At 43.5% G+C, this 144,179-nt stretch overlaps 2 protein-coding genes across 5 annotated transcripts; one reads left to right on the forward strand and one right to left on the reverse strand.

The window, feature by feature from the left end:
- Window positions 1–5,306: 5,306 nt before the first annotated feature.
- insm1b (insulinoma-associated 1b) lies at window positions 5,307–7,968 on the forward strand. Its single transcript, XM_030719176.1, has one exon. The coding sequence runs from the start codon at window positions 5,435–5,437 to the stop codon at window positions 6,878–6,880; it is 1,446 nt and encodes a 481-aa protein (XP_030575036.1). The 5' UTR covers window positions 5,307–5,434; the 3' UTR covers window positions 6,881–7,968.
- A 1,669-nt stretch (window positions 7,969–9,637) lies between these two features.
- ralgapa2 (Ral GTPase activating protein catalytic subunit alpha 2) lies at window positions 9,638–103,284 on the reverse strand. 4 transcript variants are annotated; one of them, XM_030718483.1, is made up of 42 exons: window positions 103,036–103,284; window positions 85,141–85,251; window positions 84,733–84,782; window positions 77,220–77,277; window positions 75,826–75,869; window positions 75,522–75,702; window positions 75,254–75,369; window positions 72,445–72,583; window positions 71,892–72,100; window positions 71,170–71,409; window positions 70,847–71,029; window positions 70,376–70,510; window positions 70,120–70,268; window positions 69,892–70,003; window positions 69,444–69,681; window positions 68,964–69,143; window positions 65,341–65,487; window positions 64,812–64,934; window positions 63,864–63,925; window positions 63,690–63,780; window positions 63,355–63,528; window positions 62,153–62,341; window positions 61,298–61,491; window positions 60,961–61,059; window positions 60,299–60,454; window positions 56,697–56,825; window positions 55,552–55,680; window positions 55,259–55,317; window positions 54,539–54,647; window positions 52,059–52,169; window positions 51,748–51,816; window positions 51,343–51,480; window positions 48,559–48,736; window positions 46,351–47,182; window positions 45,655–45,726; window positions 44,730–44,853; window positions 44,482–44,637; window positions 41,591–41,749; window positions 39,470–39,597; window positions 18,387–18,508; window positions 15,199–15,258; window positions 9,638–12,186 (listed from the first exon to the last, which is right to left on the reverse strand). In XM_030718483.1, the coding sequence occupies exons 1-42, from the start codon at window positions 103,139–103,141 to the stop codon at window positions 12,029–12,031; spliced, it is 6,219 nt and encodes a 2,072-aa protein (XP_030574343.1). In that variant the 5' UTR covers window positions 103,142–103,284; the 3' UTR covers window positions 9,638–12,028. The 4 variants fall into 4 exon arrangements, with proteins under 4 accessions (XP_030574343.1, XP_030574339.1, XP_030574342.1 ...); XM_030718479.1 differs by lacking the exon at window positions 15,199–15,258 and having other exon boundaries at window positions 103,036–103,141; XM_030718481.1 differs by lacking the exon at window positions 9,638–12,186 and having other exon boundaries at window positions 14,921–15,258; window positions 103,036–103,141.
- Between the last annotated feature and the right edge of the window lie 40,895 nt (window positions 103,285–144,179).

A 144,179-nucleotide genomic window follows, 5' to 3' on the forward strand; every position in this document is an offset into this window, starting at 1 on the left:
TATGTCATCTCTAATAAAAGCTAATCAGCTGCACTAGAAATATAAAAGTTTGGTCATTTTGTTGTTGTTGTTGTAGAAAATAAGCAAATGCATGCATTTCCAAGAATGGATATCTATAATTTTAATTTTGAAAACAAATCAAAGCACATGCAACCCTGAAAAAAAAAAAAGAAGAAAATCTATAAATGTCTTATTTCAGCGGTGCTTTGTTGGTGCGCTGAGAGCAGGATTTACACATTAAGTGTTTTACTGGGCTCGATGCAATAGGAGACAGCTGCTGCTGTAAACTCCAGGGGAGAAGTTCAGTACCACGGAGAGCAGCCAGTCTCCTCCTGAGCGATAACACCAGGTGGACAGTCGCATTTAGACCCATTGTTTAAAACCTAACTTTGTAAATAATTCAGGAAACAGACAGTTATGTTTCGAACAGAGATTTTCACACGGGCCTAATGCATCTTTAGATGAATGGATAATAATCAATAGATAAAGGATATGGCCCATTAGGTCTGCCAGAGTCCATCTTTCATGCTTGTAGATGATACAGCTGCTGTCTACACTTTCATCAAGATAATGGCGACCTCATATATGGAGTCTGTGAGGAATGGCCTTGGTTTCATTTCTCTTATAGAGTCATTATCAATATAATCTTCAGGGAGCCAGTGAGTAAGAGACGATGGGCCTTTTTTTTTGTTGTCTACTTGTGTAATGTATTGACTACTAAGCCAAATGCCTGTCAGTGAGATCCTTTATGCGTTGGCTGCTCTTGCTACCGTGTGCATACCTCCTCCACTTCTTTGTATCTGTGAGGTGTGTGAGTGCGTGTGTGTCTACATGAATGTACCTCAATTTGCTCCTCTTTACCCCCATAGTGCAGCTGTGCCTCTGAGAACTCTTGTGGAGTAATTGAATGAGCTGGGGCAGGGGGGGAAACCTGTGGCAGTGAATATGGTGCCCGCTGGCCTTATTATCTGTAATACGGCAGCCGCTCTGCCTGGGCTTTCTCATCCGCTCATGAATACAGAAATGAATGTGATGGACGTCAGAGGTGAACGCAGAGGGGAGAAACGGGCTAGAGCCTGTTTTAATCAGCTCCCAGATAGAACAATCACTTTATCCACCTCCACCGCTCAGAGGTGAATTAGTGTTTAACATTCCAGGGCATGCTTTCTGACAGGGGACTCCACCCCAAACAACCAATGGACTGCAGAGATTATTGAGAGACACTCTGATGTTTTTGATGAGTAAATTAGAGCTAAACATGCCCCTGGGACTCCAGCAACCGATGCCTGATATGCAGAAAGACCTCTTTTTAATAACAGGCTCTTTACAAGGAAAGAAAATCTGGTGTTGTCCCTTTGAAGCCTTTGTTCACATCTGATCATACGATGTTTGATAGAAACACTCAAAGCATCCGTGGTGTTCTCTGTTATTTGCCTCGGATTTTATCATAAGCTCACTCTAAAGATGCACCGCAGCACATACTGCAAAAAGACTATTTTACCAGCCAGCTCCACAGAACCTTTTCAGAAATGTCATTAAAGCCAGAAAACATCTGTCTTTGCTGTCATAAAGTCATCAGCATCACCATCAAAAGTACAGATGGCATCAGGGGCATTCCCAGTCAAGTCTACGAGGTCCATTAGTCTTAAGCTCAGAGCTATACCACTTTACAGGGCTTTTCACAGTAACCTGGTCTCATGGGCATCCATCCAAAGTACACTTTAAAGTCTAGACAGTGACCTCCGTGCTGCACTTGTTGCTAAACAGGCAATTTCCCCCATTGATCCTCTGGCTCTACAGTCTGGCTTCCACAAACCTTTTCCTATTGTTGCTCTTTACAGCAGCAGTTAGACTCCATCCTCACAGTGACTTGTTGAATTCCCCCACATTGACTGTAGATGGTTTTCCAGGTCAGACGGGACACAAATCGTAGAGAAAGCTACAATGATCTCATGTCAGAGAGCAGGGAACGAGGATCTTAGCCTGCATCAAAGATGTGATCTGGATCAAGTTACTTCAGACACAGACAGTTTAAAGTGAGAAGCTGGAACTCACCTGAAACATTAATACAAACTGTTTTACAGCTGTTTGTTTTTTCTCTCAATCTGTGAATTGAATTGTAGCTTTCCCAAATTGGGGGGAAATACATGTGTGACCAGAAAAAGCACAGTGTGGCTCAGAGGCAACATGCTAACAAACAGAAAATAATATGCCTGGAGAGAATAGAGAAGGAGAGGAGAAGCAAAGTACTGCTTCCCTTGATAAAAATGACGTCCATGTGTTTAGAACGCAGATATTTTAAAAACAATCTCTTCATTACAGTCTCTTTTGTTCTGCTGTGTCTCTGTTCTCTTGCTGCTCGCTGCCTGCTCTCAGTATTGGGGACAAAGGCTGAAGCCGAGGCTGTGCTGTGTCCAAAGCCGGGCTGATTAAATCTGGATCCCTCACTGGCTCTCTCCATGGTGCTGAAAAAGCCCTCTATCAGATTACAACCAGCCAGAATAGGACCTCGGCTAATCCATTACAATAATTGATTGACAGTGCATTGAATGTGGCTCTGTAGTGAGCACCAATTACAGTCATGTCCTATTGCACTTTCAAATTGGCTTTGATTGGCACAGCACATGGAGGCAATCGTTCATCAGGGATGTGCAGGAGGTGTCTGTACAACTACAGCAAGAATAAGTGTAATCTAATCTTTGTGAAATGACCAAACTGCTCCAAAGCTTCATCTGTAACTAGGATTCATGTTGAGCACAAACTACATGATGATGCCTGTGAAAAGATCATTAGAGGTGGATTAGTTCTGGTTACTGGAGGTAAACTTTGCCTGCATCATCAAGTTTAACCCTTCATCCTGTAGGTGGTGCAATGAAGTAAGAGCTGAGCTCTGATGCCAGAAGCTCAAAAATGGACCAGTATTCAAATCAGACTCCTGGTGATACAGTTAAGCCATAAACTAACAGCCCTAGAAAAGTTTAGGAATCACTATAAGTGTTTATAGATGCTGCTTATGTGCACAAGGCTGGACAAAACAAAGGAATCTGATTTAACCTCAATTACAAAAAAAAACAAAACATCTAAAAATAAGTTATTTATATCTTTTAAACTTTTACACATAATGCATATTCACTTTAACGTCGTAACCTCTAAACAAGAGGTGATTTCGAGGAAAATTCAGACTCCCGGAGGATGCCATAAGGGTTAAAAAGATGTAGTTGGGCCTGCGTTAAAGCAGCTGCAGCTGTATGCTAATTAGGCGCCTATGCTTCCCGTCCGCGCAGGGCAGCACGCGCCACTGAGCAAACACGCGCATGCGTCTCTACAGCCAAGGCCAACACAGCGGCCCACGCGCCCCACAGAAATTATCTCGGGGGAAAGAGGAACTCGTTAAAATGCCATCAAAGCTTGTAGTCCCAACAAACCACGACTAATAGACGCGCAGGCTCAAAGAACAACAAGTTACAGAGCAGGGGAGGCAAACACGACATTACTGGGACAAAAAACAGGTTTCAACGAGGATTATAATTTAGATAAAATCTATAATTACCTCCAGGCGAGTCAATGAAGCCCGTGAAAACACTAGATTAAAAATACAGCTGCGATTACATGAAGAGCACTTTTAAACTTTACAGAAATGTCACTCTCGATGAAAACTTCTAAACGTGTTCAGTCACCGAATTAAACCTTTTAAAGGCTTCTGTGCAGTTTTAATTCTACCTTATGAGCATTTTAAACTTTGTTAAATTATTATTTAGCAAATTTATGGTTTAAGCATTTCTAACCAACATAACGGTGTGTTTGCAGGCAGGTGAGAAGGCACCGGGGCACAGAGGTCTATTGAAAGGAAGGCGCAGGCCTGCGGCTCAGCTCCGATTGTGCAATTATTTGACTTGGTCATACTGCAGCTTTATGCAAATGAGGGGAACAATGTCCGATGATGGAGATTAATTCCTCCCTGGTCTGCCGACTGAAAGGGGAAAGAATGCACACTCTGCCAAGTGGCGCACTGCCGCATACATTTAGCCATTATAGAGAGGAAAAAAAACTAATCTATACACAAAATATGAGAAAATCCCAGAGCAGCGATGGTGAAGAGAAATACTCAACAGTACAATCTGTCTTTGTTAGACGGAGAGGAGCTGCAAAATCTGTTTAATTGAAGATGAATTTTTATTTGAGAAATTTTAAAGTAAATCAAAAATCGTTCTTGTTTTTAAAACGCGGAAGCTTCTTTCACCATAACTGAACTAAACTTCTACCATCCTGAAAACACTCTGGCTGGCTCTCCAGCGAGCAGCTACATCAGCTACATTTTAGCTCTGAATATCTGTGCAGCGTTTTTTACAACACGAGATTCGGCTGCGGCCTTCTTTGTCTGGAGCACTGATTCCACCCAGCACGCGTCTAGCTGTGGGCCAGATTGGCCGTGAGTCCCGTTTCACAGTTAAGAGGTCAATTTGCCTTTCAAACGGAAAAAAAGAGAGACAGGATATCCAAGCTCGGGCAGACGTGGCCATTGTGCACAAAGACCAGAGGGCCTTCTTATTACTTATGTATGCAGCGAGATGCCTGATTTATATGTCGAGTTAAACTACCGAGACAGACACGTGCCCTAAAATAAAGAAACACTCCATGTGTAGTGTTTATTTAAGACGTGATAAAAATAAATAAATAAATAAAGCTCTTTAAAAAAAACTGTCTTTAGTTCGTTAATGTGGCTGCGGAATGTGCGTAAAGGTCATGCGTAAAAGAGTCAAGAGCGAGAGGAGAAAAATGTTGAGGGGTAAAAATAAAGTGAGTTGAATCTGCGCCGTCTATCAGCTGAAGAGCCTCTCTGACCAACACCGCAGCAGAAACGTAAAGAAGCACACCTTTGGGTTTCTGTTTAACAAAGCTTGTCTCACCCTGTCTTAATTTGAAATTGTGATAATTGTGGCAGTGACGGACATTTCCTTTTGGCAACTCCGGGACCCCCAGAGGAGAACCACAAAGCAGCGGCACGTGTGCATTTGTGTAGGGGCCCATCAGACCGTAAAAAGAGGAGGTCCCGGCGTGTGCCTCTGTCGGGGAGGGGCTGAGCGCACACATTAATGTAATAAACCGCCAGTACATCTGCTAAGCTATCTGCACATCCTCCAACGAAATCCACCAAACCCAGGCTCTGAGCCCTCCCACAATAAAACCCACTGGGATCTTGGTTTCATCCGATTGGTCGGGGATGCTGCAACAGGGGGGGCGAGAACAATAGCATCATTCCGGCATAAAAAGAGTGGAGCTATGCCTTGGAGACGAAAACATTTCAGCAACAGAGGGATCGATATAGTGGGGAGATAAAGTCCCATAAGCCTCTAGTGTTGCCATATTTTTCAAACCTGGATACTCCAGATTTCATCCATCTCCCCGAAGTGCCTTTTCGCTGTTACTCGCCAAGATGCCCAAAGGATTCCTGGTAAAAAGAAACAAGAAATCTGCACATGTTTCCTACAGGACTCGGTCAGACGATGATGACCTCCAGGAGCCACCCACCCCAGCTGCCTTGCCGAGTCAGACGGACCCCTCCCCGCCGATGTCCGTGGCGTCCAGTCCGGACCGCGCCTCGGCATCGCCGGATTTCACCGCAGCTGACGCGCCGGTGCCAAGAATGGAGAAGCCGGCACAGTTCGGTAACCCAGAAACGGTGTGCCAAGCCCTCTACAGCCCCACCCGGCCCATTAGCAAAGAGCACGACAGGGGATATTTTGAGCGAAGTTTCAATCTGGGCTCGCCGATTTCTGCCGAGTCATTCCCAACACCCGCCTCCCTCTCCGGTCTGGATCATCTTCTGTACGCCCCGGTCGATCTGAAAATCGGCACCAGCAACAGCAGCCGCAGCGGCACCACCACCAGCAGCCTCCCGGGACCAAGCAACCGGGTCGGCACCAAAAGACCCTCAGCTGATGGAACGGAGCGCAAATCTAAACCCGCCTCCAAAAAACCCAAAGCCATTAGAAAACTCAACTTTGAAGACGAGGTGACGACTTCACCGGTACTTGGTCTCAAAATCAAAGAGGGGCCGGTGGACGTGAAGCCGAGGGCTCAGTCCTCCGGAGGAAACAAACCTTTGGGGGAGTTTGTGTGCCAGCTGTGCAAGGAGGCGTACGCGGATCCCTTCTCCCTGGCTCAGCACAAGTGCTCCCGCATAGTCAGGGTCGAGTACCGGTGTCCTGAGTGCGATAAGATGTTCAGCTGCCCGGCAAACCTCGCCTCTCACCGCCGTTGGCACAAACCCCGGACCACCGGCGCGCCGGCGATGCCACCCGCACAGGGCATCAAACCCGAAATGGCCAAAATGCCACCGCTAGGTGTCAAGTCAGTCTCCGACGAAGCCAAAGACATGAGTGACAGAGACACCCCGAGTCCAGGTCTGTCTGAATCGGGTTCTGAAGATGGCTCATATGACTGCCATTTCTGCGGGAAGCGCTTTAAGCGACAGGCGTGCCTAAGAAAACACGTCATGGGACACCAGGCCCTGCAAAAGAAAGTGCTAGAGGAGCACGGGTTTCAAACCAGCGACCGCCCGGCAGAGCAGACTCCGGAGTCCGCCTCCTCTTCAGCATCAGCATCATCCCCATCCTCAGAGGAAGCCTCAAACCAAAGCCCCCTCAATCTGAGCCCGGTGGACTGCCTCCTGTGCCCGGTGTGCCGGGAGAGTTTCACCAGCAGGGCCGGTCAGGAGAGACACCTGCGCCTCATGCACTCCTCCCAGATTTACCCGTGCAAATACTGCCCCGCCACTCTCTACAGCTCGCCGGGGCTCACCAGGCACATAAACAAGTGCCACCCCTCGGAGAACAGGCAGGTGATCCTGCTCCAAATGCCGGTGCGCCCCGCCTGCTAAAGACAACACAGAACTCGTGCCTTTGATGGGGGAAAATTCAGAAATTAAAAAAAAAAAAAGTGGATCTGGGGTTTAAAAAACGTAAAAAAAAAAAAAACAAACAAAAAAGAAAATTTTGTAATGCTCACTGCCATAACTTTAGGCCAATGAAAGGCAGGGCGGTTTAATGTTTAAGTGGTGTCTTTTCCATGCCAATCAGTGATTGTTGAACGCTTCTCTCTATATTTGAATTACATATAGGCCTATTTTGAGATTTTTCTTTCTCAAATTAGTTTATCAAGATGAAAAAAAATTACAAAGCGTTAGTTTGACTGTTAAAGGTATTTTTCTAGGACAGCACATGTTCAATGATAGCTTCTAGACCTAAGAAATGTTTTCAGTTTCTCAGAAATCCTTTTTTTCCCATCAGTCTGTTGACTTCACCGACCGTGATGCTCCGTCACTGTAGCTTTACGCTAGTTTGTGAATGACTCACTTTGTCTTGATGGAAAAAATTATGAGTGACTGAGGAATTCCCTGTTTAGTAGAACCACAAATGCCTTTAGTATACAAATAAGCCTAGTCCGAAATAGCCTACGTACACATCCAAATCCCGCTGTATAACTGCCTTAAAAAAAAGAAAAAGTCAACATAGATTGTTTTAATTTGAATGCTGGCACATATTTTATTATTATTCTTGAAGATTGTTGCAATATTTGTCATCATATGTTTATTTATTTATTTATTCTAATTATTTTATGTAACTTATTGCTGTGTTTGTTGTGATTTTTTTCCCCCTGTGAATCGTTCTGGCAGTTTACATGTCGTATAGCCAAATCTTTGTTTTTTGTTTTTCTTTTGTCAAATTTATGAGTTGTGATAAATGTCGTGGGTCGGGTTTTAATCCCCAATCCCGACGGCTCTTGTAAAAAATAAACAAACATAAAAAAAATAAATTAAAAAAAAAAAGAGGACAAACGTAAAGCTCTTACCTTAGATGCAATCTTTTTTAAGGACAAGTTATTTTCCTAAATGTTGGCTTTTATAGCGCTTTGATTGTATGTGTATATCGTTGTTGTCTATCGAAATAAAAAATATTTTCAAAAGGACACGTGGTCTCAGGAGGCTTTTCACACACACAGGAAGCCGCGCGCGGCATCAATGAACTTTATTTCCCAACGAAAACTTCATGTTTCTTGACGGAGTTTCACGAATTCCTATTAAAACACCTGCACGTTTTGGGGGAAAGCCGGGAAGAGATGGGAAAATGCAGGAATGCTTTTATTTTCAGCCCACAGTATGACACATGAAAACATATCAAAGTGACATTTATGATGAAATAAACGTCTCTCGGTTCCTCCGTACATTTTAAACTGTATTCAGATTTATAGATTCGGGACTTTGACTCAAATGTTGATACACTTTTTTGCATAAAACATGTTGTGCAGCCGAAGCGTCACAGGAGCCGCAGGAAGCGCTTTCATGCCACGTTTTTCAGGCCTCATCAGTCGGTTTAAAGCTGATTTTTACAGCCTCTCCTGGAGCAAAGAAGCGAGATGAGAAGTTGTTAAACTTTGACAGTGTGAAATGAAAGTGAGTCACCACTGAAAACCTGGAACTTCTCCTCTTCACCACCTCTCCCACACTGGGTGACACTCCAAAAATGATGCGAGTCTCTTTAGCGCTCTTTAACAAGGAGGAAGTCAAACTCCCCTGGCTGGACCCCCCTCTGCCTTCAATATCAGACTTGTTCTGCGTAAATCATTGCTGCAGTGGCTCAATAGACGCCTTTTCGCTGCCCCAGAGAAGCACTTAAGGCCTAATCATAAATTCCCCCCTTAATACCACGTCAGGACATGACAGCAGGACAAAGAGGTGGCGGATCAGAGCTCACCTCTGCAGCAGTAAAACATCTGTCTGCTTTGGAGAACTCACACAGCTCGATTTTTTGGTGGTTTTCGGATGATTTAGGACTCGTCAGGGCACAACTGGCTTCATGTCTGACCTCCAGAACCCATAAAACATTAAGTTAGTGGTAATTTAACGCAACACATAACTGATCTCACAGGCCCATCAATGATGGAAAAACTCCACTGAAAGACTAATGTGGTGTAAAAATCTCACCTCTACACCATCCTGAACTCCTCTCTTCCTGCTTCTGCAGAGTTCTTGTGCTTATTGAAACTCTGCACCGATGCAAGGTGCAGGCCAAACTTTGTGTACCCCCGCCCCCCCCAGGCAGCAGTGACAATACATTAAGAAAAAGAGATTTGAAGTGTGAAAATTGACTGCAGCTGGCAGTGTAACATGAAATAACACAATTTGGTAGTACTCACAGGGATGTCAGCCTGTTCTGTCGTAACATCTCGGAGTCAGTGACAAACAGGCAAACAGTGCTGAGCTGGGTGAAAATGGGGCAACATTAGGTTTCTTTCTCACGCACGCAGTTAAAGGGCTCCAATTACAGTCAAGTACTTTTCTTGCATCTTTACGTGGCCCAGGAGAGGCAGGGCACCTGTAGGTGCTGCAACCGATTGCACCTGCACCTCCTGGTGGGGTTCCATTATGCTCCTCTAAGCAGGGCAGAGCAGCAGGGGAGACAGATGGGAGGAGGGTCAGATTACTCCTGTTCCTGCCAGCATGACCAGGACAGGGTCAGAAAGCCCATGGCAACAGCACCATCATAACCATACACACAAACGCACACACACACACCTTAAAAATCTCCACCACGTCAGAAAAACAATAGAACGATGAGTAGAATTTCAACTTGATTTAATGAAATGTTTCAGTTTTCACATTTCTAATAAAGATAGCAGGACTTCGGTCATTAAAAACAGTTTGATATGTTGACAAGTAATGACGAAATTTTCAAGCTTTTTTCCCCCCTCTTATACAAAGATTATATTACAGGCATTATTATATTTATATCCAGAGGGCGATGAAGCCCTCAAATTTGACACAATGTACACGGATTTCTAAAAGGAGAAGAAAATAGCATACTAAAACTAAGACTATCTCAATTTCTTCACGCATATAAGACACACAATCTTCTCTTGGTCTGAACTAACAGCTCCAGTGACTAATCCTCCTAGGAGGAGGGTGCAAGCCCTCCTTTTAACAGACATTTTCTATAAGCTACAATCTTTAGATCAACATCATGGTCGGTTCCTTCAAGTGGCTTTGGGGAAGATTAAAACCATAGATGTGATCCAGGCCTATATATCTATACATTCCTCAAAAACAACACCCAAAAAAAAAAGGAAAAAAAAAAAAAAAAAAAAAGCACAGATCTGTCAGCCCTCCTGATGTGTGGATTCCCCGTATCCTGCTCAGGGAACAGACCGGAGGTGAGATGGTAGAGAAACCGACAGAGGAACACGGGGACAGTAAGGCATAGTAGTGCAACAGATGGGGGATAGTGTTGCAGCTTAGGTGGAGCCCTCAGAGGGTCAGAGTCTATAGTGTGTTTATGTGAGTGAGTGGGAGGGGGGGGGGGGGGACACCTGGCTACCATGACAACCTGAGCTGGCAGGTTGGAGGAGTGTGAGTGCTGGGCTGGCTGTTGCTAGGAGGGCTGTTAAGAGTTCAGCTCTGGCATGCCACCCACACCCAGCCTCCTCAGGAGGCCACGACACGGGAAGAGGATCATGGGAAAGAGGAGGAATCGGTCCCACTCGTGCCAATGACATAAAGACTGTGGCAGCACACCACCTATAAATGAAGGCCAAATCCATCTGCTGCTGCTTGGGGGTGGGGGGTGGGTGGGGGGTTTGTTTTAGATTCCTAGGGAGGAGCTGGGACGTTGGGTTCACATGATAAAGATGAAACTTGATTATGGGGGGTTGGAAATAATGTGGGACATCATCTTAGAAGACAGACATTACACAGGCACTGCGAGAAACACACACACACACACACACACACACACACACACACACACACACACACACACCAGTGCATGGAGTTACCTGAGGCTCTGACGGCATTTTTCCTTTAAACACCACATGATGAAGACAGCAAAATAATTCCAACAGTTCGCTCTATAAACATCCAGACACACATCAACAAATAATATTTAAAGCAATTTACATCCAAGAACACAAAGACGTCTGACGTTAACTGATGAGACTGCGTGCAAAGACCGCGGTCGGTTCGTTGGGAATGTTGGAAATGTTGGAATGTCGATGTCTTTGCGGCACAGGACAGGGAAACTGATAGCAGAGGAAAGAGACAGGAGGAACTTATTCAATTACCGGACATGAGCCCAAGTTAACGACATCAGAAAACAATTACAAACGCAGTGTTTTCTCATTCCGGCGCACTTGCATAAATCAAATAATGACACAATCCATTGGAATTCATTTAAAAAGGAAAATTAGAGTGTGGTTAAAAAAAAACAAAACAAAACAACCAAATGTCATTTCAGCTCAAGTTAGAAAGACGTCATTGATTGTCCACTTCGAGCTCAAAACAATTAAAAAGCCTCTGGCTGCGCACACTGCAGGGCCTCCGTACCCGAGGAGCCCGTGTACCAGTGCAGAGAATACCAATCATTCCGGGGAGGCTTTTCCCATTCAGCAGTCACTGTAGGAACATCAACACGGACAGGACAGCATCATACTGTCACTAACTGAAATGCTATGTTTGACACACAGAGGCTGTGGCAGATGCAGAAAGAGGTATAAAAGGCAGACATGTTTATAAATGGATACCAAACTCTTGTGCAGTTTTAGCATGGTGTCATTTACAGCTGTGTCATCAGTGCTTTGTTACATGAAGTGCTGGGACAGACGAACTACAGAAACAGGCTAAAACAGTCTCCCATTACCGTACGACAGTAAGAACTTCAAGTGTTTTTCCAGCGCAGCAGAAAACGGGAATAAAAATGGTGGCGGGCTGCTTCCTGTGCTGCTCGTTGTTACGCTGAAACATAAATAGCTTACTCTCACATCCGTCTCCATGAAGACCACAACGAAGTGAAATGTATAGACAAAAAAAAGAAAATCTATGATTGCCACTTAAATTAAAATTGCAGTTTGCTCCAGTTAAAGTTTCTATGTCACCAAATAAAACAGAAGAAAAATTAATTTCTTGCAGTCGCGGCTGGTTTGTGACTAAAGGCTGCACTCAGGTGGGGGGGTGAGGGGTGGGGTGGGCTTGAAGAGCTCAGTTGGAGGACTTGCTTATAGCACTGGCTGATCGGCGGAGTTTTCCAGAAACTCGGTTCTTTGTGGCACGGGGCATGGTGGGAGACACCTGGTCGACCGAATCTGTTGTCGTGGTGATGCTTCCGGCTTCGGTGCTTCCGCTGCCGGTGAAGGACCCTGGGAGAGACGTGGAGGAAACGTTTGTGGAGCAAAAACACAGAGAGAGAGAGGGTTAAACGTGGCAGGCTTTAGTGGGATTCAGTTCATTGTTATATATCCCAGCATGCTCCGTCATGCACGTGGCTGCTCCCAAAACCAGGATTACCCAAATTCATTGGATTCCCACCGACATTCACAAAATACCAACTTTAAAATAAGAGCGTTGGGATTTGAGTTTGGCGTAATTGGAATCAAGATGGCGCACCTCAGAAATCACATGCTTGTTTCACATGCTGCAGAGAAGCAGAGCTGGTTAAAAGAGAAGCCGCCTTTATCCCCCATAGGTGGTTTTTTTTTTTTTTTTTGCTTTTATGATGTGAAAAATGAGGCGACGTTTGTAGCAAAAAAAAAAAAAAAAAAAAAAAAAAAAAAGTGTTCAATTCACAGTGTGACAGCAAAACGCTTTGAATGAAAACAAAATTACACATTACGCTCTTGTTGTGAACATGTGGAGCCGTCCTATTGTCAAACATTTTCCTTTTCTACAAAAACTTCACTTCAATGATTATGGCAAACCGTAATAAGCTGGGAGGTGGGCATGAAATGCTGGCGAGGACAATCAAGTATTGTGAATGTCGACTTCCTCGCTGTGCCCCTGACCAAACCCAAACTACGGGCCCCCCACACCCCCCCCACCTGCTTTGGCCCCATGCCTCGAGTTTAAACAACTTTCCTGCTTTGTTGAGGTGGCATCTGGTTGCCTATTTTCTTTCCTATCCTTTTATTTCCTGCCATTTTTCGGAGGCATCTCAAGTTGCAGCGGCTAAAAGGAATGGCAGATGGCTGGAGTAACAGACACTCAGCCGCACAGTGGACACCGGCAGCATCCAGAGCCACGGCTCACTGAGAGAGGAGGCTGGGCCGTGGATGAAACGCTGGGTGTGGGTATTGTGAAGGGCTAAAGGGGAGGTGGGGGAGTGGGGGCTTGAACATGCATGCTCAAATCTGCATATGAATATATATCTTAAAAAAAAAAAAAAAAAAAAAAGGGGGTTGGGCTTGGCTAAAAATGTGGGCAGGCCAAACTCTGCATTCCCGTATTGTACTCATTCCTACAGTAAACACTTTCAAAATGCATCCACTGTAAAAACATACGACAGACTATAAAAGGCCATCCAGACAAAACACTCAGACTTCCCCTTTCGTTTAGCAGCCATTAAGGACATGCTGCACTAAACAGTCATCGCTACCACTGTGGCGCTTAATGACTGCGGTTGCATCAGTGTCTAAATGATGTTCCTCACTGTATGGCCTTTTGTAAGAATTAATTTTCCAAGTAAGCTACTAAGTGGGAAAAATAACAGATCCAGAAGAGGCTAATGTGTCATCATTATCATCATTATAACCCAGCACGTCCGCTCCTTACTCGGCCAAAACTGCCTTACGGTGAGGTTCATTTCTGATGGAGGAGAAACAGAGAGAAAGAAAACAAAGCGACTCTTTAAATGGCCCTGCTATCCCATTGGTCCCCACTGCAGCAGTTCAAACAAGGCTTTAGACGACAAAGACGTCTTCCAGTGCGGCAGGTGTTAGTCTCAGAGTCTGCCCCCAGGCAAACAGGCACACTCCAACAGGAGGAAATGACAGGGGTGGGGGGGCCGAGGGGGGGAGGAAAGAAAGAAAAAAGTGTTTGCTGGGGGAAGAGATAAAGGCGCGCCACATGCAGAAGCGAGGGCCAGAAGTGTAGCCGTATTGTTCATGCTGCTACTTAGTCAGGTGCTAATTGTCCCCACCGTGCATCACTCTCAATTACCAGCCTGGCCTAAACAGTAGGACATACCCAAATAAACAGCCTGATTTTTTTGTCCCTCTCCCCTTATCAAAGCTCTCAGTAAACAAAGCTCGGTTAGTACTGAACGAGAAAGAAGAGGTCGGGGGTGGGGGGGTGGGGACAGCCAGAATGAGTGAACGAGCGAAGGGTAGGTACAAGCTTCCGGTCTTCACTTTGGGCTTACCTTCACCACACACAGTATTTGGACCTTTAAGATATTTTTAATCTAAAGGGGGGGGGGAAAAAAAAGTAAAGGATCATGTGAGAAAGCAGTGGACACACACACACACACACACACACCAAACCACACTACAGGAGGACACGACACGACGCTGCTGAAAGGAAAAACTCTCCGGGCTGGAGGGAGGGACCTTCAGCCAGCGTGTGTGGTGTCGCAGTCGCTGAAAGGCTTAAAGGTCAGAAAAGGTTAACTGATCTCTGTGATGACTTAATCAACAAATGCCATTTTTCCAACAGACAAACTTATTCAGACTTTCTAAAACTGAGACCATTTTTAAAAGTCCCAGCATGAATGGTGTTCACATGGAAACAGGAGGCTGGAAAGCATCTAGCACCAACGTTACGAGCTGAGAGGGTTAGCACGAGAGAGGGAAAAGATGCTGGGGCACCTCAGAGGGTCATGGGAGCTTTTATGTACTTTTATCCAGAGAGAAAAAAAATGGGTTTCTTGTGTGCAGTTAATCATTTTAAAAAGTAAAGCGAATGATCACAAAATAAAAAAAAAAAAAACACTCAAAATGCAGCAAAGTGGTGAAAGTTGTAGCACATCGAGGGCAGAGCGGTGAGGATGGAGTCTTCAGTCCATGTGTGACAGATGGGCTAGCTCATGCAGGAAGCCATGATGCTCGACTGAAGGCGAGGGGTGAGACTGGGGTTACATTCAGGAGCTTGGAGAATGAGGCTATCGAAGACACAGACGAGCCAAGAAGGTAAAGAGATGGATGAGGGACAGGAGAGGGCTCAGGTTGCATGCCTTACAGCAAACTGGTGAAACTGCAGGAGCGCTTTATTTAGCAATTAGTGTGCAGGGCTTAAATTCAAAACCCGCTGCTAAATCAAGCGCAGCCCTTAGTTATCTGAAGATGGTAAGTTTCAGGGTGACCTAAATGGAGGGATGGATGTTAGCAAGCCGATGCTGGGCGTCATGCCTAGTATGGAGGAAGCAGGCAGAGTCTTACAGTCCAGTTTGGCCCAGGGGTACTCCATGTCCCAAACCATCCCCGGCCAACGCCTGCACGCTGTCATGGAGCATGAGTGACATGTTAGTGGCAGCAATGAAAGCCAGAGCAGGATGGGTGAACAGACAGATGGATGGACAAACTTACACACACACACACACACACACACACACACACACAAGCATGGGAGAGTGAGAGTGGTAGCACATTTGGAAGAATGAGGAGCAGTGTCAGCCAGCCATCAGACACATTTTTAGCTGCGAGCCTGGTGAGACGCACTAAAGCGTATGGGACCTGAAGCATCACACGTATCATACTTATGGAAACACAGCAATGAAAAATTACATGAAATTAAAACAAACAATTGTGAGAGTTGTTGCTAAAAATAAGAAAACAATGTTTGTAACAATGATATTAGTTTTTCTCTGGTTACATCTTAAATGTATTATTTGCTGGATTTCACAGTAACAAAGTTAAATATGTCGATTTTATTTTAACTTAAATTCTTTTACATTTTGACAGCCTGATTTAGTGCTAGCTGAAGCTAGTTGTGGTGACTTACTGACTGCATTCTGCAGTCCACATACAGTACTGTGCAAAAGTCTTTACCACCACTAATTTTTCCACATTTTGCTTCCACGGAGCTGGACTTTCTCACAATGTGTTAAAGTGTTTTTGGGCAACGGTTCTCCAGCTTTCTGAAAACCTTTCAATGTTCTTTGGTCATCGGCTGCTTTTTCACTTCATATTCAGTCCAGTCCTCATGCCTGACCATTTACACAGGAATGCTTTGTTACCACTGAAGCATAAAAAGGTGCCAAACTCAAGGTATGAACCAGTGTTGTGTGTACACTTTACAGACCACTTAGTAAGAACCTATTTAAACTCTATCTTTAGGCACTTTGTTACCAGCAGCCTGTCACAAAAAAAAAAAAAAAACACACTAGCTCCCTATTCTTTAGCTGAATCTATGAAAAATGCCAAAGAAATTTGACAAAATAGTATTTTAGCAGCAACAAGGTGATTCCCAAAGAGCTATTAGCTATTATTAAAAAAGTAGGAAACTGGACAAGTGGAGGACAAAAGAAGAAGTGACAGGCCTTAAAAAGATATCCTCAGCAGATGAACAGCGTCTGAAAATCACATCCTTAAGAAACAGGAAAAATACCAGCAAAGACCTAAAGACCTGACACAGGATCCGATCCACCTGCTGTCCACTGAAGGCTCATCAGGAACGCTCTCAGTGGAAGGGCGGCTGTCAGGAAGCCGTTCTTAAGGAAGGGAAACAGGGAGGAAAGGCTGCGGTACGCCACATTACACGAGAACTGGACTGAAATCAGCGGCAGCAGGTCACGGCACGGTCAGCGTCGTGGTCACAGCTGCATTTCAGCGAGTGATGTCAAAACTGAAGGAATTCTGAACACGATTTTTAATCACGATGCAAAAACCATCCAGAAGAATAAAGGTGGTCAAACCAAATATTGACTTTCAAGATTGTTAGAATTGCACAAACGCTGTTTTTGCATTTGCATGCATGTTTGCACGTTCCAATAATTGGCTGCACGTGTTTCCATTTTCCTAGTGAAATATAAAGAAACGAGGGTTGGCTCAAGACTTTTGCACAGTCCCGTAAGAGAAACACCCTGTTATCACAGTATTTTTATTTGTTTTCCAGCAGAATCAGTACTGATCAGTACTTTTATACATATGGACATCTGCTAACCTGTTTACACAGTTTCTGGAGAAATTGCTGTTCAGTGGGAGCCTGGCACAATAACCTTACAGACCTTATTATTATACTTCTTAGCTTCTTGTGCTCGCTGCAGCACACGTCCCATGCTGTGAAACATTATTCTCAGTTCTGGCTAACCTCTCTCAGACCAGCCACAAAGCAATCTGGGAACACATTAACTGGGTTAGCTGGGGCAGCAGTCGGGTTTTTGGGGGCTTCCAAAATAATATGGAAGCCTTCTTGTTCGTACACATGACACTGGACATTACAATTTCAGATAAATAAAAAACTGCTAATAACCAGTTAAATCATCATCATGAGATTATAAGCAGACTACAAATGCACCCACAGAATTTCAGGTCCACATTTTCAGCTGCAAATTTAAAGATTAGCCCATGACTGAAATACTCTACAGCAATTAAATCTTTGGTTTTCAGCATCTCCCCTCTTTATATGCACTCCCCCATCGTCCCTTCATGCTTGTTCAGCACTAAGGATGGGAGAAGGTTTTACACCCCTGCCCAACTGTATGGTAATGTGTCTCACCACCACCTGCCTGCCTGAATATCACACCTGAACATCTGAAGTCCGACACAGACATAAGACAGCCCCCCCCTCCCCAAAATGTAGACAGTTAATTTTCACATGCCCACATACAGCACAAAAATACAGCATACACCGTAAACCACGTTCAAAACATGAGCTCTGACAGGTTTGATAATGACAGGACGTCGACGGTGTGGGATTGTGGAGTGCTTTTCTTGTCAAAACAGAACGTGTGTCAGGATCCAATAGAGTGTAAAAGTGCAATCCGGTATTGATTTCAGTGCTGCTGCAGATCGATCGGTGCTGGAACAAGTAGGAAGAACAAGATAAGACACGTTTTCCATTCTATTCATCACGGATGATAAGAGCGCTGTGCTGACATCCGAGAGCTGCTGTTTGTTGGTCGGATCTCTTAAGTGTTGGTGAATGAGCTCATGAAGACACACAAAACACACACACACAGACGCACAGCCTGGAACTGCCATTTAAAAAGCTGCTTATATTCATAGGAAAGTAATTGCATGGAAAGATGCGGTTTGAAAAAGAAGAGATGAACAAAGTAGTGTGAGTGGGGCATGAGGAAGTGGAGAAAGTGTTTGAAGTCAGTCGGGCAGCGTGAAGAGCCAGGGACCAGCGTTTGATATTCATCAGCCAGCGTAGGGCTGGAGTGGAGAGAAAGAGGGGGAAGAGGAGGAAAAAGGTTTGGACAGGTGTGTTTTGAAGGAAGAGGAGAGACTGAAACAGGGAAAAAAAAAAAAAAAGGTAAGAAGAGAGATGATGAAGACAGGGAAGACGGCGCAGGAGGAAAATACCCAAAGGTAATGAAGCAGGAGTGAGATGGAGAGACAGAAAGAGGTGAAGTGGAAAGAATGTGGAAGAAGACAGAATTGCAGTGTGGTTCATTTCTCACCTGTCCCACTCATAGGATAGCCAGGGGAGGGGGAGAAAACCTGTGAGGCAAAGTCTTCAAAGGTCATGACCTCTCTGTGGTTCTGAACAATGGCCTCCAAGTAGAGCGCTCGCTCCTCGTAGCTGGTTAGGTCTCGTTAAGGAAAACATGACGGCAGCAGTGATGCTGTGTATTCTCATAAAATGGTTATATTTCAGAATATATCACTTTATCTATTGCAGAGTTCAACAGTTACAAAAAATAAAGAGAATAACAGCTACATTTTTGTGGATGCGCTGCATTCATAAATGATACTGTGGGAGTGAGTGGCAGCTTTACCGGGCAGGGCAGCATCATCCACCATCAGCAGCCCAGCCAGAAGCAAAGATGGAACAATCAGCCATGCCACACAAACCTCAAAATGAGAATGCAGTCGCCACAATAATCATAAAGAAAGAAAGAATACATCACTACTGGCATGATGCTCAAAACCTCTCTTCTCCTGTCCTCTCCCACCTCTCATCCCTCTCTTCGCTCTAATAGAACCCCTGCTGCAGGCAGCATGTCTAGGACAACCCTCCCCAATGTGCTGCCTGCCACTTCTCCGTGCCATCAGGGGGAAAATTGGAGCCATTTGAAATTCAGAGTGACAAGCAGTGACTGGGGCCTGGGCAGCCAGCATGCAGGATGGATGGGCTGGATTTGAAATGAGAAAGCTCCAATAAATAAATAAACAAATAAGCCCACAAAAAGGCTGCTGGGTAGGGCGGAAAACATTCTGATGGCCATTATCATATCATTATCGCTGATATATCATGTTGTGGAATGGCGGCAAGTGCTGGATGAAATATGGTGTAGTGAACTATTGGAGTAAAAAGGTCTATCTGGAGGCATAATGATACTAAATGCTCTGAGATTCACCAGTGTGTGCGCACATATCTGAGAATGAGGCTGAATATTCTCAGCTGTCTGCTGTGGTCATGTTTCCTTCACAGATGACACCTGACAAATTGCTTGACAAATACATACACTCTCACTCTGAAACACACACACACACACACACACACACACACACACACACACACACACACACACACACACACACACACACACACACAGCTCTCGCTGCTGAACACTGACATCCTCCTCCCCCTCATCTCATTATGATTGCCAGGGTGGAGTGACACTGGGCCGCTGCTGACGCCAACGCTGTACCAGGCTGAGCTGAGATAGGCTGGACCGGGCTGAGAGGCTCTAGTCTGGGTTAGATAGATAGGACGAGACAGTGACTGGGCAGGGGGCCTGCTGTGGGCACATGCCGCCACAGCAGGAGCCAATGCAGCCATGACCAATGGCTTTGAGGGGAACCGTAGCAAAGCAGGGATGACGGGCACCTGAGCCGGGACACACCAGAGGGTCCGATGGCCAAGCTGCTCGGAGTCAGAAATGGACAGAGGGCAGAGTAAGACAAAGAATAAAGGAAAGGATAAAAGGGAGTACGGTGAGTCTGTTTAGTTCACCGAATGTCTAATTAATAAGGGGAAAATAAACAAATACGTGACATAAGCGCACTGAAAAGTTTACTTTGCAAAGAATGTTTGTTTAAAAAAAAAAAAAAAAAAAGAAATCTTACATAATCTCATTTGGAAACAGAACATTAAGAAATCCATTAAAATAAAAGCTCACATTTTCTAAAGTAAAAGAAAAGAAACAGGAAGACTTAAAAAAAAAGGAAATATTAAGTGTGAGACCTGTCGACTGTACGCTGCACATAACTGATCATTCTTTGCCAACACCTCCATTTAGGACACGCAGAGCAGCATGGCTTCAAGCACGTAAAAGCACTTCACCGTGAGCTCTGTATCTGTCTTCCTGTCATAGCCAGACATGCAACGTCACTGCTTTCTGTCACTTGCTGGAAACGACGGCGGACAAAGAATGGGCATCCCAGGCTCTGCTGCCATGGTAACTTGGGTCAGAGCGCTGCGTGGTGGGTCATACCCAGGTTTTTGTGGACGAACGACAGAAAGGGTGTTTGCAAAAAAGAGAGGTGGTGAGAGGACGGCAAAATACGGGAAAAAAGACGGACTTGATGAGAAGAAACGAGAGAACTTAGAAGGAGGCTGATAAATGAAAAACAAGGAAGGATGGGGAGAGAGAAGCTCAGCACAGCGTGGGTCAACAGAGCCATATGGCTGTCCATTATCAGAGATGCAGATGACTGCAGGCCTGTTATTGAGATTCCTAAAGCAAATATTGACTCCAGCTGGAGCAGACGCTCTCTCTCTGACTCTGACACACGCCTCTCCTTCACTACTTCCTTCCGCTGCGCTCTATCCAAGTTAGACAAATGGATTATAGTGGTGAGAAAAGAAAAAACTTCACAGAATAAAATGAAGGGAGATAGTGCAGAATAATCACGAGACGAGAAAAAATATGACAGAAGGAGAGGGGAGAGAGAGACCGGTGGCGAGGGAGACTAATAGAAGGTATTTTGGGGATGAGCGAAAGTGAGAGCCATGATCAGCTCACTTAAGTAAATGTGAGATGCTACCTGTGGTAAAAACAAAAAACAAAAAAAATAAAAATTGTTGCCCAGATATCAGACCTGATGCACAGTGAGGGGTAATCTTGCCTTCACTCTCATTTTTATGCTGGTCTCTAATTACTTAGGCATGGGCACAGCTTGTTCCCCTGCATATGCACAGATGCTGCTACCTCCATGCAGTATCGTAATCAAGGGACACGTCCAGAACAATGATGCAAAGGCTACGTCCACGTTACGGAAACCAAACCCGCTGACACTGACCTACTTTTAGGAGCAAAATAAGCTCCAGCTACAGATGAGCTCCTGGTAAATATTCATGTTTGTGAGGCTGGAAAAGTGTATGAAAAGCACAGAAAAAGGTATACTTTCTGAAAATGTTACCCGTTATGAAAGCCTTCCTGATGAACTGTATCACAGAAGGCTAAACCCATATCCCGTGCCCTAAGAAAATTCTCATAAAGCGAGGGATGAAATATAAAAAGGAAAATGCAGACAGGTCTACATTTCCACAGATGGAACGCAACTCAAGTCACCCGTGACATAACTGTAATTTACAGCCGAAGAGGGAGGACGAGAAAGACAAGAGAGTGTGGGAAGAGAGTTTGTAGAACCACTTTGGGAATTTCCGAGGAACCCCTACGTTCCAAGTGGCTGCATTCTTATTAGGGAGAAGAAAGGAAAACCAATGTAATGTTTATGGAGCGTGGCAAACACTGGGATAGTAACGAGAGAAAAGAAGAAAAAGAATCTCCCAGGTCTGAGCTAATGTAAAACAACTTTAGTTAGGAGATGATATCTGGAGACACTGAGGTGGCTGAGTGGAGTTATGAGGGTGGGGTGGAAGAGGCAGCGATACAGAGAAAAGCACATTAACTCCAACACTTTACAGATTGGAGAAATGGCCCCTTTTCACCCTGTCCCCTGGCTGCCTTCTGTTTCACCATTACAGGTGACAAAGATCTGCACTTACAGACAGCATGCAGCACATCAGTGCAGGTGTGACACCTGCTCCTCGTACCTGTGTGGACATATGTGCATGCATATATGGAGCAACATACGTGTACATGCATATGCATCTGTGGGTGTGCGCACATATGTATACATATGCATGTGTGCTGTCCAGATGGTGGGGGGAGCTCTGGGGGAATGGTAGGGGTCAAGCATCTTTGTGGATCAAAGCCAAGGTCAGGGCAGCTGCAGCGCCCCATGTTCAAGGTGAATGGAGGCCTCAGATGGCTCTTCATTAGCAGGCTGCTCCATCCCCGCTGGACCCCATCAGCCAACCGTCACCAAGCCTCATCATCTCTCCTTTTTCTCTCTCCATCCACAGGGACCTGTCCTCAACATGCCTGTCCACTGGGATCCATTTTATACCGTGCGTGACCCCACCCAGCACATGTAGGCACATACACATGCTCACACATTGGTGTTTGTGCACAGGCAGGCACAACACACACAGCAGCACCCACCACCCAGTTCCCCAGAAGAGCCTAAGCCCAAAGCTGACCTCTGAACCTGTGTCTCTCTAGAGAGCAGCATCCTGACCATCCCAGCCTGAGTCTTTGTGCTCTTCAGCCTCCCTCGTGACTAAAGTCCTCACAGCACCACTATCCTCTGACACACACACACACACACACACACACACACACACACACACAGGATCATTATGCATCATGGCTTCAGAAAGTAGTCCTTTACTAAAAAGGCATCAGTGAGGAAAAACAAACAAGTGCTGAATTTCTGAATTTCCTTTAACCTAAAAAAAGGATTCTAAAGATATCTTTAACCCTGCATCATTAACATCACAACAGTGATCAGATAACAAGAGCCTGAGTCAGGAGATCACCAGAGAACCCATCTGACCACTGGAGGCTGCTAATGTTTATATTACAGCAGAAGACAAAAACTACTTGGTGTGAACACCTCAGCCTTTTCTGTTGAAGACAAGACAAAGGTAACCACCTCAGGACTAGATGACATAAAAGTCACAGGTGAGGCTTATGGATTTGAAGAAAATGAAGCCTTAAATCTGGTTTCTTTCTAATGCATGTGCCACTGATGCATGGGGGGGCGAAGGCTGGCCTGTGTGGTCCAATCCAACAGACAAGTTACTGTAGCCCGAAAAAGTTCACGCTGGTTCTGATAGAAAGATGTCAGGATACACAGTGCTTCACAGTTTGCTGTGTTTGGGGCTGCACAGACCAGTTAGGGTGCCCACGCTGACCCGTGACCCACTGAAAGCATCAATAATGGGCATGTGAGCAGCAGAACTGGACCACAGAGCAGTGGAAGAAGGTGGCCTCATCTGATTAATCATGTTTTCTTTTACATCACATGGATGGCCTTGGTGCATGTGAGTTGCTTACCTGGGGAACACCTGGCACAGGATGCTCTATGGAAAGAAGGCAAGCCAACAGAGGCAGCGTGATGTTTTGGGCTGCTGGGAAACCTTCAGTCCTGCATCCATGTGGATGTTACTTTTGACACGTACCACCTACTTAAGCATTGCTGCAGAACATCTGCACCCTTTCATGGAAACGGTGTTCCCTGATGGCTGTGGTCTCTTTCAGCAGGATAATGCTCCCTGCTGCAAAGCAAAAATGGTTCAGGAATGGCTTGAATAGCACAACTTTTTTGAGGTGTTGACTTGGCCTCCAGATTCTCCAGTTCTCAATCCAGTCGAGTATCTGTGGGATGTGCTGGACAAAAGTCCACCTCACAGCTCAGAGGACTTAAAGTATCTTGTTGGGGTCTAGTGGAGTCCATGGCTCGATGGGTCAGGGCTGCAAAAAGTGGGGACCAACACAATATTAGGCAGGTGGTCATAATGTTATGCCTGACGGTTGTATGTAGTTGATGTAATCATCCTGTAGCAAACATGTACAAGGATTTAAGCAGCAGGGACTACCTGACCGGAAAAAGCCGGTTCAGATCTGTGTTTAAACAACAGTCAGGAAACATCATCTGTGTTGTGAATGTACTAATAAGTAACATGAACATTATAGATGGTTGTCAGCGTAGTTAGTGAACTGATTTGTTCCAGGGGCATGCCTGTATAGTGCTGGCCTGCTACAGTTAATGAGATTTTGTTTACAGTGAAGTGAAGGTATAGATTTTGGCATGAAATGTAATAAATGTGTCATTTCCTGATTTCTTCCTGTGTGGTACTGCTATTAATTTGTGCAGAGTCACACTGTTGTGTCTGACTACACTGCAGTCAGAACAGTAATATATTTAATGTACAGCTTGTGTTGCTGACCAACTCCTGCCTATGTGGTGCTGAGTTTTATGTATTTTATTGGATATGAATTATATGGTGTGTCACGTGGTTTGTGTTACATAGTTGTGGCTACACAAACAATAAAATAAAGACACAAGCAAATAGTCTGTACACAGCACTTGTACCATGACTGTACAAACTCTTCTGTGCACTCTTTGTACTGCCCACCTGTGGCTACAGGTGGCTTATATTGACAGTATAATGGCTAATAGGCTTCTGCAGTGAGTTTCTGTAGAGCCTATGATGTAACCTTTGTTTTGTAAGCATGCGTGGTGTTTTTTGTGTTAATTACTGTGCATGTCCTGGTGTTTCATATGCTGTAACAGCAACAATAAAAATAAATAAAATGCTGGGATTCTTTCCGAACTCTTGTTCTTGGTCGATTTTCTTTCCTGAGGCAAACACTTGCTCCTCAAGCTTTTCCAGATCTTTCTACGTTCCCTCACATCCATTCTAAACGTTTCCGCAATCTCCCTCCAGGAATTTGCTGACTGCGAGTTCTTGTATTGAGGCAATGACTTATTTTCTCACTGACGAATCCAAAACTTCAGTGAAAATGTCATCAGAAACGCACAGGAGGAATCAACAATGCTGAACAGCCAATCACAATAGCTGTGGGCTGTGTCGATGCAAAGTGCAGGAAGCCGCGTGTGAGGTGAGGGTGTAGGTTACGCTGTAGGGTTTCAGAGGGGTTTGCAGTTGTGACGTATCAATGACATAGCTTTAGCACAAACATAAATCACATGTAAGGCTGCTGCAGCACAAGCTGCGTGTTTACCAAAGTACATGAAGCCACCTGCTTCATTATAACACAAAATCATATCTATAGATACTGTATGCTATTTGAATGGGCAAAATATATTATCTTTACTTTAACCAATCCTCAACTGAGCTCAGTCAGGCTCAAGACAAAACTGCAGAGCTACTCAGGCTCTTGTCTGTATACAAAGACCTGACCACAGTTGTTTATTTTCTTATATTTTTTTGTCTTGCATTTTCTATTTTAACATTTTATTGTTCTATGAGCTGCCCATGAGCCGTGCTCTTCTGAACTAAAGACAGGCAGTGATGGGGACCAGGGTTATTATAGTTAACAAAAACGAACAAAATAACAAAAACTGAAATTGAAAAAACATTTTTGTTAACTGAATTAAATAAAACCTATAATTCAAAGGAAAAAATGATAACTAAAACTGTATTGTGAGTTTACAAAACTAACTAAAACTAAGAGAAATTATAGATAAAATGACCTTCGTTTTTGTGTTTGGCATTTTATTAAAAGCCTTGTGGATTAATATGAAATAATTTTTTCTGCTCTCTGAGGTTAAACTCGGAGCGCCATCGGGCAACTGTGTGTGTGCGTGCTCACTGCGCCGGTTCGATAAGTAATGGCAGCGGTCTGCTGAGAAAGCAGCAGAGTCCCATATGGAGTTTCCTTTGAGTACAATAGCACAGATAGAGGCGAGCGTCTTGTTGTGGATGATGGAAAAACAGGAAAAAAAACCCCCAAAAAAACCAGCAACATCAAATTTCACCTGAGACGCACACAGCGGCTACACAAACCACTCCGATCCTACGATGCAACCTACCCTGCACCTCTGGATAAAGTGACTACTCGTCGGGTCCACGTAGCTGCAGAGCTGTGATTAACCTGTTCAGTCCTTGTGAGTTTCCGGCTACTTTATCAGTCAGAGAATAACAATCAGGAATAATAATCAAAGAATCAATATAAGGACTCACAAATGTCAGCAAATTCCTGGAGGGAGACTGCTGAAACTATCGGGATGGACGTGAGGAAATGAAGGAAGTGGAAAAACAGGGACAAATATGTTTGCGGCCAAAAAAACTGAGCACAAAGAGCGAGGACCAAAAAAGTCCCAGCCGGCACCACATATAAAAACACCAGCACGCGACCGCAAGGTATTTAACACACACAATCCAGCTACACAAGCAGAAATGCGACATGAGGTCGGCCACTTCTGTAGGTTGTGTACAGAGGCTGCAAAGACCCTGCAAGTCTAATTAGAGCATCTAACCAAGCTAGCTCCAAAACAGAAGCAGCTTCAGCATCAGGATGCAGCTGGATTTGACCTTTGACTCCCTCAAAGAGTTTGTTTTTGTCACACACCACATGTAGGTGTTGTTAATCTGCTGCACTGATGCTGAACTTTATTGGAGAGTTTATTGTAGTATTTATTGAGTTTGGGAGTTCATGTTTTTCTTTGTTTCTCCCTGCTGATGTTCATGTGTGTCCTTAATATTACACACATTTAGCATGTAGTGCTGCTGTCTGTGAACCGCTGGTTGTTGAATATATTTATTTAAACAGTATCTTTTGTCGAGTTTTTACTACATAATAGTCACTCTTGTACCTTGAATCTTGCACCTGACAAAGTATGAAAAACTAAAACTAATACTGAAACTAAGCATTAAACCCAAAATAAAAACTAATAAAAATGAGCAAAACTGCTCTGAAAACTAACTAAAACTAAACTATAATGTAAAATCCAAAAGTATTATAACCCTGATAGGGACACACATACAGCTAATCTGTTGATAAGGCAGGGTAGGGGGTCGAGGCCCAGATTAGGTAAAGTAGCATTACGAGGGGTCTTATACTGACGTTTCACTGCTTAAGCTCCATTTCTATCCACTGAGTGACAGAAGTGGGATGATATGTGCAGGGCGTGGGGCCTCGTCTCCTCGTGTCAAAGGTCCCTTAATCATGTTTCAAACAGTTAATAAGTTAATAAGGAAGTTTTCACAGCAGAAATGGACATGAAGGAAACAGAAAAAAAAAAAAAGATGGGTGCTGCAAGCAATACTGGATAAACTTAAAATATTGCTTTAACATGGCAGACAACAGAAATGAAGCGTTTATAAATCACTTTCTGAGATCTAGTCTTTCTGGGCTGATGAGCAGCACTGACTGAAGGACAGTTTATTTAACAGACTCTCCTAAAACTTCAAACTACTGAGCGAGCCACAACACGATCACGATATACAGCAAGCTGTGATGATCCACACAGAGGACACTTCACTGTCTGATTTTATGATTCCAAGAGTTTTACCCCCCCCCCCCAAAATGAAATACCCATTAAAAAATATCTTTGCCACGCACGGGGACAAACCCACTGCTCTGGGCCTCCATGGCAGCAGCCAAGGTTAATCCTGTTTGTAGAAGCACTGGTGGCAAAAAGGGGCTCTTGTGGTGAAGAGGGACAGTTTAGAGATGAGGTGAAGGGTGCCTCTAGGTGCTTGACCCCCTCCTCTCTTAGCCCCACATCTGCCCATTAACCTGGGCCAATCAGCTTGACCTTGGTGAGGAGAGGAGCTGAGGAGTAGCTCACAGTGCCATTGACTCCCAGCAGTCACATAATTGGCCTGTTAAGAGGATAGGATGGAGGGGAGGGGAGGGGGGGGCTTGGTTGTTCTGGGTTGCCAGTGCAAACAGTATAAAAAAGATGTGGTCATCATGCTTTTCACTGGAAGACACAGTACACCACCTCCTCGCATCAAATGGACAATCATAGCAATATTACTGGATATCACACGGCTGGTGTCCAACCCTATGGATTAATTAGCTGGTTTAATCTCCTGCTTTGGTGGAGAGCTCAGAGAAAGTGATGACTGGTGTCAAAAGCAGACAATAAGACTCACTTGAAAATGACTTGATACAAACTGGTGAAACATGAACAGGTTTGAATCTCAGAGGAATTACAGCTCCATCTCCAGGAGGCATTGGTATAGACAAACGGATTACTGCATATGGATGACCTGTTACTCGATACAGAACAAGAAGAGAGCAGAAAGGCAGGGGGGGGGGGCGCAGGGCAAAATGCTAGGTGAGCATCAAAAACAAGGGATGTGACTACAGAGAAAGAAGAAGGTGGAAATGGAAAAAAGGGAGAAGGAAAGATGGTAAAGAGGAAGGAAAGAGATAAAGCTGAGCAGGTGTTGATTGGAGAGAGGCCGGCCGTTGAGTGCCAGCGGTACCTGTTGTCACAGCGAGGGCTGAGGTGTGAAGCTCGTCTCAGCAGAGGCCCTCAGAGGTGTGAGGTGATTATGGGAAAACGGGGAGGAAGACCGAGACATTTAGATGGAGAGACACAAGGAAAAAAAAAAAAAAAGGGGACAGAGAGAGAGTGAATGTGCCACTAAAGCTGGCTGCAGGAATAATGGCAGCAACAGATTGAGATGGATAAAGCGAAACTGTGTAAGGCAGAAACCAGGCGGTAGGGCGACTGTATAGTCTATGTGTGTCCAACTCCCATTTTATATAGCAGCTACTCAAACCCTGGTGTCTCATTAAACAGCTTTTTTTTTTTTTGCTGCAGACAGCTGTAGCTGCAGAAAACGTCTGAATGTGTCACAGATGCATTATGATGAATGGTGGTGTTTGTGTGTCCACTTTCTGGGTGAGTGTGGACTTGCACAACACAAGAAGCTCAAGAGGAATAGCTGGTTTCAGAGAGTTTTAACAAGTAGCCCAATTAGTGGGTCCAAGAAATTGGAGCTCGGAGGCCCCAAAGGAGCCGGGTCAAACAGTAAGCCAAGGCTAATGACACCTCCTGAGGGGTAGGTTTCCCACAGCAAGGGCTTTCTAAGCTCCAACCTCCACACCTCTCTACCGTCCATCTGGCATTCAGACAGCAGGGAGGGGAGTTATGGCTGTGACATCACTCCTAACCTGTGACATCATCACTGCCCATCAGTGATTTCACAGGGGTTTGCCAAAGCTGCAGACAAAATCAGATGTCTGCGAGCTGGCATGACTGGGTTATTTACAAGCTGACTGGAGGAAGCAGTCACCCATTTCCTCAAGTCTTTGGCAGCCCAACGTTCCTCGGGGGGGCCACTAAAAATCGATTTCCGCTGCAAAGCAAATCATAAGAGCAGCACCTACAGTAAAGGTCAGTGTTGACCCCTAAACTATGTTAGAACAGACTGATTGTCGGGGCTTCACAGAATATAAATGGCACAGCGACAAGTCATCCTCACACACCAGAGACGCAGGTTAGCTCCAAGATACCTGGTGACATCATAATTTGTTAGAGCATGGTTTGTTTAACACGACTGCCATCAAAGCCTGCTCGGCTTGTGTATTCAGATGAGCTGAGTCTGTAACCAATCTCCTTTTCAAAGGACTCTGGCCTGCATTGATGAGTCCTAACACAGCAGCCTTAGATGTGAAACACAAAGGATCGACATGATTAATCAAACACAGACCCATTATAGCCAGACAGTCACACAGGCCTCCACTGTGTATTAACAGAAAGTCATAATAAGATGAGCTACAAAAGACTGATAGGGATGAAGATTAACAGATACGGCTCTGTGAGTAGCTGGGTGAGAGTTTTCTTGGAAGGTCTCCTTTGTTAGCAGTGATGGCCAGCGTGACACGAATGTCTGCACCCTCTGGAAATTTTATTAGGTCAGGACAAAGGTGGGCATCCTGTGAGCTATCTGGGGTGAATATCTGTCATATTTTTCCTTCAGTTCCTGAAATTGTTCAGAGTCAAGAGAGGAAGCAAAAGCATCTATCTGATCTCAACTTGAACTTTTAATAAAAAGTCAAAGATTAAACAGGGAAGGGCATGCTGAAATCCATATAAGGGCTTTAGCCTCTTCTTTCTTCCAACTTTTATGATGAAATTTGTAGCACGATGATTATCAGGCTGCAAACTCACACTCAGTTTCTGCCCACCTGTACACACCTCGAGGCACGGCAGTAATCGGGGTACCCTGATGTTCTATAATCTATTTGACACATCTACAAAACCAACCTGACACTTAAATTGTCAGAGAAATGTGCCAATGCCGGGTCACGCCAAATGACTCTGATTTTCACCCTGCGATTACATTGCTCAGACAAGCACTGATGAAATATTTAAACGAAATGAACCGAGGCTTCTGCAATTTTAATGATGCTCGTGGTATGTGCGCCAGAATAACCGTGATGCATTAAACGCCAAGCATCTCTTTCTGCTTCTCCGCTAAGACATCCTACACATAAAGTCTCCCGTTCCTCCATTGCCCCCCTCTGTGAAAGGTTCATTGGACCAATTAGGCTGCCTGGTCTTATGCAAAATGCCTGGCATTTAGCAGGAATGATAATGATTAGCACTAGGTTACATATGATCACATCTGTGGTGAATGCACTGCACAGAACAGGTTTCCTCTGAGTCGGGACATAGTTTAATCAATGCCACTGTTATTAGAATGAGTTATGACATCTTGACTGTCGGGCCAATTATTAAAGAATGAAAATAACTTAATTGGTCAAGTATATGATGCAAATACTTTTTGATGCACGGTAATTATTGTTTGTGGAGTTTTTCCTTGCAGGGAACATTTTTTGTCCATCTCTTAGAGATGAAACATTTTTCTGTTATAGTTGTGCACATATACAGTTAATATCCTGAGTCTGTAAGATGCTAGGACATAACCAGGAATGGTGGCCAGCCTTACATGTCTAACCTACAATGGACGAGGAGGACAGTAAAGGAAGAAGTATATATGTATGCACACATAAGCATCCACACAAAACCTTGGGCAAAAAAGAAAAATGGACTTCTATGTTGGCAACAGCTTTTTCCTAATCCTCGCCCCGGGCTATATTGTGCAGTCAAGCAGGCTATTACATGGCAACAATTAGGGGGGCTGGAGCCCAACACCTGGTCGTCTCCTATTCTGGTCCTTCAGTGGCAGCTGACTGTACAGTCTCACAGCCAGGTGGCTCTCCTTCAATGACATTAGCTAGTCACTCCAGGGTTAATCAGGAGCCTGCCATCATCCAGTGGGCATGCACAGAGCCCCATTCACAGTGGAAGCTTTTATAGGGAAAAGGGATGATGGAGACAATGTTGGTATAAAAACTTGTTCAACTGAAGATCTCTGGCAGAGACCCCACATAATCAAAATGAACTTGGGGGTGGTGTTCATGCACCCTTCATGGCGCAAGTTCAGAGCACCGCCTTGATTGGCTAAAGTGGAGTTTGCAGTACATCCACTGCGCATCCTGCAGATTATAATGGACCTTTTCATGGGTGGACAAAAACAGATGGAGGAGCGGGAAGTGCTATACATCCACGCAGACGGGCGATGATGTGGGGGGAGGGAAACTGGATTTTGTCAGAGTCGGCAGATACAAAAACAAGTGGGTGTAGCTAGAGCAGCCCCAGCTATATCTGCCGGCACAAAGCCCCATTCCAAAGCCCCCTGGCTTGGAGATCTGAGGGTAAATAACACTCATTAGAATATGAAAAGCTATAGATTTGTACCCAAATCAGCTAGAGTCTCATCAATAGTAATTAGAAGACATACATAACTAATGAAGTTGTGTACGCAACATTAAACAAAAAGGTACGGAGAGCTGCTGTGTATTTAAACACAGAATTAGATGAGTGGATGTTTACAGCACCAAAGAAGAAGAAGAAGATATGATAACTGTACACAGTAGGAATGTGTGTTTTAAGTTATATGGCATTACATACAAACATGTATTTTTAAAGAAGATTCGGCTACCAAAAAGGGGCTCCGCGTGCTTTTAGAGCGGACAAAACCTTCTTTCTGTTCGACATCAAACTCTATTACAGCCTGTTGCAGTGGAGAGGCAAAGGAAGATTTGGCCAATATTCCTCACTGCTCCTCTTTCAGCCACAGCCACCACTTGACAATGAAATACAGACTATCAATATTAACACATCAAAGGCTGCTCTCTGTAAGAAGAGGCAGACAATGCACAGCGATGCACACTTAAAATGTTTTGTTTTTGTTATCGCTTTGTTTCCCTTGCTTGTCTGTCAATGCAGAAAATTCCATTTAGTGCAAAAATGCAAATGGTGCAAGGCACAAGGACATCCTCTGAAAGAGAATAATGGCCACAGGCCAGCGGAAGAGCAGACACTGCCTTTGAACCATTTAAAGAGGCATTAATGTGCAACTTATAAATAATCAAGTAATTCCTTCTTAAAAACAACCAATTAAGTCTGCAACATTAAAAGCAACGCAGCCTTATTGGGGGGGGGGGGGGGGGGGGGGGGGGGGCAATTCTAGTGTCTGAACAAAATCAGAAAACTGAAAAATTAATGGCCATTTAGGGACAAAGACAGCCAATAATGTCACAAGGTGTCTTCACAAGAGTCTCCAAAAACCTGGTGCTAGATCAGAGACCAAGAGATTCCAGTGGAGAATGATGAGTGACATTTCACTGACATTTCCCAGCAGCATTCAGTGCGTGGCTGTCTCAAGATGGTGTCAGAAATATCTATGGATATGCTGAATGTGACACAGGCGTTAAGGGATGCGGGTTCTTTCAGGGGACGGCCTCAGCTCTGGGGCCGGTGATGAGGAGCCTGGACCCTGGGAGATTGAATGGTAATCATTGGAGCACAGATAATGGATGATTGAAGGCTCTTTCTACGCCGCTGTTGGATTTCAATATCAGAGAGGCCCTAGAATTGGGATTCTTATCAGGGGCGGTGTGTCAAACAAAGGAGAGCCGAGCGTGAAAGATGGGGTCCAACTCAGGCACACGACCATGCCGATTAGCACGAGGATAAAAAGGCCGCACAAACAAAGAGGGCAGCTTTAGCTGGACAAAAGGCTGTTCGCTGCCTTGTAGCAAGAGACATGGAAGGAAGAAGGGACGTAAATGAGAGGAGAGGCTACTCGGTGGTAAGAGGAGGACAGGACAAGAGTTTTGCTGAGATGGCTGGAAGGTGATAGTGGCGGAGCCAACTATTAAAGAGCGTTCCAGATTCCCGGCTTCTGAAGAGGAATAATGGACCAGCAGGGATGAAATGCAATACACCCCGCCTCAACCCATTCATACGCACCCAAACACACACACACACACACACACACACACACACACACATCACCATTCACGTACACACAAACTGACACGGTGGCACGAGGCTTCACATCTCTGCCAAGTCCATCACAAAAAAACAACAACCAAAAAAAAACCAAAAAAAAAACCAACAAAATTATTCCCATTTATACCCAGATTCCAAGCACTGAAGCTTGCCAGGAAAGCTCATTAACCCTCCCTTCAAGAACCCTGAGACAAAAGAGGGGGAAACAAAACATAACTAATCAATGAGAACGCACCCATTGAGAGTGGGGGTGGTGGGGGTGGGGGGGCAAGAACATGCATCCATTTGGATAACCTGAGAGGACTAACAGCTTTTGCTTTAGTGTTGCACTGCCTGGCTGTGGGGTGGAAAAAGAAAGTTCATTAATTAAACAGGGCTAGGGGTAACAGATGGAATGGCTAGCTGGATGCTAATCATATAAAGCAGACACAGGTTTTTACACCCGAGCTCGCAGCAGCACACATCAATCACAATGAACACGTCTCAGCGCAGGCCGTAATAGGGCCGATGATGACACTGGGGTCACCGTATCCTGACTACGCATCCTGTGAGTTATTAGCGATACACTGATTTCAGCCATTTTTTTTGTGTGTGTGTGATATTTAGTGAGAATATTTGCAGGGTGTTATTATTCCAAAGGATATAATCCTGATGAGTGTTAACCTCCAGCCTAACACTGTTACAGCCATTCCCTTACATATTAGTAGCCCATCTGAGATGAGTACTTCTAGTCCTACATGATCAAGTGTATGCAAACTATAATAAAAAGGATGAGAACCATGCTATCCTCTTTGATGGTTCAATCTGTGCTAATCTGTGTTATTAAGCCTGAAATTAGGAGAACTGGGAGGCTTTTCTCTGGAAGCAGACAGCAGTTTAAGGACATTTTAAAAACAGGCAAAGAAATACATTTAAACTCTTTCTCCAGCTACTTAGATAGTCAGTGTCACACTTTCTGTGCTGCATTATTGGAAGAAAAAAATACTTCTGCTTACAGTTTTACTGTCTGCCCTTCAGAATATAGCACCGCTTTTAATTTATTTTTAAAAAAGGAAATCAACTGGAATTGAAATATATTGAACAGAAGAAAATACTAACGTAGGCCAAACAGCTGCCAAAAACACACAGAATCCTTTACACAACTGTAACCGTCTTTTTGGCATTCCTATCCCATTCCACAACGCCGAGCTGGAGAAGGGACAGAGAAGGTGATCCCACACAAAGCTGGCTCTCACTTTGCCGCTCGCAAACAGACAGATGTCAGACACGAACGCACAACAGACGGAGGGAGCGAGGAGGAGGAGCATGAGGGTGGGGGGTTCAAGTTTAAAAATACACAGAGCACGACATTCTTTGGGTTACACAAGGCTATGCAATTTTCCACCATCGACAGCTGAAAACCATCATTTCTCATTTTATATACGCTGTGCTAAAAAGTAATTGAAAACCTCCTAATTCTTTAAAATGGTTCAAATATATTTAAATTAAATGTAAATCAATGAGCCAATCTACGCATGTCATAGAGGCTGCAGAGAGACACATGCAGGGCGTGTGGTGCACACATGATGATTTACCAAAAAGCACAACAATACAAAAGTAGCTGCACATACAAACAAAAACTGAAACACACCAACAGGCACAACAGTGTTGACACCAGCAGTGTGTGTACGCTATGACAGGCGGGGCTCTGGGTCCCTGCTGTTGGCCGTCTGGTTCCATGCCTCCTCTACCTGTGTTTAAAAGGGGCGGCCCCCATCGAGCTCAGACCCCAGAGTGTAGGCTGTGCTAGGCCCCCAGGGCTTTCAGGGTGTGGGTGCCACGCAGTGTACGCCTTTTGTTACAGGCTGGGTGGCAAGAGGAGGAGGAGGAGGAACTAATGTGTGCTGAGGGGCGCAGGAAAAAAAAAATGAGTAATGCTATGAGTCATTCTGCATTAGCAGCAGGGAGAGGGAGACAGGGAGAAGGGGGAGCAGATGAGAGGGGGTGAGGGGAGAGAATACTTTTGCATGTTGTATGAAGCTAGACGCCATATGCCATGCGAGCTGGGCTGCCTCCTGAGTCAGGGCTCTTGGTTTGACAGGCCTGTGCTTGCCCCCTCCACACCCCCAAAGCTACACCCCTTCTTCCCTAACCAACACCCTCCTCCTCTAGGTCTTCTAGGCTCCAGCAATGGGCTTGGCAATTGCTTTGGTCGTGCATGGACTGTGCTCTGTGTGTGTGTGTGTGTGTGTGTGTGAGTGTATTAGAGGGGGGGACTCAGTGATCTGAACACATCGGACATTGTCGTGAGTCCCGGCAGGAACAGCTGGTCAGCTGGAGAGAGGGGAGTGGGAGGGAGCAGGGATAAGAGATGGGAGGCAGTGCGCTACACTGATAATGGGATTAGGTTAAAACATTCAGTTGGGGAGAGCCCCCTCCTCTCTTTGTAGCCCCCTGAAATAATGTGTAAACTCTCAACCACCCTATCAAAGCCAATGCCAGCCTCTGCCCAAACTACCCCTGCCAACTCCAAGCAGGGACACTTTAACTCAGAACTAGCCCCTCGCCCAACCCCCAACTACCTACTCATCCAAAAGTGGCCAAATGCCTCCAACTAAAGGGCTTGCATCCAGTAATAACAGTACACTTACAATCACTTATCATGAATCATGCAACAAGTCGAGCCGTCTAACTCCCGCTACAAATGTTACTGTATATTACAAATTACTTTTAGCTGGGCAGCCCTGTTTCCAGTGAACAGGAAGTTGGCTGTACTCACATCAGCTCAGCCCATTACATGAATCCAGCTTATAATGACTAGCTTGGCGTCTCACTGTGCCCAGTCAAGCACTGTGTTCCATAGTGATGTAGACTGCTGAGTATTATCCATGAGTCTGCCAACAGTTATGGCACAACAGCTGGCAAATTAGACCTATCAACGATGCTAAATAATTCATATGAGACAACACTAACATGGCAGATCCTATTCATGACACCCCATCATGCATACAGGCGCACTTTCATCTCCGCTAGGTGAAGAATCTTACAGTATACAAAAGAACATGCTGTTGTGAGACAAAGACGTGATGAGACTGGGACAATAACTTGCTCAGAAGGGGTGTGAGAATGTGTCACGGTCAATGCAGCGACTGTACTAATTATGATGGTGTCTGGGGATGCAGCAACAGCACACAAAAGGAGTGCATACAGAATATCATATCCATTATGTTTTCAGCATGGATCCGTTGAGATGATGTAAATCATGCTTCGGCCAGTGGAGCTGGGAGACTGCAGATATGCTCACATGAGCCTGTGAGGGAACATGACAGAGTTAAGCAGCTTTTTGGGTTCCACTGAAAGGATCAAGCCTTCCTCTCTTCTTTCTGCTACTGCACGCACACACACACGCACACACTACCTAAAAGCCTGGCTCGCATGACTGGCGATGGGCAGAAACAGATTATGGTTATTGATCGCTGCCTGGAGATGGATCTGTGTGTGTGTGTGTGTTTACTTGTGTGTCAGAGCAAAGGATGGGGACTAAGGGCAGTGTGCAAAAGCTATTGATTCTGTCCAGTAGGAAGGCTATGCCTCTGAATCAAGGTCAGCTTCTCATTGTCTCACCTATTACTAACTTGCCATCGCCCCAATACACACGCGCAGTTTTTAGCTTTAACAAAACCTCCATCACAAAGACTGACGGACGGCACATCAAACTCAAGTGCTTGTTGAAGAGTGGAATGGATCCCACCTTCTGGATGAAGACATTATTCTATACTGACAATATGAAGGATTTTCTCATACAGTAAATGGCACCAGACAGCAAGCCAATGCAGCGGTGGGCTCGGTCTGTGTGTCACTAAATGTCCCCCCCCCCCCCCAAGCTTATGTTACATCTTTCGGGGAGGGGGGGGGGGGTACGCTCTCTTAACACCTACATTCCAGGGAAGCCGGTAAAAACAAATGTGGTTTAATTCAAAGTTGTTTCAGACGGAACATTTTGTGGTCCTAAGTATTTGAAATGCAGCTGTGAAGGGCCAACAACACACTTAGAACACAAAGCCAGAGCAGCTGCATTTCCTACCGGGCATGTAAATAATAAATGATACATTATGAGTTGTCTGTGAGAGGCTTGTGATATGATGCCTAAGAGGCCAAGGTTGTGTCCTGGCAGAAGAAAATGACAAATCATAAATGGCACGGAGAGAATGCATATGCAACAAAATCGCACAGAAAGAAAACGAACGAGAGCCAAAGCCACGACCGGAGAAAGACAAAGCTACACAGAGGTAGTATCCTTTTGAAAAAACACTCCTGTAGCCCATCTGTGTGTGTTTTCAGAAAACGTTGCTAGTGGTCATTTTTCAATATCAAATCCTATTAGCTTGAGAGATTCTGTGAGCGTTGCGGCAGACTGCTGGAGTCCTCTAGATCCCTGTGACGGAGCGAGAGAGGGGGCTGCAGAGCCATACTGGCCTTTTATCTGGACACACGGGGGTTATATAGCTTCTCTTTGAAGAAATATTCAACTAATTACCTTGGAGAGTGGCCGCACAGGCAGAGAGCAGGCTGTGAATTGTAAAGGCATTGTGAAGGGGTAAACTAAGGATGAGGATTTTCATCTTGTACAAAAACCCCCCACATCCTGGGGAAAAAAAAAAAAAAAAAAAAAAAGTTTCAGGTCATTGTTCCAACCTGTTAAAGATAAAGGACTGCAATATCCTGAGAAGATGGAAGAACTGAAACGACTGGAGAGGGAAAAATGCTAAAGTATAACAGCGAAAACCAATGTCAAAATCAAAGCATCTAAAAGAGTAACTCCACCTGGCAACCGAGACGGTTTCATTTAGGATTCAAACCACTGCAGGATGTTGCATCACGCAGGATATTTGGCGCTCTGACGCTCTTAAAATATCAACTCTTGAGTTATCACTTTTCATACGACACCAAACATTCATTAGTTTTTAGTTTTGCCTCTGTGCTCACGAGCTCTTTGGCTAGGCAGACATGCAGCTACTCGTTTTGGCCGTGCGCTCTGCCTGGCACTTCCATTCATCTCCTCTGGTGGAGTGTGCGAGGCCTGGCAGCCTATCAGTGCCAGAACTCCAGAGGCACCGCTTATCTCCTCTCATAGATCATGCCTTTGTGCTGAGCTGCTTCTCTGCTAAGGAATGCCAGGTGAGGCTTTAGCGTCCCAGTACGGGCCTGTTACTGAAGACCCACCCACCACCACCACTCTCCAAAAACCGTCCCCCGCCCCTTCAGCTTCCCCAGTCCCTGAGGCTTCCAGAGCCAGGCAGGTTTGTGGATGGCCCCCTCTGGCACTGAGAATCACACTGGGCTAATTCACTTGGCGTCGGGTAACAGACATCTGTCACTCAGGATACCCCCAGGGACCCTCAGACAAGGCCTGATATTTTTTTTTTTTTGGGGGGGGGGGGGGGGGGGGGGGGGGGGGGTGTGATGCACTGTGAAATGCATACAGACAGACATACTTACACACACCCTACACAGCGAGCGGTGCAGTATAATTAAGGACCAAAAGCCTTTGTTGTGAATGAGTATCGCACATTGAGTTTGAACACAAGTTCTGAAACACGCATAAATCTTCAAATTTAAGTCTTCATCCAATTTAAAGCTCCTTGGGAGAGGTTTCTATGGCAACCGGCAGAGGGGCAGCGTGGTTCTGGTGAGGCGGTGCCGTACACACCGTCCGAGGAGGCGCGGGACGTTAGGGGAGATCAGGTTTCCCCCTCCAGGGGCCATCCCAACTCTGCCCCCATCTCACCACCACCACCCCCCAGCTCTGTGCTGCTGGTATTCACATGCTAATTCATCTCCACTGGTAATTACACTCTCTTTAAACCAACTGACAACTACAGCTGGAGTCAGGCTCTTAACGGCACACAGTTGGATGGATGCATGTAGGGATGAGAGCTGTGTGTGTGTGTGTGCGTGCGCGCACACTTGCATGCATTTGTTGATGATGCTTTTATTTTGGCTCTTCTCGTCCACCATAAAACGGTAGTGATAGATGATGACACATTATCTGTTCTCCTACCCAAAACAGCCCCACAACCTCCCATGTTGCTCCAGGCTGTGAAACAGCCCCGGCCTAATAGTTGTATGTAAATCAGGTAGCTCATAAAGATCAGTGTCTGCACTCAGCTGTGTACTTTGGCTAACATGAAAAGCACACCACATGTCCCAGTGAATTCACTGAAATGCAGTGGCTTGTCACGCTGGAAATTTAAGCTCAGTGGTGTTTTATTTACATCTAATGTAGTCATAGAAAAATTTCTGAATCTGTGCTAATACACTGAACAATCTCAGCTGTCTGAGTAACTCCACTCCAGAGGAGCTGTACCTGAATGGGAGGCCAAATAAAGCAGAAGCCTTGAGGAATAAAGGATACAAGCTCTGGTAGAGAGTCAGCCGGGACTTGACAGCTCTGCTGGCATTGATACAGGTAGCTCGTACTAAGCTTGGCAGCAGCGTCCCAGTGACGATGGCGCCATTAAATAGAGGCCCAAAGAAGGGAACCTGAGGAAGAAAAAAAAAAAGAAATGAGAAAAGTAGACAATAAAACACACAGATGCAAATTAGAGTCAGGATCCTGTTACTGCATATGTAAGTCTTTAAGAGAGGTTAATTAAAAATCTTTTTGTTCTTTTAACAGATCCTCCATCTGCTCAGAGGAAGGGTTCAAGCTGAAATTGGATTTTGACTAACTCTGCATGACAACTGCACATATCTTATGCGAATCAATGTTAGGCAAATGAAATTAAAATGACAATCAATACTATACAATGTCATCATATTGAGCTATTTAATACAAAAGGGCAGAATGAATTTTAAGAATAGTGCGAGTGTGTGTGGGTATACACACACTGGAGGGGGACCCTTAATCACTGAAGCTCAATAACCATTGACCTGGAAGTTGATGTGAATGTCAAAGTCTTTCCAAAAGGCCCTGCTGTCTTCAACTTGGCAGTTGACCAGTCAAATGAAACAATAAAATATTTTAAAGAGCAATGATACAAACCAATCAGGACTCTGTGCAGGCCAGTCAAGTTCTTCCACACCAAACTGGCTCATCCATGTCTTTATGGAGCTGCTTTGTGCACTGGTGTGCAGTCATGTTGGAACAGGAAGGGGCCATCCCCAAACTGTTCCCACAGAGTTGGGAGCATCAAATTGTCCCAAATGTCTTGGTATCTGTAGGTCTGTAGTGATTGACTCTGCAGAAAGTTGGTGACCTCTGTGCACTATGACCCTCAGCATCCTCTGACCCCGTTCTGTGATTTTACATGGCCTACCACTTAGTTATAATCTCACTAACAGCTGACTGTGGAATATTTAGTAGTGACTGGACTTGTTGCACAGGTATCATCCTATCACGGTACCACGCTGGAACTCACTGAGCTCCTGAGAGCGACCCATTCTTTCACTGATGTTTGTAGAAGCAGTCTGCATGCCTAGGTGCTGGTTTATACACCTGTGGAAGTGACTGGAACACCTGGATTCAGTGATCTGGGTGGTGAGTGAACACTTTTGGCTATACGATGTATTTTATAAGTTTAAGTGATGATCTTTAACCATCGTAGTATTTCAACTTAATTCCTACTCATGCATCATAGTTCCCTGAGAGAAATGCTGAAATGAAAACTCCCGACACAAACGGTGTTTTGCTGTTTTCAGATTCCACCTGGGATCAGCTCCAGGCCCTCCACGAACACAGGCAGATAGCACTGAAGGGATGTATGGATCGAAGTGTTCTGCTATATGCTACTTATCTACTAGTGTAGGTTTCTTGAATTATGAAATTCAAAAAAGATGAAATCGGGTCCTCTGAGGCTGTTGGGCTGATCTAATTCTCAGTTATTGCTCTCAGTTAACTTACTAGAAACACAGAACTAAACATAACAGTGCTTTAACAGTGAGAAATTAAAACACCAAGTATTTTATACTATGGATTTTAATGTTCACATAGAAAGAAGTAGTGTGGATGTATCTGAACATCTGAATCCATCTTGGATGAAGTAATTTCAGGAGGCCACACATCGAGTGCAGCACTATGGAGTAAACAAGATGAAAGCTAGCCAACAAAGGGCAGTAACCATCTCTGAGAGCACATACCCACAGTGTGGGTAATAATGCACTGCTGGAGCTGAGAGACCTGAGAGCCGTCAGACAGAAACCACAACAAGGGGAAGAACCTATGAAATTCAGAGCAAAGTCTGAACAGAATGGAAGGACAGGAGTCTATTTATCTAATGAACGGAGACAGGAAATTAATGCAGTGCCATGCTGTATGCTGACTTGTTGCAGTAGGAAAAGCACAGGTCGAATTAACAATGGCTCACTTTGTTTAGGTGCCCTTAATACACGACAGTGAACCTGCAGGCATGAAAGCAGGACCTCCACTAAATCATTATTCCACCTGTGATTTTTCTCCTCTAAAATTCTAAATATCTGCAATATTATAATAATAATAATAATAATAATAATAATAATAATAATAATGAGCGCAAACCTGCGGTTTCTTCATGATCTGGATGAAATACATGTGGTTCTTCATTGGGTAGATGACTATCAGCACATCTCCAAAGTCAGTCGGGATGATGCCGCGCCGGTAGTCCCTGGTGTGCTCAGACCACACTATGTGCACCTCATCATTTCCCAGGTGACGCAGCTGCCAAACAAACAAAATTAGTCTAATCAACAGCTTAGCAAGCGCATGTAATTTTCACTGCTTTGTGGATGATGACAGGAACACAGATTTAGAGGAACTAGGGCTTCTCACTGGCTTTTATCCAGTCTGCACTTAAACCCCACATCACCTCCAGAAGATTGAGCAGGTTTTAAAGATTTGTGGAAGAGGACGCCTGATAAATATTATATTCTAGTGCATCTTAGGAGTAGAGGTTTCCTGTGCAGCAGGTGACCGTTTACAGCCAAATCTCAAACTTTGCATGAAAACAATGGCCTTAATTGTGGCCTGGCTCTGGTTTAGTCTCTTTTTATAGCTTTTTCATTACAAATTCAAATAGCAAACATAAAATGGACAAAATTGAGCATTTTAAAACCAAATAATTCAAATCCAATTAACCTACCCCATCAGAGGTTAAATTGCTTCCCATTTCCACTCTGTTCACAACCATAAATGAAACTGGGCAGGACAAGAAGATTTGCTTAAATGACAGGAAATTGACTGATGCTAGTTTGAAAAGCGGCAAGCTGTTTACCTTTTTTTTCTCAAAGTAAAATAGATGGAAACAACATTACATTCTCTGACAAGTGTAGATCGTTTATTAGCTGCTGGTCCAGTGATGTTGAATCAAGCAGTCCTTACATTTTCCAGAGTATCATGGACACTGAAAAGTGAGCCTCTACTCAGAAGAAAACATCTGCCAATGTACTGTTGGCCTAATGAGCCATTAAGAAACATGCCCTCGCCACCAAAAATGCAATTAGCACATTCTATTATAAGCCCTTAATTATGGTAATACGCTAATCTTAAACAAATCCACGGCATGCTGATTACTGGAGCTCGCCAGTTCAGTCTGTCTGTCCAAGGATCAGCAGGTACCAGCCAGGTCAGTCACTGGGACAATTTCAGAGAAAATGTTGAATATGCATTTGCTGCAGACGATCAACAGTGGGATGTTAATTTGGGTTAAGATATTAGCATTTGGATTAGCTGAATGACAAGTTTAATAAGGATACTTATGCTCTAGTCAGTCATCTTCTGCACCAATCCATTTATCCCCTTGTTAATCACATCCAAATGTTTGAGACTTCTTTAATAAAATGTGATTCAAGTCAAAGGCTCTTGTCCAATTAGCCCATTTTGACCTTCCACCCAGCCAGTGGGGTTCACACACATGGAAAGAGCCAACCAAAGGGCCCAGAGGACAGAGAATCCTAATGAAAACAACCTGCAGCAACATGGTTAAGATGTAGCGCCCGAGGGTAACTGGGATGGCTCAGGCACCCGTCCATCTCCCTCTCTTTCACACACACGCACACACACACACACACACACACACACACACACACACACACACACACACACACACACACACACACGGCCTGACCCTCACCCTGCAGGTCATTTCTATAAATGCATTACTGAAGCCAGCTGCTACTGCTGCAGCCTGCAGTGCCTTAAAATCCACAATTGGATTGAGGAATTCATGGTTTTCCCCTCTTTTCTTTTGGATTTAGCCCCCCCCCGCCCTTCCATCAGCTTCAAACAGGCAATCTACTCAGCAAGAGCTACCCCATCCATCTCTCCCCTACAGTATGCCTCTATGGTTACAGCAAGTAAAGTGGGTGACTGCTGGACTAAAAGTGTTATTTTTAAATTGACAGAGAAACATCATACTTAGACACAGACAAAGCCTGTTTCTCATGCCAATTTTTTCATACCACTTTCTCTTCTCTTTACTCTCCCATCTTTTTCTGAAACATCCGAGCGTGCAGCCAGCCTGCCAATTTCTCTTGGACCTGTGGCTGGTGTAGAGATCTGTGGAAGGTGAGCGGGAGCAATTACAGAAGTTCCTGTTGAAAGTGAATGGGAGCGGAGCTGCAGGACACTTTGCTTTGGGGATGGCCACCCCTCCAGCGCCACACTCTGGACAAACCAAGACAAAATCTTTCCTCAGACTAATTTTTGTGGCCACTAAACACAGGTCCAGGATGGGTTTGGAATGAGTAGGCGATTATTTGTGAAATGGAGAGGGGGATGTCTGTTGAGGGCTAGAGTGTGGTTGGATATGAGGAGAGCCTGATGAATTTCCCTCCTCAGCAGGGTCCTGTATGAGAAGATTGGCAGCACGGGCAGGGGCCTTGCGGCTCATTTCTTTCTGCTAACTGCTACTGCTGCACTACAGCTCAGAATCCCACTGCAGAACCAAATCGATCGCTCCTGTGGCGGCAGCAGGAATTGGATAAAAGGATCCTGCCGGCATCCGGCCGGCGCCTGCCCTAGCAGGGAGAGCTAATGGCTGAATCCGGGCCCTGGTCACAGCACACAGGGAGGGGGGCAGGGGCTAGCAGAATCATAGTCATTACCGCAGCAGCACATGCCCTCTCTTCACTCACGCGCCTGCGATTCTCTACTCCTCAGGCCTTCCTGGCCAGGGTCACTAATCAATGCCCACACTCTGGAGTCACACCTCCTGATCACAGCTTAACACAGAGCTGAAGGCTGCAACAACATACTGCTCTGGGCAGGCATGGCTGTGTAGCCATTTCACTGCAGTACATTCTCCTTTTTCTAACACACTTAGAACTTAAGGTGTGCAAGTAATTCAATATAGGACCGATGATCCAGATGTGGGAATAATCGATATGTATCAAAACAGGTTTTTTTTTGTTTTATTTTTTTTTAAGAGTATAAACACAAACTGAACTTTTTACCTTTTTGGTGAGGCAGTCATCAGAATTCGATGGCATACGTGTTGAGACGTGAAATACGACTTCCACAGTGGAGGTAGCATAATAAGGAGCTGTTAGACCAGTGCTGCCATTCCTCTGGAGTCCACCCATAAAGCCACAGTGTGTGGCCAGGTCCACCTGAAATATACAAGTTACTCTGCTCTGAGTGCAGCTGTACAACTGTGTGCAACTATGAATAGAAAGATTTGATTTAAATGTGTGGTTCGCACCTCCCATCCCAGCCCAGACACAAAGTCTTCATAGGCCTGGCTTCCTGCACTGTTAGACAAAATGGAGCACTTGTCTTCTTGGCCTTCTCCGATGTAGAACACGGCAATCTTGTGCGTCTCTCGACTACGGGACAAAAAACAGCATCCAACATTAAAAGAAGAAAAACTACACTGCAGCCAATTTAACAAGTGGAAGACAAAAGCCTTTCACTACCTGAGCCACTCTGGATGAACCGCTCGGACTACGCCTTGTTAATCAAGGTAAATTGGGTAATTAAGTTGTTGAATAAAATCTCAAGAACAGAATGAGAATAAAAAAAAAAAAAAAAAAAAACTGTTTATCTGCAAAACTCATCTGCCATCTCTTCACCAGCTTTAACATGATTTAGAAAAAAAAAAAAAAAAGAATGGCAGCAAAGCCCCCCCCCCCCACCACTTTCCCTGTTGCCATGGCAGTACATTGTGCTGGGGTACATTTAGGGCACTTTGCATGCTTCTGCACAGGTTGTTATTGCCCAACCAAGTCTAGCCATTTGGGAGAAAAAGGTCCGCTCCTGAGGGCACTCTTTAATAAGCTCCTGTCATTAGCAATGTGTAGAGTGCTTATTGATTGGACTACGAGAGACACGGTAAGAACAGGACAGCAAAAGTAATCGAGAGAGACTTCCAGGGCTGTGCTCAGCAGGAGTTGGCATAGATTAGGAAATTTATGGAGGAGGGAGCATATCCTCCCGTCATGAAAAACTGTAGCGCTTATAGGACCTCTGAGGAGTTAAATTTATTCATGTAGAAGCAGATTTGTGAGTGAGCTGCAGTGACGATGAGCAAAAATACTAAATACAGACAGTACTGCGTGTACATGCATCCCACACAAATCTATTTTTAGAGCACACACGATGACACAAAACTCCCGAGTGAACTTTACCACTGCCTCGAGTCCAAGTTCTTCAGTTCCCGTAAGAGTTTAGAGTTTTTCTTCAGCAAATGGAAGCTTTTCCTGTTGAACAGAAGCAGTCGAGATTAGATCAGAAATGATACTTTTAATCTAAAAACAAACATTACCATCAGTGGCTTAAATTATGACCAAAAAAAAAAAAAAGTGTTAAATCAAAGTTTTGTTTTGCAGATTTGATAACCCCCCCCAAAAAAAAGAAAAAAAAAAGGCACAGGTGTAAGCCTCCATCTCCTCTTGTTGTATACATGTTACACCATCACCATTAAGAGGTGTAAGCTTTTAATTTACGGGGTAGCACAGCAAAGATGAGGCTCTGCAAGGTAGACCTTAGTGAAAACAGCTGGGCACTTTTATCCTGTGGAGAGGGGATTAAGACGCTGCGGACTCCAATGTGCCTTTAAAAATCACTCTCCCTCTCTTTGAGTAACAAGCCAACAGCTGAGTTACTTTGAAGATGAAGAAACCGACTGGGTGTCAGACTTAATGATGTGTCTTGTTCTTTGCCTCTGATTGGCTGCATTTAATGTATTGTTTTTAGACTACATGATGAAGAACCACTTTTATAGGTAACAGATCCCTGAATTCATATAATCCCACTTTCTTCCATTTGTTTCAGTAAAGACCAGACTAACAAATTTAAATTTCATCCATTTCTGTCTGTAATACCTGCGATCCCAAGAGTTCATGCCAAGATCATTAAGCAGCAGCCGGCAGAAGTAAAAAGGAGCTTTTGGTTCCTGGTGGGATGGTTCCCTCTGGCAGGCAGCCTGAAAGCTTACATCAGCCTCCCACCTTCTCACTTGCTCGTCCTCCTGCTGAGCCTGACGATGAATGGCTTCCAGGATGGCGTTCTCTTGCTCGAGGTTCATGCCATGGGGCGACAGGGCCGGCTGGTTAAGCTTAAGTCGTGGCTGGGGAAGACATTCTGGGCTGCTGTGTCCGAGGTCCTCCAAAAGCTTATCGAGAACGTCAAACTCATCGTCCTCACAAGAGTTAGAGAGGCAATCTGAGATGGAGCAATGACTTTTGTGTGGTGCTGTTACTGGAGAGGGGGGTGGGTTCCTGCTGGGGTTGACTGTCGTGGTTGCAGAAAGGGAAGGGTCAACGGGTTTAAAAGCCCCCACATCTAAGTCTTCATTCGTGGTGCAGTAGAGGATTGCACCATCCCACGAGTATTTGCCCGAGATGTCGCGGACAATGACGCGCACTTGAGAGGAAGTGTGAAGAGGCTGTCCAACAGTGGGCGTCTCAGCGGGGATCTGTAGGTAGGACACCAGCGTGCTGTCGTTGAAGACAAAAAGCTGCAGGTTGGGGCTTTTAAAGACCTCAGAGGACAGCTCCGATGACTCCACGTACAGGTTGTCGTGATTTTCGCTCACTAGGCTGTGGAGAAGGGCGGGCCCACCGCTCAGCGGATGATGGCCCAAATGGTTCACCAGGTGTGTCATGACCATCCGCGCCGTCAGTGGTATCAGCTCCATGATTCGCCGACGCGTTTCTGGTGGGAGAATAAGGGTTGGAGTATAGAAACACTGTGACCATCTCTGATGAAAAATTCAAGTACAAAAGTAAAACACATGATCAATAGTAAAAATTACCAATGGGTGTAGAACAGAGTTGCTCACAGGGCAACCTTTTATAATATGTTCAATGTAGCTCCACGTTTGTGTGTCGACATGCTACCCTCTTCATTAGCTCTTTTTGCACAAAACCAAATCTGATTCATGATTACTATTAGGGCTACTTTATTCATTTCTCACAATAGCTTAGCCAGCAAACCTCTAAGTAGGTAACATCTAATCATATGAGACAACTTTGAAAAGCCCATTGAGTCTTCTTACAATGGATAAGCATTGAGACTGGCCAAGTGCTAATGAGAACCACCATCTTTGCAGACTGCTGAATAGAATCGTACTTTGCAGATTGCATTTATGTAAATGTACAGGTTTTTCTCCCAAGTGAAAGGCATGCCGTGCTTTATCCTGCAGTGATGTGGGAAAAACAACAAGATGCACTCTTGCATTGTGACAGTGCTATCAATACCATCATCCCCCATCAAAGTGGAGAAAGCTCTTTAGAAAGCAGGCCAAGCTGCATTAGAGATGCACTGGCCCTTTGATGTGACTTGATCAATATGAGGTTGAGGGCATGAATATAACTAGGCCGGCACTCTTTGGTTTGCCCTTTTGATAGTGTTTTGTTATTTCAACCAAGACTGTGCAGCTGTGCACAAAAAAGAAAAAAAAAAAAAAAAGGAGAAAGAGAAAGCAGAGGTGTGATGAAATTTTCCAGACAAAATCTTCTGTTTGGATTTCTTACGTTGTTTCAGCAAACGTTCGCACTGTGTATTTGGGCTTCGAGGACTTTTTAGAAGTTGAGGACACGAGGAAAAGAGGAATATATTGCCTAATGGAATCACAAGGTCACAAAAAAAGAGATTTTTTTAAAAATCTAAACCCCATAATGGGTCTTCTCTTAGGGCTGAGTACTAATGTGAACATTCCATTCCCTGTGATGCTTGATTTCCCTTTCATACTTTTAATAAGATATTGACATTTAATGGAGAGCCTCCAAATGGATGGCCTACTTAGAGTTTGCTTTTACCTGTAACCTGTTTTGGATGATTTTTTTTGTGGGGGTGGGAGGGTGGGGTAGAGTGTTCGGCTCCATATTCTAGGAACTATAGTATAGAGCTGAAAGCAGCATGTCAAAGCATGAATACATCAGCTGGAAGCAACAAGCAGGTGCTGGTTTTTAACCCTTCTACACAGCTCTCTGTACATGCCAACACATACTAAACAACAAACACTAAATCACCTTTTTATGCAGTGCAATCAAAACACATTCAGATGCACCCCTGTCATGTGTCCTTACCTTCAGCTACAGTGAGTAAGTTGCCAAAGTCTGTGGTGGTTGTCTGTGAGGGGGGTGGCTCAAAGCTCTTAACCTGACCCAGCATGAGGTCATAGTCACTGGGCAAGTCTGACAGAGTGAGGAGATAGTGGCTCTGCTGGGTGTGCAGGTTGGAGCCGGCCACGCAGCAGTGCAGCACCTGAGGACCCAGAGCAAAGCAGTAAAAATATAATTTAATCATTATGTTAAGATGAAGCATGCATGGGCAGTTTTTCTGCAGTACTGTGATGACCAACTTCAACAGCAATCTGTAAAGACCCCTTTTTTTTGGTATGATGTTTTCTGGCAGGAAAATACACAGGACTGTCTGATGGGAACGGACATGCTGCAGGTCCATTTACATCATAAGGCAAAAAGGGGAGAGAGGGAGAAAAGGGAAGAAAAGGGGGTCTTTATAGCCACTAATCCATTTCTTCTGTGATGTGTGAGTGTATCGATCTACATAACAGATGGCAGAGCATCCGTTGGCGGTGCTAGATAAGGCGCACTGGGGCAGTTGATTACAGCCACTGAACAGGTTTACACTGTTTGATTTAATTAAGACTTTATCCTTGTGCTCAGCTCCCACCACAAACACACATGCTCGGCCACATATACATGTCTGAGTACACACACCTGTTTAATGCATTATCTGAGCAGAGGTAAGGGTTATACATTTGAGGGGGTAAAACATATTCCTAATGTATGTAGAGGAGGGTGCCCCTTATTCAGTGGAGCAACTTGGGTAAAGCCATGCAAAGGCTAATCCCTTTGCACGGCTCACACTTGGCTGAGAGACGCTGGCTCTGCCATGTGAAACTGTATTGTGTGGGGCAATGTAGACAGTATGTGGATGATTCCACCAAGCAGACCTCTGGGTGCGTAGGGGGAGGGATTTGAGGCTTGATGCTGAAAAGACGTGAACCAAACAGCTGCTACACCAAAGCCCCAAAGAACTTCCTCTGTGGAGAGGTAGAAAGGGGTGGGGGTGGGGGGGACGACCGTGGCTGTGCTTGACAACTAAGTGACTGCAATTCGCATAGCAACAGTTCCTGGAAGGTAACACACAGTAGTTAGAAGTGCACATGGTGTATGGAGATGTGAGTACAATATGTACACAAATAAATCAAATAATAAAACACAGATGTACCGATCTTCGCTGTCTCTCACACTCACACACACACACACACACACACACACACACACACACACACACACACACGGAGGTGCAGCTGGCTGCTGAGGCAGGCAGAGGGAGCAGATGGAGAAGCTTGAGCAGATCTCCAGTGAACCAATATGGTCTAGTGCAATGTAGCTTTTTACAGCTATGAGCTCGCTGTTAGTTAATCATATCAACTTTTTTCACTCCTGTCTGCATCCCAGGATGCATGGCAGCCATTAGCCATTCATTAGCTGTAAACATGGACTCTGCTTGTGTTTGATTGGTGGGCAAAGAACAGGTTTTAGGGGCCAATTGGAGTCATTTATGGCTCCAGTCGCTGTTGTGATATTTTCCAAAAAAAAAAAAAAAAAAAAAAAAAAAGTTTCTTACCCTGAACTTCTACAACTTTTAACAGTTTGTTTCCATTCTTGTGCACGAGATAATGGAAAGTTTTTTTTTTTAATTATTATTATTGTAATTTTTCACTTCACTACATTGCAATACTCTGCAGTGAAGCATGGCTAACAGACCTAGAGCAGCTAGATTTACTGCTGCAGAAGCCTTGAGGCTTACACAACCGTTCTGCATAAAAATAATTCACATAATTAAATACATTAGAACACTTAATCTGCCATAGATACAGGAAATAATATAAATATATATAAAAATACAAAACGACCCCCCCCTCCTGGTCATTTTAGTCACTAAAATTGGTCACAAGGGCGATAAATACAAAATTTTAATTAAAGGAAGATGAGGCATGAAACGACTCATCAGGGAGCGTGGTCAGTGATGGAATAAAGAGGGGATGTTTTCTATTCTCTGCTTGGTATACAGAATAATTAGCAGCCAACATGACAGTGGAAACATATAGATTTCAGCGTTGATATCACATTAATATCGTCACACCTTGAATGAAACCTGCAGGGACCGTGCCTTTTGTGCACTGACAGACAACCAATCATGCCTAATTGTCTTAGCGTACGTAGCAGCTGCCGTCTCTCTCATATTAAGACATATTCAATTCAAAATCTCCAGGACAAGCATTTATAGCCTGAGCTTATCAAGTGGACAAAGGGTCCCGTTTGAATAATTGGACCATTTCTTATCAGGGGTGACATCCTTTCAAAGATCTGCCGTTGACCGCATCTGCCCAGGCAGGAGGGAATGAATAATACCTCATTCATTTGGGCCTGAAACTTGGCCCTCATCCTCAGGGTCAGCCCATAAAATAAAGAGTTTGAGGTACAAAAAACAGAGGAGCAGATCAATACGAAATATTTTGCACGCTTGAAACAAATGCTACTGAAATTTCCTAAAGGCTGTCAGGGTTTCCTACATATGCTACATGCCAGTCATGGTGGGCACTTCTATGCCCTTGTGCTACAATAATGTTAAATGATGCATAGTCACAGGGTCAGGGTGGAGATGAGGCTAATTAAAGTGGCTAGCCCATGTGGTCGGGTGGGGGTGGAGATGTCAAAGCTTAAGTTGCTGTGTCTGCGGGCAAAGACCATGAAAATAAATCAGTAAAAAGTGGCTCTACTCCAGGCTGCTGCAGAATGTTGCACCTTAAGCTCTCAGCTGCCACTGATGATACCCACCCTGTAGATGTAGTCCAGTAGCGGGGCCTTGTGGGCCGTCTGCCCTTCCAGCGAAGGCATGGTGATCGGATCAAGCAGCAGACTCAAGGGGACTGCCATGCACCAGTCCAAGAGGCAAAGCAGCAGTGACACCATCAACTGTGAGAAGTGAGACAAGTTCCTCGTTTAATTCAGTCAGAAGAAATCAAATCAAAAAATGTAACATTAATAAAGCAGCAAAGAAAAAAAAAAAAAAAAAGACAGCATGGCAGCAGGTAACAGGTCAGAACACAGCAGAGAACGAGGTCGAGGAGAAAACAAATCACTTCAGGAGAAACATTCCTCTGCAAATGCACCATTCCAACATGATGGATCAAGGGCCTTTAGATCTCAGCCATTTCATGTCCCCTCCTTTCCAAAATGTACCTTTTTGTCTGCCTCCACTGCTGAGTGCTCTGCGCTCGGCAACAAAAAGGCTATTGTGGCCACAAAGATCTGTATTGGGACAAAACAAGGAGAAAGATAATTGCATGACACACTCCTATTCATCAGGGCTGTGAGCTAAAATGGAGATGAAACCACAGGATGTGGAGTGTCCACATGAATCAGTGACACTTCATGTAATGTTTGCATTTAAAAGCTACGAGTGATTTTATAGGAATTTCTTACATTATTAGAAACATGTTCAAACAGGTTACGGGCATCTTCAGCATGTGTGCGTGTGCTTGTATATTTACCTCAATAATTTTCTTTGGGAAAGTGGGCTCCAGCCTCTGGAGATGCTCCCAGTGGGAGATGAGCAGCTGAAAGACGTCACAGGCTACCTGAGCCACTGCTTTGTTCCCAAACTGGACAGGAAAGGAAAAAATGGGAAGAACTTAACAGTGAAGAGGAAATGCATCCACACTTAAATAATCACGGTGCCTTCCAGCAGAATTAAACAGCACTGTAGTGGCACCAGGCGCAGGCGAGCGTCAGTGTCTAAGAGGGTTTCTTTCAGTGTACTGAAGACTTCTCTGGGGGCAATGACCTCTGAAACACTAAGGAACCTGGATCAGTTATATCCAACCTCTGAATAAAGAATTTAACAGTCCGAGCAGCAACAGTACTGACAGAAGTACCACATCAGCTTTAAGAACGGTAAGTGAAGGTCTGACGTGCAACAGCAAATCATTCCATAATTTTGGAGCCGCAACTGCAAAAGCTCCATCACCTTCGAGGAGTAAAGTCAGTGGTCAGCAAACTACTTTTCAGGAGGGGAAACGAGGCCAAATACTTGGGGTGGGCTAAGACATGCCAGCATTTCACAGCTGATTACAGACGACTCCATCTCTGAACTTTATGGCAGTAACATCTAAGCAGAACAGGCGGGAGAGAAAAGCAGCGTTTAAGTGCGAGGTGATGGTGATTTATTCAAGTCTGGGAGTATTCTGACTCCTCGAGTTGGACACAACACCGCTCGATTCTTCAGAGACACGCTCCACCCGCCGTCATCACGGGATAATGAGCCCAAGCACACCTCAGAGCTGTGCAAGAACTACTTGAAGACCAAAGAAGACAGAAGTGCTGACTGTCAGATTTCCTCCAGCATCAACGATCTCAGCCCAGCTGAACAAGCTTTCCTGACGCCATAGGAAGCTCTTTGGAACATTGTCAGATCACGCTGGTACGACACGGGTCATCAGGTGTTGCAAGAAGTTTAAGAGTCAAGCTCAAAAACTCAGGATGTAAAATAGAAATATGATCTCAGGACTTCTGGATCCTCTGTTGGTTATTAAGATGAGCCTGTTTCACTGATAATGATGTTTTTATTTTGTGCTTCTTAAAGACAAAGTTGAAGAGAACAAAGTCTCCTTTTTTTTCTGTTCATCTTCAACCTTTTTCTGACCAATGATGCATTTTCAATCTACACGTTGTAGGAAAAGAAAGGAAAGAACAGCATATTTTATCACAATGTTACTTTTTTAAACTGTGCAGATGCATTAACATCAGTGGGGGCTGGTAGTCGGGCAGACACCAACTTAGAAACTCAATGGCTGATTTGTTCAGATTCTAGAGCCACATAGGTGCTTTGGATGTGATGCGTGATCCTCATGAGAACATTAATTATTTGCAAAATCACCGCTTTTAAGATTTTTAAATGCATTTTTTTTCCAGCGCGTAAAATCTGTTGCTGCATTCGTATCACCTAATTTCTAAAACAGCAGAGGCACACTGCTGATTAAAGACGGTGAAAAGAAAAAAAAAAAGTTTAGGGACACAGTGACTGTCAAAATTTTGCGTAATTTTCCTTAAATTTAGTTTTGCACTTACTGTGCAGATAATCAGCATAATTTCATTTCACTTCAAACCATGGTTCATTTTCCTCAGACTCATTGAAGGAAAGAATTGAGCTGTTGACAATTTTCTTTCAAATGTGGATTTCTTCAGTGATTTGAAATTCTTTGTGGAGAAATAGAATTTCCTATTTCTTCCAGCTGAATGCCTCTCAACATGTAACAAGGGCAGACAATGTGGGGAGTGCAGAAATGGCCAAACACAAAAAGGGGCCCTGAGAGTTCAGCACCTGCTTTTAGAAAAGAGACTCTCAGTGCCACTCTTCCCCCTAGATCCCCCACCCAGCCTATACCCTCTATTTTGGGGCTGGCTGAGTCTGTGTGTCAAGTTGTACAGGGGAGTGATTACTGCTCCATTAGAGACAGGGGTGAGGGGATGGGTGGGGGCTTTGCTCGAGCAGGAAGCTGGGAGATGTAGCTGCTTAAATTGGCCCACATCTACTGAGAGTGAGCAGCCTGGAAATTACGCCACCGCCCCAAACCCTTTCCCATGAGATGAGGAAAAAAAACCCAAACTAAATTTAAAAAAGAAAGAAAAAACTACACATATAGCCCGCACTGCTTCTCTGCATCTCTTCACTTAGAGAGAAAAGAGGCCTGTTTGAAAATATACCCACGAGTCACATTTTATTCTCACACTTTTGTCTGCGTTGAAATTGTTCTGCAGTCCTTTTATGTCGTCAACTGTCGTTTTAGTCTGAGCTAAACAATCTAAGGTTCGTACGCTAAAAGGAAAAAAATAGCTTCCAGCACGACTCGACAGCCGGCTCATCCGTGCTCGGTTCAGAGGTTTTCAGATGCAAACGCAGCCCACGATGTGAGAGATTTAAAGCTTTTCTTACATGTAAGACGCAAATGCACAAGCGCAGAGGTTCACTCACCTTTAGTGTCACTCCCAAAACATTGATGGCATCTTTAACCTGGTGGTGAATGTTCTTTTGCATTAGCTCCTCACACACCCACAGGCCCAGGCTGCACACAGCAATGCACCTGAGTGACAGCAGCAGAGCGTGAATGGGACAAAATACATCCAGGAAACTGCTGTACAACTTTAAGTATGGTGACATCTGTAGTTAAAAAGTGACTAAACTAATAACACAAACAGCTGCAGTTTTTATGTCTTTATTGAACACACTAATCATTCTCAGTGCAGCCTGGAAAAATGAAGGGAACCTCTATGCTAATGAGTTCTCCAACAGCTACTTGAGTCAGTTTTGAGATGGGCAGTGTCGGCTGTAGAGGTGCTCCTCCACAGGAGGAGGATGTAAAGTGTGGTTAGTTAGTCTGCCCCTCAAAAATGAGCGGCTGCTGCCAACTTATGCTTCAATGACAACAACTTAGAGGAAGAACAGAGATGGAAAAGGCTGCTGAAGCAGTCCAAAACATGCGGGTGTATATGATAGTAACAACATCATCATCATCATGAAGGAGGAGGAGAATCCTGAGAAGGATGAACAAGTTCCTGAAGAAAGATCTGTGTTTCTGAGCGACCAGTGTAGAAACACCAGTAATTCCCGTGTGTTCCCAAACCTTTTCTCAGAACTGTGTAAAACACAATCATATCAGACAGCGTAACAAAAGAATAATATTACTAGCCATACCTCGCCCCCTCACAGTGCTCCTTTGTTGCCGTCTCCAGCAGGATGTTGACCAAGTAATTCTGAACAGAGAAGATGGCACCAGTTAACAGAGCTGTAACAGTCGGATCCATTTTTTTACTGAATGTTTGTAACGATGAGACGCCGTCAGATTTATAGTCAGATCAGAGGCTCTGAACGTTCACGCTGAGCAGAAATGTGAAACATTTTCAGTGTTTATGTTTGTAATGATTTACACAGCAGATGAGCAGATGTTTTGAAATGTATTCCCGTTACTGCACATCTTAAACATTTACCTTGATGTTCTCGCTGCCTACACTGATGTCATCAGAACCAGGCACACGCTGCAGTATAGGAATCTGGAGGTAGAGGTTGGGGAAACACACGAGGGAGCCCAGGATCGTCTGAGCCTCGACCCTCGGTGCCTGGATGAAATTCAGAAAGAAAGAAAACTATTGCATCACTCACGCCAAAGGAGACAGTTCCCATACAGTGGAAGAGGGCTGCAGGGATCTTGCAGATTTAATTTGATCTTATTCATGATTCTGATGATGTCCAACAGAAATCCAACACACACACACACACACACACACACACACACACACACACACACACACACACACACACACGTTAGGCGTGGCACAACAAAATGAGTGATGCATGCAGCGCTGTAGCAGGCTGTGCATGCTGCTGTGAAACTGAGGAGACACGATCTATGCAGGGAGATGTGTGTATGTGTTGTTTCTTCCTGTTTATTTCACAGAGACTATAAATGACACTTAGCATTAACTAAGCCGTATTTAGACTCTAAGCTGTAACAAGTAAACAGGTAGTGGTTATTATATTGGTCTGCTAACATAATCTCAACTAACAGCTCCAAATCAGGTCTCACTCTAAGTCCATATGATCACCTGCACACACTGCCTGCTTTAAAAGCTCTACACAATTAATTAAACATGACTGACAGTCATATTAAGACTTTATATAATACTCATGTGCATTTAATGAAAGAAGGCTCACATCTGTATATATAAGTAGTTTATTTAGTAACCAAAGATGGAGGAGTAGTTGATGATGATGTATTAGTGGTTATAATTTCAGCCACAGTTGCTCGGTCCTACATTTAAGTCCAGTTTTTCCACACTTCAATACATTCTTGATTTTCTTGTGAGCCGAACAAATGAAAAGAGTTTTAAAATTTTTGCTATTTGGGACCTCAAATGTATTTTTTATTACTAAAAACATCTAAATTTCACAAAACAAAATCAGCTTTTCAATGTCAAACAGCTGCAAAATTATGGAGGATGATTTTTTTTTTTTTTTTTTACTACATTCTTTATAATCTTTGCTCAGGCAGATTCTGCTGATTTCTGAAGCCTTCTTCTAGTTCTTGGCTCATAAATTCCTATATGACTCACATACTGAATAAGAGTGTTTGTACCTCTGATGAGCCAGAGGAGAGGACGCAGGCGGCAGCAGTGATGAAATCTCCAATCAGCATCGTGAAGCCCGGCAGGCCGAGGAAGAAGAATCGAGGAGAGCAGGAGCGGATGATGGTGTTCAAAACATCCTGATGATAAGCAAGGACACGCAAACCGTCATCACTTCTGCAGCAATCTCTGGTATTACATCTCTGTGGACTTTATTTAGGAATAATAACAGAACCAAAATAGATTTTTTAAGCAGTTCTTCAGAACGTTTACAGCCGGGGACTTCGCATTTGGTGGGAGCCTCGGGTGTTGTTAGCGTGGGTGGAGTGAAGCAGCACCAGAAATATTTTGTAAATGGGCCACAGTGTGAGAGACATGGCACGGAGAAAGCTTTTCACTTCAACAGGTAGGCTAAGCATTTTAAGCGTGCTGAGGAGAGTAAAGCACTCAACAGTGCATGTCACCGAAGGACAGGAAAAACAGAGAGTGGGAAAGACAGACAGAGGAGAGAAAGGGAGACAGCAGATGGATTGTTCACAGTGGATAAGAGGGAGAACAAAAGACCTCAACTTTCGAGAGTCACATGTATGTACACACACAACCAAACCTGTAATTAAAGCCAGAGCCAAGGTATTGTTTGGTTGAGGTACAGGCAGCTCGGTGGCAGATGGGTGCTCTTTATACGCAGACATATGCTGTACTGCAGAGGGTTCTGCTCAAGTATGTACACCGCAATACTGCACTAGACGAGGGCATGAAGAAAAAGATGCTTCAGATTTTCTATATTTAGCTGCTAATCTTAAAGCGGAGAGGTTCATTTCTGTACAGAGAGAGGAAATACTCTGGTTTAGGAAAAAATATAAATACATTGGTATACGAATATAAGAATGCAGCCTCTAAATGAGGCAGAACGATTGCGCTCTCGCTCTTATCTGAGACATGCATGTGCATATTTGCGTATGAAGGCAAGGTCCAGGCTCCAAACACCTGCCTTCTTGGCCATAAACGTGTGTAAATCGGACAGTTCAAACATCAGCCTGTTTCTAGCTGAACCCACGGGCACCTTAACAAACACAATTTCTCTCTTTCAATCACACACACACACAGTCCCACTATCTATCTGTGACATTAATCACCCGGAGCTTTGGTAAACAGGGAATCCAGGTGAACAAAAGAATAGAATAAACACAGAGAGACAAGTAGGAAGTCAAACCAACACCAGCACCACATGTGGAAAATTGGTGGGAAGAGCTACGGGATTGAGGGCCCATTTTACCCTCATTTTGTTGGTAATTGACCTCTGAAGCATAATGTGTAGTGCAGTCAGAGGTAATTAGCAGGCAACAAACTGTTTCTTGATTGCCTGAAATGAGCATTTTAGAGGAAGCCACAAATGTAGTATGCAAAGTGCTTTCAATTGTATGTGCAAGTAGAGCGAACCTGATTTGAAGTGTGTGTATAGAAATCAGAATAGAGAAATGTGGAAAGGGAATAACCGCATGCGGCGCTGTGTTGGCAGGAGGAATCGCCCCCTGCATCAACAAAAGGTGCATTAACGTAACTCTGAATAGAGCCACCTCAGGTCTTTTTATGTGGCCTCATTTTCAGGAAAGCAAACGCTTTCCACCTGCTGGCCCCTGGGGTGACAGGGTTCGCTCTGGCATTACATCACTCTGCGCAGTATCCCAAATTCTGCTAATTTAAATTTCCGCTTTTAACGCGGCGCACGCTTCCTACTGCAAGTCATTCACAAGATGTAAGAAAGGGATATAACCTACCTGCAGGCTGCTGCAGGCATGAAGAGTTTAATCAACAGCCATGACGGTGGCCTGGGGGGAGGGGGGGTCAACCTTCCCATTTTAAGCTGACATTACATAAATTATGCAGCAGCTTTCTTTTTGGGAATGACGAGATGAACTGGGTTGGGGAGAAGCGAGTTTTGCACAGGTGGTGAAATCTGTGTTTGTGCAAAGGATGTGACGTGTTAGCGCTTTCAAGCCTTTTCTTTAAGCTACAGAATAAAAAGGTGAAGAGATGCATTAAAGCTTTGTGTGCACTTGTTATGTTCTGCAAAATATGCTGTTGGCTATTGCACTCCAGATTGTAGAGCTATTAGATAGATTACTGCCATTGTGCTGTGGTCATGCTTTTGTGAGACCAGTGACCAGAGAGTGACAGACAATCAGGACAATAGCCCTGACCTTGGCACTCTGGCAGTTGGAGGGAGAAATGTCATTTTCCTCCAAGCTTAGTTTATTTTATTGGGGAGGATTTACACTGGGACCCCCCCCACCCCCGGCCGTCTATAAAACATGGCTGTTTAAGGCAGACTGTTACCTCGTTGATAGTAGACTAAACATTCAATTTATAAGCAAAACTGTCTAAAAAGATACAAAAATGCTGACAAAACTAATCACAAACAATGTTCAGCTAACTAATATTACACACACAAACATGAGTCACAGAAGTCTACTGATGCACATGAACAGAGATGCTTAAAAATATACGAATGATTTGAAAGTAATCGGAATTGTTTTTTCCTCTTTTTTTTTTTTTTTTTTAAAAGTGCAGTGGGGGGGTGGGGGTGAAGGTGGGGGATGAGGAAGGAGGAGGAGAGTAAGAGCCACTTTCTTATGTTAAGCAGGCGTGCGGCTGTCCTCTATTGTGTGGCGTGAGGACTCTTTTCTCTGGCCAATTTGAGCATGCTTCAGTGGCCAGCCTGGCTCTGGCCCCCCAACGCATTATACAGAGCCACAACAAAAGCTCGAGAATGCTGCCTGTGCGCCCCCCTCCCTCATTGCTTTACTCTAAACTACGTTCCCCAGGCTCCCCTCCCACTCCTTCACACACACTCGCGCACACACAGGCAGGCGGGCCAGTCTACTCCGGGCCCCTGGCCGACGTGTCAGTCTAACGGAGCGCGACAGACGTCAGTCCTTAATTAATCACGTATACGCGGCAGGGGCTCAAAACATTATTTAACGACATGGAAAACATTCTAATAAGCTTGTCACACTGCCAACGAGCAACAGAAAACCAGCCAGGAGCACATACATATATCTATAGTCTACACACACACACACACACACACACACACACACACACACACACACACACACACACACACACACACACACACACACAGTTGCATGCAAAACATCTCTTACACACTTTTCATCTCCCTCCTTTGTTTAGAGGAACTCCATTCATCTCCACTCAGCTTTGTGCAGAAGCAATGGAGCTATGCCAGATTTGAATATGAGGAAGGGTGTGGCTAAAAGAGGTGGAAGATGCCAAAACACAGTAACGTTCCTCATCACCACTGGTTGGCACCCTTTTTTTTTTTTTTTTTTTTTAAATAAAATGGACTCACATTGATAAACAGGAGTGAACCTACATTAACTCGTCATCCCAAAGACGTGATTGGGTATGAATACAAAGATTACAGTTGAATGAGACAAAAATCACACATTAAAAAAAAGGTAAGTGACGACAACGAACAGCTTAATTGCTTTCCAGTTTTTAAATCAGGGCTGATAAACATCGCTTTGACCAATGCGCCATCTACTGGTGAGAAGAGGGACAACTGGCCGCTTTAGCTGAGGAGCCTTACCGGGTCATCGTTAGTGAAGCCCTTGTGCATGATGTGGTAGAGGTGCACCAGGAAATCACTGTTGGGGAGCACATCCTGGTGCCTGGTCATCATCTCACAGATCAGCTTGTAGGCCTGTAGTTTGCCAGCCTTGTATTCTGCTGGCAGCTTGGTGGCCTGCAGCGGGGAGGAGCACGCAGGTTAGTAACATTACGAGGAGCTGGAGACATCTATTAAGAAGAAGCGGCTTGAGAAGCAAATGCATTTTGTTCAGCATCAACATGTCACAAAAGAAACCAACTGTGACCACTGAACTGCATGAGACGCTTGTTACTGTGTTCCATCATACAGACTCTTCTTTTTATTGGTTTGCACACACTGTTTAATTAGATCATACTAATATGTTGCCACCAAGGCTAACCATTCTGTTGCATTTATTACTTTTTGCTGCTCCAGCAAACGTAACGATAATGCCTTCTCGGTATTATAAGATCCTCCCAGGAAACCGAGCTGATGACACATTCAGTTTAAATGCTTTAATATTTGCTTTTATGATATGACAGTGGATCAGACTGAAGGACACAGTGGCTTGAATCCTGCTTTCCATTATTTTTCAGCTTTATTATACCAAAGTATTTAAATATGATGAGTTTTTTGAATGTTCTCTGCTGTGTTGTTCATACCCTAAAAAGCCAGGAGGCAAGCATCCGAAGAGGCGGGATGAAGGCAGGCTGGGGAGGAGAAGACTGGTTGTCCACACTGATCCCAAGGTTGTCCCGGATCTGTAAGCACACGTTTACTCCACTGGATACAAACATCATCTCTAATGATTGGATATGATTTGCTGCTTTGGAGAGCACAGAGTAAAAGTCTCCGGCCTAAAATGTCATTTCTATTTATAGAAACTGAATCTACATAATTAGATGCTTTAAATAAACCGCCCTTGACAGAAAGAGTATTTATAAAAGCATCACCTCCTATTTTTACAGTACTTATCAAGTGTTTATCTCTTTATTGTACCTTGGCCAGCTTGTGCCAGAGGTCGTAGAGATAGGAGAAGACCTTGGCATGGATTTTGGGGCAGCGGATACTGTTGACGTCTCCCAGGATACCCAAAATTCTCCTCCACAGGACAAAGGCCGAATCAGCATGCCAACCAGTCAGAGTCCCGCCAGCAATGATGCTGACATCATCAGCCAGGAACTCACTGCTGTCTGCACGGTCAGATACAGAGAGTAATGGACGGTTACAGCAGTACCAAATACAAACAAACTGAATCGGATTTCATTTTATTTAGGAGACTGGATGCAGTCAACAGATGCAGACCGACTTTAATCAAATCATTTTGCTATGATTACATAGATTCTCAGAGCAGCTGTTGACCAAATCCTCAGTCTTTATGTGCATTTTCCCAAAGGCACTGCAGCATTTTGCAAGCGAATCAAACACTGAAACACTTTTGGGAAACAGGCACAAATTACATGCATCATCCAAATGAACTGCAGAAGGACAGTGCCACCTAGTGGGCAGCAGAGGAATAAGGCTGAGGAAGTAAAGGCTTGGAAATGACAGTGTAGCAGATCACAGGTGATTAAAATGATGTATGAAAGGTTTAATCTCCTACTTAAAATTTGGTTGCAGCAAAGTTAAGACATAAAAGATTGTTTGTTTACAGGAAGAAAGAAAAAAGCAATTATATATAATTATATTTCATGTATAAGCATCTGCTATAAGGAAGAGCAACAAAAAGTAAATAAGAAAAATCTACGAGTGTAATTGAAGACAAAAGAAGTGAAATGCAGATATAAAGCATGGACAGTGGATGACAGATGAAGACTGTGGTTGACATGATGAGTAGCAGCTAGGGAGCAGTACCCAAGTGGTGTGGCATGTGTAAGACAGACTGATGCATGGTGTCATCCAGGGGGCAATCCCGTGGGCACTCTGTGGGCACCAGCAGGGCTGGTGAAGCGGGGGGATTCTGGGGGTAGTGGTAGTGGTTTTGGTGGTTGTGGTGGTGGTAGGGCGGGGATGCGGAGTGGGTAGGGAGAGCACACTCAGGACCTAAAGACAACAAGCGGACAGGGATCAGACTGGGTTTGAGGAAGGGTGCAGAGGGACACGGATCACAATGTAGGAAACACAGAAGTTCATGTACAAGGGTGGGGAGGGCAGACAGGGGGACGGCATCATCGCCCAAAATCATGGTGGAGGGAATAAATAAGTCTTAAAGCTGAAGGGATATCTGGATATTTTCTCCTCACATTAATCTACAGACAGGTGACAAATTAAAAAGGAAAAATAAAAAACAAACGCTTGACTCAGTGAATATATCTGGTGGTGGTGTTAGGGGTCCACCTGCTTTCTTTTCCATCCTGATGGGAGTGGTCTGTGAGGACAATGCTCTCACCGATGGGGCTCGAGAGCTCACTGAATGGAATGAAATTTATGTGAATCATATCCTATCCAGTCTGTTATCCTCAAAACACCAAATAAGGGAGTAACTTCTGGAATAAAGGTGTTAAATGTGAGTAAAATAATGCCAAGGTGCACTGATGCTGTTTTGGTGGTATGTGGGGGTTCATCTCCTCCCTATGACATCGCTTCTTGTTTGAGTTTTCCTTTAATTTGTCAACCATCTGTAAATACTCAAACCAGAGAGCACAGCTTACTTTTCCTTTCACAAAATGCCCAAAAAAGTAAAATTAAATGGCTCAATTAAAGTAGTTCTGTAGCAGATATTAGATTATTTACCGGGCTGTGATCAATCCATCTATCCATCAAGAGCAAGAGCTCAAACCCCGAGCGAGGTGTGACACAAACTGCTGAACTCTTCCAAATCATTTCATCACTGTGGTCACAAAGGACTTCCTTTTATAATAATGAGGACATTACCTCTATTGCTAACTATTATATGTATTAAGCCAGCTTCAGTCTGCAGACAGACACTAGAACAGAAATGAACTGATCACGTATGACTGCATTTGTCAGCTCAAACAAACTGGAATAAGCTCGGAGACACTTCGATCCATATTAGGAAAAACATTTTGTTTTAGGGGCACACTGTGAGTTTATACCTGCTAGAGCTTCATTATGGCTGAGCAGCAGACTCCCCTGGCTCTGAGGATCAGCTGTTACATCCATGTGGGCTGACTGTGTGGACTGATTATCAGCATCCTCATCAAATGCCTGCCAGGTAACCTCAGCTTCATTGAGGTAGCCGTTGGACGTCTCACTGCTAACACTCTCACCTGGGTAAGGTGGGCCGGTTAAGGAGACGAAATGGACAAGTATAAATTAAAAAAATGAAGTATTTTTAAACTACAGTGTTAGACTTGAAAATTCACATTTTAAAAAAGCAATTTGTATCAAACAATCAAACACAGCTACAACAGTGATTATAATTTCTAACTTTTCTCTCTGAGCTTGGGCTTCGTGCAGTTTGCGTGTATCTCTGCATTGCACTCTGTCTCAGCTGAACTGCTCGTCCGCCGGATGAGGATCTGCAACACAGACATCAACATTAGAGAGGGTGAAGCAATCTTATTCTAAAGGAAACATTAGGGCAGAGGATGAATCTTCTCACCACTGGTGGCTCACTGCTCTCAGTCCTGCTCTCAGAGGTGGGCGAGTACTCTCTCTGCTGGACTGAAAGGCAAAAACGGGACAAATTAGCTCTGAATAAGCACATCAGGTTTAGTAGCTCTAATAGAAAAATCCAGATGACTGAACATCAATCATAAAAAGTGCTCAAAAACAGGATCTCTCTTCACTTTTAATGTGCTGAAAATGAGAAGCATGAATATTAAAGTTCTTCGACTTGCTTATTGTGCTGATGCTGGCTTCCTAAACATTTGTGCTTGTACATGCATGTCCCAACATGATGTTCAAGCTCACTTTTTCATTAAAAATCAGCTTGCCCCATCACACCAGCCATTTCTGCTCCAAGCTTATCGAGTGCGACACTCGTAGAAGTAACTTCCTGTTTAGGAGAATCAGATTAAGCAGAAAAATTCAATTTGGCCTGTTTTTCATATCCTATTATCAAATCAAATTTAAAGTATGAAAAACAAGCAGTTATTTTGTATTGTTTCAAAAACAGAGTAAGATCAATAACTTAATAATAATAATAATAATCTTGAAAATATTTTATCAGCAGTTCAGGCTGCGGGGGGTGGTGTGATGGTGCGGGGGGCCCCTCAGTACCAACTGAGCACCCTTTAAATGCCACAGCCGACCCAAACAGCACGACAGTGGGCCACGTCACGAAGCTTAAATCATCTCAAACTGCTTTCTTAAACATGCCAATTAGTTCTCTGTACTCAAACGGCCTCCACAGTCTCCATTTTTCCATCCATCAGAGCTGGGATGGTGGTGAAACAGGAGATTCATCGTGCCAACATGGACCAAAACCTCTGATTCACCTTGTTGAATCTGTGCCATGAAGAATTAAGGCAGCTCTAAAAGCAAAAGGGAGTCCACCCTGGTAATAGCAAGGTGCACCTAATAAAGTATCCAACTGTTCTGTATGTACCTGGTAATGTTTCAGACAGCTGCTGGGTGATGTCTGAGGTGCTGCTGCTGCGTGGTAGAGGACTATCCCTGCCTCCCAGCTCCTCCTCTCCTCCACATTCGGACAGCTGACACTCCTCCACATCTGACAGTCAGGAAGACCAAGACATGGTCAGGCAGGCACAAGACCAATCAAACAACACCTCACTGGAATGAGACTTCTTGTTTTTAGGGACGTGCAGACAAAATTTTGACATGAACACAGGATGAGGAAGAAAAAACCAAAACAAAAATAGGACATGCACACATGCAAAGATGATGCACACTCTTGTGAAGCACAGCACGAGGCACCAGGGCAGCCATGAAAAACATTTTTATTATGTTCATCCAGCAACACAGTTTTTATTAAATGCTCACATCAAAGCCTAGCGTACAGCTTATCCTATCAAACACTGAAAATGGCCGTATATGAGAGACTGACTGAAAATGAATGGGAAGGCTGGGCGAAGGTCACGAACACGCAAACACACGCAGCTCTCACAATACTTTACCTGAGAGTCTGTGAGAGCAAGCAGAGTTACCAGAAGAGATACCAGGCAAGAAAGAGCTCACAGTGTGGAGCAGCATAGGGACACTTTTAGTAGCGGGCAAAGCCTCGTACAGATGAACACAGTTGCTGATGGACTGGCTTCGCTTAGCTTCCATCAGGGAAGGAGGAAGAAGAGGGAAAGAAAGAGACAGTGGGAAGAGAAAAAAAAAGGTAAAAGGAAGATAATATTTAATGGCAGTAAAGTACAAAATTCTGCAATGAAGCTTCTATTAATAAATAAATACAATTCTGATCATGAAAGCACAGCAGGACCTGAGTTTGACCTGAATATGGCTGCACAAGTTTAAATACAACGACCGTAAGAGAGAAAACATTTTAAAACCAAGCCAGAGTCACCAGCGTGACACTGTTTTTAATAACAATAAACTTCAGTTTTATAACAAGTTTTAAAATAATAAAATAACAACAAAACCCACCAAATACAATCACACAGGGAAATAAATCAAAGCACCCAGAAATAACAACCAGACACACATAAAACACGTGAAAATGCTAATAAAGTTTTCTTCTGAAAAATAAAAATATCCATCATCCTGTTAACCACTGATCCGATTCAGGGTCAGAGGATGGGTGGGGCCTATCCCAGCTGTCACAGGGCGAGGGTCAGGGTTCACCCTGGACAGGCTGCCAGTCTATTGGAGGGCTGCATCCACATCATGAAGCAGAATCCAATGCTAGATGTAAATGCTATGCACTGTTTTTATGTCTTTTTCCATTAATATACTTGGCAATGGATTTCTGTACTTAAAACAGCTGAATAAAAAAATAAAGAAAGAAAAATAATCCCTTGTGTAGATGCTAACCCAACACATTTGATCTTATTCCCTTTACTATCCTATTTTACCTGATAACCATCTCATCAGCCGCAGACTGAGAGCCGGTTCAACTGGGTCCTTGAAGCTGCAGAAGCTTAATGAGTATCATAATGAATTTTTGAGCCTTTTCCTCCGTTATCAAGACATGATCTCAGAACAATATTAGTTTGGATTTGCATGCTTAAGTGCAACCAAGTTTTGACAGTTGTCAATGCAGAGGCATTGCCATTGTGTCTGGATAGCACTTCAGGTTTAATCTCAAAGCGAGCAGTGAAAGAGGACAGTTCTATTCTCTGCTTTCAGCACACTTTAATTATGCCTTTCAGAGAGAGATACATCGTCTCCTCCAGCCCGCCACTGCATCCCATTTATGCATATTAATGAGCATTAATTACACTCTTAATGAAACTATCAAAAACTGCCGTGCAATTGATGTGTGGGCCTTCTCTTGAGGAGCAGGGAGGAGGGCTGCCGGGCCTTTGAAGATCAATGTGGGAGAAATCCAATTAGGCCAAAGAAAGGGAAGGGAATTTCAAGCGGCAGTGTTTCATGTGCATCTTTGCTCGCACACAGATACAAATAAACAGACCAACATAATAATAGGTGGATAAACATGCGCATGGGACACATAATAGATTGGCGAAGGCGCACACACACACACACACACACACACACACACACACACACACACACACACACACTAACCTTAAATATGACCTTACTTGAACCGTAAAATGTGTGTGATTTAGATTACAGGCTTTTTGCCTCCATAGGAAAGACACATTCCCATAATGAGACTGTGTAGACTAACAAATTTAGGTCCCCGGAACATGAGTAATACCTGCACCCCCCCCCCCCCACACACACACACACACACACACACACACACCCCTTCTAAGATGCCATTCAGGCACAATTACGTCTGCTCCTCGCTCAATGAGCTCGTCATTTCAGAACATTGGCGGTAATTGGGGAGGCGGAAGGCCAGGGAACAAAAAGGGATCATCTCTGTGTTTTATCCCCCACATTAAGATTCTGTCTAGACAAAATTAAGAGGAGCAAGCCAGACACTGTAGCTTCTTACTACTCTACTGCCTTCCAGCTCAACTTATAATTAGCCTGCCACTTTCTCATCAGATAAGGGGTGTTTGCAGAGTCCAAAGCTGGCCTCTGACATGCTGTCAGGGGGATTGTGCTGTATGCCTACAATCGAGTTGACATGGAAACATGTTGACACTGGGTAGTGACATGTGAGGGAAACAATAGGTGCCATCTGCTGGCCTCTTTGTCTTTGGTGTCAGGGCTTTCAGAGACACCTGGGCTGGTATACACACACACACCTGTCTGAAGACTTTCACACACAATAATATTGTCTGGTAAACCTGGAGGTCTGAAGTTGTGCTCCAAAGACTTATCAGTATTGTGTTGGAGTCTCGCACAAAGGCTGAAGATAATGCTGCGTGCATTTAGACAATAAAATAAAAATCCAGTCTGTGTGTAGGTCTCCCTCGTGCATCCAAAACAGCTGACACATTAAAGCATGGATTCAAAAAGACCTCTAAAAGGTATCCTGTGGTAAGCACCAACTTCAGAAAATGATGCTGTATGCCCTTTAATCTAATTTAGCAATGCTTAACCAAACTGAGTTACAGGGAATTCCTGGGACTTATCAGCAGCTCTCAATATCCTCAAACCATTCCTGAACACTTTCTGGCAGAGCTGAAGGTTCATTTTCCTGCCGTTTGCTTGCCTTCTTCCCGTAGCGGATCCTGCTGTTATCGCTTTACCACAATAACAATGCATCTGACTGCCTACATGATGTAAAATAAAACAAATTTCATAAAACTATGGAAGCTTTTACAACAGCTCCACAGTCCAGGTCTGAGCCTTTCACTGCTTCACCAGCTGTGCGTCAATCCAATTCAATTTTATTTATACGGCACCAAATGACAGCAACAGTCACCTCAAGGTGCTTTATATTGTAAGGTAAAGACCCTACAATAATACAGACCCCAACCTATGAGCAAGCACCTGGTGACAGCGGGAAGGAAAAAACTCCCTTTTAACATGAAGAAACCAGAGAGAGTGAAAAGAGTATTATGAGGTACTTTACGATAAGATGGGGCCTGATTATTCATGACCTTCTATTTTAAATTCTATTCTAGATTTAACAGGGAGCCAATGAAGAGAAGCCAATATGGGAGAAATCTGCTCTCTCTTTCTAGTCCCTGTCAGTACTCTAGCTGCAGCATTTTGGATCAGCTGAAGGCTTTTCAGGGAGCTTTTAGGACAGACTGATAATAATGAATTACAATAGTCCAGCCTAGAAGTAATAAATGCATGAATTAGCTTTTCAGCATCACTCTGAGAAAGGATGTGCACAATTACAAGTAGGCAATCCTAAATACTTGTTAAATATGTGCATTGAAGGGCTTCCTTTGATTACTTTTTAAACATATAGGACCTGTAGGTCTGGAGATGCTCTGACCCAGTCGTCTAGATCACAGTTTGGTCCTTCTGTGCTTCATTTTCCTGCTTCTAACCAATCAAATGCAGGCTAACATCTCTCACACTTTAAAAAGGTGCAATCACACCAAGATCACCCATTTTATTCTCTTCACCTGTCAGTGCTTTTAATGCTGATGTGGTACAGATGAGGAGTGTTTTATATGAGACACCTTTCCATTTTTTTTCCTGATTCAAACAAATACGTCTTATCTGACATCAATGTTACATTACACGCACTCACCCGAGGCCTTCTGTCGGACATTGTTCCGGGCCTTCTCCACACCCGGTGCTCCCGAAGTTGTGGCTGAGCGAATCCTCATGGGCTCCTGTACTGGCGGCCCGCCCTGCTCCCCCTGATTCCTCCAGCTTAGTGAGAATGAGCGTGCAACTGCTGCCGCCCTCTGAGAGTCCTGGATCACTCCTGACATACAAATGATGAACAAACAGCTATACTCTTAGATTTAGCACAAACAACTGAAAAAAATACTTTGACTGTTAAGTATACAGAGTAGTTAACAGAATAATTGTTTAACCTTACATAGGTCACTTATAAACACGGCACCTTTAAAAACAAGTCACATACATGTACTGAACCAAACTGGCAAGAGCTAGTCAAAGACACAAAGAACAGAAAAAAAAAGTGTCATCTTTCCAAAAGCTCGTCTCAATCAAATTAAAGCCGCTCTAATCCTCATCTTTCCCCCCCATTCTGTCCTCTCACCACGTCCTCTCTGCTTCTTCTCCTTCTGTTCACTGAGTTTGTCCAGAGGCAGGTTGGCCATGTCCAGGCCGTAAACAGAGCGTGCCAGCACAGCCGTAAGCGAGTCCATGATGCTGGCCCATTCTGTTACCAGCTCCTCCCAGCAGGTGAGAGAGGACAGCACTGCCAGCAGCTCATCCCAAAGCTCCCGGGAGATAAATACGCACAGGTTGGCTCGTACCCACGCCACAATGATGGTCTGAATGCAAGAGGAGAAAAGAGAAGATGAATTAGCATTGAGCTACACATACAGAGCAGGTTCGGTAGCTGGAGGGGGAGACGGCATGAAAATATAGACGTTTAACATTCTGAAACATTCACAGTGCATTAAGAGCAAAAGAAGGTGGCGGCAGATCCATCTCTATATCTCTGAATAAGAGAGTGTGAAACAAACTAAATGCAGGCATACCCTAAAAAGCAAAGATGCTAAACTTTCAGCAAAGCTGTCTTTTCTTTGGTTTTCCTGTGGCCTCTTCATCACAGCCTCAGTGATCCTCAGTAGTACCTGCAGCATCTGCTCCCTGCAGAGACAGTAAATTACAAAAAAAAACGACCCAAGATAAAGAATCATGATCATCAAAATACATCCAGGAAGGAAAAAATGACAAAAACGTGCACATCTGAGCAAACTGCTGACCATGTCTGTGTGTTCATGGTGTGCTCCATGATCATATGCCGGTAGATGCTCAGAACACCCTTGCACACCTCAACCTGATTTTCCAGGAGTTTCGGTACATCCTGGCATGGCTCCAACAGAAACACGTTGGATGAATTGGTCAGGAACACCTTCACAAACAAAGTAACAGAGACAACAACAACAACAACAACATTAGACAAAATGCTCGTTCTAGTCCTTCAGAGGTTCTGATCTCAGGAGAAACACACAGACGTACCTGTAGTGTGGGCTGGATGCCAGCTTTGATGTCCCTGTTCTCCTCCTCAGTGATGAAGCCCTGATTGATGGCACTGCTGAACGAGTAGGTCCTGCCCCAGCTGGACGACCGTTTGTGACTGTGACTCTCCATCATCTTGTGGAAGGATGAGGCAGAACAGTCACATGCACAGTCACAATAAGCTAATTATTTAGACAGATACTACAGACATCACAGAAAGGAGCTTCTTTTGTTAACAGATTAGATCCACTCTGTTATAATTTCAGCTGTTCTGTGTTTTGGCCTTCATTGCTCCGTATCAGATGTCAGAGAAGCTTTAATAAAACTGTTGCCCTCACAGTGTGCTGAATAAGAGTGAGTTTCTTTTGTATACTGAATTATAAGGAATTTAAAAAAAAAAAAAAATTATAACTCTAAACTAGTCATGTGTGGAGGGAAAACGTGGCGATCTGTATCATTTGTAGCACGTACTTGCGTGTGCACGCTATTTGCCTCCTTGCTGAGCATCTGTTCAGAGCTGTCATCCACTTCATCTTCCTGAGTAGTTCTGTCGGGCTCTGTCATGAAGCGGGGCTTCTCCTGCAGGATCCACTTCCTGTACACTTTGATGACCTTCCTGGTTGCAGAAGCTTCACAGGACGGCAACAGGAAAGCCTTTGCACAGAAAAACCAAACATGGTCCTTCAGTATTAAAGTTAGTTTTAAAGGTTAGCCTGCAAGTTAATGAAAAGACCAGCAGAGGGCGACACAGTCCACGTTATTGCAGTGCAGTCATGTCGTTGAGCCGACCGTACCTGGTGGAAGATCTCGTTGACAAAGTTCACATTGTCCCGGGTGGAGAGCAGAATGGACTGCACCATGTCATAGACATGACGGTGCTCCTCCTCCACGCTACACAAACTGGAATCGCTGGCTCGGCGGTCTGACAGGGTGCTACTGTTGGAGTGGCTCTTCTCAGGCTCCCCCGCTGGTCCGTTTGCATCCCCGTCGGATGTCTTATCCTTATCCTGGCTGCTACTGCCTGCAGTGACAGTCTGGAAAGCACAGGGAGGAACGACACACTGGTCACTACAGTCTCAACTCAGCAGAAATCGCTTCTTTCATAGTTGTATTTTATAGTAAGTTTTAAATGGGAAATGAGCCACTGTAATAGTAATAAATGCAAAACAATCATGATCTCTGCATAATCACATTTCTCCCCATGACTGCATTAACTAAAAAAACTGTTGCACAGTAAAGCAGTGACAGTCTTCATGAAGCTTTGGGTTACACTATAATCTAATTTTGAAGGCTGTATTGTTTGTGGAGCCGTTTCACACAGAGGTAAAATAACACATGAATAAATCATTGTATGAATATTTGTTCAGAAACACAAATCCCACGTGTCTTTATACACACACAGGAGTGCTAAAGAGGGCGTGCTACAAAATATATTCCAAGAGCTTCTTTACTCTTTGTAACAAAATGGAAAAATCAACACAAAGGTGTGTGTGTGTGTCTGTGTGTGTGTGTTCACCTGGATGAGTTTGGGAATGACCTCGGTGCCGTTCTTGGCGGTCTGAGCTGAAGCAGCACTGCTGATGTACTTCTTCTCCAGGAAGAAGGTGACCAGCCAGGTGATGAAGGCCACACGGGGTGCCAGGTACTGATCCCTCGTGCAGAAGGTGCTCTCATTATTCCGTGTCACCGGCACATACAAGGGTTTGGGTCTGTGGTGAGGGAGGTCTGATCGAGTAGAGCAGTGGGTTAAGAATAGAGGGCAGAGGCACAAAGAGGGAGATATGATGGAGAAACCCCAGGAGGTGAAAAAGCAGGATCTCATTCATCATTCATTCATCATTCATCATTTTCTCACACAAACTGCTCTTAAAGAGTTTCATGGTGCAGCGACAAGTAAAGGCATCATTCTCTTTATTAATGAAAACAGCTCAGTTACTTAAATACAAACTTCTAAAAGCTAATTACTTTGAAGCATTTTCTGTTACGTTATATCCTTGAAGTAAAGAATGAGCAGCTGATGTACAGTGTGTGTAACTTTCACTATATATAAACTCTGTATGTTGGCCTACCTAATAAAGGCTTGTAGAGGTTTGTAAGCTTGGTGAAAGCGGGGAACAGATGTGGAAGGTAGTACTTCTTGAACAGGGTAAAGAGAAACCTGAAGCCGGTGTCCTGGTTCTCTTTGTTCTTCCATTCTAAACTGGATGCCTGGCAGACAGAACAATAAAGGCAGACAAGGTCAGGCTACAGGGAGAGGAGACGGTTCCAGCATCACTCAGACAGCGACAGTTTATTGTTTGCAACACAATAGTATGAAGGTTCCTCTAAGATTTAAAAAACAACAACACTACATTGAAATAAACTGGCTTGGGCTAAGGACAAATGTGAAAAATATGTCTGTAAAAGTTTTTCATCTTCACAACCCAATTTACTTTTTATCTTACAGTTGTACGAGACATGGAAAGGCCCCAAATCAGGAAAACAAATGAAAGGTGAAGCCAGAACAGAGTTTGCTCAGACTGGAGCATTTCCAACACACGGCTGTCCATTAAAGACAGAAATACGCCACACTGAGATGCTGACTGCATGTACTTATGCAAGTTTGTAACAAAACTTGTTAATACTGGTCACCCAAAATATAAAGTATAAAAGAATATGGATTATTCTCACTACTTGGAAGCATAAGAAGAATATAAAAGAATATTAATGCAGCTAATTGTGAGCAATAGATGTATCCATCCATGACACTGTATCCATCTGGCCTGAGAAAGTATCCTGCACTTCCTAACATAACTCTGCATTAAAAAACAATTTCCATCTTCAATTCAGAACTCTAAAACATGAAATCAACAGAAAAACTAACTTTTAAAGTATCAACTTCATACACTGTATCCAAATTTATGTGTAACAACCATAAGCACTGAAACGCAGCTCAGTCTCTGGGCAGTATTTCCTTCTAAGAGAATAATATTGTATGTTGTATTTATTCAGTTTGTTTTCTTTGTTCTTTTTAAATGTGCTTTAATAAGTTTGCAGTGCAGTAAAAATCAGATCAGAGCAGCAGGACAGACGTTTACTTTGATTCCACAAACATTATGTAGGAGATGGATAACAGGCATTAATCTGTTAATGTGTTAATTTCGTTGATGAACTATTTTCGTCATAGTTTTCGTCAACACCCCTTTTTTTCATGACGATAACGAGACGATAACTAAAAAACTACCTAAAATGATAAAAACGATGATGAAATTAATCAACACGTTCGTCAATGAATGAAAACGAGACGAAAATGTTTGGTGGGGACGACATCCAATCAGAACTGATTTAATTTTGTGACAGGGCCGGACAAGTTAGAAAAACATCAAATCAAACGCACAGTTGCACAAATTTGCTCTAAACCCGGGAAGGACAAACTAGCCATAACTTGCAAGTGATGTAACCAATGTCAGCAGGGAGAAAGAGAAGAGCCGATGTATGGACACATTTGTCCTTTGTTACCGTGACAAACAAAACGATGTGTAAACCATGTGGGGCGACTATCTCGGGTAAAAACACGACAAATCTTAAACGACATCTCCAAACCAGTCACCCAGACCTCCATGCAAAGGTCAGCATTTTAATGTCATGCAGGGTAAAGTCTTTTTCCCAGTTTGTGTTCAGAGAAAATCTCCACACCGCAGTGGATTAGCCTTTATAATCTTAGTCCTGAACACTGCCCTGTACCTTTCAGAGCGTCCTGCTGTAAAACGCTCGGATTATCTCAGTAAGGTGGTTTAATGATCAGGTGTGTGGGAAGCAGGTGAAACGCTAATGTTAATATTATTAATAATATTCCATAACTTTTAATAAATGTTTAATTTTGTGTAAGTGTGTATAATGACTAATTCAAGGGAACTGAAGAAAAAGCATTTACATTTTACACCCTTTATATTTTAGTCGACTGAATCGACTGTAGATTTAGTGACTATATTCTTACGATAAAACTAAAACTATTCAGATACTAAATTATGACTAAAACTAAATCAAAATTTGCTGTCAAAATTAACACTGATCTGTAAATAACTGGACATGAATAACTTCAGATTATTATATATTATTATACTACAGCATATTTCTAACTACCCTGGGAGCTCATTCTCTCTCTCTCTCTCTAATACAAGAGATATGAAATGTAAAAGTAAGGTCACAGGTCAAATGTGGCATGATATTTGGACTATAATGTGATATTTATACTAGCATAATTTCCTAAATTATGCCAATACAAACAAAGGCAGCAGAATTTTAAGCAGAGTTTTAAAGTTAAGACATTTTATGGAAGTTTGACCTTATTTGACCTTGAAGAGGAGGTCAGAGGTCTAAAGCAACGTGATCTTTAGAGTCCCCTTATATCATTCCCTATATGCTGTCAATACAAACCATGGCAGTTCAATTCAATAAATCATAAAGTTGACCGTGACAATCTTGGTGGATGTCAGGCAAATTTGTTAACATGACCCCTACAAGTTTAATCAGAGTTCATTCAGAACTTTTCCAGCTGTCAGGTTTACAGACAGAGTGACACGCACGCCCTCGCTACCAAAAACATAACCTCCTCGGTGGAGGTAATTCATTATTTATTGACAGGAACCTCCAACAACAAGGGAAGAAAAGCAATTATAGATTAAAGACAACTGTCAAGCTGTTGTTTAAACACTCTCAGGAATATAATACAGCCTCCGTTTCATTTCCACGATCCGATTTAAAAGTGGGTGAAAAGAGTCTGAGGAAAGACGCTCCCAGCTGATGATTCAAGAAGCACATGAACGCATTATATGATAGCTATGATATCACAATTGCAATATATTTGTGTAGGCTTCTACCTGGGGGGTGAGTCATTACCTGGATGACCATGTACTTGAGCAGCGTTTCTAGGATGTAGCAGGTCGGGTCATCTGAGGCTTTTTCTCCCGCCACAGCTGGAACCAGTGGGGTAATCTCCTCAGGCACCACCTTGGCTGCTCACATCAACAGATGGTACGATATTGGTTTAACACTCTATGACTTCAGTGGTTATCCTCATCATATAAGACTTTACAAATTTCATAAACTCTGTGGTCATTTAAATGTGCATGCATATGCAAATGTGCATGTGTCCATCTCATCTCACCCTCTGGGGTGTTGGAGAAAGGATTGTAAATGATGGTGTCAAGGGTGCACGGCCCTCTAGATGAGGGCACAGCGGGGAATCCTGGCACTAGGCAGGCAAAGATGAGGAACTGCTCCTCTGCACAGTGGTCCCTAAGGGCCTGCAGCCACAGCAGGAATAGACGGATTCCCTCACAGCGTATCTAGACAGAAGGAGAAAAGGTCATTTTTATGCATATACAAACTGTTACAATCTAATTAACTCAAAAATATGTGCTATCCATTTTTGTTAGCCAGGATTTTGAAGGTTAAAATCATGCACTTACTTTGAATGAATTTCCAGTGTGTAGAAGCTTTTTGAGAATAGAACCTGGAGGAAAGAAAAGGCGACAACGATCAAAAACTTTCTGCAGTTCAAATTTGCTTCTGCACAACAAACAGACACAAACAGCGCAAAGCCGGCGTCTCCACTGCAAGATGAATTGACCTTGATGGGTGGTCTTGACAAACTAGTGGGTAGAGTGGTAAGGCTTCATGTTTTCCTGATGAAAATTAACATGAGTTGGCAGCGACACACATTTATGGAGCCAATCTGGTTCCACTGTAATCAAATGAGACATCGTTCTGATTGCTAAATATCTTGGGTGGAAGAAGTCTGTGTGTGATTTAGGACATGCTCTTGACAGGCAGCAGCCTCCTTTGAGGGGAACACTTTGGTCCTAATATTGATTTAAAGCTGATGATTAAGGTTAAGAATGGGGCTACGTTAGCGTAAAAGGCAAACTGAACAGGGGTGTTACAGGGGCCTTACTGAGCGAGTTTTTGTCTGGTACTCTCATCAGAATACACAACACAAAAGCGTAGAGGACTCCCTTCACGGGGGACAGGAGTACGACAAAGAGCTGCGCAGATTTCCCCTCAGCATCTTACAGGTATGTGTGAAGTATCCACGACCTCACGTTTCCCAACTAAAAAAAGCCAAAACCACCAAGTCATGCATGTCATTCCTGAGCTACTCTACCCACCACAAAGAACATGTCACAAGGTGCTGCAGTTCTATCAGTAATGGGCACGGATGCAAAATGATAAAAAATGATGTGAAAGAAAAAGTAAACTAGGCTGAAGTACACACGTAGCAGCGCTGCATCTTGACCAGTGACACCTGAACTGTGTGGGAAAGAAAATTCTACGCGAGTGCAGGAAAGGCTAAGAGGAAGCGTTAAACCTGTGAGGATTTGTGGTCTGGAAACAGAAAAATAAAAAATGGTGAATATGTCTCCTGGGGCATCCATCCAAAGATAAGTGTTGATATTTAAAGTTACAAGCCTGAGGGGAAGGCGAACCTGCAGCAGTGGTCTCGACCTGGACTGTTTAGCTGCCAAAGGCTGACAAACAACAGTTATAATTGAGGTTATCGCTCCTTGCAGGGTTTTTCCTTTTTTTTGTGCAGGACTGAAAATCATGCATAATTCAATTACTTATTTGCATTTCAAATGAAGTGCTGATTTGCATTTCCCATTTACATCCCCTTCTAAGACTAATTATTTTCTCCTCATTATTAAAGGCTAAGGCTTGGTCCTGGTGACATTTTTTGTCCTTAAGTGTAAAGGAATACAAAGCATATACCTGCCTGTCAGGTGTTCCACAGAGAAAATGACTATTCAATTTTTTTTTAAATGCTAAAATGTTGAATAAAGTGAGAAATGTTAGAAGTACATACCTATACTGTGAAACTGCCATCTGTTGTAGATCCTCTCAGGCAGATTCTGCAGGATTTTCTGATGAAAACAGAAGATGTTATGATTAGTTTTAGTTGAGCGATTAATGGGTTTCCACTTTAAACTGGAAACACCGAGTCAGTCAGTATGGTTAGGTTTCTGTGATTTCTTCTTCTTGACCAATATATAAAGTATATTTTGTTTTTAAATATTATTATTATTTTTATTGTTTAATTATTATTATTTTTATAGTTTAATTATTATTATTTTTTTATAATAATAATAATAATAATAATAATAATAATAATATCATCAATCAGCTGCTTGCCCTCTCTGTCCACGAATCCCTGTGACACAACACGGCACTCATCACCTCACCAACAACCGTTTTACAACTCAATTAGCGAGCTCTAACCTTTCAGCAGGCTATCATTATTCCTCGATGCAGCAACGCGTTAACTGAGTCCCTCTGGAAAGATGAAAAAAAATGGCCGGGAGTCTGCAGATGTGTGTGCCTGTGCACATGCGGCTAGTTAATAGTCAGTTCGACTAATGCCCCAGTGACTCACTTCTCATCAAATCCTAATCACTGACCCAGTAAGACTTCATGATTGCAATGTAGAGGTCAAGCCTGTCCTTTACTGCTTTACGTATGCAGCTCTGACCCACTCAACCAGGCAGCCAACGCTGGTCAGCATGATAAAAAGCTCATCTGGCCTGGAGAGTGAGAAACAGAGACGAGAGAAGGATCCAGAGCACGGCAGGAAAAATGGCAAAGATTACGTCCTCTCAAGTGACAGATGTGAAGAGTGAGAAAGATGGGAAACGTATCACTGAAACTGACAGCTTTCAGTTACAATTACTAAAATACTTAGGCAGCTTAAACCTCTAACTTTGAAATGATATGCTAACAGTACCCTGTGGGTAAAATGTTCATATTGTCACAATAAAACTGGCCTGAAAAATGACATGATTATTCTTCTTCTGTGCTTTGTCGCGTTATGCTGAGAGCTGTGGTGGCCCAGAAGTCATCTCAGGCTTCGAGTGTCTCAGTCTGTCAACAACTTCCTTCTTCCCTTATCATCTTTAACTTTCCCTTCTTGTCCTCTGAGACTAAATCCCCGTCATTATCAGTGACAGCAGAGATACTGAAAGGCATACATCACTTTAAGGGGGCGCTGGATGACTATCTGTGCCGTTCAACTTCTCTCTGATCCGCAGACGTGATGACACACATGTACAGGCGTGTGGCTGCACCTCGGTATTGATCCCAAGTGGGATTATAACATCTCCGTACAGGCTCTGGTGTGGCCTCCTTCATTCTGTCTCCTTGTGCCAGTGGAGACATTATGCTAGTCAGTAACACAGCAGGGTAGCTAGCTTAAGCCTTTCACTGTGTTGGGGTGTGTGCATGCATGCACGCATGTATACACACAGTAAAGTTGTCTTTCGCTCTCCTCACAGAACATCAGGACGGGAGAGTGGGAATGAGGTGGAGAAGCTAGCTCAGAAAAACTCCCCGTGGAGTCGGAACGGCGGCTGAAGCAATGAGGAATTTACTGGCTGATATGAGGCGAATGCAAAGTCTGCTGGACTGGATGCTGGTGGAGTTACTCTAATCTGCAGCCATACTCCAGCATAAATATAGGGGCATTATTGTGGTCCAACTGCAGCCTTAACCCATTTACATGATCCGCACTTAGGTTTCCAGCAGCAGAGCCTGAACATGACACAGAATATGCTGCTTGCAGATGTGGGCTTTTAGCTGCAATACAAATGCAGTACTCTCAGAGGAAATGATGTATTTTACATATTGTTTGGGATTTTTGAAAACCACAGAGATGAATATGGGTTACATCACTGATGATGCACCCCAGCGCATGCAGGAGATGTATCTTAAACACAACATACCAACTACGGAGGGTGGAATCTCAGATGTCACAAAAACACTTGAGACATAGTGAACATACATACTGAAAGCTACAGACAGGCAGCAATGAGAAAATAAACAGCTACAATAAACACAGAAATCAAGTGCAGTGTACAGTGCTTGCATTAAAAGAAAGGAAAGCAGATCCTGGAACTACAAACACTTGCAGGGTAAAAGCAGCAGCGTGAGAGACGTCAGTTACACACCTGCTTTGTTTAAGCCACAACAGTGTGAGCCAAGTTAGACTGCTCATTTAACATGGAAACCAAATCTATTTTCAGAGGTAAGCAAGTTAAATCTAACCCACAAAAGCCCAATTACACAGAGTTTTAAGCTCAAAACACTTTTTTTTTTTATCTTTGAAAAAACAAACACAAACAGGAACAGCATTATAAAGATGTTTTCATTCTCTGTGGCCAGTAGGTGGCAGCAACAGCATGCTTAATACCAGCTTCTCCAGCTTCTTAGCCATCAACTGCAGCTTCCTCTGGCTGTGAAAGCCAAACTACAGCATGCTCAGGTGCATTTTAAAGACTCTTTATCATCAGGTCCTTTGCTAGTGACAAACGTGTTCCCATCTGTAAAATTCTGGACTGACGTAAAGACATCAGGATTTATCGGCTCTGCTGCCTCCATGTGCAGCCCCAAGCTACACTTAGTAAATTTGTATTCATGCATTAGCCATTGCTCCCCCACTGGCTGACTGTGAGTCAAGAGGAATGAGAGAGTAAAACAAATCGCTGAGCTAAACGGCCCCGGGCACATTTTTCAGAAGCACCGGCCAACGTTTAGAACAAGAAGAAAGCAATTACATTAGGCAGGAACAGACAGAACTATAGATGGCCGATCATGACACAGACTTAAACTGTGTACCTAATTACCCAATTACAGACCATTTACACACCCCTAAAATCTTGTACTTTGTTCTGGGCATTTAAATAAATGCAAATCAAAATAATCAGATGCTATGATCTGCTGCAGACTGACATGAATAAATCTCAATTCAACCTAAGTGATCTTCCTACATAAAGTCTCCTTTTCCTGCTTGTTGGGTATACTCATTGTGTGTTTGGCTGGTGCTATAATTCTACAAAAGTTTCTGTGTTACCCAAAAAATAAAAGAAAGTGTGTAAAAGACAGTTTTACATTGTTTATAAAGGAAAGATGAGGCAGCCTGACAACAAGGATAACGAGGGGAAATCAGACTGCTGACTCAGGTCCAGATGGCAGCTGACAGGTCACGGCGAGGTCATATCCTGAAGAGAAAAGGAATATGAACAGACTTCCCTCCGAGTTCTGCTGGTCCCAAAGCTGTCCTTTAACCTGTTCCACAACCGCAGCGGCACCAGCACGAGACTGTCATCAGACAGTGAGAAATCATCTCCAGTCATACACGCGCATAAACAAGCTAGTCTCCTGAGGCCTGAGAAGCTGGTTCTGGTCTTGTGACAGCAAAAAACAGAAAGAGGTCTCACACTAGCTGCAAAATGAATGCTTTTCAGCTCCTTCTTGCTCTCTGTGTGGCTGTGCAGCAGCAGAAGAGGAAATAAGAGCTGATTAAGAACACATCTTCACCCGAAAAGGAGAGAAATTAATTACACAAAGAACATTTTCTCAAACAGCAACTACAAACTCTTTCTAATTAGCAGATATGTCTGTGCACCCAAACAGTTTATGAGCTTGCTAAAAATGATTCCCTGAAAACTGCACCCAAATCTGAAAGTACTGAATTAAATAAACACTCTTAAGCTCTTTCAACCCTGATCAACCTGACGACCTGTCATACAGGTCATAGGTTCTTAACCTTCGGCCAGCCAGCAGTAGTTTGTGCCTCATGCATAGGTCACCTGAGCAGACAGGTGCACATCCACAGCAGCCAGGAGGCAAGAAGCTACCAGACGCAGATACTAGGGACCAGACGTTTTTACCGATGTGTAAAGAGGCCCGTTTATCATTTGCCACAAAATAATTTCTTATTTTTTTTAAAGAACCATTTTATCTCTGAATCTACATACAGCAGAGATACGGACTCTCAGGCATGCGGCTACAGCACAATGTGCGTCTCTGAGCGACACATCGTGCTCAGTGATGGCGCTACAAAGAAATGTCTTATATTTGTGTGCAGCCACTATCCTACCAGCAGAACTCTAATTAGAACGTATTGTTTCGATTGACTAATCAACTGTGTTGGGCTAATAAACTGTGGGCTAATAAACTGTGTTATGGACTAGCTGAGGGTTTTATGTGAATGAATTTGCATGCAAAAAGCCATAATCAAACAAATTCATTGAATCAAATAATTTAAATAAACTATACACACATCTGGTCTTGACGTGATTTTCTCCAGTGAAACTGAATTTAACACTCTGAACTGTCACTGAGCAGTGAGACTGTGGGCTGCTCTATCCGCTACATAAACCAAAGTGCCAAAAACTGCAGTTCCTCAAATGGCCACTTGAGGCTCTAAAACAGACTCCCATGTTAAAATGCCCAAACAGACAGCACTAAAACCATTTTTATAAAAGCATCATTACAGGATCTATCAGTAGTATTCCCCCTTCATAACTGCAGTGTGTGAATTTCTTCTTACAACTCATCAGGATACTGTTAAAGCCTGAAGTTAGGAGTGTGGCTGCTTTGACTGAGGTGCGTGCCAACAACACGGATCCTATGCCAGGTACTGTCTGCTAGTATTCACCAGTCTGTGGCGCTAAACTGAAAGATAACAGTTATGACGACATCCTTTTGCACAAATATGGTCATTTCTGGCTCTAAAACCCCAGTGGCATCAGTGAAAACACTAAATCTGAGGCTTCAAAATGTGGAATCCAAAAAGCGATGGGAGATGCTAAAGCGGCTACAGCCATCACACACATACAGTCTATAGCAGACACTACACATCTGGATGATTTTGGCAAAACTAGCTGTGTCCAGCTGTTGGGAGACAAGGAGCAAACAGCAGTTATGAAATCCTGAGGGAAATCCTTAAACGGAGTCAGGTCTGACTCAGTCTGCCAGATTTTTGTTTTGCGCACAGCTTTTAGATTTAAGGTCGCCGTTTTCCTGAAAAATAAATATTTCAGTCTGTAGATCTTTTTCACATTATAGCTACAGAATTTGACCCTTTATCTTCACGACCCTCGAAGGGCCTGTTGATGGGAAGCATCCTTGCAACATGATGCTGACATCACTGCACTGCTCGTGCATTACCGTTATTTATAAAACAACATGAATTATCACAGGAACACATTCAAAAAGTGCAGGTTGTACTTAAAAAAAAAAAAAAAAAAATCTGAGTGTTCAAATCTGAGTGTACTCATTTTAAAACAGGAGATCTGAGTGAGGAATAAAATGAAAACAGTTGCAAAGAGATTCTTTAATAATTAGCAACTAAAAAAAACAAATATTATATAGTTTTTAATGTGTTAACATCTCTAACCCACAGTAGATCAATATCAAAATAAAAAGATGCCATTTCCATGTTGCATCCTCAGAAATGTAGATGCATCCTCATAAAGAACTGGTCTCATTTGCCAGTCCCGGTGCAGCATCAACAGCTGCCATGCTACGATGCCTCTGTGGCAGCAAACAAAGAAATCCTGGAAGGGCTGCTGATGGGATGGGGGTGGAGTGGACAGCACAGTTTAGGGAGCGGGACAAAAGATTACCCCCTCTAGATAGCCATTACTCAAAAGGGCCCAGCATGGGAGATCATGCTCCCCCCACAGCAACTCGTGAAAAAGGGGTTGCATACCTCATCATGACAGCAATGTAATCCCCACATAGCGAGCTCAAAGGAAACGCAAACTGGAGACATGCACTGTAATCTCAGGCAGATGTCAATACAAGGAGGGACGGCCGATGTGAGGGACTGTACTCCTCATCTCCCCGAAGAGATGCGTGTAAACGAGCTTCTCCAGGGAAATTCTTACAGAGAACACGAGCACCAACGCTGAGATGTTTTGTTCTCCTTAACCTGTCACACCGCATTAAAGTGTGTCGCTAAGCACTGTGCTGCAAACTGGCTTTTGTCCCATTCATAGGACACACCACTAAGTGCTCTGATGCTTGCTGGACAAAAGCTGCCAGGCTTTGGTTGATTCCTGTCACTATCTACTACTACTACTACTACTACTACTACTACTACTACTACTACTACTACTACTACTACTACTACTACTACTACTCCTTTAATGATAGCCACATAATGTACTGAGAAAGTTTATGATACATGTGGCATAAATTTGCCACAAGCTATAACTGCATTACTGTGCTTGTTGTAGAGGCTTATAAAAAGGTGCAAAATGCCCCCATTGTTTTAGTTTTTCTAATGCACAGCCGTGTGTTTTCTTACATAATATCACACATTTGCAGTAACAAGTATGCATGTTTCTAAGTACAGCCACTGATGACAACCTAAGAGCTCAAATTCTCCATGTAATGTGGTGTCCACACAGTACAGGCAGCCCTGTATCTGTCCTGTCCACACCACTCAAAGCAAGCTTATCTTCTCAGTGCATGGGTAAAAGCACGCAGCGTCACAGGCAGGGGCTAAAAGGGGACAAATGAGGGTTAAGCTGCTTTCAATATTAGTTCTTTCTGAAAAGATGACTCCATAAATATGTAGAAGGCATGAATCCAGGCTTTATTTACAGGTCAGAGATGACTGGATGTGTGCAGACGGGCGCTGTGGGTTTCCAGGTAAAGAGCAGAGAGAGCTGAATGGAAATCTACTAAGTTAGTTTTAAGCACATGAGTTACATCAATTTTTATTAATTTTTTAAAATTTTGATCAGAAAATAATTCCTCATCTGAACAGCAGGTGAGGGGCACAGGTACAAGTAAAGACTGCCAGCCTGTAACACCACCAGCAGGAAAACAGATCAGCAGACAGGCGCATAACGCATGCTCTGACATACTTTACTAAATGATGACATCACCCAGACAGGTCCAAAAACGCAACGTGATAACACAAGAACACTGAGTCCAATTTGCATTAGCTATGCCTGAGCAGCAAATCCGTAATTCATAACCAAAGACAGACTACAGCAGTTAAGGAGCCTTACTGGTGCTTTCCTAGCTGTGACTTAGAGTAATTTAAGGAACACCCTGACACTGCTCCCAGGTGATCACAAAATCTAGGGCAAGGCATACTATACAAAAAACAGACAGACTGCCCCACAATTTGATCTGCTGCCATCTTAGCAGCCCTGCCCTGAGCAAATGTAACCGGAGCGCGCTCTGTTTGTATTGGAAACCCGAGCTGCTTTTGCAGTCAGGTGGGAAAACAAGGTAGGGGACTTTAACCTGTGCATGTGCAACATAAAAACAGAGGGAGGGGCTACAGAGCCAACAACATGTGCATGCAGAGATGAAACATACCTTCTCTGATTTGCATATGCGCCTGGGTTTTAAAAACAAGAAACTGAATGGCAGTGCAAGACTGAGGCTTTAGAACAAGCTGCTATTGATTTACAGACGATCAGAATCAAATTCATGACAGCAGGGTGAATCTACTCCACGAGTTCACCTGGAAATAAGAGCTATATGAGAGATATCAGCGTAAAAAACCACAGAGGACTTACTTCAAAAATAAAGAGGATAGAGTCCAGCTCCTCCCTTTGAGATTTGTTCCCTGAAACACAACGAGAACACTTTTAGTACAAGGTTTTCAAACATTTTACCTGAAGCTATACTGCATAAAGCTCCATTAATAATGTAAAAATAATACTGGCCATTTCACAAACACTTTCATGACCATGAGATCACACTCCCAGTGGGAATGAATGAAGGCAAGCTCAATCCACTCAGTTACACTGGACATAATCAGATTGATTCTCTAAGCACCATTGCTCTGAAAATGTGGGACAAAGGCAAAATAACCTTTGCTTGTGTAGCACAGAGGGCAAGGAGAGGTTAAATTATTGAACCAGCACTGACAGTGGCAGCTAACCAGTGAGTGTGCAGTTTACCAAAAATAAGCTTGAACTCACCTTTTTGTTTTAAGTTGCTTTCCAGTGTAATGAAATTTTCATAGAAGATAAAATAAATCTGAGAACTGTTGCTCTCAAAGAACGTCTTCAAATCACTCTTGTCAATGATATCTGGGGAAAAAAGGAAAACTCAGTCAAATAAATGAAAATAATACTTCAGTATGCCTGACATTTAAGCTTGACTAGTGCATTAGACATAACAACGCCAACCCATTTTAATGAAGGCCCATCACTCATGGGGATATCCTCGTGCCATTAATGAAAATATTAAACACATTTAGAAGTCTGGATAACATTAGAGGGCCATTTCATAACAGAAAACCCTTCAGCAGACATCTTATTACCTCCTGCAAAACTATTTTACCCATCTTTGAAGAGTAAAGAAGATGCATGCCAAATTTCACGGCTCAGCTTCTCACGGTTTTGGAGTCTGAAGACCGGAAAGATAAAACCTCACAGACAGACGCCCGGACTGACGGACGGTATGACGACAATATCCTCCCGCTTTATATCGGGCAGGAGGATAAAAATAAATGATTTTATTTGACTTCCAAAATAATATCCAGAAACTCCTTTATACTTTCTATGTTGCCACCTGCAGCCAAACACGCGCAGCACATTATTTTAGTGCAAAGAATCTGACTACATTAGAATGACAATGATTTAACTGAAAATCCAGCTGTCAAGGTTTGTTAATGCGCAGGTTTTTTTTCTCCTATTGTCTGTTTTTAGATACCTGAATGCTTCAAGGCTGTGTGTCACTCCAATTCAGGGGTGACAGTGATTTCCATTAGTTCCCCATTTAGCAGACTGCATGCATTTTAAGAACTAATTGCTTCACTTCTTTAAGCAGGGTAACTTCACCCACCCTTCACCTGTAACCAGTTGAATGGAAACTGTTTTTTGGGGGGAGCTTTTACTGTCATGCAGTCTACCATCATTTTTGCTTCTGTACACTGCCACAGAGGCACATCCGTGCATTATTACATGAATTATAATAATAAGCAAGCAAGCAATAAGTAACAAATAATAAGCTGCCTCTCCAATTAATGGATGGATTCCAACACCACCATCTTGCACTGCAACTGATTACAGCAGTCCTTGTTCTGCTCTGCAGCCTCCACCTGCTGCAGGTTCTGGTTGCTGTAGATCTGAACAGAAGACAAACAAGCTGCAGTCCACGACAGTGAAATGGAGCCCACCCATCAGATTCATCCTTCCATCCAACCACTTATTTAACCTTGTGGCCCTCAAGGGGGTCGGAGCCTATCCCAGCAGTCATGGTGCAAAAGGCACAGTCCACCAGAGGACTGAGAGACACAGACAACAATACACTCACATACACACACTTATGGTTAATTAACCGAAAAAGCCTTTGGGAGGAAACCAAAGTACTCAAAAGGTCCCACAGGTACTCCACACATAAAGACCCCAGTTGATTAAAAGGTTCAAACCCAGAACCTTCTTATGAGGCACCACCTATTCTTCAGGACAGAATAAAAAAATATAAGACTAAATAAGTTGAAAAACATACTTTGGTAGCTCGCAAGAGCAAAGTCCATGTGAGGGATACACTACAAACAGCTACAAACAGTTTAACATGAAGACAAAAAGTAGTTGCAAACACGATTACAGTTTGTGGTTTATTAGCCAAACTCAAGCTTGCAGAACTGAGCTAGTTTCTGTAACAGCTATGGTGAAAGTGTCCTCCGTGTTTCAGCCAGTAATACTGTTAGTTCATCCACACTACAGGATGAATAAACGAGATGACTTTCTCTCCACGGCATCCAATAGGGCTCTTTGGGATTTAGGTCAGCACTCGGGAAGTGCCATTGTAAGCTTTTCTCCTGGGCAAAATACACTTTTTAAAACAGGCGACTGGGATGCTTCGGCTCATCCCCCTGCATGGAGATCCATTTCTGTCAGATTTTTAACTCATGTGCATGTTCAAGCTTCAAGTGTTAGCCCATTTTATTAGAAAACATTTATTTAGGGTTGTGGTGAATTGGTTTTTCAATGCATTAAATACCACTTTACACACACACACACACACACACACACACACACACACACACACACACACAAAATTCATTAAAAAAAAAAGAAAAAAAAAAAGCCCCAGTCACACAGGCCTACAGTTGGTGCCCGCCTGGAAAAATGAGTGTTTTGCGACTGGTTGCTGCCATTGTTAAGCCTCTCGTTTTGAGCTTCTGGCACCGCAGGTGCTGACAATCAGGCTTGTCATCATTGGTGGCAATCTCAATGCAGAGAACTATCAAGATGAGGAGGTTCCAGGCTGTTGTTGCTGTGTGTGGTTCTTCCACATGCTGCTGACGCTCCTGCTTAATGACTAAATCATTAAATTGCCAACATGTCTCGTTTCTTCAGACTTCATCCAATCCAATAAACACCAAACAATAGTCAATATCAGTCTGAGCTGTTTGGCAGGAGTGTAACCCACATAATGAACTCTGCTGCTCAACCCACAGATGCCGTTTCTTTACAAGGGGAAACAAATGCTACCAAATAAAGAGGCTTTCCAGTGGTATAAGATTTATTACGCTGTTACAACAAAGAAATAATCGACCAAAAACAAATTTCCTTACTTTTTGAGCTAAGTTTATATAATACAGGGTTTTTACCAATATGTTGCAAGCCTAGCAGTCAGCTAAACCTAAGGTAAGTGCGACCTGGCCAAGATGGTAGTTGTCACACTATAAGTGGGTGAACATAATATCTAGATACACTTAAAACTAAAAGATCAAAGTAAAAATGTGCATTTCCTGCCAAATTTAGTACAACTTTAAAAGTGAGAAAGAGCACCATTTTCTCAAACATTTAACATTTTAATTCCCCATGCCCAACAGATTAATCAAGCCACTCAAGTCAAGGAGCATCTCCACAGTCTAGGGAAAGCTGATAGATGAATGACTCTAAACAGCCCTAGAAAATACTCCCAGAGTATCAGAGTTAAAAATCGTGGTAGATGGTATGACTCAAATCTATGCTCTTCTGCATAGCAACATTGCTAGCAGATACCACTGGGAAGAGGAGGCCTAGGCTTTAGCTGCATGCAACCACAATTTGGGAAAGCATTGGCTTCAGAACTGAGAAAAATCACTTGCGGCTGAAATCCGCTGGCAGGAGAAAATGTCAGGCTGTATCGCAACTGAAACTAGAAAAAGCATTTCCTGAAGAAAATGCACTGTGAATGCTGGACAGCTGAAAGATTGCAGCTGAAATGCTAAGAAATGCTTCGAAGAGCTGAAACTTTATTTGCTGAATGAGCTTCAACAGCTGAACAGCTGAACTGCTGAATAGCTGAAAGGCTTGGCTTTATTTTAAAGCTTAAATGGTGTCTCTGGCTGAATGTATGCTGAAGTTATTCTATTTCAAAGCATAGCTGAATAGCTGAACTGCTGAACAGCTGGACAGCTTGGCTTTATTTTAAAGCCTAAATGGTGTCTCTAGCTGAAATGCCAGGAAATGCTCCAAAGAGCTTAAATCTGGCTGAAAGAGTTTAAGCTGGTGAATGAATGCTCAAATGGAAAATTTTTAAAGTTTAGAGTAAAGTGGGACTTGAACCTGTTCTGTCTGCTTCTTGTGCATTGATGGTCCCCTTTTCTACCACTGAGCCAACAGGACAGTCACAGGAGGACTGAGGTTTGCAAGCATACATATTGAATGCTTGTAAATGCGCCTGTCAAATAACTGCTTCTAAGTCAAAAACCGTAGCGCCTATCAAAATCATTTTTGAACTGTGAGCGTCACAAGGACCTGCTCTAAACAGTGGTGTAATTTTTATTTTCCTGGGCTCAAAAGTGTGGCCGTGGGAGCAGTTTAAAAAAGGTGCTCATTTCTGCTTTGGAGAAAATCACCTCTCTGAAATTACTATGGAGGTTAATGAAGGAGTTGGAAGGTACTCCCTCTGTTTGAATGCTTACAGTTTAAAAAGTGTACATTTGACAGGGTTTAGAGACACATTGTTTGAAAGTAGAGAAGCAGCTCTACATTTTGAGCATAAAATGATGGCTGTAGCGCAAAGAGTGTGGACACAGCAGCAGTTTAAAAATAAATTTTCCACCTGAAAGTTTTGAAGTCTCCCACTCTACTAATCAGGCTCCCTCTCTAGCAAACGCAATACACAACCATTATAAACTCTGAAACGGCTGAAAAAACACCTTAAACTTAAACGCTCACTGTGTTTAAACCGTAAAAGATTTTGAAACACCAAGTAATAGCTGAATAGCTGAAAGGCTTGGCTTCACTTTAAAGCTTAAATGGTTTTTCTAGCTGAAAGTATGCTGAAGTTATTAGCTTTTAAAGCCTGAAAGGATTTGAAAAGGATTTGAAACTACCCCATTCATTTTGAATGGCAAAAATGAAGATTATAAAAAGTTCAATATCTTAAAAAGTATAAAGGTTACAAAAAAGAAAAGTAATAGCATAAATCTCCAGAACAGGCAGAACGTTTTGATACCAGAACGGTGTCTGTAGCCCAAACGCTGCTTGAGTTTTTAGCGACCGAAGGTTTTTGGAGTACAAGAACAATACTGTGAATGCTTTGCAGCATTCACAGTAATGAATGCTTTGCAGCATTCACAGTAACAAGTAGATGAAATGGAAAGGTGTGGAAAAAAACCTGGAAAGCGTTACGGGAGATGGAAGCTAGCAGGATTCACTTTATCACCATACAAAATCCTCTCTACACCCACAAATCCTTTCCAATGGAAGAGTGAGGATCCATTTTGCTCTTTGTGCTCTCAGATATATTCTCACTGGATGTAAGGTGAGCCTTGCACAAGTTTGATACACCTGAAGGCATAATGAGGCTCTCAGGTGCCTGGCAGCTACAATGGAAACTCACAAGTCTGCCATCAATGCAATGCCAGTCAGAAAGTATATCACATCAGCCAATGTCATTTATCAAAGAAGGGGAAAGTATCCCCATAAAGCAGCAACAAAGCTATGACCGGACAATTTATTGTGGTTTAAGAAGAAGAAGAAGAAGAAGAAGAAGAAACAGCTATGCTAGCTCACAGTGCCCAGGGAAGATGCCTCTGAGCAGAAAAAACTATGGCATAATGAACTGGCAGTGGAAGCAAGGCAGAGAGGGTGGATGGTGAAAATCTGCCCAGCAGAGATCGCATGCAGAGGGTTTGTTGCAACACTTACACTTTAGACTACTGAAAGACTGCGACAAACCACAAACAAATAAAAAAAATAAAAAATGCATCAGAGGCAGCAGAGCATTGCAGTCACTGAGGGGTTGGTTCTGGGACGACTCACTGCTGAACGTACTGAAGGTGGTGTGGGCTAAATCAGTGAAATGCTGAGGATGGTAAGTGCCCACTCAACATCCCTAATGATGACAACTCCTCCATCGCCATTCAGCGCTAATGCAAAAAACACCCCCGAGCACGAGAAAAAGCAAAAAGATCATTCAATTTTCCCAGAACCTTTGAAACACGGAAGAAGTGCATTTGCACCATCTACAGCTTAGCCTGAGCACACTGGACTTAAAATGTCCTGTGTATTATAAACAGTAAGAGCTTGACCTTACTGTGTAAAGAGCCCTGAGATAAAACTGCATGCAATCATTAGGAGCTCTGTGGATAAAAGAGAGTTTAGATTAGATTAGGAAAGAAAGCAAAGAAAGGAATTCTAAATAAAAATCCTCGTTAACTGACTCTAATTTGAACATTATTGAAGTGTATGGGGTTTATCACACCACTAAGTAGCCACAGACGCATGTCCAATAGAAGAAGAGGCCTTAAGGAGATGAGATCACAGGATTTCTGACAGCAGGAAAGTACCTCAACTGGATGCTAACAATGTTGGAAAAAACTGGCAGCCTTCCAGCACTGAAGTTCAGATAAAGAGTCTAGTTGTGATACAGTCCCTACTCGTAACAGACCTACTGTCGAGGCTACATACAGAGAGCTAATGCATTGAAATTCAATAACGAGAATGCTCCAATATCTGATCACATTGCCAACTACTAATGGTCTGCAATGCCATTAATGATTTACAGGATGAACTTTATTTCTTATGCTCGCTACATCAGAAAGAAACATGTTGGCTGAAAGGATGAAATTGTACAATAGTGCCAGCAATGGGAGCCCATATCCTGCAAGAACTTTGACTCAGTAGTCTTCACTAATATCTCAGGTAACAGCATGCGGACAGAAAGCGACAGAACCTGCTCTCCAGGCCCCGGGAAGGCCGGAGATCACACTGTATAACAAAATAACCCCGTCCTTCAAATGACACACCTCCATCTGCAAGGCTTGTGTCAAAAACAGGAAAACTGATCACAGAGGCTTATGATGGTGGAAGGAAATCGTGTGTCTCAACACTGGTGACTGCAATCGAATGATTTAATCATTCTTTCAGACGAAGCAAACTTGATGTCAGCATTCAGTGACTGACCTTATGTAATAGAGAGATAGAGCTGGTTCCAGCTCCTCATGCTTCCTTCTCCCTGACACACACACACAAAAAAAACCAAAAAAAAAAAAAACCACACACTCAAAGTTTTAAGTTGGGACATGTGTACACCTGCATATTCATGCGTGTAACCAAACAGCCACATAATGAGGCAGCAAGGCAATGCATGAAAGCAGATTCAATACAGGAATTAAGAATCAGCTAAAAATGTGATACCTTTGATTTTGGCTGTGACATTATTATTGTCTCACACACACACACACACACACACACACACACACACACACACACACACACACACACACACACACACACACACACACACACACACACACACACACAGACCTCTAGGGCTTAATTAAAAAAAAAAAAAATGGGATATGGCCAAACTGGTTTGAGCTGAAGTTCATGAACTCTAAAAAAATGCACAACCCATCAAACCTCGACACAGACTGTTAAGAAACAAGAAGATCACATCTGGCTCAGTATCTGCAGGCAAAGGGCAGAAATCTAAGGCACACACTTATCAAGACTACACAGCTGAAGAGTGGAAATTGTGGCTTGTGTGATAAACCTCAGTTTCTGCTGAGGCACACAATTTAGTGTCAACTGCATAAATCCAGAGAGCTAAACTTCCTTCAAATGTCAAATGTCTGGTTCTTGTGGAGTTCACGCCACAGATTAGATTTTGTTTCATCCAGTATGTGTTTCTTTTCTGATAAAGACTCAGATGAAGCCCTCTGGCTGCATACAAGGCAGCAAAAACTGAATTTTCTGAGGATCACTAATTCAGCCCTATTGTTCAAAAAACCACTGTATGAACAATCGTCTAAATGCTGCTGACAGTGATAACTTAATGATTCAGAGACCTGCAATCTTCTACAGTAGAATTAATAAATACATGCCAAACACACCAGCCATGGCAGGTTTGGGATGGAGGACACTGTTCTCCATTGTGATGTTTCCGGTTAACTATCAGCAGAGGGCAGATGATCCACCCTCATGTCAAAGGACCAGCTGGAAAACAATAATATGCAGCCACAACTAAGAGCCATAATCTTGCATATCTTATTGTACAGCTGCTGAATACAGCATCTTCTCAAAATGTTCTATTAAGGCCAATATTATCAGCTCACCACCATGTCTAGAAAAACCTTCGGGAAAATGAAAGATTATGCCTTTACTTTCCAATGTTTGGCTGCATAAACACTGTTATCTGATAACTCATATCATCATTATGACATCACTGAGGTTTCCTTGCACCTCACTGGGACAAACAGTGATTGGTTGGGACTGCCCAAAACCATATAATAAAATATGATAGGGCCTTTAAGGCATAAACTTTTTAAATCAGGTGAAAAATGGATAGCAGCAACCCAGTGGGTAAAGCAACACACTTAACTGTAGCTCTATTATTGGTGCGTTTTTTTGTTTTTGCTCCTTGCTGTTCTAATGCATGGCTGTTGCTTGCTAGACTAATTAAGCTAGATTGTCCTGCAAGCACTAAGAGTGAGCACACTGAGCAAACAGGTGGAGGTCATCTAGTCCGATGAAGCCAGTGGACTCCTCTGCCTACTCCCCTTGTTCAAACTTAATCAGCAGACAGCCCATCCAATAAGAACTCCCATCCAATCTCACAGGCTGTGTCTGGGTACTTTCCAATGTATGCTGTTTATTGCAATTAAAGCTGAATCATTAATATGCTACACCATACACAAAAAGCAGTCTAATCAAGCCTTTGATCAGACATACTCTAATTTGCATTAGTCCTGGGCTAGCTAGCACTGCAGGTGCACTATATACTTGCCAGAAAGGAGATGAGAGAGAGCAAAGACTGATATGTGCCTTTGGCTGAATGCTCACATTAGACACAGAGGACTCTTTAAGAGCCCTGGCACAGAGATGCCCAAAGGGTGCCAACACGTAGGAGGACAGATATGGCATGGCAGCTAAAGTGGAAGCCGATAAATGCACTATGGACGGCACTTCCCTTCCCAAATTTACTGAGACTGCAGGAGACTGATCGTAATAAAGATAAGCCTTTTCCTCGAGGATTTCTTGTAGTTATCTTTGGATACGCATACTGGAGATCCCAATAGTTAAAGAGTGTGCAGTTCTTTACCCAGTTCACACATTTCATTTTTAATTTATTTAATTTATAAATAATAATGGCAAACAACAGTACCAATACCATTATTTACAGTTACTGTACTCAAGTCAGTACCTTAACTACAAAAAAAAAAAAAAAAAAAAAAACATCTTTAAGAACATTGTTACCCTTCTGATAATAGCAATTTTGTTAATGAGGAATATGATGCAGATTCTGGTTTTGACTGGCCAATCTCTGCATTGTGTCCTGTTATGTGTCACTGTTTACATGAGGACAAGGCTATGATCCTCCACTAACAGACAGCATGAGTCACAGAGCTGCGCTCTATCAGACACCCAAATGTTATTTGATCAGTCTGAGTCAACCAAGCTCTGATTGATCAGTTGGTGACGGGGAGGGCACAAACTCCACTGGAAGTGGTGACAGTCTGTCACAAACAGTTAACATGGCTGCTACCACTGGTTACAGTAATTACTTACAGTAATTACATGTCAGGCAGGAGATCCAAAGTGTGGAATCCTGTGGGAGGTGCTGTGGGAGTATGGGGTGTTTGGCCCATTGCTACAGGCAATTCAGTCCCTGTACAACTGCAGCCAGAGCTCGGTCCGTATTGTTGCCAATAAGTCAGACTTGTTTCCTCTGAGTGTTGGAATTTGTCACTGATTCTGTTCATAATTTTTAATGGACAGAATCTCTAGGCACAGCCAAGTGGGGGAAGGCTTCCTCCTGCTTTTTGCAGATGATGTGGTCCTGTTGGCTTCATCAGGTGGTGGCCTCCAGCTTGCCCTGGAGCAGTTCGTAGCAGAGTGTGAAGCGGTGGGTATGAGTATTAGCCCCTCTAAGTCTGAGGCCATGGTTCTCTTCTGGAAAAAGGGAGGAGTGCCCACTCCAGGCCAGGGATGAGTTGCTGCCCCAACTGGAGGAATTCAAGTATCTCGGGGTCTTGTTCACGAGTGAGGGGAGAACAGGAGACTGACAGATTGCAGCTACAGTGATGTGGACGCTGTACCAGTCCACTGTGGTGAGAAGACATATATCCCTACCCTCATCTCTGGTAGTGACCAAAAGAACGAGACTGTGGATACAAGCAGTGGAAATAGCTCTCTAAAGGGTGACTGGCTTCTCCCTTAGAGATAGGGTGAAGACTGGAGTTATTTGAGAGTGGCTCAGAGTAGAGCCACTACTCCTCCACGTCAAAAGGAACCAGCTGAGGTGGTTCCTGGGGGCCTCCTGGGTGAGGTGTACCAGGCACGTCCCTGGCCTGAGAACACCTATGTTCCCCCAGATAAACTGGTGGAGGTGGCTGGACAGAGGGAGGTCTGGGCTTCTCTGCTTAGCCCCCCTCCCCCCACCAGATAAGTGGAAGAAAATGGATTTTAACCTTTTCTGAAGTAGCTCATTAACTATTAATTAGCCCAAAGGTACGTCAGGTTACTCAGTGTTTTGCTGCCTAAGCTAAAAAAAAAAAAATACACACACACACACACACACACACACACACACTAAATTAATTTTACTCTAGAAATGTTAAATAAATCTACAGTATTCATATCTGGGCCACAACAAACAGGAAACAGTTTTCAGCCCTAAAATTCCGCATTTTTGAATCTAAATGAAGAATGATGTGAAGAAAAACAGATCGAGCCACAGAAGGTTGATATTTGACCAAACTGAAACAAGGTTAATCATAAATCTGTTGCAACCAGCTGAGAAGGACAACTCTGTCACATGATGCAATAAGCAGCACATTTGAGGCCTTGATAGCACGCAGTGAACATTTGTACTGCTACATGTGCTCCAGGCTTTCCCAATCTACAGATGTCAATCATAATTGTGCACTCACTGGGACAGAATGATTTTCCTTATCAGGGGGTCTATTAGAGCCATTTGACTTAGCACTGAAAAGACTCATCTTCTATGGATTGCTTCAGCTGTTAAAGCTTTTATTTTGCAGCACTCAGCAAATGTGCAGGTGGCTGGTTGATTGTGAGCTTTGTGTAAGAAAAACAAAAAATAAAAACTTTATGATGAGTAAAAAATTCTTTTAAAGTTGTTCAGCTCTACAATCAATAAAGAACACAAACGTAATCGCGCTAATTTATGAAACTGGATATTAGAGACAAGGTCCACAAAACTAATGGGACCCAACAGACACTGACATCAGAATATTTGCCACTAGGCCACAGGTGCTCACACCTTGTTGATTTTTATATTAGCCACTGCTCTGCTGATTAACTAATTAACATACTGCTAGGCTAAAGCAACAGAGCACAGCCTGCTGCTCTCTCAAAGCATGAGCTATATTCATACAAGACCATAAACTACATGCCATCAGGCCTGTAATACCCTTAAACATGTAACATGAATAAAAGCTACAGAGTCAGCTGGCCACATTATTTATTGTTCAGGGTTCAGTGTAAACTAGAGCATCATTAAAACAAACAAAAATGAAAAGGCTATTAAAAAAAAGGCCATTCCTACAATCACATCACTTTTGGTCCATGTAATTTCATTATGGTCCCATCATGCCAAACGCTGCATGAATGCCTCTTGAATTGCAGTCAGTGTCTAGCTGTGTAACAGATTGGGGCCTATGAGTCTACAGAGAGCACAGTGTGAAGCAGTCATGCTAGAACTGGCAAAGCCTGACCTTATCCCAGTCTGAGCCCACACATTAGAGAGCAGCTTATCACAGCAGCTGAACACCGAACTGAGCTGAACACCGAACTGAGCTGCTCACCGTTCACTGCTCCTCTTCACGTAACACTTCAACTTTTATTAACATCGGGGCAACTTCCATTTGCTCCAATGGAGGGCAAAAAAGAAACCCCACAAATTAAAGGCTGAATCAAAAAAATACAATTCACCACAGGGCAAGGTCACATGGCCACCTGCAGGTGTGTAATGTCAAGGAACTGCCTTCAATGTATTTCTTATATCTTTTAAATAGCGTGTTTTCATTAGGAAGGTCACAGAAGTGATATTCTCATTGAATATCAATTTGTCACCCACTATTTTGGTACAAATACCATCTTAAAACACACTTAATTAATGTTACTAATCTGAACGACTGTAAGCCAAACCTAAGTGTTTTTACTTGGCTTTAAATCTGCTGAAGATTAGCGGGAGCTTAGGCATTCAGAAAGGCAACATGAAATGTAAATCCACTCTGAGATCAGATCTCCATAGCAGGTGCTGCCACAGTAAACCACAGCGTCTAGGCTTGAGTTTGGCTATTATAAAAAACAGGAAAGGTCAACAGTGTAACTTGACAAACTGGTTTTTCACTGGGTAAAACACAGACATCACCCACAGCACAGCACAGGGCTGTGGTGCTTTACTCTCGGTTTCTTCAGCAGGCCTGTAAGGAGAGGAAAGGAATGCATTCAAAAACATGTGATTTATTTATCTTTGAAATGGCCACAGAGCAATGAAAGACTTGCAGAGCCTACTCTGATGGGTATATACCATAAATGTACCAAAGTATCGCACAATGACACCCCTGCAAAATTTACAGATGTATTATTGATTTGACAGACTGTCATTACTGTGGTAAGAACGCACTTCAACATCAAATTAACACCAATAAGAGCCCTCCACTCACGCTGAGGTGTGGCGACCCAGCACCATTTTTAATGCGCAATAGCTTCTCTGTTTTATCATGGCATGATTTGCAATTCTAATGATCCAGGGACTGCAGGACAGGACTTCTTTGTATTGCCAAATGCTTATCTTGACATTGCCACTAGTTTAGAAGCCACCAGCATTAACAGCAGACATAAGGATGGAAACAAACTGTTCTTCATATTACAGCTAATTTTTCATCCTGTTCTTGAAACCTGCAGCTCGTTTCCTACACAGTTATTAATATCCGTCATATTCCAGTGTAACTAAAATACAGATTCTGTTTTCCTGAGTTTCACCATGGACCTGCTTTTTGACATGTGTGGGAAGATAGCTCAGTCTTTTTTATTAATGATGGAGGCTCACCTCCCATGAGCATCAGCACATCTGTAACTGCTCTCAAAAGGCTCTTCCATTCATTTTTTAAGAAGAAATGTGTGGATGAAGTTTTAAGTTAATGTGCACAGTTTTTTTATTATTAGATTTAACAACATATCCTAGGCATGAGCCATTTTTCACACTGCAAAGGCCTCCCATGAGCATTTTTGCAGATTTGGATATAAACAGACCAGTTTTCTTGCTCTTAGATTCTCGAGGTCACGACAATTATAATCCAGTCTGTTCTTTAAAGGATCCATTTCTAAATTGTCTCGTCTCCAGAGGGGTTTCTGTTAAACAGCCCCGAGAGGCTGAAGCTGACACTTTTATTAGGATCAGCTGTACATATACATATACACATATCTGTGTTTTATAACTGACTCCATGGGCCCTTAAAACCAGTGTAGTGGAAAAATAAGTAACAGTTATACATAAAAATTATTTGATAACATACATGTCTAAGATCTGGTTTGCTGTGGGAAAGAGTCCTCTCAGCTTTACAATATTCATGATTAAGCAGCGGATTATGTTACATATTCCTCGTTTCTTTCAAATTTCTTTCTAAAGCATCTCTGTGTTTCTCATAATAAGGTATTTAGCACCAGGCATTTAGCATGTGCTAAGATGCTAAATCCCTAGACCATTATGACAGAAGGTGCTGCTGTAATAGGCAACACCAAAGAGCTGTTAAAGACTGCCATCTAATCCAAGCACCCAATACTCTTAACTAGGGCTGTGCAATTAATCGAAATCTGATTTCAGTTTGGACTCCAAACGATCACAAAAAAGTGTAAATCAACAAAAAACGATTATTGTTAAAGTTATTTTGTCACATTACGCCCTGATTTATTCTACCCTAAAATGTAACGTACGTAAGCGGTCAGCAACATTGCCGGCACTTACGCTTCTGCAGGTGCATTGTGTGTTAATTACCGTTAATTATCGAGCAGGAAATCGACGCCATAACCTGACCTGCAGCTCCCGAGAAATATCACATAACAAACAGTTATGCCCCTACCAATCACGGGGCATGATTAGCAAGGGACGGAAGGGAGATGTCGCCCTATGACAGCTGAGCTAGCCCCCCCCCCCCTTAGGATAAGCGGAAGGGAATGGATGGATGGGCGCAATTAGCACCGGACCCTGATTGCCCCGCCCCCCGGAAACTGATTGGACTTACGTCCCTACCAATGTTAATACCAAGCCTTTGAATGCATGTGCAGGATGTCAGGATGTTGTGGCACTAAAATGTGAGCAGGTTTATTTTGTCTAACTTTAGAAACTGCATAAATAACTAAAACTGCATTTTATTTTTAATTTTGTATAATTTCCAAGAGATTGTAGAAATTCACAAGATTTCAAAGTATTCACTGTTTTTTTTTTAAAGTGCAACAAATGCAGTGTTTACAAAGTCAGCGAGAAATCATGTTAAATAATGATTTCAATATTGATCAAAATAATCGTGATTATGATTTTTTTCCCCCCCCATACTCAAGCAGCCCTAGTGTGAACTAAATGTTTTTCTTCATATGTTACATTTGTCTGGCAACCAGGAGCTGTTCCATGTTTCAGTTTAAAAGTGGACAGATTTAATCTAATTATCATAGTTACAAGATTTATTTTACTTGTAACCATTTATGCTAATTAGTGTCAGTTTTAATCATCCGTGATGATTTACATTTAAATTTGGTGGGTGATGGCATGAAAATAAGTAGCATAAAAGTCCTCATGACTATGAAAGGTTAATAAAATCCCAGACAGACAGTTTAATATGACGCTTACATTGAACTACACTACACTTTTTAAAGTGTTGCTATCCTGCCTACGTAGTGTGGGATAAAAGACGATAAGAGGCTGAACTTGTTCACAAGTCTAACCTGAGCATTGCACAAATGGGGCAGAATCAGAAGTCAAGTGATCTCAGCCTTTACTTCAGCCACACAGAGGACCTTCTTGAGAGCACTTCCAGTGTTGTTGCTCATTGTTCCCCCTGGTGCTTCATCTTGTGATTTCCCCTTCTACCAGCAGCACTTTCAGTTGACCCTGACCCACACAAACAGCACATGAAGAAAGGGAGAGTGTGTAATGACACTATTTTCATTTTTTGTGAAAGATGAGTTTTTTTTAAGTGTTACCTTTGGCTGCGAACTCAAAAACACCTGCGACCACAAACAAACACACCTGACTGTTATCACTGGTAACACTTGTTCCAGCATAGGTTCACAAGCATGTTCCAGTTGAGCCTGCTAACACCAGCTGAAAGGTAAAGAAACAATAGCTAATTTACTCCTTCATCCAACGCACCCAGTGTCAACTGCTCATTACAGAAAAGCTTTGACAAGCTTCAAAGGCTACAGTATGGCTGCTTTACAGCTGACTTTGCACTAAAGAAAGAAAAACTGCCCTGGGGATAGGATGGGTATTCCTCCAGACAAACACTCCTGTTTGCATTCAGCTCAATGAAGCGTTTCCCACATTCTCACCAGCACTTTCATCATCGTATTACAGGTCATTACGCAGGACTCAGGGCACTGGGGTGCACTGGGATGCACTGGGATGCACTGGGATGCACAGCGAGAACGGTAAATCCAAGGATGAGAATGACTTCGTGCAGGAAGAAATCAAAGGAATGGTGGTTGGTGCCACAAGTGTGCGAGGCAGTGAGTGATCAGGTGGTTTGCTGGGTTCCTGTAATTAACAACCTCAGCCAAATGCAGCCAGGCATGACCAGCAAATTAACATGCAGCAGCTTTCACACTCTATCCCACAGATCGGCTCAGTGAGCAGAAAACCAATAGAGGGCCGCTCTGAAAATAGCCCAGACCACAGATCGTCCTTTCAAGTACAATACCGCCGATAGTACCGCTGGATTCAACAAGCCTGCCTAACAAATCCCTGGTTCTGGTGTTACAATGCCACGGAGAAAATGAGACAATCAAATGTTAAATCACTTCATGACCTTGGAAAAGACAGGAGGGTTAAAAACGTCTGTGCAGAAATTAAAGGATTAATAAAAATCTGTAGCACCTCGATGTCTTAACATAAACTGTTCCTTAATGGTATTCACTCATTGAGATAAATGAATGTTGTAAACCCCGGCTGTGGATGCTTGTGTTTAAACATAAACTAACAGCAAGCTACGTATTAAAATTTCCTCTCGCCAGAGGCTGTTAGAGTCATGTAAATATTACTGAAATACAATGGGACCATTGACATTCTACAAGCATCATATGAGGAGAAAAGGCAGTTCAGCCGGTCATCACTGATCATTTCTTCTCTTGCTAGTATTATGAAAAGTATAAATTAAATATTTTAAAACTGTAAAAAACAAAACAAAAAAACCCCCAGCATGATCACTGTCCTCCACCTCACCCCATCTCTCATCAAGCTTCCTGCCTACACATGAACCAGCAGAACCAGGAGGAAATCCTTCCTTCAGTGCAAGCTTGGTGAAATCTGGGAATCTGGGGAACGTTACCATGTTGGCCCAACTATCAGCTGCTGGACAAACAGACCAGTCTTATCTTTAGCTGCACACGAAGGAAAGAAAAACACAGATGACAGCCAGAGCACCGCGCTGACCTCCACCTTGGCTGTACTAGTCTTGACATTGAAAGTTTGCTATGACTTCCCACAGCTTTGCTCAAGCCACAACTGTTAAGCTGACACTGCCGTCACAACCCCGCTGCAGTACAGGGAATCAATAAAATGGAGAACAAGCCACTGTGAAAAGGTTACAAAGCAGACACGTGTCAATCAACAAATGGTTTCAACTCTAATCATGGCAGAGGTTCCTGGAGCGACCCTGGCTTTCCTCTGACTGCAAACACAGACATGCCGAAGCTTTACCTAAAAGCACACTCATTAGAAGTAGTTAGTGTTTACTGTAACTAAAATTTAGCAAAATGAGTTACTGGGTGCATTTTCTTCATATTTAAACATCAGAGTTAAATATTTCATTTATAATGCCAGAGTTTCCAACAGATGTCAAAGATTTCAGATTTTTTTTTTTTAATATCAAAATGAAAACATGAGAAAAAAAAAAAAGTAGTGTTTACTACATCTGTTTACCAGATTGTCAGGGTTACAGCCATTCATCAAATAAAACAGAAAATTCATTGCCTAAAGATCATGTGGTCCATGGTAGTAAATACACATGCATGACCTAATTTGACTGATATTTGTGAAAGACTTACTGCAGTCAGAGTGAATACATTGCAGTTTTCCTCCAGATCTCTTTGTTCCTCTCCACACTGACCTCGATTTACTGGCAAAGCACTGAGAATAACAGAAGTACTCTATACAGTTCCCAGTATTACAACATTTATGATGACTTACAGAATAGGTCTGCTGGGATGCAACTGACACATTTTACCTCCTTACCTCAAATACAGCAGTTTTGCTACAAAGTCCCAAACAGCAGAGTCCAATAATATATACCTTCTCAGTGATACATCACCCAATATTTTCCTGTCACATAATCTGTGCAAGTTGCATGTCATCTGTTCTGTTTAAATACATGCAGATTTCGCATTAACCCTGACACTCAGTAACCACTATTAGAGTTTATCACTGAACAAAACTTGCAAAACGACACCGTTTAAAGACTCTTATGAGCAGCACAAGTCAAGACGACTACAGCACAAAGCCATGCTTCTTTTTATTAATGCAGGGCAGGAAGACAGCAGTTTTATGACCGTTATAAACGCTGCACTTCCTTGTCCAGTGGGTTAAAATAAAGAACTCCTCCTGTGTAGCACGTTTGCACCTTTTTGCAAATCAAATTTCTCAAAGGTGAGAGCAAGTTGATTGCAAAAGAGCCAGACAACCTGCAGGAAGAAAGCCGTGTCCTCAGTCCAGCCTGCAGAGCACAAACTGAGACTTCAGCTTGTGCGACCCGGTGCTGAATGAAGGAGCTGCAATTACGCTTTTAAGACAATAACGAGGCATAGGACTGAAGGTCAGCAAAGCCTGTGACGGGCATCTGTTTCTCAAAGATGCCCTGACACAGCAGCATCAGTTAGCATGATTGGCTGGCTAGGTAGGTAGCCGCGGGGGAGCTAGCTTCCATTAGCTAGCATCCATGCCTCATCACAGTGTGGCTTGTTTCATATTTTAAATGAACACAGCGCTGAGTGGCAAACACTTTAAACAACAAAGGGTCCTTATATAATGCAAACGCATGTTCCAGGTCAGCTGGCCCGCATCAGCCGCCGCAGCCAGCTGAGCCGACGGCTTGTTTGACGTTAGCCGACGGCTGCTGCCAGCTAGCTAGCTCCACTAGCTAAGCCTCGACGATGCAGCATCCAGCTCCCCGGTGATATTTCACTCACCTAACAGAGTCCGGAGGTGTTTGAACCGGGTAAAAACATCCTTCTTTGGGTCCAGAACTTTCTGTGTAGATTTCTTGACGTCTCCATGCCCCCTTCGAGTGAACATTACGCTTTAAAATGCGACCGTGGACGCTGAAATCACCTGTGCTGCACCATACACCGAGCCTCCCGTGTGGCTGTCACTTTCCTCTCCGCCACTCTGTGCTCGGTAAACAGCCGCACGACGGCCGCTGCTGTGTCCTGTTTTTGTGGGTGTGTAAACACGGAAGCGCAGCCTGACAGAGGCGTGGTCATATCAAATGAATACGCCTCCTTGTTTATATCGTTTACACCTTGCACCTTCTGTGTTCTTCTCATCCCTGCTCGAAATAAGGTTCTTTATTTCTATTTTCTGGGTTAAGAACTCGCTTTTGCAATATCCACAGACGAATTTGTCTCATTTAAGTTCAGAAACGGAGAATAATTAGCTTGAGTGCACTGTTCTGTCAAAAACTTTGAGTACTGGTGTCAAGCTCAGGTTTAAAAGTGGGACCATCACGCTGCGCACCGCTTTGATAAAAGGAGGCTGATAAGCTCCCAAGCGCCCTCTGGTGTCTGAAGTAAAACAGTGCAGCAGAGGAGTTGGGAATTGTTTTTGATATTATTCACTGACATCTATGTACATGGAAAACAAGAGAAATCGACTTGCGAAACAGAATTTCTTTAATGGAAATTAAAGATAAAGCAGTGAGTGCTTGTTTTGTCCAACACAGGTAATCAGAGGTGAACAAAACCACATTTAAAAACTATAATTTGGTTGAAAAGCAAACCCAAACTAACAAAAGCAAGATAAAATAATATGCTCTTGAAATACTAACTCAACATATTAAAGAATATACAAAATACCTTCCCTTTTAGTCTTAGAGGTTAGAGAAGGAATTTGTGTATATGTTCACACAGTAAAATAACTAAAATAGTACTGGAACTAAGGCAAATACCACTCTTTGTAGGAAATACACAACTTTCTGGCTGCTCCCATTAGGGGTCACCACAGCAGATAATCTGCCTCCATCTCACCCTATCCCTTCATCCTCTTCTGTCATACCAACCCTCTGCATGTCTCCCTTCAATACATCCATGAATCTTCTCTGTGGTCTTCCTCTTTTCCTCCTGCCTGGCAGCTCCATCTTTGACATCTTTTGACTGGTATATCCACTATCCCTCCTCTTCACATGTCCAAACCATCTCAGCCTCACCTCTCTAACATTGTCTTCAATCTGATCAACCTGAGCTGTCCCTCTGATGTACTCATTTCTAATCTTCTCCATCCTGGTCACTTCTGGTGAAAATTGTAACATCTTCAACTCTGCCACCTCCTGTCTTTATGTCAGTGCCACCATTTCCAAGCCATACATCACAGCAGGTCTCATTAGCCTTTCACTGCTGCTGCTATCCTTCTGTCACAAATCACCCCGACACTCATCTCCACCCACTCCACCTTCTTCTTTACCATCCGTTGCTTTGGATGATTAACCCCAGGTATTTAAACTCATCCACCTTCACTACCTCAACTCATTCCATATACAAACTATGGCACAAAAGTATTTTTGTCTAACAGCTGAACATTCTGACTTTGTGAAACATACTTCAAACAAATTAAATGTAATTATTTTAATTAAAGCTACATTTTTTTCAGATCAACTAGAACTGGAAATAGTCAATGTTGAGGAAAAAGCATCGATTAATCTACAAAAACATCACAATTAGTACCTCACTGCACCTCCTCTGGCTTTTATAAAGGCCTGAATTTTTTGAGGCATGGATTGCTCTAATGAAAAACAATATTCTGTATCAGGCTGGTCCCAGCTTTGACAGATCAGCTTTGCAGGATGGAGCCTTGCTATGGAAATTGCTTTTTTCAATTTCCACTATACATTTTCAATCAGATTGAGATCCAGACTGTTTGCTGGCCATGCCGCTGAGTTGATATGACTTTCCCGAAGAAACGTTTTAACACTCTTTTGCTCCGTGGCAAGATGCATTATGATCCTGAAAAATGACTTCATCGTCACCAAACCTTTCTATACTGTGCTAAAAGTGTCCAAAATTTGAGTGTACCTCTGTGCATATATTGTTGAAGTAATGACCGTCATCTTCCCTGGTCCTTTACCTGATATCCAACCCCACATCATAAATGAGTCAAGAAATGTGCTTATTTTCTTCAGGCAGTCATCTTTAAATCTTTCACTGAAATGATGCTGCAGATTTGTGGTTCATCACTGAACATCACTTACAGTCCACGATTGCTTCTCTGTTCTTTTCTTGTTTTCAGATGTTAGTCTTGCTTTTTCTTTGCCTGCATGCAGATCCCATGATTTGCTCCTCTGGTATCTCTGCCAATCCTTTTTGGGCCCCACTCATGTATTGAGCCACGTGCCTGTTCATCTTAGCCGCTGTGATTCCTGACAGGAGCTTCCATGTTGTGCTGAGGCAGGTTATTGGCCGGTATTTGGATGATAGAGATCCTAGATAGAGCAGTCACTTGAGACAGTAAGACCAGACTGACCAACCTGATCACCGCCTGGATTAATTACAAGAAAGCCTGTGACTCAATGCCTCACACATGGATCCTGGAATGCCTAGAACTATAGAAGATCAGCAGGACCCTGAGAGCGTTCATCGGGGATGTGGGAATGTGGGGATGTGGAGAACAACACTAACACTTGGGATTTACCAAGGAGATGCTCTGTCTCCACTGCTGTTCTGCACAGGCCTGAATCCACTCAGCCATATCATCAACAAGACTGGCTACGGATACTGACTACGCAATGGAGCAAACATCACCCACCTCCTGTACATGGATGACATCAAGCTGTATGCCAGGAGTGAACGAGATATTGATTCACCGATCCACACCACCAGGATCTACAGCAGTGACATCGGAATGTCATTCGGACCGGAGAAGTGTAGTCGGATGGTAACAAAGAGAAGGAAGGTAGTCCGAACTGAGGGGATTACACTACCAGAAGGAAACATTGCAGACATTGAAGCTACAAGTGCCTTGGAATCCCACAGGCAAATGGGAACCATGACGAGGCCGCTAAGAAAGCTGCAATATCCAAGTACCTGCAAAGAGTAAGGCAAGTCCTGAAGAGTCAGCTGTATGAGAAAAAGAAGATCCAGGCAATCAACACCTACGCCCTGCCGGTCATCAGATACCCTGCTGGGATAATAAGCTGGACAAAGGAGGAGCTAGAAGCCACTGACATCAAGACAAGAAAGCTCCTTATCATGCATGGAGGGTTTCATCCCAAATCCAGCACCCTGAGACTGTACGCTAAGAGGAAGGAAGGAGGCTGAGGACTAGTGAGTGTCAGAACCACTGTCCTAGATGAAACAATGAAGATCAATGAATACATCAGGAAGATGGGCACAAAGGATCATGTGCTTAGTGAGTACCTCAGGCAGCAGAAACCCGAGAAAGAAGAGGAGCAAGAACAGGAACCATCATGGAAGGACAGGTCTCTGCACGGCGTGTACCACCGACAGATAGAAGAAGTGGCTGGCTGGACAAAGCTGGACTGACAGACAGCACAGAGGCACTAATCATGGCAGCACAAGCTCTGAGCATAAGATCGATAGAGGCTGGGGTCTACCACACCAGGCGAGACCCCAGGTGCAGGAACAGCAGGGTGCAAGATGCTAGCCGGCAGGGCATACATGGAATGCCATAACCAAGTGGCTAGCATAGTATACAGGAACATCTGTGCCGAGTATGACCTGGAAGTCCTGAGGTCAAAATGGGACACGCCCCCAAGGGTGGTTGAGAAGAACGAGCTTTATTTGTCACATACACGCAGTGAAATTCAGTCTCTGCATTAAACCCATCACACATGGAGTACGTGGTGCACACAGCGCACAGCCAGGGGGTGCAGGGAGCAGCCTGGGGGGGGGGGTGGGGGCCTTGCTCAGGATTCGAACCAGGGTCCTCTCAGTGATGAACCCTTCTCTTTTCCTCTAGGCCACCACTCCCCCCTGAATGACCAAGCTAAGATCCTGTGGGACCTGTGGGATACAGACAGACAAACCTGTGGTGGCTAACCAACTGGACATTTTAGTGGTGGACAAACAAAGGAAGAAGGTCGTGGTGATAGACATTGCAATACCAAGTGACGGCAACATCAAGAAGAAGGAACACGAGAAGCTTGAAAAAGGAAAGGATGTGGAAGATCCTTTGGCAAATATAAATAATTTTGGTAACCCTAATTGACCTAAAACAGGAAAGATTTATTTTGATTTCATGTCAGACAGTGAGAAAAACATGCATATGTGTCTTTTTATATAGTGTATGTAAACGTCTGGTTTCAACTGTGTGTGTGTGTGTGTGTGTGTGTGTGTGTGTGTATGTATATATATGTATATATATATGTATATATATATATACATATATAAAAAAAGCCTACATTTTATCTCACTGTGTGAGTTCCAGTTGAGAAGCCTGGGAACATGTCAAAGCCTGCATTAAAAATTTTTCACATCTTCATACATATTCTCATAGCTGAATGCACTAATTGTTAGAGTGAAGTTATGACTGGGAACTAGGGAACTTTCAGATTAAAAGGACCTGCATTTTTTTTAAATATTCACACCCCACTAGGTGACACTTAAAAAGAGAATTAAAGTCTAACCGCTTCACTGCTCATTCCAGCTGCAGCCACTTGCCACTTCAAACTGGAGGTTTTGATGAATGAATATAAGAATATAAGGTAGCTTCAAAACAGAAAAGCTTTTCTGTAGTTTTAAGTACCCTTAAGGTTATGATACATTAAAAAGAGTTCAGTGACATTAATAGTTTTTAAAAATAGGATGATGGCAAATTTCATCTTAAAATTCAAAGAACGTGTTCTGAGATAAATATTAAATTTGAAGAAACTGGATCGTTCCATTAATCAATCAGCTAAACGGACATTCAGTGCAGTCGCACACTTTCTGACTCAAATAGGAAGAAATTACCTGTGAGACTGAGCTGGGAAAATGATTTTATTTACACTTCTTAGTAACTGATTAAAACACAGATCAGACTGCAGGTGTAACATGGGGTTGGAGCCAGTGTGTTTGAAATCTTTTCAGCCTCATGAGGATATAAAGGTTTGCATACCTGCTGTGCCACCATTACATATGGACTATTCTATGAACAATCACTGAGAATCTCCCACCTGACCCCCCCTTTAGGACTTTTTTGTACAAAGTGTAGTATTTAATGAAGCCATCCAAAATTGTATCCTCATGCTATGAATATTTTCCAACTTACAGGCTCCCAAAGTACGTAGGGATTTGGTTACTGGGCTCAAAAATTCTGTAAACCACAAGGTGAATTAGGTGTAGTGTGAGGGCCTGTAACTCTGAAAATACTCACAGTATGAGTGTAAAATTGCTTCATCTGATTCTGAGGGGGGTCTTTTTCAGATTTATATGGAACTACCCTTTATGACATTATGCAAAGCTATTTTTTCTTAGAAGAACAGCCATGATTTCTAATTATTGTCCTCACACAGACCCACCTCGGGCTCTTCAAGTTGACCTAATTTACCAGAAGATGGCGCCTAAACCATCGGTGCAGAGAGCTGACGCACACAAAGCTGCTGCAGATCTCGCGTTCTTTTCCCAAGTAACAAATATGCCCCACAGCCAAGGCCTGCAAATACAGGTGCACCAGTGCAGGTAAAAGTGGCAAAATCAATTTAAATGGCAATAATAGAAGAACCTGACTCATAAAGGAATCTGTTTCATCTGAATAACTAAATTCTGAATATAAAATAAAGGCATCAACAAGAAGTTGAGTCAACAGTGAAGGATTATTTTTAATAAAGAAAACAGGAGTGTGTTCTGTTTATACATCACCCCCACATACTGAGCACTGTCAGTGTTGTGAAAGCATTTGTCTCTCTTTTTCAAGGTTCTCAACCATGGATGTCTTGAATGACAGAGATGAAAACAGAGGGTAGCGAGAGCAGAGGGGCCAAAAAGGAGGAGTAAAAAGAGGAGTAAAATCAGCCTTTGCCCTGCAGTTTGGTATGACACTCATTATCTGAAGTGGGCCATTCTGAGAAAGGAGGAGGGTGCTGTCACAACAGATGTTGATTACACAAAACAGGGTAGTTTGGAAGAATGAGTGAATAAAACAAGCTCACACACACACACGCAGGGTTATTGTTGGTGCTTTGTCATCAGTCTTAATTGACTATAATCACCATTCCTTCTTGGCAAACCTCCCCTGTTCTTGAAGTGCAGGTTATTGCTCATTATCTAAGATGGCATGGACCTACGATAATCTATCAGCAATAACAATGAGACTGGATATTTTCCTTTCTAATTTGGCACCTGGAAAGAGTCTGGGTCCAGCTCATGTTTGAAATCATATACCGTTCGCTCAGGCACGCCAAGCTAGCCGCCTGCTGCAGAGCCCCACACTGTCCTCAGAAAGCTGGTTCAGTTCTAACATCACAGCACACACTGATATTAATTTTGAATGATTTATTTTAAAATTCAAGGCATAAACAAATCTAATTTCTTATTTTTCATTCAGACCTAGAGCTGCCAGTTAAGATTGGTAGTGAAGCCCCCCCCCCAACATGACCAAATGGTGGCACTGTAGGCTTACAAATGCACACCATTGTTCTCATGGCCAGACTGTCGGACTGATTCCAATCCAAGGTTTGAAAAGCACTTGTCTGCTCTAAATTGTTCTTATAAAGAGCTTGGAAATACTTGACTTTTCTCCTTATGTGGTTATGGATTTCCTTTTTGTACAATTAAGTGCCATTAAAAGCTAATGTATCCTGTTAAACCACATTAAGGTGTGAGGGTGGACAGTGGTGCATCCACATATTTTGAATAGGAGCCCACTTTTGGAGCAATGTTTGAAATCTATATCAGACCATTCAGAAACTTCAGGATGAAAAGGATCAAAAGGGAAATGCCCACAGCGACCTAAATTTCCAGGCTGAGCGACCACCCACGGCTGCCTGACAGAGCCGAGCCGCGGAGCCAAAAAAAAAAAAAAAAAGCAATCTTTGTTTGGTTCAACCAGCAGCACCTAAAAAACAGAATATCCATATTTTTGTTTCCTTTTTCTTTTTTTTTTAAATGTAATTATAGAAGCTGCAGAACAGCAGAGATTATTCTCAAATGTTTATTTTAATTAATTATATTAAATATTTTTTTAGGCTCACTGTTGCCCACGTTATATTGCATTGGAAATGGACATAATATTTATTAACCTAAAAAAAAAAGCAGGCTTTTAATTTGAAATGACAGCTCCCACCAGGGGTCGTCACAGTGCCCTCAGCTGCTGAGGTTATCTCACAACAGGCAAGTTCAAAGGACAGAATCCCAAATGTTATTTTTTCTTATACTTTAATTACCCCCCCTCCAAAAAACAAACAAACAAACAATCTTTTCTAAGCAAAAAATAAATAAAAGGGAAACATTCATATTAGTTCTTGTAATATAAACATGAATATAAGTATCTGTATATAGATATAAGCAATTTCTGAGTCTAGTGTGTGTAATGCAGCCAGTAGTTTGGAGCACATCTCCACAGAGGTTAATGAGGGGGCACTCTGAAGTAATTAAAACAAGAGCATTATAAGGCAGCAGTTTCACATAAGGTACTCTTAGCAACATACCCCATACTTAATTAAAACTCTTTGCTGACAGCATTTTGTATCTTCTCAGGTAATCTGTTGTGAAATTAATAAGGAGGGAGAATTAAATGGCTAATGTTAGCAAAGAAGGGCTATTTTTTTTTTCCTGCAGTATGCATGACAGGGGTCTCTATCAGCAGCGCGTGATCCTTATTGCGCTGAAAAACACTTCTTCAGATTCTTTCCGTAATCTGATTCCAATTTCACTTATGCGGTGACACCGTAGCGCCAAGCCGGGGGGAGGTTTAATTGAAATGTCCATGCTTTTAATTGGATTCTGTTAAGATGTGAAATTACCTTCTGAATTACAGCCTTGTACCTTTAAATGCTGATACAGAATTGTTTCCAGCGGTGATCAGTTAAGGAGCTGAAATAATGCTTAGATTCAGCGGTGTGCATCTCCGTGCTGAGGCAAAAGAACATTCTTGAACTTAAAGGCAAACAGTTCAATCTGCGTCCTTGCATTTCAAAGACGGCGTTTATCTGGTGAATTGGATTGTTTTTAACAGGGTTTAGGGCTTCAGAGACAATGCAGTGCTTAAGCATCAGCAGCACAAGACGTGGGATTGAAGGCACTGCCTAATAATTCTGGCAAGATTTATTTAACAAACTCTTACACTCATGCTATACGCTCCTCTTTATCGTGATACAGAATTTACACCCACAAACTCCCAATACCAATAATATAGTGGCTGCCAGAGATCCATTGCGAAGCAAGTGAACCTGGCATTCATGATATCATAGTTGGGCTGAAGGTGTTGGCATCAGACTCTGACATGTTCAGGTAATGTGTGGGTGGTAGGCAGCCAAGCTTCCCTCACCTCCTTGAGGGTTGCGCTCTTCTAACCTCCTACACTGAGATTTGAGAATTTTCCCATTCTGCAGCCGGTGTCACCCTGCTGTGGCTGTGCAAAACATCCCTTCTTTCCTACTGCTGCCTCCTCCACCTACATCCACGACCCCTTCTGATAAGCTTGGAGGTCATCCTTTTCACTGATTAGTTTGCTGGCAGATTGAATGCCCATGTCTATAGCCCCGCGGCACCCGGGCTGGCTCTACCTGTGTGTGGTTGGATCAGCAGGTGGCTGGCACACTGTCCAGTGTGATACTGAAACCATTATTTACAGTATACATAGCAGTTCTCTGTGTGCTCAGCTGAGCCATGTTTCCCATCTCAGAGAGAACGTATGAGGGATAGGCAGCATCCTTGGTTATTGCATTATTCTAGAAAAACAGCTCTTTTTACATGCTAGAGATGTACTGTATTGGAATAATGTAAAAACTGTCGGTAGGTATTCCAGGATATTCTCTATGAGTGAGAAGCCGGAAAATGTGAGGTCATTAGTAAGTTCTCTGCCGAAATCCCTTCTCTTTAGTATACTGACTGTGCATGTGTGTGTGTGTGTGTGTGTGTGTGTGTGTGTGTGTGTGTATGGGGGGTGTTTGCAAGAATTCACGTGTTTGTTTGTTTACCGTGTCACTGCTGGCCCAAGCTGGAGCCACAGGAGTGTGAAATAACAAGCACAAGAGGGATTTCACGCCTTTGCAGAGCTGAAAAGATATGTTTTTTTTTTTTTGTCAGACAACTCAGTCCATTTCCATCCCCGACAAACTTTGTTTACTCCCAACTACTCACAGCCTACCTGTTTCCTACACAAAGCAACACAATTAAACTGCATCATTACATATGGGTTCCCACGGGTATAGCGTGTCCAGGTTTGCTTATGTTTCACCCCTGACCCATTTTATCACTGTTATCAATTGCACGCTGTGCATCGTTTGAAAAAGACAAACAGCCCTGTTTCTTTTTCGGGGACAGACGCGCTGACAGAAAATCAATGCCCGGGTTCCCATGAGCACCTAATTAGCCGGACACTTGTGCACTGTTGAAACACCGGACCACATCTCTTTGTCTGCTTAGTCGATCAGGTGAAATGCATGAGAGACACCTTCAGAGCTGATAAAGTGTCAGAGAGGTGAGGAGTAAACACATAAGTGACACTTATGGTCTAGCACGTCTCACACCCACTATATGCTTTGGCAGACTTGATCTGAACTTTATCGTCCGTGTCACAGAAGCATTTCACACCGAGGGCGCTATCTCCTTATCAAATAAGCGCTCTTATGCCATAAATTTCTGCACTGAAATTTGTAAGGCATATATATTACATAATATATAAATATTATAATGCAGGAAACTGGTTAAAAAAAAAACTATTTTGAGAGCATGTTTCTTCCAGCTCACTGTAAAGCAGGGTCAGAAAACAAGTGCCAAAGGTGGATTTCTAACTGGAGTGCCACGCTGAAGGCATTTCTCTAAAACGGCTTCGACTCAATTGGTCTCTCACTGAAAATTCTAAACACTGAATAAAAAAGGAAGAGGTGGGAAAAAAAAAATCTTAAATGTCCAATCTTATTCTATAACCTGTTAGAGTGACACTTGCGAATTTCCATTATGGACATGGTGGCAGTACAAACGTAGATAGACGAAGGGGAATAAAAGGGCCTTCTCATGACAAACTTTCTGGAAATGTCAGCCTTTCATGCTGTTGAGAAGACCTATTTCATATCTATTACAGCAGGCATTCTGTGTCCGATATTTCAGATTTCAGTCCTCCCCGCACTGCAAATCCTCTGCCAATCTTCCACCCTTAAGAATCTCTGCCAGCCCTGATGCATTATTCCCCCTACCTCCTCTCTCCCCCCTTTTGATGTGACAGAACAAACCGCGACCTATTAGGATTAAGGCTTTGAAAAGATCTTTGAAGCCGCTCAAGGTTCCTTTAAACTGGGGAATGACAATATGAGCTGTGTGGCAGCAGATGCTGAATGGAGTGATTGCTAGTCCTTAGCAAGGTCTGCTGTCACATAACACACACACACACACACACACACACACACACACACACACACACACACACACACACACACACACACACACACACACACACACACACACACACACACAGGCATTCAAACGCTCACACATCTTTGCAAGTGCATACACACAACCAACTTGCAGCATCCGCCTCTCTGCCCAAAGCACAGCAGTTGTCATTTACAGTACATGTTTTGTGCTCACAAATGCAGATTTGGTTCATCACTTTTCTTTTTTGCAGTGATTTGCCGGGAACTGTGAGGGCCAAGCCTGGCTCCGAGCCCCGGCTGTATCTGAACTGCTGCCCGGGATGAAAACAAACAAACATGACAATGCCTTTGCGTTTTCTCCTTTAATGATCCGTCTCTGTTTAGGACGCTGGATGGTATCGCCGGAGGCGCGGCGCTGAAATGTGAAGGACGGGGGTCGACACGGAAGGATGTGGGCTGCTGGAAACCGACATGAAAGAGACGAATCGTAACCCACTTGTGTGTGCTAATGATGTCAGTATGAGTGCGCGCGAATGAGAGTTTTGTGTCTCTTTAAAGCATAATGGCATGCTGTGGGAGCTGTTTATCTGGCTGAAAATTAAAGGAGTTCAAGGTGTTTCAGGTTTTATTGCAAAGATTCTTAATAGCACAGAAGAATTTTCATTTTTATCTCTTCTGTGATGCCTCACTACTCACAGCTCATCTGATGGTGTTGGAATGATGGAATGCCACAATGATGCAAAGAAGAGCAAATTAAGTAAAAATGACATCCTGAATGCTGCCTATACACTTTACTTCAGTCACACAGACATGGCAGAGTGCAAATACCATTGCTATGCATCTCCCACAATCGAAAAAGAATTTAGCTTTCTTTTATCTAATCACTCCTCTGAATATCCCTTATCATTCCCGCCTCACCCCCTGAGGTAGCCGAGGATAGAAGCGATATCAAATATTCAAACTGGATGATTCCTGGAGAGATTTATCATGGCAAATTTCACAGGCGATCCTATTTAGATATTCACTGTCTGTTTTGCGTGGTGTCATGGGTTAAACATGCCCCGGTGTGAGATGTCACCGGGAGACAGTTACCGCAGATAGCCGGTCTGTGGAGAAATGAAGCCATGGGGCACACAGGGTAAAGTCTTCTTAGTACACAGGAAGAGAGACGAGTTCTCAGGGAGCTGCCACCATAGAGCACATATTGATCTGCCATTGCATCTTATCTTTGTGACTCTAGATTAAAATGCTCAACACTGGCTCTCCCCCTCACTCTCTGCCAGGCTGAAGGCCTTTCTATGTCCCTGAGTGGAGGAGCTCTAATCTCCCCACGAAGTAGTGGGAGCCTATCGCTGCCAGAAAAACACATTTCTTACTGTGAAAAGCAGAAAAGGGCGAGCATGGAAATTAACTGTCTCAGAATTCTTCCCATCCAAAGAATAACTTGAATGATAATCAGGTTTGTTCGTTCAGCATCTTTTGATGCAGGCAGTTGTTTTTCCTAACAGAACGTTTTCATCTGTGAGATTGTCTGACTTTTTTTTTCTCCACTCTTTCTTTATCTCGAGCTACTGTTATCATAATCCAAACAATTGGCTGTTGTAACTGTATGTATTCCTCTTGTGGGAAATGGCTGGGAATCAGATCCTCTTGGGTCTTGTTTAATGTCCTGTCCAAATGAGCAGGGAAGAGTTGAAGCTCTGACAAAAACTGGCAGGAATAAAGGGGGGAGAGCCTGGGCAGACAGACGGATGAGCCCCGGGCTCCAGGGCTTTGACTTTGGCCAAACAAACGTTTGTTTTTCAAAGTGTTTTTATAGTAGGATGGATTAAGGAGGATGTGGACCAAAGCCCCACCACCACCCCCTGCCCATCCGCGGTCTTGTCAAATGGTGCATTGAGAGGATGGGTCGCACCTGTTAGGGCAGCCCAGAGGAGCAGGACCAGGATGATATTGAGCAGGGCTTTGTGGGTATCAGAGTCAGAACAAAGCTGTCAGCCAGGGCTCATTCATCTTTGATGTTCATTGATGAGGAAACTGGTGGGCCTCAACAGGGCATTGTTTCCTCTAAGTGGTGCCCATTGATGGCCAGAAAGCCACGTTTGTTTTTAGTCTCTGACGGGTGGAGCTCATTTTAAAAGGCTTAATGGTGCATTTAACCAGTCCAAAACACTGCGCTTTGGAGCCCTCCTTGCACCATTGGCTCGGGGCTGTCTTCCTGCTTCCTAAATGGCCCATAAACAATAATAAAATGCTAATCACGTCTGAATGGCCAACACCGGTGGGCACGGATGCATCGGCGATTCCTGGGCTCTTCTGAATGCCTGCTGCGACAAATCAAGATCCAGGAATGAGGGCATTTGACTGCCATCGTGTCTGCTTCCTGGCCCATTCTCCACCTCTCCACCCTCTGTCATAAAAACCTGGATAGCCTTCATAAAGTGCATTTCTCATGCTATTGTTCAGCTAATCATATCCTCTCCAACAATTTCAGGATGTGACAAGATAAGATAGGGAATATTAATGCCATATCGCCTCATCTCAAATTATGAAAATGTGTGGATGGGGGGAGGGCATCTAGGGAGGAAATAGAAATCAATTTGTAGCGCTTCCATTTTGTATATTGCCTTGAAAAGAAAACAGTAATTTTCCCTGTTATCTACCTCAGATCCTATTAGAATCAGGTTAATTTAGTGGCAATGATTTCAAAGCGTTATCACACGGTCCTATCAGCTAATGTCTTTGAGTGCTCTCTGTTTGTAAGGTGTAACTGTTCAAATTTAATATCATGTCAGATACCGCATCTGACTGATGCAGGATCTTGGATATCGCTTGCAGAACGGTGAATGCAGGAAGACCACATTAATTAAATTCTAAGCTGTAATAAGCTTACTGTGCGGTTCACCATTGAATAAGGTGACTACACTCCAGAAGCACATTATTCAAACGGCTGTGACTGCACAACAACAACAACACAAGTTTTTTTCCTTTCTTAGCTTCATATTTGTTGGTGTTCACATCTCACCGTTCTACATTAAGGGCACTACATTTAATCAAACTTAATTATTGAGAAATCCCACCCTGCCTCTGCGCTACACTTCACAAATGTGAAATACATATATTTTGGTAACTAGCATGAAGGCTCTACGTGATTATGTTATTCAAATGGCTTGCAGGTTTCTATCATTCCACCTCTCATGAAGAATGTTGTAGCTGCATGCTCATAATTTACCACTATAGATGCTTAATTCATGAATATGAATGTGTCTTCTTCAAGAGCCGGCCCCTACTGTTGTGACAAATCAAGGACTCTTGCCTTGTGTCGGTGCAGAGGTGCATCGAGGATGCACGGCTAATCTTACCTTAAATAAGGGTTTCTGTTTACACCTTCAAAGCACAGGAAGAAGAAACCCTCATAGAGTTTCTTTCCCCCCTCTCTCCTGATTGTTTGCAAGCTTGATTTGCTTGGATTCTTAAATGATAGGCTCATATAGAGTCCCAGACTTTGTTTACGTGGCCGTGTATTGGTTGGCTGCCTCCTTAAGCGCGAGGAGATATGCAAGAGCAATCAAATATTTCTATGACTTGTATAAATGATGGTGGATGGCAGAGGAAGTTTGAATTTTTCACTCCTCATTTGTGGTTCAATTGCCAGAGTGTGTATTGCCTGTTTTTCCGGAAAGAAAATAGATGGCTTTGTCACTCAGTATGCATAAACTGTTGGTCTGTTCGCTGTCAACAGAAATGATAGCAGTTCTATTTGTCTTATGAGAGAGACATTGTTACAAAGTCTGAATAGCAGTTTTCACGAGAGGGATTGTTTGTCCATTCTGAAGTTATTTTCGTCAGACATTATATGACACATCTGCAGGAAGCCTTTTAAAGGCGGAGCGCCCTGTCGCACAGTGATACGTTAAGAGGAAAACAGAGAGGTAACTAGCATCGTGGTGAAGGTTACTTCTAGACTGTAACGAGTTACAGATTACTTGTAAATGAAGCTATATAAGTTCCTTCCTACTGCATTTATTAGGTTTCAAACAACAGGTGAAAAAGCCAAGTGGACCAGTGGTGCTGATCTCCTGCCAGACAAGAGGCGGGCAAATCAGACAACCAATCAAAAAGGAGTTCAGAACTTGGAGCGCACAGTGCTGAATGACTGCAGCCTGTTTGCACCCTGAAAGCAATCCTACCACTGATGCCATCATGAGAGAAAATACACTCATATTTGAACATGTTGATTATTGGCTGTAATTATTTTTTCCTCAGTAACTGTTATGAATCACAGTCACATTCATTTTTGGTACCTATCTAACTTCTAAGTTGCTCTTCTCCAACACTGTGGAAACTTGGCATTTCTCGTAGGCACTCCACCGACTGTGTGCTGAATTCAGAGGTTGCATCAAGCAAAATCTTAATACAAGTGCTGGTAATTATGAGCTGCTCATCCAACACTAATAGTACACCACAGAGATTACAATTTGTCTCTGTATCTGAAATGACAGACTGTCATAGACACTGGCCGTCCACATCTACCATGCAGCCTCATATCATCCCGCACTTGAACCAAACATATATTTCTTTCGAGGCGCGGGGAGAATAGCATCCTCCGTTTGGTGCAGAGGAGGTGTGTCCCCTTCTATCTCCACGAGAGAGGGAGTGAGGAAGAGGGGGGAGACAGAGGGTACCTCTCTTTTGTTCACTCCCCTCTCTAACTGGTAGTGTTTGACTTCCCCCAGCCAGGAGTGGGTAATTCTGGAGCCCTGTGTGAGGTTGTTAGATCACTGAGGCCCAAGACAGCACCATTCTTTGCAGACCCTTGACAGCAAATATGTGGTAATGATATTGTCTCCTGCTGGGTAATAACACACAATTCAGACTGCCACATACTGCAGTTGCCGGGGAAAAAATGGAGGGGAGAGAAAAAAAGAATTACACTGAAGTACTGGAGGAAAATGACAGGAGAAATGTCTTCAACCTGAAGTGCTATATTGAAAAAAATCACTCCTGCAGGACACTGCAGCGGGAGCAACTGTTTTATTCTGCACTTCTGAGTGATGTAGCATAGGATGCGACGGCCACTGATACCTGTGAGAGGAACAAGGTAGTTTCCTCATGCAAATGCCGATTTCTCTTCTTTAAAAATCGTCATTTTTTAATGACTATAATATCTCCTCTTGGGCATTTTAGTGCCCTGGTTGGCCTGATTGTTACACGCTGTGATTAGCCACTCTTGACAAAAGCTGTGGCTTCAGATGACTCGAGCCATACAACACTCTGCACAGTTAGTGTTAAGTATAAACAGCATTTTCCTACCGTGGAGACCTTTCATTGTTAACCAGACCACACTGGCAGCTTCAACCTTGACCTTTGTGTTGCTCCACTTGGTACTCGGCTTGTAACTGTCAACACCATCCATCACTAGCCAATCTGGGCCCGGGATGGGGGCCGGTCCCCCTGCTGTACTGTGAAATTGTGGCATGTGATCCTTAATGTGCGTGAAGTAGACAAGGCCCCGACACAATGCATCAAGCTTCAGGGGGGCTCCTCTGGGCTAGTCTATTAGCCTCCCGCTGTGCCTCTGGCTGCCTGGACTTACTCCTAGGGATAAGTTGGAATAATAGTGTTATGTCTGCATGCATCCAAGACACCAGCCCTAGCCCTGCTCACACTCAGGACTGGCTGTCAATCAGAATCCAGAGCAGGATAACTAGCATATCTGCTAATACTAACAAGACTGTTGAAAACCGTGTTCCTTCCCTTTTAAATAAAGAATTGTCACTGACAGATATGGAGGATATTTGGAAAGTCTTCAGCTCAAAAATGAACCCTCGCCTCATAAAATTATCTCTGCCAGTTCCTACTGCTGGTATCCATGATCTTAGAGGCGGACCTTGCATCTCAGTAGAGAGAGATGGTGTGTGTGTGTGTGTGTGAGACTCCCAATCCTTATTCATACATTTGACTACCGGAGTAGCGCTGTGCAATGGGCTAAAATAAACGAGAGCACCATGTAAAAAGGTAGCCTTGATACTGTGCAACTGGGTGCAAAAGGGAGGCACACTGAAACGGAAGAATTCATCTTTTCTATCATCCCCCCTGCTCAACTCGTGAGCAGAGGGGCTGATGGGTTCAGTCTCAGCCGCTCAGATTTGCATAACACAGACAGATGAACTCAAGTGATTGAATTGGGCTGGGTGGAGTGAAAAAAAAGAAAATAAAAATGAATTTCCAAGTGAATTAGGAAATGATGGAAACGGCAAAAGGGTACATTATTTATTTTTCACACTGAAATAATTACAGAACTAACCTTCCCTTCCCACGTGACAGCCCTCTGAACCCTCTTTCTCGCGATGAATTTGATACACTGGACTTGAATCTACTGGGGAATAAAACAGTGTTACCTATTATCTCCTCTCACCATCACACCTGTGTTTACGTCACCGCTGGTCCGGTCTGCTCTGCTGATCTGAGCCGCAAGACCCGCCCAGATGTCACGTCTTGTTTTCCATCGCTGATGTAACACTAATGTCCGTGTACCTTCCCGGTGACTGGCAGTGACCGTTTTATAGAGTCACAACACTACAGGAGGGGGGGAAAAGCAATTTCATGGTTGGCTCTGTGGTTAATGTGCTGCTGTAATCTTTAGAGAGGCCTGTCCTTTTTTGTTTAAGTTTCACAGAATAAAGGGTTGAACTATCGTGAGCTCGGGCCAATTAATCACTCGGCTAAAAGGTGGCAGGAAGCATCCGCCAGGAACGCGCTCGTGGTGAAAGCGTGTCCCCGTGAGTGTGTGGTTGAGCAAATAAGTTCTTCCAGAAGGAGTCAGCCTTTGGTTTGGTTGGTGTATGTGCTGACCATCAGCTGGTGTTTAAGGAGAGGTGAGGGTTGGGTTACTTACTGTGTGTATCTTGTGTGTGTGTGTGTTTGCGTGCTGTGCTCACACAGTCAGGTAAGCCTCTCTAATTGCTGCTAGGTGCATTAGCACTTAGCCACCACTCTCTCTCTCTCCCTTCCCGTGTCTTTGTTTTTCCTCTCAGTGCCAGTCTGTGGGCCAGAAGACAATCAGACCAGAAGGGTCATTTTCTGCAAGAGCTCACCTCCCTCCTCCAAGCCTCGCCACTGACAGGCTCACGCTCGGCAGGAGCCCTAAATTAACACTTGACGTCTGTGAGTCTCAGCCCTGATGAGGCCGCAGAGAGACAGAATGCCACAAAACAAACACTCCATCATTTTTGCTTCATTTCCTCCACAGTTGGAGAAACACACTCACCTGGAGGGTTGGAGAGGGCTGCGGTGACATTCACCCCCCGTATCTGTGGCTGTGGATCGGCCCTGATGCCTAGGGGCCAGGGTGAGAGGTTGAGACCAAATATGTATGGAGGGATGCTGAGCAGGAATCGGTAATTAAATAACTGTTCTGAGTGACTTGTGTGGCACCTGTTGGGTTTGGATCAAATAGCCAAACGTTTACATCAGTGAGTCAAGAAAGGAATGTGACTACAACCTGTAAATATAGAGTATTAAAATAAACTTGTGCAACATGAATGAAACCTGCTTTTTGTTTAATGTTTAAAAAAAAAACAATCCTTATGTCGCTTCATTGGGGTTGCATTTATCTGCATCCTGCTATTACAAAGTAAATGATTTGTTTTCCTGAGCACATCAACAACAACCCTTGTAATTATTCCTCACTGGGGATGTTCACAACAGTAGGACTCAACACTGTGGAGTAGTATGATACTATTTGAAGCCTACTTCAAACACAGTGCCCCCAGCGAGTTCCGATAGTGCCCGTGTCTATTTTATTATTTGCTTTATCTCTTTGTTGCGTGAGAGTTTATTTGTTTACATGAGAGGGATTGGAGGTTCGGTGATCTGAGCAAATTGCAGCAGAAAGTACTTCAGATAGGAATGACTGTAATTAGCATGCTCTTAAATGTGGAACGCTCTCCTAATGTTTTTGTTTACATGGGGCAGCTGATCTGTGACTTGGTGCGGGGGCGGCCCACAGGCAGGTTAAAATCACTTGTCATGCCAGAGATCATCATTATGAGCTTACAATTGGTCAGTGTTGAGGAACAATCAATGCAGCGCCAAGCAGACACTCAACCGCCAGCCCATGCTGTCAGATTTTCTGTTTAATTTTGTATCTATAGTTTGGTCTTCCAGAGTGGATAATTTGAAAATTTGAGTGTGTTTACGTGTGTATATTTGTATGTGGTCATGCTCACAGGTTGTTTTTTTTTTAATTTCATTGTTCTGCTACGCTTACTGAACTGGCTTTTGCTAATCTTAGCATCTACACTGAAGCATATGTTCCATGACACTCATTAAGAGCCAATTAAGAATTTGCTGCTGTGCCCAGTTATTCAGTCAGTGATTACATTTCACTGAAGGATAATATCCAGGTAAATTAAGATTTCCATTTAATTCAGCCCTGGTTGTCGCTGCATCTCCATTTCACATCATGGAACAATTGAGATCTTATCAAGGATTAAAGTGGGGGATATTACACCTAATTTAAAATATGCACATCTATGACTGCTCGCACCGCTTAAGCATCCGCCATGATAATGTGAAAAAAAGAAAAGAAGAAGAAGAGCGAAACAATTCTGAAAGAGCCTCACCTACAAAACTTGAAAGGCTTTGAGATACAATTCATCAAATTGGCAGAAGAATTTGGGGCGGAAATGCTGCCTTAAAGAGTTCTTGAGAAAGATGAAGAGAGGCGGCTAAATAGAGGGACACACGAAAGGAGCAAAGAGGAGACAGGAAGTTGGGAAACACTGAGAAAGGGGGTGCCATGGTAGTCAGGTGACAGTGTGACAAAGTTCTGCTTGTTTAAAATGGAAATCTTCCCAGACTTCCTCCCTCTTGCCCTCCTTCCCTCCTTCCACCCCCCCTTCCAGCCCACTACGAACACTAAGCTCCGGCATCTGAAGTGGCAACACTTGAGATGGTGAAAGTGACAACATCTTAACATAAGCTGAGGGGCTAAAGTGAAAGTCAGTGCAAACCCCCATCAAACCTCACTTTCCACCAACCACTTTCGCTCCTGCTCTGTCACTCCTCTTAACCCCTCCTCCACCACCCCACGCCTGGGCCACACAGCACTCGCACTGTGGCTGCTCGGACAGCCAGCCCGCCCTGTGCAACGGAAAAGCTGCAACTAGAGAGCGAGGGAAAGACTACGTGCGATTCAAAAAGCGAACATTAAAGTTTTCAAAAACTTGACAGAAAATGAAGGAACTTTTCTTTCCTCCTCTCTTTCTGTGCTTCACTGTTGGTTCTTGATTCCACCTCCAGTCACAGGTGCCTCCAAACAGAACTGGAAGCATGTAATCCGCCCAAATCCAGCCTCTTCCGAGGAGTGTAAAACCAGGAATGTTCTGTGGGGGTCACTGGATTAGACAGAATTCATGGTGGTAGCTTGGCTTGAGAGGAGGAATTAGAGGAGTAGGGGAAAAAGAGAGAGGAGACCGAACTGGTTTTGTATTAAAATGAGCTTACCAGGTGGTCTCCCTCCCAAAAGTGGACACAGTGTGTCAAGTAATCTGAAAAGCCCCCGGGTGTTTGTTGCTCATTGGCCAGAGGCCTGGTAAAAAGAGAGTGCGGGGGACTGAGAGAAAGCGACAGAAAGAGGGGGGGGGGCTGGCTAGGGAGGTGGCACTGATGTAGCCATTGAGGCCTCAGTGAAATGGCTGTCAGGCTTGGTTTACCACAATCACAGCAGTGATTAGGGCTCTTTTGATGACAGGTTTAGTTTTCTGTCCATTGGCAAGAAAGTGAGAATGGACAAGAGGAGGGTGGGGAACGGGGGAGCAGGGTTGGGTTGCATAGGGAGACTTTGGGGTGGGAGTTTACGCACTGTTGCAGGAAAATGGGAGGGGTGGAGATGGGGGGGGGGCTATATTAATGTCTTGCACCAGGGAGCTCCTACGTAATTTCCCAGCAGGTCGCGGGGTCAGGTTTGTATTTAGTTAGTGGTAATGATCTCGTTAGGGATCTGAATGGACCACCGTCTAAGCCCATTGAGGATAGCGAGTGTGCTCCCCCATCCCCCACCCCTGCCTGCCTTGTGTGGGCTTACACAGCCCGTGAACTGTGATTAATGGACTTCCAGGGCTTAATAACTTGCAAAACAGTATTAAACAAGGGAGGCCCCCGGACAATCGGAGAGGCTACCCAGGCGGAGTAGGAGGTGGCTGTAAACAGTGCCCAGCAACAATTGCAATGCATGGAATTAACTGAGATGGGCCACTCACAATGCTACAGCTGGCTAGTGGCAGGGAGCCAGGCCTGGGAGAAAGCTTCACTGGCGCTTCCAGGTGGCCCGGACCGGGCCAGGCCTTTTCAGTTTTGTAAGTGTTAAAAAATAGAAGGGGAGAAAGGCTACATTTGTGATGGGAAGACAGTGAGAGGAAGCCATTGAGCAGAGACAAGAAAGAGATTAAAGAGCACAGAGAGTGATAAGCAGATAATGGGGGGGGTGCATTCAATAGAACAAGTAATCCTTGACATGCAAGCACAAATATGAAGCCTTTTGTCTCTTGTGTGTAATTCAAGCCAGAATGTGTAAAAGTGGCAAAGCAACAATAGTGATCCACATAAACAAGTACACAGACACAGATAAAACACACTCATCTGTTCAAACGCACACATACATTTCATCAGCAGCTCCCGCCCCGCACCAACTTCCCACATCTCCTGATGTCTTATATTCCCTTTTTCCCACCCTTGTGCCCTCTTGTCTGCAAACAAATGATCCCAGCATGGAATCATGAGTACTGATGTGTAGAGACCACCCTCCACTCTGCCACAGAGCCTCTCTTTTTTCTTTATTAGTGCGCAGTTTATGCCGGTATAATGTATCTCAGATTTGTAAATATAAGCAAAGGGGCCACTTCACCGAGGCAAAAGCACTTTTTAACGGACAGCTCCTGTTTATCTGTTTTTGTGATGTGCATTTAGTGACAGACAGAATCAAATCAGTGAATTCTGACACTCAGAGACAGGTTTACAGTCACTTCAGCATCAATTTTAAATACATTTCAAATGTTTGTGGTCTTATTCAAAATCATATGTGGACATATGTGTGAAATGAAGAGCAGAGATAGCACTGATTGCCACTGTTACAAACATGTCAGTGGGATTTTATTGCAGAAAATAGATATTGGCACCAAACAGCAAAATTGCACAGTGTGTGTTCAATTATAGGCAATTATGAAACGATTTGGAAAGCATTTGATTAAAACACGAACAGGTAGTTTCTCCCATCGCGAGACATGTGAGATAAATGTTTTAGCAGAACACAACAGAACCACTGTTTTTATTCCTTAATCTCTTAAAAATATATTTGGTATTTGTTTATTATTCCCGTGAAAAACAAAAGAAATAGTGTTAGCATGTTTGCCTAATGTTGCATTTACATGTGATATAAACAAAGGAGGCTTAGCCGTTTCTGCTGTTTGACATTCTCTTCAGTTTGTTTGGTTTTTCTCGACAGCGTCTCATCTCCAAACGAGCGACACCGGGGTCATCCTAATCTGCTTTCCCTGCAGATCACAGATGAGCTGGACAAAAGCTGACTTCACCATTCATTCTACTATAGAAGTCCAATATGGCTCCAAAATATTTGCCCAAACCCTTTACTTAATCAGCTGATGAGAGGTTATTCAGCACCACAGTCTGCTGCTCCATCCTCCAGCGCCCTGATATGTGTGCATAAAATTAATGTGAGAAAGAGAAAGAAAAACCCACTTAAGAGCAGTTCTACTGAGAGCAAACTGCAGAAACTATTTAACAAAAATGAAATAATCAGATTTTAGTTCTTAACAAATGTGATTATGCAGAGGAAAAATATATTATGTGCTGTTATTACACTTTGATTTTGATTTACATGCAGTAATGACATTTAATATGTGTGTGTGGGAATACATACTGTTGCATTATCTCTCTATCTCCCTCAGTGTCCTCACAGCTGTCGCCCGCATCACCCCCACCCCAACAACCCTCTCTTGCATCAGGGTGTGGGTGCAGTGGGGGCCTTGGCCCTGATGAGGCCGAGAAGGGAGCCACTGCTGCGCTAAGCCTCTGCCTCCCTGCTCCCTCCCCACCTCCTCACATCATGAATAATGCATCAGAGAAATACATTTATCTTTTAATAGCCCCGGCCCCCTGGCTGAGACCGTTCAGCCTGGCTCAAACCGCCACAGCACAGGGCCGAGGTTTCCCCGCACCACCCCACCCGTGATTGTCTCCGCTCCTTTTGAAGTTGGGCACTTCTTAGTGTCCTAGAGATGGGTAATCAGGCTTGATTTTGGAAGGGTCAGGCCATCTTTTGAAGGGGCGGTCATCCTCAAGTTCAACCAAGGAGGGCTGCGCTCATGCTCTGTGTAAGAATTACTGTAATTTTGTTACACACATACACCGCCCAGTGAGAAATTAACTAAAAAAAAAAAAAGATGGCTGTGATAAGAATATTTTAGAAGGTGCTGACTAACTGTAAGGTAAAAATAACATGTTTGTTTTTTTAAAGTTGCTGCAGCAGAGCAAACACCGACTGTGGAGCCTTAAGAGACAAAAAGTTTGATGTGTTTCCAGCATTTTTTACAGTGCATCAAATATCCCTGAAACTTGTGCCTCTGAGATGTAAATATCTATTTTTGGACACAATTATAAACATATGTGCTTGTGTGTATTTTGCCTTTATTTGATTTGATTTTTTTACAAAAATTAAAATGAAATAGAAAACTTGTACCCATGAGCCTCAGATTAACCTCACGTATTTCCCATGCTGCCATGAACACAAACGACATCTAGTGTGTATCAAATAAAGACAGCACCCACATTTTAAATAAGATTTCAAATCAGGCAGGCCTTTAATGCGATACGTCCTGGTGCACCATAATGTGGGAATAGCGCCGTCTTTCTTGTTTAATAAGGATCAGGAGGATTTCGATCCGGCCTCCTTGTCCGCACTGCCACACGTCTGCACGTGTAGCTGGTTACCTTCACCCTCTGTTTGTCTACGATGATTTAAGGCTCAACCGGCTCTCACTGTGACACCTGCGGGAAGAGACACACGAGAGGGACTGCAGTGCTTTCATTTCACCCTCTATTTGTTACAATGAGCAGATAGCTTAGAAAAGGATTTGTCACACTGTAATCAGTTAGTTTTGCTTGATAGTGCATTGTGTATGTGTACGATATAATTTAATGCTTTTACCTGGAATACAAACATTTTTTTTTCCACTGAGGATTCTTATTATTTATTTTATTAGATTTTTTTTTTTAAATTTAAATACATGCCTGTATAAATGACACCAGTGTGGGACCCTCTTATTTTAAAAATATATTTATTGAAATCCAAAGCGTGATTTGCAGTTATTTAGAAAATGTTTTTTAAGGAACTATCTTTTATTAATAAAAGATAATAAATATTTCCCAGTGTTCACACTGAGTGAAACAGCACCCAGATACAGTCTGAGTGATTTCTCGTCACATCTTTTATATCACTCGCTTGTGGTCAGATTATCACATAACTGAAAAATACGGGGAACAAAACACACTCGAGAAACACTGAAGCTGACATCACTTTTTCAGCCAACAATAACAAGTTCAAGCACACACTTCTTCCCAACATGCCCCCTCCTCGCCCTCTCCCTACACACACACACACACACACACACACACACACACACACACACACACACACACACACACACACACACACACACACACAGCGAAACTGAAATCTCTTTCCTCCACACGCACACGCACAACACGGCACCAAACCCCCTCTTACCCACCACTCCCCTGCACCCAAAACCTTCAAGCAGCCCCGGGCTTGTGTAGTCATGCGTCAGTTGCCCGGCACTGGCGATGAGGCCTTGCTAGCCGTGGCTGTAGCTGGGTCCTAGCCAGCAACTCCTCAGCTCCCTGCACTGCTCTATGGAAGGCAGAGAAGCTGAAAGCACCATTTATCATCACTTGTGTGGGCAGCATCACCACGGCAACGCTCAGGCTGGCAAATGCCACTGCTGTGAATACTAATGAGGCTCTTGGCAGGCCTGTGTTGGCGTAAATGGGGCCAGGGTTGTACTCTGTATGTGTGTGTTTGTGTGTGCATGCGTGTGAGCAAGTGCTGGGCTCTAGGAGGGCTACAGTAGAGGTAAACAGTCCAAAGGAAATCAATTAAGTGTTTCCACAGTGTTTGGCAAGAGCTCTAATCTTCAGCACCACATTTTAAAATAAGGGCGAAATCTGCCTTTAATACCTCCTCTGCTTTCTGCATGACAATAAACAAGCAGGCAACAATAAACAGCCGAGCACAGCCGAGCTTGACTAAGTCCTCCAGTCTCTACTTTGAGAAAACACAAGTGAAGTCATTATTCCAGAGTTCTTTCTTCGCCGTGCAGAATGCCTTTTCTTAAAGCCCAACAAACAAACAACGGCAATTATTCCCTCTGCGTTTCATATTTTACACTATTTATTAGTGAAACAATCGCCAGTGACTTAAAGTTGTGCTGTTAAGTTGGAAATGTAATGAAGTATCAGCGGTGCATTGGCATGAAGTGAAGCATACCTGCCTGCCTGCTACTGACACCAGCTTTCAGTCTGAGCGGGGCCTTCACCTGTCAGAGATGCTGCCTCTCTCCATTTCACTGTGACTCTTATGTTAGAGTGACGCTGCGAATAAATTGGACTGGAGCATGCCTGCTTGGCTCTTTATTGATTCAGGCACTTTGATTGAGCGGGGATCTAATCAATTCTTCAGTGGTAGTGAGACGCCAGAGTAAAATTATTCTTAGGCAAACCCTTCAAACGACTTGTCATTAATTTGCCTCTTTACTGGCACTTGTTTGCTGGGAACGAGATGCGTTTTGGGCTTTCTCTGTCTATTAGCGGGGTTGTGCTCCTGGGATTTTCATGGGCTGCTAAGCTTACGGGGGGGGGGGGGGGGGGGGGGATGTGTGTGTTTGTGCTTGTGCACAAATCTGTTTACGCATATGTGAACTGGAGGTGATTGGGCACACTATGCTTGCTCATCCTTACAGAGTGACTTATTAGTGCTAATTGGGAAGGACAGTTCAAACAAGCACAGAGGAGTGGTTGTCACACAAGCGTGACAAGAGTGTAGAGAGGCAGGCAGTGCTGGGTGCTCTTCTCAGCTCCAGCCCTCCCTTTTCCCAAACCCAGCCCTCCCTGCCACTGCCCCCCCTCACTCCCACCCACCACCCCGGTCGTCCCTGGCCCCCGGCCTGGCCATGAAGAGTGGACACAGAGTGGGCTCTTTGTCTGGACACAGCCATTAGCAGTCAGCGGACTTCAGAAATGTGAGCAGGACAAGGCAGTGGACAGAGGCGCAGACAGAAACACGGCTGTCTGAGACACTTAGGAAGTCAACAGCTGACGGAAGGGCCAGCACAAAGGAGGAGCTGCTGAAGCACAGGGGAGCGTGATCAGCGTAGAACATAGACCTCCCTCCCTCTGCCTGTGGAGCCAGTGCACACACACACACACACACACACACACACACACACACACACACACACACACACACACACACACACACACACTACACACAATCAGATTAATGCACATAAACATGTCTGACATGCTTGTGAAGAAGGCACACGCAGAAGACCGCACACAGACGTGAATGTGACACATCAGCGCCTCCATTAGCCGGTGCAGAAGATGCGCTGACATCACATGATAAGAAAAGCATTCTCTTTGCCCTGAACCCTCCTGTTAATGATGAATCAACCGGTGGTGCATCGACATTAAGACCTCTTCCTGCAAAATGCTCCATACTGTTATTTAGCACATTTTTTGCTGAAAGATGCTAATTCCAATGATTATTTAGTACCATAATAGCTGCAATTATATTCTGCACAAACTGATATAAGGTATAAGCACCAATTAGTAACTGGTCATTATCTTAAGCATTTGGTTCAGGGAGAGTGAAGTAATAGGCAACCATTCAGTAACCCCTGCTCAGAAAAACGGCTGCATAGTGCCTCAGTAATTAGTGGAGCTTGTTTTGCCTTTAGTCTTGAAAGTGGGTTGTATTTCCAGTAACCTGCATCACTGCTTGTTGCTTGCAGTCATATTTTGCGATTACAGAGACAGGCATGCTATTAATGGGTAGCATGAGGACAGTGCCACATTTAATTATTCTCTCTTTGGTCATGGCAAGAGGGCACTTTCAATAAAAAAAAACAGCATTTTTCAGGTTTTTTTGTTGCTGTTATTTCAGAAATGAATACATGTGCTATGAAACCAAACACTGGTGTGTTGATTGTTAAAAAAAAAGTGTCAAACAAGCCAAATTTTTATGCAAACATGTATTTAGTGCCCAGCAGAAAAAAGGGTGATTTCATGACAATAATAATGGAAAATTCTGCACTATATGAAAAAGCACTATTTTAAAATGATATGTAATGGTGATGGCCTGGGCTCTGTGTGTGTGTGTGTGTGTGTGTGTGTGTGTGTGTGTGTGTGTGTGTGTGTGTGTGTGTGTGTGTGTGTGTGTGTGTGTGTGTGTGTGTGTGCTTTCTCAAAGCCGTGGCAGCGAGGATCACAAGAGCAGTATCAAAGCACTTGGTCACCATGCGAAATGTCTTCTCACAGCAGGAGGTTGTGGGATTGTTGTTGGCATTCCAGCTCTCTTTGAATGTCAGCCTCACTAACAGGGCAGTTGGCCTACATGGCACTGCTGACAACATAGCTCCACTTTCAACTTTTATTCTTTAATTTTTTCCCCCATTTTTTTTTTTTTGCCCGGCACAGCGCCTCTCAGTGGCAAAGAAGATGACAGGCACACGAACTGGTGTGACAGGCTTTTACTTTATCCCTGTGTGCCTGTGGACGTGCGTTCAGGTGAATGCCGGGCCAGCGTGCATTATTTAAAATGGCGTGAAAGTTTGTTGTTCGCAGTGACGGGACTTGTGGAGCACGGAGCCCAACGTGCTGCTGGGTATGGGGACAGCTGAGCTCACAACAGCTCTGGACATAAATCTAGCTCACCCCAACACGCTGCTCCTGCTTAATAGATGTTTAACTAAACCCCCTCATTTGAAACAGTTTGACCCCAGTTCGCTAAAACACAATGTGAGAACTCCCCAAGGATTAGGCCCTGACCTCCCAGGGAATGGAGGGAATGGCCCACACTGGTTATAAAGGAGGCTGCCATTGTGCTGTCCAGGCATGGGGGAGGACAGTGTGAGGGAGATACATGCCAGTGGGTGGAGATAGCCTTGTTGTAACGACATCTTGATGGAGCATCTTTCCCACCCACCAGAGCAGCACCAGCTCTGTATGTATTTTAATGAGGCTTTGTGTCTACCCACATATAGCCCCTCTACTGACAGGGAACGTGTTAGCAACATGCCCACCCTTTGTCACGACACCCAATCATATAATCGACTGGCTGGCTAGATTTATTCTCTCCACTCTGTGTGCGTCCATATGTGCAGGGGTGTAAATAGTAAGTGACCTTTTACAGGCAGTGCACTGCAGAGCTGCCATGGGTTGTAAAGCTGCTGGGCTGAACTACAAAACCCATGGAGCTTTTGTGAGCTCCCCGTATGTCTGTGCATAGGCATGGTGGAACTTAAATAAAACAAACTTCAAACTTTAACAAATCCACGATTTATAAGGGTCACCGCGATGACAAAAGTACTTTGCAAAACGCTTGTCGTGAAGACGAATTTGCCTTTCATGTTGTAAGATCAAAATAATAATTTTTTACTTTTGAAGCACTGTCTTTTCATTCCAAAGTACCTCTATTGAGAAAACAGTGAATGCGGGGTAATTTTATTTTCTTAAGCGGGGATATGGCAGGGCTGGGGAATCCAATTGTGTGCCAGGATGCAATTCACATTTTATTTTCTTAGTTACTGACCTTGATCGGGGGAACTGCAGGGTCAGAGCCTCTCCAGTCTCTATTGTGGACTCAAATAGAATGTTAATGAATTGGTGCACTGAATATGAAAACGCAGACCCGCTTTCAGCACCCAGTCAGACTGCTGTGGCATGTTGAGTGCTTTGGCAGCTAGACATACAGTCTGCCTTGCTCAGAGTCTGCTGCTGACTGGAGAAAAGGTGGGTGGGAGTACTGAGGCTGATTCTTTTCTTTGCTCCTGAAGAATACAGCGGTCAGCAGAGGGAGGGGGGGGGGAATGACGGGTCAACGTATGTGTGCGATTTGTTGGTATGGATAGTGCGTCTCTTGGCCTACAACTGGGTGCTCTGTGATCCTCAAGGTTTTCCTCGCAGAGTACAATGGCTGATTTAGGGTGCACCCCGGCGCTTCTCACCGGCCCCGGAAGTGCTTCATTTTGTTCAGAGGACAGCTGCACGGCTCTGTTCATCTTCCCCTGCCTTCTGATTGGCCTGGCATGCTTGAGAAGGGCATGAGTACTGATTGTTTCACACAGAACCTGGCATGCTCTCAGTTGGGAGGATTGTTTATTGGGGGAAAGGCAGGACAGAAGCAACAAAGAGAGCCAGGAGCCAACAGTGGCTCTGAGAACATCCAGAGACAGTCTTCAAAGGAAACAAGCATCTATACAGCAGCTCCAAGCCACCATGAAATATTACAAATGGCGACAGAATACTCATCTCTCTAGTGCCACCTCAATCAACGGCTTTTCTAGTCAAGTATTAACCCCTACTAAGCCAGAATGAGCTGCAGAGCACGAGCGGCCATCGAAGGGCAGCTCACAAGCAGAGAAGTCTAAAGATTCATTATTACATAAGCCGCCTCCATATTGAGACTTTCCAGCTTTTTGTCTGCATTCATATTAAAAAATTATTATTCTTTATGGTTTATTTATTTATTTTATTTATGAACATTCATCAATATATGAATCCTAAAATGTTCCCAATGATGACGGGACAATTTCACATTGAAGGCACACAGAAACACTGAGACAAAACGGACTCAACGATACGCGCCGCGATTTGAATAAATCTAATTATTAGTTTGAGGCTGCAGTTACAACTGTGTCTATTTACTCAGCCTATTAAACGAAGCAGCATATTTAATGTCACCCAGCTGAAAAGTTGAGCTGAGTTTCACCTTGCATTTGGTATCTAAATGGAAAAAAAAAAGGTTATCCTTTTTGAGTTTGACTGAATAGAACAGATCCCAGAATTCATTTAGCCATGCCTATTTCTCTTTCACGGCCCTGCGCTGAGTCCCTCTATACAAGGATGAGTGAGTTGTGGCCTCGTGCTAGCCTCCATCTCCCTGAAAGAGGAAAGGGAGAAAAGGCAGCAAGTAAACAAAAACGCATCTTGGAGTTGCTTTTCCTTGCCTCTCCATCCTACTCATTTTGAAGCAGCTGTGCAAAGAATGTCAAAAATTCAGAGTGTCCTCTTTTTATATACCTTTCTGTCAAGTATTTCTTTTTTCCCTCAGGTTCAGATGGAAACCAATGTCTGATGACACATCTGAGGTACTCTAAAACGACCCGGAGAGAAAGGGAGAGCAAGAGAAGTGAGGGGAAAAAAAAAAGAGAGGAAAGAGATGGGTGTGTATTTGAGCACGTCTGCGAGTTTCAATCTGTGCGTGTGCTTCGCTGTGTGTGCGTGCATGTGTGTGTGTGTCACACACACCATCTGAAGATGGTGCAGATGTCCACGCTGTGGATGGTCTCGCACACTGTTCAACATGCCTCAAAAAGAAGGGATTTTCCCTCTTTGTTTCAAATTTCACACGCCGTCCAAATGGGCACAGGCGCGCTTCCAAAATAAATAAATAAATGGATGTATCAGTGGCCAACATCTGCAGATTATGATTAGCATTTGGAAATTGCGTCCTTGAATGAGATTTGGATGTCGACTGTCAGTCTTCCTTTATGAGTGCGACTCCTATTCTGGGGAACTAGAGGGTACCGCTTTGTCCTTAAATTGGCTACAATTTGGAGGGAGAAAGAAATCCTCTTCTCTCTCTTCCCCTCTGCCCGTTATGATGTGCCGTCTGAACAAGAAAGAGACACTATTAATTGTGCTGAATATGAATAGCTGTATTTGGTTAAACAGTTTCAAAGGAAATTGGCCCAAAGGAACTTCTTTTCCTCTTCTTCCCCCTACTGTCTGTCCCTGCTTTTTCTTCTCTCTTTATCAAGATTTTTTCTTCCCTCTCTAATTTTACACTGAGCGAGCCGGCCGCTTTAGTGCGGCTGCATTATCTTATGTATTCAGCTTTCAGCTCCTCTCCCTCTCCCGATGAGGCGAGGCTTAATTGGGCTCTGGCTTTAAAGTCTGTAGAGCTCTCCACTTGCTCATAGAAACACATTCAGGGGCTGCTCATTCACTTCGAGTATGTGTTAGATGTACAAATATTATTTACTTTTATACTCCAAATCAAAAGGCACACACTTCCTGCCTCTCTACACACAGTCCGTGCAGGAGAATTCACAGTTCACTTCACTTCAGGGTATTTTTCCCCCTTCTTCGTCAGCGGCGCTGCGAGAATGTGCTGCTGCTTCACAACAAAAGTATTATTTAAAAGGCCTGTTTCATTACAATGTAATGGCATTGTTGATAAGAACAACCCTTTTAAAAGACAATAATTATTATACTGCCTTCCGGTGCTTGTCGCAGAAAATAGAGAAGCTTCCACATTTCAATTTTAAAAAGAAAAAACAAAAGACAAAGAAGAAACTCTGCGTCCACTCCAACTGTTTACTGCAACTGATGCAACGTGAAAATTAGCTTTTTACTGCCATCCATAATTCAGTCTGTGTGTGTGTGTCTAAATTTCCTTTCAAATTTCAAAACATACCATTTTAACAGTGAATGAATCCCAAAAACAATTAAAAGATATTAACTGAGAAATCAGCTCAACAGCAGAGCAAATTCCTGAATTATTCCAGCATGATTGTTACAGTAAAAACACACACACACACACACACACACACACACACACACACACACACACACACACACACACACACACACACACACAGTAAATAAAAATAGACACAGATGGCAGAAGTGGAAAATTAAGGTTTCACCTCTTGGAGATCAGGCAAAGAGAATAGCTTTGTACAGCCACTCCTGCATTCCTCACACCTAAACAACCTCAGCAATTAGCTGCACCATTAGAGCCTGGAGAAGGGAAAAGGAGCTGTTAAGAGAGACATGCTGGAAAGAGGAGGAGGAGGAGGAGAGAGAGAGAGAGAGACGGAGGAACTTGGTGGTTCTTGTTCCACAGTGAGCTGCAGCGCTGTTATGTGAAGTGTGTCGGTGCTGCACGTCGTCGAAGCCGGGGCCTTTTCAGGCGGGAGCTGATGAACTGCAGATGAACAATTTCACACTTCCCTTAGACCTGAGCTTACATACAAACTCCTCCTCATTAGTTTTTGTCACTTGCTTGTGTGCCAGGCACAGGAATAAATGAGACCACTATCAGCTGCTGCCTTGATAAGCTGCCTTATCTCATTAGGTTCCACATCAAAGTTAATCAGAGATGGGAATAGTAATTGGCCGACTAGACAATGCCACAGATCATGGGGCTTTTGTAGTGTATGTCATCTCCAAAACATCAGCAGGCTGGGGCTGGAAGATAGGGTGCATCTGCTGGAGAGAGAAGGAAAGAGGAGTGTGTGCAGGGGGTGCAGGGTGGGAGTGAGAGCTGGGAGTGAGTGTGCATGATGAGGAGCAGGGGGTGGGAGAGACTGAGAGAGAGAGAGGGGATGAGAGGGGAAAGGAGTAATGGCAGAGGCATAACAAGCAAGCTGCTCAGAATTAATGAGCTTACTCAATAAGAAAAGAATAACCAATCAGTGTGTGTTGGGCAAATATAATTTGGGAATAATTGCTTGATTGCTTTTCTATAGTAGGCTGATTTGACCACACACAAGAACTGAGAATTAAGATGTCAAGACAAGAATTAATTTGGCAAGCGAGGGCACACAAATGTTCCTCTCGCTCCCCACTCAGACGGCTTGGAAGGCAGCAGAGCCGTGAGTTGGAGCGCACTAATGATGAAAACACAGTGGTAGATTGCGTATTCATTTCCCTGTCTCTATTTTACATAAAGAGAGCCATGGCTAATGCCACAGATGTTGGGATATCATACAAAAAAAAAAGGGAAAAAAAAACCTGTGCGTATGCTAACACATTTAATTGGCATTTTTGCATATTCCACTCCATTGTTGATAGCTAGTTGCAGCTGATTGTTCAGTTTGTGTCCTCACTGATTTCTGTGTGTGTGTGTGTGTGTGTGTGTTTTGGATGGGTAACTGTCTGTGGATAGTAATTGGTGCATTTTGATGCTTCCCATCCCCAAACAGTGCTTATTTCTGAAGTCTTCTCTCCTCTCGATCGCCAATTCATGAAGGCTTAGAGTGAGTCTTTCATTACTTGCTACCTGCTTTAAGAAATCAGTGTCAACCTCACTCGCACACACTTGTGTGAGAGGCAATAAGAAAATGTTTTTTGTCCTCTAACAAAGTGCCGTGGTCAGAGTAACACATTAGAGAATAACCGGCAGGACTGCAGTTAGGAGAAGAGCAAAATAACACCCACCCTAGGACCCTAATGGCCAGCTGCACCCTGCTAATGATACATACGTGCACGCACGTGCACATGCATACACATGTAGCCCCCGAAGCTCTATTTCCATTACAGGGTACTGTATACGGTCTCCCGATGTACACATGGCAGGAGTTTATTAATAGTAATCATGAGGCATGATGCAGGATAGAATACAATATTAGTGCCACATTTGGAATGGATTCAGCCCACCCCCATTCAATTTAGATTTGAATAAGAAATGTATCCCAACCTGACCACATGCATATGAATCGCCACATATATTTGCTCCCACATGTGTCTGGTACTTAGTTCCAATTAGGCTGAAAACACTGCTGCTGTGACGGAGGCTGCTCACACCGTCTCAGTTATCACTTCTCTGCAGGTTCCGCAGCTAAGGCTATTCATTTTCAAATGTGTGTGTGTGTGTCAGCGTGTCAGGGAGTGTATGTCCGTGTGCTTGTGTGCATTGACATTATTTGAGCAGCGAGGTAAGTAAAGGGAATAAATAAGCAGGCAGAGGTCCTGTCATGATGATGTTATTGCCGCCCTGGGTTTGCCTGCAGCATTATGAGGACAGGCACACTGCCATATCCCTCACTGTCACATGCACACACACTTCCACACATACACATGCCTGCGTGCTGGGGATCTAGGGCACATGCTCTAGGTAAATTTGCTTTGATCCGCATTGCACCTAATTGAGTCACAGGCAATGTCTCTATTCCCACATCAAGGAATTTGAAAATGTTAGATTATTTCGCTTGGGGATTAAACCTAATTTTCGTGTGTTACGCATTAACCTATTAGGCTGCTTCATCTGCATTGCTAATGCTCCGGTGCAGACAGCTGTCACTGCCCTGGAAAAAAAACATGATCATGCAATCCTTGAATGAGTGATCCCTGCACTGATTAGTGGCAGTGAACTTCGCTGAGCCCAAGTGATAAGGCTGCAAAATTCCCAAGTTGCCAATAGCTCCGAAAATTATCAGACTGTAGGCAAAGGAGAAATTGTGCCTTCCGGCTCAGGGGCTTCAATCCAGGGTTTGCCCAGATTGACATTATTTAAAGCTATGGAAATGGGCTCTGGCTATCTGGAGGATTGCTAAAATAAGAAATTTTCCAGCAACATTTATGAATACGCTGACAGGAGAGGATGGGGACATAAAAAAATAAATATATATATTTATATATATATGCTGTGCACATTCTCGAAAAAGCAATTTTAGGGTAATTTCATGATTTTATGATCTAATCTAGGTAAATAAATAAACAGATATGTGTGGAGCGAAAACCCATATGGCTGTAATATTCTTAAAGGACCTCGGCAATCTTTACTGAGAAGCTACTTTAACAGGAATCACTGTGCACTCTATGTGCACACCAAGTGCATTGTTTTCTAACCTGATGCAGCAGAAATGGAAACAAAATCCCTTCAATCACCTCCTGTTGTTTAGCCAGGACATACTGGCAATGCAACATCTGTGCAATGTGCAGTACATGGAAAATGTATTATATATCTGTTGGTGAGTAAAATAACTCCATGTTTTTTGTAGATTCAGCTTTAGCGACCGCTGGGTTACAAAATAGTGGACCTCCATCGTGGACAAACAGAATGACTGCTGGCACATCAGCTCTTTTTAACATGCACAAGCACTAGTGAACTGCCATTTTGCATAGCTTAACACAAGTGTGCGCACTGATCGAGAAAAGCTGCGCGCGTCCGCATGCATGAGCTCAACACGCCTGCCTTCGAGTGTGTGTGTGTGTGTGTGTGTGTGTGTGGATGGATGAGGGTGTTATCATCACCTGTGAAAATGTGTGCTGAACGTGGGGTGGAACTCTGCCCCTGAGCACCAATTCAAATGAACACAAACATCAATCGCTGGCCGGCCCCTCGTGTTTCCAACCTTGGTGGGTGACATTGCCATGTGTGTGCTCCACCCACGATGCATCTGTGGTGCTTTAATGACAAGCAGATTAATAATCCTGTCTGCCTGTTTACTGGGTTTTTATTTTTTTTAATTATCTGTTTTCACTTGTGCTTAAGCGCTATGCAAATTGAGGCATATGCATGTGTGTGTGTGTGTGAGTCTCAGGGCTGTGTGAATGCGGTACTGGACACTTCAGCTTGGCTAATGGATACAACTTCATTGGATATGGTCATTATCATGGATGCTCAAGAGTGATGTGACCTCACATTATCACAATAGATCCCATACTATTCTCATCCACTGTCTAATTATGTATGGGTGCTGGGCGCAGTCCACTATACTCACAATATCCATCTTGCCAAGGTTGAATTAATTTGATCTGTTTTTGTATGCTTAGTAAATCTTTTCCCTTTAGATGTAAAAATCAGCCTAAATAATGTAACGGGTCCAATTTCACACTGAAATATAAAAACAATGAGAGTCTAGTCAGAACAAAAGCTGGTGCAGCGATAACTTTAGACATTGCCGATCGGTAACCCAGCGGCTGCAGCCTGAATGTGGGGAGTCGTGGAGCACAAAGGCTAATCAATGTCAGGGTGGAAGCGGAGAATCCCTTGGCCCACCCTATTTGACTTAACTGCTCCGTTTGTGCTCCCACTGATCCTGTGGTCTTTGTGTACATTGTAATGAGTGCTGACATAATCCTGCGGATTTTCCTGGAGGCCAAACCTTTGCCACCCCCATCGGGCCTGGGGTTTCTCCTCCGATCAGGAGGGCTGCCAGAGGGGGAAAAGACAGAACCACAATGCCCCCCGACCCCCATGAGATACTTACATTTAGGGATGGTTTGAAGCTCTCTGTGACTGAGCTAGTAACCCATTTTAATCCTATTAACACTAGCCAACAAAAGCTAAATCTGCTGCAGGACAGGCAAGGCTGGGGCACGGAGGCTGGGCTGAGGACAGAAAACGGGGGCTGAGGGAGATATTGTGGAAGTATAAAAATTGTGCAGTAAAGGGAATAAAAAGATGCTGAACTGGAAAGCTTGCCCTTAAGGGTGCTTCTTTTCTTAGGAAAGGAGATGGGGAAATTGGGAACAAAGGACAAGAAGAAGAACATAGAAAATTACAGAGAAAATCATGAACAAAAAGCTCCTTTGTGCCGGGTCAGCCTCAAAGAGGTGGACCACCAATAGCCACTGTCAAAAATACACAAGGTTAACGCATTCAGCAAACATCCATCACAAAGCTTGAAGGATGTGTTTCTGACAGAACGGGATAATAAACGTACAGCAAAGAGCCGCGCAGGAAGTTAAGACCGGTGTCTTGTGGGTGCTGGTACCTCGAGGTCGAGAAACAAAGACCAGGGAGCTCTCAATGCACTTTTGTTTTGGGTGCATCGTGGGGCAAAGAGGCCAAGTATGCTGGTGGTCCTTGCCTCAGCCCCATCAGACAGGGAAGGGTTTTACACATCCAGTGTGGCAGCTTAAAACTCCCCATTGTACGAAACAAGAGGGGAGTGGCAGGACCCATACAGACAGAAAGTGTTCTTTTTTTTGTAGCCAAACAGGGCAGGATATGACTCTTTAAGGGGCAACAGGGTGAATGAACAATAAGGTGCATGAAGAATGAAACCGAGCACAAGGCACACTGATACTGCCGTTCCTCTCTAGGTGTCTTCAGCCATCTCTCAGTACGGTGCTTTATGCTTGGACATACTGTAATCCCTCGCCTCTTGCCCTTCTTTTCTCTTCCAATCCACAGCTCCTTCTCCTGCCTCTGCATTGCTCATCACCATATCAATTTGTAATAACAGTGGCTTCATCCAGCAGTAAAAGCTATATATATATATGATTATAATTGCCACTGTGGGGTCTAAGTGATGAGGTACGATGTGTCATTACAGCTGCGCCGGGTAGTCTTTGACATGGGTCATTACAGACAGAAGCCTTAACCAGAGATGCGACAGGCCGTGAACCAAAACTCTGAGGGGAATAGTGGGCACCCGTGTTCGTGGCTCCAACATCATTATTTAGACACATCAACACAAAAACCCTTTCCCTGTGGAGTATCTCCAGTGTGGCCTGGGAAGTGTGCATAATGAGTGAGACATGGGATTGGCTGACTGGTTGAGACAGACAGTAAGCTCCTATGAACCTCTTGTGAGGTCTGCCCTTCACTCTTCCCAGGGCGAGGCCCTTTAAGTATTCTAAGATCCCTCTCTGAGAAGGACCGTGCTTATGGTAGACTTGTATACATTTATGTATGGGTCTGACCTTTCCTATAATGAGTTTACATCATAACCATTGACCTAAAACAAATTCAACAAAATGCTCTAAGCAAAATGAACCACAGCTGAAAAACAGGAAGTGTGAAACAGAAGCAGAGCCAATCACACAGTGAGAAACCACATTAGCGTAACGAACACTGCTCCTGAGTAAAGTCACAACATGTTAGCTGGCAGCTAATTAGATAACAGCTTATCTGTGTTTCATAAAGATTTCATAAAGATCCTCCTACTTAGATGTATGCTGTGCATATGGTTAAGTTAGACAGTCTGAACCTGAACGTTCACTGCAAAGTGATTGCACAGGTCGCCTGATGGGAGGCAACCTGTCTCCAAACAGTCACAGTCTCGCTCAGATTGACTGCAATCACTCTCAGACAGATCGGCAAAGGTTTGCAAAAAACAGCCATCTAATTAATTTTTTTGACAGACTGCCAATCAATCTGAGTCGGTCTGTGCTGACGAGCACAACTCGTCTGTGATGCATCTCTTTGTAATAGGGCACAACTGGCTGTATTCTGGTTATTTTTCTAATAAAGAAAGCTTGCTGAGCACCTGTAATGCTGTAATTTTTTGCAGGTGAATTGCCATCCTGCAGCAACTACGTCACTACTTGTGGAGGAATTTGTGTTTCACATCTATGAGGTTCTGGCTGGAGTCTGAATGCAAATAGTTAATGTGAATTTCTGCGTATGTAGACAGCAACAGATTTGAGAATTTCTCTGAGTGCATGTAATTGGCAACTCGACTCCATTCAGTTGCAAACTGATAGCAGACCGATGCCATCTTACTGCCGTTTAATTACCCTTCTGATGCACCAAAGTCGCTCTGAAGACAGCGTCTGACTGAGTGGCTGCTGACCTAGTCCCCGTCACTTCAAAGGCAACAAAATCACAAGTTTATTGCACAAAGTTGAATCATTTTGGTCCTGCTGCAAAAATTTGTGTGTGCCAGTGTGTCCTTGAGGATAAGTGGAGGACAAAAGGTTTCAATTCGGAAGCAGATGAGCAGTATCTGAAAGCCACGACCTTAAATAAGAAAAATCCAGCAAATAACTGACACACGATCTGTGGGTGCATCTGGTCCTTCAGTTGATCAATCTAGGGAAACACGGAGAAAAGGCTGAGGTGTGCCACATTACACAAGAACTGGACTAACAAACAGCGGCCGCAGGTCGTAACCACATCTTTGGTTAAATCATGTAGAGAGGAGATCAGCGGAGAGGCACAACGGCGTCTGTAAAACACGGCGGCGGCTCTGTCATGGTTTGGGGCTCTAGTGGTGTTCAGGACCTTCTCAAAAGTGATGGAAAAAGTACCATCAGATTTCGATCCACCGTGCAATACCATCTGGAAAACATCTGGTTGGCAACAGCATGACGACGATCCCAAACACACTGCCAGTGCAGTAAAAGCACCTGGACAGAAAAACACACAGGTGAACACCATCAGTCATGGATCGGCCTCCCCAGAGCCCGGACCTCAACATTACTGAAGCAGTGTGGGATCATCCTGACAGAGAACAGAACAAAAGGCAGAAACATCCAAAGAAGAGCTTTGAATGTCCTTCAGGAACTCCTGGAGAACTTCCTGCAGACTGCTTAAAGAAATTCAAACTGAGAGAGTTCAGGCTGTGCTGAATAAAGGTGGTCACACCAAATATTGGCTTTCAGGCTCGTTAGAATTGTACAAACTGTATTTCCCTGTATGTTTGCTCATTTTAATGAATCGCTGCACCTATTCCTCATTTTCCAAGCAAAATAAAAAGCATGTATAGAATGATATCCCCAAAAATCCAGTATGGGTACTCTTGTAAAAACAGCAGTTTGCAGAATCTGGCGTTTTGATGAACAACTCTGCTGCGGTTGAATTAAACTAAACAAGAGTTACATTTTTACTCTCAGCTCTAACCCTGGAAGCTAGCACTTTACTGTGCATCAGAAATAAAAACAAGCAGTCAAATCATTTACATACTGAAATAAATAACACATTTGAAAACCAGGATTCAATAACTGAGATGCTGATTGGGATAAAACATTTGATCTTTATCTTCATTTTTACACAAAAGGCTCTGAATATTCCAGATATTTCCAATTCCCTCTCCAGATTCCAGCTCTCCTTTAATGAAGACTCTGCATGGTTACATCATTCATAAATATAATACACATGTGGATGAGATCAAACTCTGATGTCTAATAATCTCAGTAAACAAAAATGTGGTTTAAATACGGAGTGTGTGTGTGTGTGTGTGTGTGTGTGCCTGTTTGTGTGCACATACGAGTGAGAAGGAGAATAAATAGCTGCTGTGGCACAGTGTGAATACCCCGACATCCCAGTGTGTGCCCTGTTCACAATAGAAGGGACCAACCTACCAGTTAAGATTGCAAATTCAACGCGGCGAAGTGGGTTTGGTGGAATTGCATGGCTATATTGGATATGGCCTCCTGGCTACAGGTATATGATAAGCACTTATCTGCTTGCACTAACAGAGCACACGCATTCAGAGGCTTCCTTTCCTTTCTGCTCGAGTATGTCTTCCATGTACAGTGATGCACGCACGCACACAAAACGCGGTACAAATGTTTACGTCGCAGAAATAATATCTCCATACAATGGAAAGAAAAGCAGCAAAATAAGTAGACGCCCACCCCGCTCCTCACCCCGGTTCATCCTTCTCATAATTAGCTCTCTTGTGCCGTTGTGTGCCGCACACAGCCGCCACAAAACAAGTGCTTCACGGGAGGAGGTATTTATCAACATTTCCATTTACTGTGTACTAAAAGGACATAAGCAGCACATTCTCCTCAGTTCATGGACAAACTCTTTTAATTCAGCGAGGAAGCGAGCGAGTTTTCAGCACACACAGCTAGACAAGCATATCACAAATAGTGCCAGGCAGGCAGATAGGGGCGCATAACAAGTGATCATCAGTAATTTTCAAAAGTACTGAGTTCCGCCACGAACGTCGCTCAGCGGGTCAGAAAGTGTACTTGACAGGAAATATGCATACTGAGTGGATCCTACTCCCCTGCTTTTCATTTGCATTGTGTATTGATTTTTTTGGTCCCATTTAATACAATATTATGTGTGGGTCTACAGCGGCTTTTAGGTGTCTCTGGAGTGGACCGGTTCCATTGGAGGCTTAATGATAATTGCAGCTGGTAGAGGCAAGCTCAGGCAGATTTCATTGCAGGGCCATCAGAGCCCTCTCGCCCACCTCTGCTTCCATTCCCATACCCTCTCCTTATGTTACACACACACAAACACACACACGCGCAGATTCACACGAGAGACGGTGCAGAACGAAGGAATTCATCAAGGGAGGGAAAGAAAATGTTGATGATTTTTATTTAAAGCAATCAGTCCCATTGTTATCATTAAAGACCAGCCATTTATAGTTTGAGGGAGGTGCTCAAAACCCTTTAGCTTGCTTCTGTTTTTCCACCAGTAATCTGTTCTAGAGGGAACACTGGGAGTCTACCATGCATACACTGATACTATTAGAGAACCGTCAGCTGCTGCAATGCAAATCACCTCTCTCGTCCTCCCAAGAGACCCTGATTAATGTCATTATTGTTATACAACTGGTCACAATGTGGCTTCCTTTGAGAAAAATAAAGTCAAATATGTAACTCCCTAATAACATGATACTTATCGCCGGGCTGGCTTATAAAACTGTTAAACCATGACACCAAAACACACAAATCATATTAAGATCCTGGTCACGCTCCCCAGCTCTCTCTTTTCACACACCCACACTGAGGTTAGAGATTATTAAACTGTCACAGACAGTGGGAGTGATAAGCGGCTATTTGGTC

This window comes from Archocentrus centrarchus, chromosome 22, assembly GCF_007364275.1.
Source record: "Archocentrus centrarchus isolate MPI-CPG fArcCen1 chromosome 22, fArcCen1, whole genome shotgun sequence".
Classification (NCBI taxonomy): domain Eukaryota; kingdom Metazoa; phylum Chordata; class Actinopteri; order Cichliformes; family Cichlidae; genus Archocentrus; species Archocentrus centrarchus.

Bases quoted from the DNA above. Each gene is read 5' to 3' on its own strand.
- insm1b (XM_030719176.1), top strand. From the start codon at position 5,435: ATGCCCAAAGGATTCCTGGTAAAAAGAAACAAGAAATCTGCACATGTT.
- ralgapa2 (XM_030718483.1), bottom strand. From the start codon at position 103,141: ATGTTCACTCGAAGGGGGCATGGAGACGTCAAGAAATCTACACAGAAA. The intron at 77,278-84,732 runs GTAAGTCCTCTG...TGTTTTCATCAG, and splicing joins CTATCCTCTTTATTTTTGAA to AAAATCCTGCAGAATCTGCC. The intron at 69,144-69,443 runs GTGAGAGGACAG...TTTGTATGTCAG, and splicing joins GAAGAAGCAGAGAGGACGTG to GAGTGATCCAGGACTCTCAG.